Source organism: Protopterus annectens, chromosome 6.part1 (assembly GCF_019279795.1).
Source record: "Protopterus annectens isolate FY-2018-M chromosome 6.part1, PAN1.0, whole genome shotgun sequence".
NCBI lineage: Eukaryota > Metazoa > Chordata > Ceratodontiformes > Protopteridae > Protopterus > Protopterus annectens.
The window spans coordinates 18,055,495-18,199,673 of NC_056738.1; positions in this window are offsets into that span (position 1 = coordinate 18,055,495).

Genomic DNA, 144,179 nt, shown 5'->3' on the forward strand with positions numbered 1-144,179 from the left:
CTTATCAGGGGGTAAGAACCTCTAATCATAGTAATCAAATCTCTGCCATTTTAAGCATATGTTTCTTAGGCAGAGACCCTGAAGAACTAGGGAGACCCCACTGAAGTTAACCCTGGCCTACCTCTAGAAGGAGCCTTGGAAACAGAAGGGAGGGCCTAACCACCTTAGGAAGGGAGGGAGAACAGCTACCTGAGAAGCCCCTTCAGCCTGGCCTACCTCCTGAGAGGACACATCTTGTAACAGTAAAGTCTCACCCTGAGAATCCAAAGGAACTTCTGGTAGAACCACCGGCTCCACGAGCCCTCTAAAGAACCGGCGTCCGGGACAGGCGGTTCTTCCACCCTTCGCTAGGCTTTGTCCTTGCATTTTTTAGGCAAGGCGGGGCGCGGAGCATCCGACGGCATGTTGTAATTACAACGCTTCCCAAAACTAACCTGGCACAATCTAATCTTCTCTTAATAGTGCGTTTGTTAAATCTAGCACAAGAGCGACAGCCAACAACGTCGTGCTCAGGCCCTAAGCAAGGTATACACAATGTATGGTAATCTCTATGAGGTATCTGTTTCCCACAAGAAATACAGTTATTCACTTTTTCTGACATCCGGTTAAATACTGAGGCAAGAAAACCAAAATATTCCCAACGGGTACTTAGCCAACTTTGATTCGGTCTGAAACTCCGACTTCAGAAAATTTCAGAACGCCAACCTGCACTCGCAATACTGCTTCTGCATCGGACCATGCGGCAAAAAAGACTGAGGATATGACGTCGGTCATGCGCATTTGTACCCTGACGTTCTGATGTCAGTCAAATGCGCCTTGACCGACGTCAGCCTTATACTTTGGTATTCGGGCCGACTGGGACAGCGGACTACCCAAGTGTTAGGACTGCAGCAATGTGAGATGAAGAACATCGTAGTTCCTTATACTAGTCTGGCATGTCCAAAAGTCAGTTTCAGGTTTACTCTCCAGTCCAGCTGGTGAATCTGGGAATCTTGAGGCAATGTTACAACTGCCTTATGTACACAGACCACCCTGTCCTCCTCCCAACAAGCTCAAATATATATGAGAGATGCAACTATACAGCCAAACTGGAGGCTGAGCTCTCTCAACCCAGTACTGGTGCAGTCAGTCAGGAGGAGAAGGTAACCACACACACCACAAATCCAGTCTCACATAGACCTATCGCAATAGCAAACCAAACACATAAACACACAAAAACATACTCTGAGGCTCTAAATAAAAATCTGCCCAAGCAGCAGAGACCTCCAAAGCAGACATCCAAGCAACCGCTACCCCACAACAATACCCATGTATCACATAGTTCACAAAGTCAGTGTGCCACACAGTCACAGCCCTTAAGGCTAAACAACACACCTAATACACTTGTAATAGGTGACTCTATTGTCAGACACACTGATGTCCCACTCACCAGGCTGAACAAGGAGAAGGTCACTGTAAGCTGCCTGTCAGGTGCCAGAATCCGCCACATAACACAAGCACTCAGGTCACTCCAAAGCAAGTACAAATATGACTCCGTCATTGCCCATGCTGGTGTGAATGACCTGAGATGTACCTCCCCGGACTACATGAAAAGAGACATAGAGGAGGTCTCTGATCATGTAGCCCAGGCTGGTATGACCCTGACCTTGAGTAGCATCTTACCCTCACCAAGAATGATGCCACAGTGTAAAGACAAAATGATCAATTTTAACAACTGGCTAAAGTATTGGCATCATTCAAAGAGGATCCAGTGTCTGCCAGACTGGGATGACATGCTCGACAAGCCAAGTTGCTTCACTAGGGATGGCTTGCACCTGTCACCCCTGGGCTTTCGAATACTGGCTAAGGCTCTTGCCATCCCCATAGTGCCTTTTTTAGGCAAGGCTCAAAAGACAAACCCACCTCCAGAGACAACACAAGGAAAAAGAAACTAAGGGTAATGCTGCTCAACGCCAGAAGTCTAAACCACAAGATGCACGCACTCAAGGCTCTCCTCAATAATGGAGACTATCGATATCTGTGCAGTAACAGAAACCTGGTTCAAGGCTCTCGTGAGCACCCCAGCACTACCAGGTTATACCTCATACCATGCTTTTCGGCCCCAAAATTCAGACCAAACCACAAAAGGAGGGGGAGTATCCATATTCAAAGATACCCACACCTCCAGGTTAGTGACACTGCACGAAGCATCAGAGACCATCCATGTGCAACTAACAGTGGGCAAAACTGCCTTTCAGTTTGTAGCCTGCTACAGACCACCCTCCCAAACTCAGGAACCCCACTTGGCTTTCCTGAGAACACTGGAGGATATGAAGGTCTCTCCAAACATTATATTGCGTGACTTCAACTACCCAAACATAGACTGGGAGCACTACTCAAGCCCCAACACCCTCGCCCAAAAGTTCCTAGAATTTATAAACTCAAATGCTATGGAACAACTGGTCACCACTCCCACAAGAGGGAAAACATATTGGACCTGATCATCACCAACATGGGGACTCTATGTTCCATAACAGAGGTATACCCCTCATTGGTAAGATCTGACCATGAATTAATCTCACTGGACATCCATATCCCGTCCCCACCCCCAGCCAAGGAAACCACAGTGAAGAACTTCTCAAAAGCAAACTTCACACTTCTCAAAACCGAGGTGGAACCCTTCAAAGTCCCCGGGCCAGTGGAAAATACGGCCCAAACCGCAGAATCCTTTACAAACGCATTCTATGGACACCTACAGGAATGCATGGATCGTGCTATCCCAAATAAAACCAATACTCACTCCTCCAAAGGCAGGAGACCTGTCTGGTGGACCCCAGCCATAAATTAGCTATACAACAGAAGGAGGAAGCTACTACATGATAGAGCAAAATCCCAAGAAGGGAAGGCATCTCTGATCAGTACTAGCAAGAAACTACGATCCCTCATAAAATCATCTAAGGCTAGCTTTGAAAGGAAAATTGCACAAGGCGCTAAAGATAATCACAAGGCCTTCTTTAGTTATGTCAGGAACCTGGGTGGCAACTCCCAGATATGCTCTGAGTTAGTGCAAAATGACAAAAAATACACTGAACCCACAGACATTGCCAACATCCTGGCAGACAGGTTCAGTGCAAACTCCCCCCCCCCCCAAAAAGAGCAAATGTCTATCCCAGAGTGTAGCCTCCCTGACATCACAAATGCACATGTGAGAGCTGCCCTCTCCAAAGCAAAAAAACACAGCATCAATGGGACCGGACGGTGTCCTGGGCTGCGTCTTACATGAGCTCCAAGAAAAACTGAACCCTCACATAAAGTCACTGTTCAATCTCAGCCTTACTACAGGATATGTACCCAAGGAATGGCGTACAGCAACAGTGGTCCCACTCTACAAAGGTGGTGCCACAATGGACCCCAGAAACTATCACCCTATAAGCCTGAGTAGCCTGGTCTGCAAAGCTGTGGAGCATATCATGGAACTCAAACAAAGACATTGGGAACCTCCAAACACTGGATCCTACCCAATTCAGCTTTGTTAAGGGCAGATCTTGCCTCTTGAACCTGGTTGACTTCTTTGAAACGGTCACCAAGGCCATAGATGAAGGGAAGGTAGTCCACACAGCCTACCTGGACCTCACAAAAGCCTTTGACACAATACCCCACTCGGGCTTCATAAATAAGCTCACCAGCTTAAATATCAACCCCTATGTCACAAGATGGGTTGCAAACTGGCTCAGGGATAGAACCCACGTGGTCAGAACTGCAGGTGCCATGTCAGACTCTAAACCAGTTACAAGTGGCGTCCCACAAGGCTCAGTCTTGGGACCTCTCTTGTTCGGTATATATTTCTCTGAGGTACAGGCTAACACAGGAGGACTATGGCTGACCAAGTTCGCATGTGACTGCAAACTGGGTGCCATAATCGACTCACCGACTGACACAAGCATCCTCCAAAAGGGTCTCACAGAGACGGATAACTGGTGCCAGAGCCATGGCCTAAAGCTAAATGCCAAAAAGTGCATAGTCATCCCCTTTGGGAAAAACAAAGTGCCCACAAATTACCACATAGGTGGTAATCCATTAAGTACGGAAGAAGTAATTAGGGATTTGGGGACCCAAGTAGATAGCAATCTCTCCTTTGACAATCACGTTGCCAAAGTGGTTAGAAAGACCTTCTATATAGCCCACCTTATCATGAAAGGGTTCACATCTAGATCAAGCGAGGTCATTGTGCCCCTCTACCCATCACTCATCAGGCCTATAATTGAATACAATGCCCCATTTGTGATGTACCTTACCAGACACCTGCAGCAACTGGAAAGACCCCAAAAGTACTTCACCAAGAGTTTCAAGGGACTCAGACAGATGCCCTACTCAGTTAGGCTAAAGAAACTCCAGCTCTACTCAGTTGCTTACCGCCTACTCAGAGGTGATCTGTGCCTGACGTATAAAGCCATGTCTAAACCAGAATTAATGGACATGCTCCACCTCAGGAAATCCAAATCCCTTAGAGCTACACTCTCCAGGGACTTAAACCTCAGCACAGAAATAAATAGGACATGCTGGAGGGACAGATTCATATCCCAGAGGCTCCCCTCACTTGAACAAAATCCCAATCCATGTTAGGCAGAGCCCCTCAATGACCCTTTTCAAGAGAAATCTTGACGAGTGGATGGGAGATTGTAGGTTTACCCCTGGGATCTCTTCTGTGTCCCTACTAGACAGAGGCACAGTAAACTAACCTTAAAAGGGCTATCTTCTGTGACCTACTATACAGAGGCACAGTCAACTAATCTAAAAGGGTGGCGAAAGCCAAACACACTCTGGCTAGGCTTATAAATGCCCTAGGGCAGATAGCCTAGTATCAACCTATGAACCTATAATCCTCATAGGGAGGTATAGATAATTCCTGATCAGAAGAGGAATCAGAAGAAATAGAAACCTGATCTGAAGATTCATAATCAGTGTCTTGCCTAGGCCTCTTATCAGGAGGGGGATGGGTACCCCTGATCAAGATAATAAGGTCTTCAGTCATTTTGATCATCTGTTTTTTAGGCATAGAGGCCTGTACACATGGCTCATGCGTCAGTTTTTTAGTTTTGGAAGTTTCTTTTGTCTTTGGTTTTGCAGCTGTCATCGGTTTGATATACAAATGTTGAGGTCTGAATACACCCTCAGAAGCCGGTGCCTGCTCAGTGGCTCTGGACCCATCCGAGGGAGATACATCCATCGGTCCAATACCTTGAGTATCTTGTGGCATGCCGGACTCCACATGGCTGTTGGTAGTGGCCTGCGACTCGAAGGTAGCAGTATCAGGGGCTGCAAAAGCGCCTCACTGAGTACCGGCAAGCCAGCGACTGGCTTAGGAGAAGCTTTGTCTTCAGTTTTGGATCTCGGCTGCCTTTCTCTGTACTTTTCTTTGCGTTTTTTATGTGCTCCGGTAGTCGGATTGCTATCCGACAACATTTCTGGGTAGTTAAATCTGTTTCCAAAATACTTTGATGCAAAAATATACAGACGCTTAATAGTGCATTGGTTAAATCTAGCACAAAATCGACAGCCAGGCACGTTGTGATCAGGGCCAAAGCAAGGAATACAGTATAAATGGAAATCCTTATGCGGTATTTGCTTCCCACAAGTAATACAATTAACTTTTTCTGACATCTGTAAAAAGCAAGAAAAAAGTTTCCCCAACGGGGTATTTAGCTTTAGTGAAGACTTCGGTTCTGAAACTCAAACTCGAATATTTCAGTAGTTGGCTGACCGGCACTTGTGAAATGCTTCTGCTTTGGGCACCGTGCGGCAAGAAAGACTAAAGAAAATGGCATCAGCTGCATGTTTTATACCCCTGACGTCATGGAAGAGGAGACCGCAACCGACGCAGGACCCAAGACTTTGGAATTCAGGCCGACTGAGTGCAACCTGCCAGCAGATTACCTAAATGTAATGACTGCAACAGTGAAACACAAAGAACATCTACCTGAAATACATTCACAGAGAAACAATCTCTGTATACAGTCCAGGGAAGTATGTCTCGGGTAGTTAACTCCCACAAGACAGAATTTACAGGTACCTGTGTTGTAGTAACTTGACTGTGTGAATAACTTGGTGAATCCAGATTCCAAATAAGCAACTGTTTATCTTCTTTTTGTTTAGTCTGTTGAGTGGGACATCTGCAAGTTGTACAATGAGTACCCTAGAGCAAAAGAACCGAGTAACATGTTTGCTTGCCTTATACGCTTTGCTCTTGGGGCTACACTGAGTGAAGGAGTATATTGTTTGGTGTTGCTCTTGGCTAGTGCTTTAGAGATGGCAGAAGATAGAAGGTAGTTTATAGGATTTGCCTCAGCATATGTTTGTGTGTGGCGGAAGTTGTGCGTGTTCTTCACAATCTGGTTTGTAGATTTTTGCCTCCAGTGAACTGCTTGTGCATCTCTCGCCTATCGTGTGTTTTAATGATTAAGCGGTTGGTCTGTGAACATGAAACAACAGATACACCTTTCTCAGGATGCCCATATCTACTGGCTATGGAGACACTTGGAATTTGCATATTCATGTTGTCTGGACCTGTATTTGGGTGGGCTACTGCAGGTGGTAGGCTGGGTTACACAGATGTCTCCTTGGGTGGTCTCTGGGCTTTGGCACTACATTTGGTTTGTGCCCCATTTAGTGTACAAACTAGCTGCTCTAAGCTTTTTTTTTTAGCAACACTAAGTTACAGGTTTTAGTTCTAAGTTTAAGTACTGAAGCACAAACCGTAGAGCAGAATTCACAATATTGCCACTATTGCAAACCTACCACAAACTATATCATCAGAACATCCTAAAAAGTTACCAATAATGTTGTAATAAATGACATGAGGCTCACATCTGGCAGATCACAGTCCTGCCACATGAGTAAAGCTATAAAACTACCCAGAATTAGTTCAAAATACAAAGTTTTATATACTTCTACTTATGATATAGAAATGCAACATTTTACATCAATGCTGAAATCTTGCAGTAATGCTCAATCTTCACATAACTGCAAATTAAGACAAGACTAAGATCCCAAAAAAAATGCGCAAGTAGTTAAATGGATACAAAGCAAACAAGTACAAAAAAGGATCACTACACAGGCCACAAGTACAATGTAAAAAGATTTAAGCAGAATTTAAATGTTTTTTTTTTCCTTTCTTTTTAATGGAAAAAAGTTACGTACTCACCATAATGTTTCATCTGAGTAGTTCTACTTCATTTGTCTTCAACCTGTGGGATACTGGATTTTATTTATTTTTATTTATTTATTTGCAGTTGGTTTACCAGGATAGTCCATTGGGCCAAAAAGAACCCGTTTTCAATGGAGTCCTGGGGAGAAAAGCTCCAAAAAACAGACAGATTAGGTACATACAAAGATTGCTACTAAAAATTATACAAAAGTAAAAGATAAAACATTTATGCTCAAAATTCACAAGCATTCAAAACAATACAATATAATGAGGGTTAACGTGAAGTAGATATGCTGAGACAGTGATGATGTTTTACAATAAAGAGTAGTTTTTCAGTAGGCACATAAGTTTTGTTAGGTAAAGTGAAGTAATTGTGAGTGTAAGAGAAGGGAAAGATATCATATATTTATGAGGGGTGGGAGCAAGAACATTCCCATTGGGACTTTAGATGTGTATGAAGACATTTTTTGAACATGTGCTGGTTGGAGGTGGTGCGTATGGATGGTGGGAGTGAGTTCCATAGATGGGCTACGTTAAAGGATAGTAAGTGTTTGCCTGGGGGATGGGATGGTTTATGAACTTCTAGTAGGTTTTGATTGTTAGATCTTAAGACTCTATTTGGTAGGTGCATTTTAAAGGCAGAAGACAGGGAGGGACAAAGAGAGGGGCTGAGAATGAGCTTATGAGCTAAAGTCAGCTGTATATATATGAGATGATTAGGTAGTTCAAGCCAATTTAGTTTTAGGAGAGAGGAACAGTGATGGGTGGATGATCTATGGCTGTTAGCGAATTCAGCGATTTTATTATAGCAAGAAGAAAGCTGTTTTTTTAGAGAGGTCTAAAGATTAGTCAGCAATGGAGCCCCATAGAGAAGGGAGGGGATAAGAAAGGAGGAAGCGAGAGTGATTTTGGAGGAGCTTGTAAGGTACTGATTCTGCCGGTAGAGCATACCTAGTTTTTGATGGGTTTTTTTAATATTTAGTTGTAGATGGGAATTGAAATTGAGCCGATTGTCAATTTGTACACCTAGTAACTTGGTTTCAGACACCAGTTCCAGGGGTGAGTTATCTTGGCTGGTGATCGAGAAGGTGTTTATGTCGAAGTAAGTAGTTTTAGAGGGGGTAAATACCATTAGCTTTGTTTTGGAGGCATTGAGTGCTAAGTGATTTATTTTCATCCAATGTTCTGTAATTGAAAAAGCTTCTTGAGTAAGTTTTTGAAGCAAGGAGGAAGAGGTGGCAGAGCAGATAATGGTAGAATCATCTGCATATTGGATGATGTTAGCGAATGGAATGGATTTGTGGAAATCATTTATAAATATATTAAAAAGAAGGGGACCAAGAATAGATCCTTGGGGAACTCCAGTGGGGGTACTAAGGAAAGAGGAAGTGGCCTTTTTCCATATTACGGCTTGGTGTCTATTTGATAAATAGCTGGAGAACCAATTTATGGTGGAGGGAGAGAGGTTAAGTTTTGATAGTTTGGTTAAGAGCAGGCTATGTGAGATAGTGTCGAAGGCCTTAGAGAGGTCAAGTAGTAAGGTAGAGACAATGTGGCCTGAGTCGTGTGCTCTATTAACAGTCTCAAGGAAGGACAGGAGGGCTGTCATAGTGCTATGGTTTGGCCTGAAGCCATGTTGTGTAGGGGTTAGAAGGTTATTATCTAAGAGATGAGGTAAGAGTTGAATTTGGATACATTTTTCTAGAAGTTTAGAAATGGGGGACAGGATAGCAATAGGACGGAAGTTGTTGACGTTACAATTGCTGCCTCCTTTATGCAGGGGGATGATGAAAGCTTTCTTCCAGAGTTGGGGCACTGTGCATTCATCGATGGAGCGGTTGATTAGAATGCTAATAGGATAGGCAATTGCTTCCGCAGCTATACTTAGGAAGTAAGAGGGAATGTTATCAGGTGCGTTAGTACATGGCTTTAGTTTCTGAAGGAGTTTCTTTATAGTGGAAGTGGGTATAGGTTTTAATGAGAAAAGAGTAGAGTGGGGAGAGAGAGAATTTGAGGATGATATGGGTGATGAGGGGGTTAGAGTAGTGGATGAGGTGGAAGATGGAAAGTAAGCAGATGAGAATGAGGGGGAAGTGGTAATGAGGGGAGGGATGTTTGCGGTAGAGGGTGGGGGTGAATTAGATGTTGAGGTGGAGCACGGGAAGGAGGAGGTGAGTTTGCTAATAGAGTCAATGAAAAAGGAGTTGAACTGCATGGCTAAATCTAAGTCTGAGCTATTAGGGTCAGGGGTTGGGGTGTGTGGTCTGCTAGGGTTAAGGAGGGTAGAGATCCCCTTCCAGAATCTTTGAGGATTAGTTTTATTATTGTTTTGGAGTGTAAAGAAGTGTTTTTGTCTGTCAGAGATTATAAGCTTTTTTACTTTATTACGAAGGGTTTTGTACGCAATATGGTGTTCTGGGGTCTTGTTTCTCAGATAGAGTCCCCATGCTTTGTCTCTAAGGCGCATGGTTGATAGTGTGGTTTTGGTTAGCCAGGGGGCAAAAGTAGTTTTTATTCTTTTTGTTCTCAGAGGGGCTTGGGAGTCAAGTATTTCTAAGAATGTAAAGTTGAAGTGGGCAACTGCATCATCTAAGGGTAGTGTCCTTAGATTGTTCCAATTAATTGCTTTTAGAGAATGTAAGAAGGTTGATGGGTTAAAGTTTTTATCATTGCGGGTGGTGATGTAGTTATGGGTGTGGTAGGAGATACATGGGAGTCGGTGAGTGAAAATAGGCATATGATCACTAAGAGGGTCAGAAAGAATACCACTATCTGAAAAATAGTGGGGATGTGACACTAGAATCCAGTCAAGAATGGTGCCACAGAAGGGTTTTTTTGATGGATGTGTTATAGTGTTGATTAGCTGGGAAAAGTTATATAGGTTGATATTAAGAGGGTTGGTTGGAGACTGGATGGAGGCCCAGTTGATATTTACATCTCCTAGGATTATGGTTTCATTGCTGATGTTATTTGAGAGCCATGAGAGGATATTTTCAAGTGTGGAAATATTATCCCCTGGGGGGGATATAGAGGGATGCTAGACATATGTGTTTGTGCTTATTAACTTGTAAGAGAGTGAGGAGTAATTCAGCGTTGTTAAATTTTGGAATAGGTTTGTTATAAGGAGTAATTAGCAAGGAAGAAGAATATAGGAGAGCTACTCCACCACCTTTTTTCTGGGTCCTGTCTTTTCTAATGATAGAATAGCTGGGTGGAGTTATTTCAGAGTCTTTTATAGATGGTTTTGACCATGTTTCTGAAATAGATAGGATGTTGGGTTTGTTATGCCTGAGCCATGCATGGAGGGTAGGGACTTTATTGACTGTACTTTGTGAGTTTAAGGAAGTAAATAATATAGGCTTGTGAGCAGAGGAGGAGGAGGAGGGACCAGGGTTGGGATGGATATCGCCAGATAAAAGACTGGTAATGAGATGGAAGATTGGGTTAGAGAGGTAATTGAGTAGAATAAGAAAGGGACTTGGATCTGTTGTGATGGTGAATGGGTTTTTAGTTGCTATGGGGATAGAGTTTTTCTGTGAGAAGAACACTTTGAATGAGAAGGTTAGGAGCTGAGTTATAGGGTATAGATGGGGAGAGATAGGAGAGTGTGAGTGTGAGAGAGGGGAGTTCAGATGGTTAGTTGTGTGATAGAGTTGTGAATGGTAGGAAGTGCAGGGTTGGGTTAGGTAATAAAGATATGTTAGTTTAAGAGATAGTAATAGTAAAATAGAGAAGGATGAAGGTTTTAAAGACATTTTGAAGAGGATTGCTTGGTGTTAAGGTGTTGTAGTTGTCTTATATATGTTATACGTTTGTTGCACACGGGGATGGTGAAATAGCCTGGTAAGGTAGTGTGGGGTAATGAGTTAGAAGTGTTGGAGCTGGAGGGATGGGTTAATTATGTTGGTGGGAGTGTAGAATTAAAGTGTTATATTATGGAGTAGCTGTAGGTGTGGTAACAGCTAGGTAATAGGCTAGTAGGGGGAGTGTCTAAGGTATTGGAGGCTGATTGGTGTAGGGAGGAAGTGGGTGTGGTTACAAGAGGGATATAGCTAGAGGTACTGGGGCGGGTGAGATTTGGGGGCAGGGTAGGGGAGCAGAGTGAGCCCGAAGGGCGAACAGAGCGGGAAGACACCAGGAGAGGATCGAGAGCCAATCAGTGGAGCATAGGTTACAGGAGAGTAAGTAGTAGCAGGGTAAGTAAAGTTCTATATTTAATAGGTAGAGTGGGCTAAAAATATGGATGAGAAAGTAGGAATGAAAGTAATAGCAGAGAAAAATGCAAGAAATGAGTGAAGGAAAAGTAGTGACAATGGGGAGGGGACGCCGGATCCAAGCCGGAAAACTTACTAGCATCTGCTCTGAACTTCAAGCTCCTCCCCTTACCCATAATACACCGGCACTACCTTCCAACCCCACAGATCGAGTTTGCTGATTCTTACACTGATAACCTGACCTGAAAAAATATTTGTGACTTATAACTGCAGCCCGCAGGCTGTTCATATGCCATGGTCCGGGGGAAGGAGGGAGGGATGGATGAAGACAAATGAAGTAGTACTACTCAGATGGAACGTTATGGTGAGTACATATCTTCTTTACCTGAAGTAGTTTACTTCATTTAGTCTTCAACCTGTGGGACAGAGTCCCCAGCTACTAAATTCCTGGGTGGCCCTCATGGAAGGATATTCCAGAGCACTGTGGAACCAAAGGATGCTCTCCTTCTGGAAGTCAAACACAATTTGGAATGAGAAATAAATGCATGAGATGAGGACCAAGTAGCTGCAGAACAAATATCATCCAAAGAGACTCTAGACCAAAAGGCCACAGACGTAGCCATGGACCTAGTGGAATGAGCTTTTACCTGACAGAGGAGACATGCCTGTCCTTACAGACCTGAAGGATGCATGAAGAAATCCACCTAGCAATAGTGACCTTGGAGATAGGTTTACCCAGAAAGGATTTGTAGATGAATACAAACAGCTGATCGAATTTACGGAAATTTTTTGTCCTGTGTAAACAGAATTGTAAGTCAATGAACAATCAGCAAGTGGAGTTTGTATTCCATCTTGTTAGCAAAATTAGGAAAGAAAACTGGTAAATCGATGGTTTGGTTGATGTTAACTGGTGATACCACCTTGGGAAGAAAGGATGGGTTGGTCCAAAAGGAAGCCCTGTCTTTGTGGAAAATCATAAGGAACTTTGACGGACAAGGCTTGCAGTTCTGAAACCCTTTTTGCAGAGGCAATAGCCACCAGAAATGTTTTCCAAGGTAAGAATTTTAGCTCTGTGGTTGCAGCGGGTTCAAAAGGCAGAGGGACCAGAGCTTGAAGATGGGGGAACAGGATCCTTGACAGGGGAGCATAACAGAAAAGTCCCTTTTATAAAGGCTTTACACAGCCTGGAGAATGCTAGAGGCACAGAATTCTCACCCACATGAAAATGAGAAATGGCAGCCAGTTGAACCTTGACAGTGGAAGAACTAGCTCTGTGTTGAAAAATATCAGCTAGAAAATCAAGAATAGCAAAAATAGGAGTTGTGAAGGGGTCTAAACTCCTTTGATAAGCCCACAAAGAAAAATGTTTCCATTTACTGTGATAAACCTTCCTGGTAGAAGACTTATGAACAGCCACCAAAATACACCTGAGGATAATCCAGGAGTCCTAGCAAATATGGGAACTGGAGCAGCCAAGCTGTGAGCTTCAAACTGTCCAGGTTCAGATGAGGAACTGCTCAATGGATGTGAAATCAGTTCCTGAATGGGATCCATGGCGGAGCCAGAAGGTGAGATCAAAGGAAGGGAAACCATACCTGGCGAGGACAAAACAGGGCAATGAGGATCACTTTGCTCCGCAGTCGACGAGCTTTCTGTAGAAACTTTGGGATAAGAAGTACTGGAGGGTAAGCATACAGAAGACCGGGAGGCCAAGCATGGACTAGAGAGTCTCTGAAGGACTCCCCCGGCAGAGGGATGAGAGCAAAAAACTCATTGCAATTCACGTTGGAAGGAGATGTGAAGAGATTGCAGCAGGGCTGACCCCACCCGAGAAAGATCTGCTCTACTACTGAAAGATTCAGAGACCACTTGTAAGGCATCAGAATAGTCCAAACTAACCTGTCTGCTAGAATGTTGGACCATCCTGGAATGTGTGGTGTGATAAGAAAGCGACCGGTGGAGATCGCCCATTCCCACGCACTCATGGCCTCACAACAAAGGGGGTAAAGACCTAATCCCTCCCAGTTTGTTGATATACCAGACCACTGACATGTCTGACTGAATTGCAATGTTTCCCAGAGGAAGAAAGGCATGAAGGGCCTGCAACACTAAAAGGACCACCCTCATCTCTAGAACATTTATGTGCAAGCTGATCTCTACAGGGGACCAAAGGCCTTGGACTGTCCTGCTCGAACAATGCCCCCCACCTGAGTTGGGAGGTGTCTGTGGTCACTGTGGCTTGGACAGGGGCTGGAATAAAGTGTCGTCCCTCCAAAATGTCTGAAAAACATCCACCATATGAGAGACGACCAAAAGACTCTACTGAGTTGCATTGGATACAATGGAAGCCTCAGCAGGGACCATTGTACAGCTAGTGTCCACTGTAGAATTCTCATATGTAACCGGGCACATGGGAGAACCGTTATGGTTGCCGCCACTGAACCTAAAGCCCTCAACACTGATTCAGCTGTTGGAAGAGGGAAATGGTAGAATAGAAACATGCATCCTCAAGTTTTGTACTCTCTCCAAGGTCAGGAAGATTTTGCACTGTAATGCATCTATTCTTGCACCAATGTAGTTTATCACCTATACAGGATCTTGGAGTGATTTGGATGCACTGATTGCGATCCCCAAATACAGGGCAAGGATTAAGAAATAATTCCTGGTTTGAGAGTATATGCCTGGTGGGAGCAATGAGGAGCCAATTGTCTACGTATAGATAGACCGGAATCCCCTGAAGCCTCAGGTGAGCTGCTACCACCATCACTTTTGGTGAACTCCCTGGGGGCTGTGGTGAGCCCAAAGGGTAGGGCTCAAAATTGGTAACTGACTCCTAGCAGGAAGCGGAGGAATGTCCTGGAGCTTCTGTGCATTTCTGTGTGATAGTAAGCATTCTGGAGGTCTAACGAGCACATCCAGTCCTCTTGCAGGTACGGCATGATGGACTGTAGTGTGACCATTCAAAACTTCTCTTTGGCAACTGACAGGTTCAGGATAGATAGGTCCAGAATGGGCCTCAAGTCCCCCATTTTCTTTGGCACCAAAAAGAACCTGGAGTAGAAGCCCGATCTGAACTGATCTGGGGGGAGTGTTTCGATGGCTAGTTTTTCTAGCAGGTTTTAAAGTTCCTGTGCTGACACCTCCCTTTGCATGGGTGGTACATCTGAGAGGTGTTTGGGAGATTTGGGAAGACCCACAAAGGGGACAGTATCCTCTGGATATGATCTGAAGTACCCAGCGGTCTGATGTTATGGACTCCCATGCCACCTGGTGCAAGGACAATCATCCCCTGACTGCCTCCAGTGTAGAGCTATCAGGCCACCCTTCAGGGTTGCTGTCCAGGTCTGTCCGAGAAAGGTTGAAACCCAAAATTCCTCGGACCCCCTCTGCCCCTGGGACTGCGTCCATTCTGTCCCCCTCTGCCTCTGGGGGAAGAGGAGATTCTACTGTGACTTCCGGAACCACAATCATTTGTCCTCTGATTCTGGGAAAAGGACCTTTGAGGGTTCAATAAGCGGATCCCGACAGTGTCTTCCCATCCTTCTCACTCTGGACTAAAATCTCTGTCTTACCAAAAAGAGTAAACCCATCATAAGGGGCACTGGCAAAGGACGCCTTTGAAAGGTTCTGAGAATGGACAGTCTGAGCCAGGCGCTGCGCCTCATGGACATGACGGACCCAGCCACCCTAGTCAGTCCTTCAGTAGCATGTGAGAGGAATCACATGGACATGTTGGAGACTGCTTTCAAAGTGGCCATCCTCACGGAGAACAAGTCCCTGTCCTCCTGCGACATGGACTTGAGGGCAGACTCTGCCAGCTCCTTGACCAGGTCATATTGGAGCCTCATGATGTGGGCCAGGTAGTTCACTGCCCTTATAGAAAAGGTAGCTGAAGCGTAAACCCACTTCCCTAAGCGGTCCATCTCTCGTCAGGAGGATGAAAGTACAGTTGTGTACACTTACCAAAAATGTAGATGTTCAAGTGTATTCACTGTTGCAGTCATTACATTTTCTGCTTGCAGTAGCCCTCAGTCAGCCTGATTAAAGTCTTGGGTCCCCTGCATCGGATACTGTCCCTTCTTCCATGACGTCAGGTCGGCAGGGGTATAAAACTCATTTCATCAGTTTTTTCTTGCCCCAGATGTCAGGTGCCCCCCTAATGGGAAGCAATTAAATCTATGAATACAAGGATATACCTCCAACAAAAAAGCAAATACACCAAAAAGCTTTTTGAGCATAGTGAGGGAGAGTAGTGGTATAGCCAAAAGAAGAAAGGGGGCTGGAGGTAGGGTAACCAGGACTGCAAAAGTGAATACACTCGAACATCTACATTTATGGTAAGTGTACACAACTGTACTATGTTCTTTGTGTTTCACTGGTCATTACATTTGGGTAGATTCCCAAAGCTAAGGTTGGGAGGAGGAATTTAAATAGAATTAGGACCAGCTATAAAGACCTGCAAGACTGCAGTGGCAAAGCCAGCTCTAGATTTAGAGAAAATTGGCAAATGATAATGCTTGGTGAAAGTATGTACAGAACTCCAGGTAGCAGCTTCTATGATGTCCCTGGTAGGGACGCCCCTGAGAAAGGCTGTAGAGGTAGATACAGCCCTGGTTGAATGGTGTCCGATGCCCTGCGGTATAGGTTTTCCATGGTGCTTATAGCAGAAATGAATGCAGTGGCCTATCCATTTTGAAATGGTTTGCTTTGAAATAGCTTTCCGCTCGGTCCCTGCAGCAAATGCAACCAGCAGTTGTTCAGATTTCCTTTGAGGTTTTGTCCTGTCCAAGTAGAATCTAAGTTGTCTGTGCACATCTAAGAGTGCAATATCCGTTCCCCTTTGTTCTGTGGGTTAATAAAGAAGGTAGGCAAATTAATGGACTGATTAACAGCCACACTGGATACCACCTTGGGCATTGAGGGATTGGTTCTGAGGGACACCCTGTCTGCATGAAAGATTATGAAAGGCTCCACTCTCATAAGGGCCTGTAATTCAGATACCCTTCTTGCAGAAGTGATTGCTAAAAGGAAAGCTGTTTTCCAGGAAAGGAATTTTAAATCTGCAGTAGCAGCTGGCTCGAAAGGAGGAAGAGTGAGTTTCTCTAAAACAAAGTTAAGGTCCCAGGCTGGAGTTGGAGCTCTCCTGGGTGGCCTTACATTTTTGGCCCCACTGAGGAACTGCTTGAGCAATGGGTGAGAGAGAAGAGGGGAAGCTCTGTGCTATAATGAGTTGAAATGGCTGAGGCATGAATTTTGATGGAGGAAAAGGACAAGCCCTTATAAAGCATCTCAGTCAAGAATTGTAGAATCTGAGGTAAACTGGGTACTGCTGCGCTCATCCCTTGAGACAGATTCCAGGCACAAAATCTTTCCCATTTTGCAGCATAAGATTTTCTAGTACTAGGCCTCCTTGCCTCTAACAAGATATCCATCACTGATTTACTGAGGGATGGTAAAGGATAGATTAGGTAGCCAGGCTGCTAGGTTCAGGGTTTGCAGCTGAGGGTGCAGAATCTGGTTCGCCAGCTGAGACAACAGGGAAGGAGTCTGAGGCAGGTGCTATGGGGCCAAGCATGACACTGCGCAAGAGGGGGTATCAGTGTTGGTGTGGCCAGTTTGGTGCAATTAAAATCAACTTTGGCTTGTCTTGATTGATCTGTAGTAGTACCTTGGAGAGCAGTGGCAGAGGAGGAAAGGCATAAACTAATAGGGTTTTCCAGCTGAAGGATAGAACATCCACTTTCCAAGCTAGCTTGTGGGGAATCCTTGTGCAAAATGTGTCCAATTGATGGTTATGGGGGAGGCAAACAGGTCTATATCTGGGCTCCCCCATTTGCTTGTCAACATGTTGAAAATCTTTGGTTCCAGTTTCAACACGTGTGGGTCCATGAGGTTTCTGCTTAGTCCATCTGCCAGTGTATTTAGTTTTCCTGGCAGGAATTGAGCTTGTAGATTCACTTGGTAGCTCGGGGAGGCCACGGTGGTGCAGTGGTTAGCATTGCCACCTCACAGCAAGAGGTTCTCCGGTTCGATCCTCGGCTGGGGTGCCTTCTGTGCGGAGTCTGCATGTCCTCCCTGTGGTCACGTGGGTTTCCTCCGGGTGCTCCGGTTTCCTCCCACATCCCAAAGACATGCTGCAGGTGGATTGGACACTCTAAATTGGCCCTAGGTGTGCGTGTGAGTGTGCCTTCTGTGGAAGGTTGGGCGCCGGGCTGGCAACTCGACACTGTAAAACTCCACTGCCATTCAATGTGCAGACAAGGTGATCCGCTGTGGCGACCCCTAACCGGGAAAAAGCCGAAAGAAGAAGAAGAAGATTCACTTGGTAGCTCAAGGTTGTTCCACAATGCCATGGCTAATCTGCAGAGGAGGTAAGAATGTGTACCCCCCAGCTTGTTTATGTACCACATGACAGTGGTGTTGTCCATCTTTACCATTAGTTGTCCTGGAAGAATGTGGTCCTTGAAGGCTGTCAGAGCATTCTGTACAGCTAACATTTCCTTTTGATTTATGTGCAGGTGCATTTGACTTGGGTTCCATTTGCCCTGAATGTACTTCCCTGCCAGGTGAGCCCCTCCATGCATAGTCTGATGCGTCTGTTAAGGTTTGGGCAGCAGGGGGTAGTGTGAATGGTAGTCCCCTGTTTTGGTGGCAGGCTTCCGCCCACCAAAGGAACTCTAGGCACAGGCAAGGTATGATAGGAATCATTGCTTCTAGATCCTGTGAATGTTGACACCATAGGCTTTTGAGATACCATTGTAGTTTCCTCATATGCAGCCTTGCATAAGGAATTAGAAGAATGCAGGAGGTCATGAACTCCAAGGATTGCAGTATTTGCCTTGCAGATAGGTGTTTTTTTTGTGGCCACTTGTTTGAAATAGGTTGTCAAATGAATCCATTTCTCTGGTGTGAAGAAAGCCATCTGGGAAGTTGTATTCAAGCTTGCTCCCAGGAATATAATTTGTTGACAGGGTACCAGGTGTGATTTATTTTCATTTATGGTGTACCCCAGACAAGTCAGCACACTTTGAATAAAGGCCAGATGATTCAAAAGTATGTCCTGGCTTTCTGCCTGAATTAGACAATCGTCCAGGTATGGGTATATTTGAATATTTTTTTGCCTGCAAAATGCAATGACTGGAGCTATGCACTTTGTGAATATCCTGGGTGCAGTAGATAAGCCAAAGAGTAGCGCAGAGAACTAATAGTGCATGCAGCCTGATTTGAAGTGTAGGTATCTTCTGCAAAACTTCCTGATAGAGATGTGCAGGTATGCTTTTAAGTTTTGTGTTGCCAACCATGCATCTTTGCCTAGCATAGGAAGCAGCTCGTGAAGAGTCTGCATTTTGAATTTTGGAATCACCGGAAAGGTGTTTAGAGTAGAAAGGTCCAGGATAGGACACCATGTATTGCCTTTTCTGGGTACCAGAAAAAGTCTCAAATAGAAACCTTGTCCCTTTTCCTCTTCTGGTACCAACTGAATAGTCCCCATGCTTAAGAGAGAGAGAGTACTTGATTTTGGGCCTTTGCCCACTGATTTGGGGGTAGATCTGGCCACCCGCTTGGTGTTGGTAAAGTGTGGAAGTGAAATCTGTATCCTTGGGACACTATTTAAAACCCATTTGTCCTGGGTAATGAGTTACCAGTTTTCGGCCTGCAGACCAATCTTTCCACCTAAAGGAGCATTCAGTTGGGTAGTGCTTGGAAGTTCTAAAAGCAAGTCATTGAGACAGTTTTCCATAGGGGGGAGTCTCACTACTCCCAGATTTGGGTGCAGAAATCCCCCACTGCTTAGTCTTGTGTCCCCCCCCCGGGGACTGAAATCTGGGGGTCTTGCTGTGTCTGGGTTTGGCTTGAGAAGACCTGGAAGGGGCTGAAGGGACCAATTCCTAGAGGGCCAATGCCTACTAAATCTAGGAGGCTGAACTTGCAGGAAATCTTTAACAGTTTGCATAGATTTAGCTTTATCTTCCATCTTTTTAAGAACTTCCTCAGCTTTGTTGCCAAACAGGCGGTCCCGATTTAAGGGAGCATCCCACAGTTTAGCTTTAACATGATCAGGCAAAGATTGCGCCTTAAGTCAAGCATGCCTTCTGAGCACACACCCAGTAACAGCAGCCCTGTAGGAGGCCTCTAATAAATCAAATCCACATTGCAAAGTTATGTTTACCAACCTGTTCAGCAGAATGCATTAAATCCTGTAATTCTTTATTTTCAGCACAGTCAGGAATCAACATCATTTTCTGTTTAAGCAACCCAATAACATGTTGCTGATACTTTACAAAACTGGCAATTTAAAGCCCTAATAACCAAGGTTGCAGAAGTGCAAACCTTCTTACCCCCATCTATCCAGTGCCCTGGAGTCTCTATCAGAAGTGTTAGGATTTTTAGCAGTAGAAGCCTTAATGCCCTTGGATCCCTGTGAAATAGTCTCAGGATCTGCAATAGGATTTTTAAAAAGAAATGTGTGAATCAGGAACCCTGTAATATCTGTCAGGATTTCTGGGAGCAGGTGGCAAAGAGGCAAGGGCAAAACTAGATTCCAAAAAGGCATCATCAACAATGTCTAGTACAGGAGGTATAGCTAAAGGCCTATGCTGAGGCAGGAGTAAGAAATCCCCAAGCCTCTTTTTTGAATCAGAAAAATCCTGGCTTTCCCAATGGAAATGCTCCCTTAGAGTATGTAAGGTTTCACCAAAAGAAAAATCCTCTGGAGGGGAAGCAGAGGGAATAGAGTCCTCTGCATCAGAATCCTCATAAGTAGATAAGGGCAAATCCAGATCATCAGAAAAATCAGAATCCTGGTCAGAAGATTCATAAACAACTTCAGTCCTAGGTCTCTTAGAAGGGGGAGGTTGGCTTCACCTGATTAAAGTCATGAGATCTTCAGCCATTCTTGATTTTTTAGGCATAGAGGCATGAGATCGCAGCCTGGGTGTCTGTTTCTTAGGCATGGTTCGAGATTTAGGCCTAAATGAAGGCGGCGTCTGTTTAATACACAAGTCCGTAGGCCTGAATACACCCTCAGAAGCCGGTGCCTGCACAGCAGCTCTGGATCCATCCAAGGTAGAGACATCCACAGGTTCTACAGTTGAAGCATCTTGCGGCATACTGGACTCCGAATGGGTCTCAGTAGAGGCCTGTGAATCAGAAGTAATGGGTATCAGGGGCTGCAAAAGCACCTCACTGAGTACTGGCGAACTGGCGACTGGCTTAGGAGAAGCATCGTCAGCAGCTTTGGACCTAGGTGGCTTCTGTCTTTAACTTTGCATTTTTTCGGAATCCCGGTAGTCGGATGGCTAAGCGACATTTGTGGATAAACAGAGAACCAAAATATTTAGAGGCGAAAATATACTGACGACGGATAGTGCGCTGATTAAAGCACAAAACCGACAGCACGGTATATCGTGGTCAGGGCCCAGGCAAGGAATACAGTACGAATGAAAATCTTTGAGAGTTATTTGCCTTCCACAAGTAATGCAATTATTAACTTTTACTGACATCGGTAAGGAGCAAGAAAAAGTTTCCCCCATGGGGTACTTAGCTTTAGTTGAAGACTTTGGTTCTGAAACTTGAAAGTGAAAATTTCAGGAGTCGTCCAACCGGCACTTGCAAACTGCTTCTGCTTCGGGCACTGCACGGCAAGAAAGACTGATGTAATGACTTCAGCTGCATGTTTTATACCCCTGACGTCATGGAAGAAGGGACTGCATCCGACGCAGGACCCAAGACTTTGTTAATCAGGCCGACTGAGGGCTACTGCAAGCAGATAACCCAAATGTAATGACTGCAACAGTGAAACACGAAGATAATCAGAGGAACTCTCCTGGGTTAGTTCCATCTTTGTGGCTGCCCTACCACCACAGCATCTACGGGGGAGCCCTTGTTCCATGCTGGCCTATCCGAAGGTGGACTCAATCTTGTCAGGCCTTTTGGGAATTGGTTCAACAGTGTCCGGCTCCTTCCATGCCCACGAGGTGACCAGGTCCACCAAGGGATCTGCGAGAGGGGGCACCCAGGAAGTAGATGGGCCTGTGCCGAAAGCTTCCAGGAACACGGACTCGTCAGAAGGTTGGGGGCAGACCAACCTCCCCACTGGTGTAGGATTTCCATGATGTCTCCAAAGGATACATCCTCGGAAGGTGACCTGGGGGAACCTTCCCCATCATCCAAGTCTGTATCCTTTGTGAGGGACTCAGGGAGGGGGGGATTTCCAAGTGCCTCCTCTTAACGTATGCTTGCAAGGCACATCCCTGGTGGGGCTCTCCAGTGGGGGGGGGGACTCACAAGCCACTTGTTCCTCAAGAGGAACCATCTGGGGCTCCTTGAGCATGGGCTGTCCTTCTGGTAAAATTATGGGAATCACAGAAAGAGCAGAGGGGATAGTCAGGGGTCTCGATCCAGTGGAGAGAAAGTACAGTTGTGTACACTTACCATAAATGTAGATGTTTGAGTGTATTCACTGTTGCAGCCATTACATTTGGGTAATCCGCTAGCAGGTTGCCCTCAGTCGGCCTGATTAACAAAGTCTTGGGTCCTGCGTCTGTTGCTGTCCCTTCTTTCATGACGTCAGGTCATCAGGGGTATAAAACATGCAGCCAATGCCATTACATCAGTTTTTCTTGCCCCAGATGTCAGCTGCCCCCCAAATGGGGAGAAAATAAAAATAAAAACAAAAAATATACCTCCAGTCCCAAAAGCAAATACACCAAAAGGACTTTTAAGCATAGTGAAAGAAAGTAGAGGTATAGCCAGAGAAAAATAGGGGGCTGGAGGGAGGTAATTAGGACTGCAACAGTGAATACACTCGAACATCTACATTTATGGTAAGTGTACACAACTGTACTATGTTCTTCGTGTTTCACTGTTGCAGTCATTACATTTGGGTAGATTCCCAAAGCTATGGTTGGGTGGAGGGAATTATACAGCATTAGGACCAGCTATAAGGCCCTGCAGGACAGCAGTGGCAAAGCCTGGATTTCTGTTTTCCTGCTTTGTGAATTATTGCCTTGTGTATGTCTACACTGTGCTGTTGTTAACTACTGTTGTTCTGCATTACTTTATGCATATGTGTAAACTCTGCTGTGTTCTTAGCTAGCTATTTGTGTAAGACACTCATACAATGGAAATTAATGCTAGGTATACTGTCTCTGCCTACCTGTATTAATTTTTTTCTCTCTACCCATGGTATTTTTGTCTCTCGCTCTTTTCCTGAATTACTTGCTCATAACTAATCTCCCTCCTTTCTGTTTTTATAGCCCTAGTGGATTTTTCCCTGTGGTTTTCTCCTGGCCACAGTACAGGCAGCACAGGTCTGAGGACCTTAACAGATACCCTGCAACTCTATCTGTCCGGAAGCCACCATTATAAGCTTAAAATACCACTGAACCCTAGTGGATTTTTCCCTGCAGTTTTCTCCTGGCCACAGTACAGGCAGCACAGGTTTAAGGACCTTAACAGATACCCTGTAACTCTAACTATCTGTCCGGAAGCCACCATTTTAAGCTTAAAATAATACCACTGAAGTATGTGTCCCAGTAAATAACTACTACATAAGCTAATCGTTTAATTAATGCTAGACTTTATAAGCACAACAAGAATTTACAGTGTTTTTTTTTTATAGTCACCACGAAAAGCAGCCGCCAGCAGCTCCTATCCTTTCTCTTTGGTTACCCACTATCCTCATACTGTTTCTGTGTATATTCTCCTGTTTTGCACTTTACCCTTCCCTGAATTCATTTCTAGCCTCACTCATAATTGCCTTTCCTAGTGCACCTGCCCTATTTTACTGTCTTCAGACTCTTACATATTAAAGGGGCACTAGCTCCTTCCCGAAATCGCATTTCTGCCTCGGTCCGAAGCTCAAATGCTGTCAATCACTGAACTAAACCCCTCCCTACTTTTGACATAAGCGCTGACATCCTAGCGATTCCACCCACGGCATTAAGTTACTTTAAAAGGTCTCTATTCCAGTCGTGTTTTGTTCCGTCTAGAAAAAGACTCATAGTTGGCATTCCCTACTACAAACAGTGCTTCCTATTTTGTACTGGTTTGTTTCAGCGTTCCTTTTTGTAAATATTAATGTAGGCACTTATTTATTTTTTGTGCAATTTTTATGTTTTATCTGCTACTACCCGATTGACCGATTACAGTAAGATCTACTCCCAAAGCTATAAGTATGCCAGGATTTGTTAACTTTTCTGTAGGGTGTAGACAGCCTTTTATAATTAGTTAAACTATATTACTTTAGTTCACTTGATATAATTCTCCTACTGTAACCCTTTCTAGGAACAGTTACCAGTGCAGCCATGACAAATCACTGTGCGCTCACTTGTTAGGGTATAAACGCATCATTTCTTCTTGAAACTGCACCGGGAAACAGGAAAGCATGCACATTGAGGGCACCACCATTTATCGTACGGCAGGGTGCCTTTAATACAAAATTGTTTTTGTTTGTCAGTCTTACTATTTATACATGTAGATTTACTGTGTACTTGTTATTAGTTCCTACAGGGCCTACCATAGCACTCATTCCATTACTGAGTAGCTCTCATTATTTTACAGTATTCATTGCCTGCAATAGAAACTTGTGGTATGCAGAACCGTGCATGAAGTACAGACAGCCTTCCTAAACTCTTGCGCTGCTGCTTGTTTCTTCTTAGAAGCACTTTACAACTGACCAGGGCTATAGCGAAGAAACTTTAATACTAGTTATTAACCAATGTGCTTCTTGCTCATGGAGTGCATGCTAACGTGGCTAAAGTTTGATTCTGCATTTCTGTGCATGTGCACTGACTACAGGCATTCCTTCACCAGGCATGTAATCAGAGAAACAGAGAACTTTCATGTACAGCGCTTCGGTTTTACAACTATTTTTTCATGTTGGTCACAGAGTAATGTAACCCAACAGCACTTACTAATTCTGAAACATTAAAAAATGCGACTGCAGCAGTATGTAGGTACATTTTGGATTGGCAGCCTTCTGCTCGTTCATTGTCCTTCTGTTTACGCTGATGTAAAACAATGCAGAGCAGTCGGGGCAAAACTTTCTGATCGGAGCTTATTGTTGTAGTCATAGCTATCAGTTCAGATTTCTGCTTAATTTCATGATTTTTGACTTCTACTTTAGTTCCATTTCAGTTAAATATGTAGTTTTCTGTCTGATTGCTGGCAAATAACTGTGGACGCAAGTGAGAAAAATAACGAGTCATTTGTTTACTCGGAGCTAATATCCTTTTGAAAATTCATGCTGATGCAAAAACTGTAATTCTGTCAAGTTTCACTATTTGTTCTTTTGTCTGGACTTCATCCTCTAAGAGGAAGAGAGGTAAGGCTGGAGGCTCAGGATTTGTTGCGGTGTTCCTGAATATGGAACCGTGGCAGCTACGGCTTGACTTACTGTATTACAGTATAGGCACCTGATTTTTGTTTTGCTGCATTGTATTTTTGCATCGATTGCTGACAAGAGGCAGAACATAGATCCACTACCCTTATTTTCCTGCTCCGTTTTTTAGGTCTGGCCGGGGGGGGGGGGGGGGTTATAAGTAGTAAATCATGGAGTTCTGCATCCCCCCCACACACAGAAAAAAATAAAGGTAATGCGATAAAAGACCTCCAAGGATATAAAACACAACTGCCTTGTATTTCCCCTTTTTGCCTTGGTGGTGTTTTATTTTTTATTTGGGGTGGGGGGTGAGGGGCAAAACTCTTTGGTTTATTTCTGGCTCTTTGTCCAGCTGCATAATTGAAAATACAAAGACTGAAGTTAGAGAGTAATTACAGATATCTGCATTTCAGACTTGCAAGTCTTCAGAAAATGTATTCAAATGCTAATCCTGTTATTCCATCAGTGTTCTATTTTTGTAAAATCAATATTTATACATGTTCACTGTTTATGGCCTCCCCCACCACCATTATTTATAGCTTTGTGCTCGTGTCTGCATGCATGTCTGTCAGCCTCTTCAGAAAATTTGTGCAAGTGCTAAACTTGTTATTCCACCAATGTCCTATTTTTGTATAGTCAGTATTTATAAATTTTCACTGTTTATGGACTGCCCGTGCATGTGTGTGCGTGCTTGTTGTGCTGGAAATATTTTCCTGCATTAATTTCCCATACATTTTCCACATATATTTGTATTGCTAGTTTATTGTGTAAATTTTTATTATGGACATACCTCTCAACTTATAAGATCATAGAAGCATAAGAAGTTACTAGCCCAATGGCTCTAGGCCACATACAAGCCTAGCCAAGTTCTATCCTTATCTCCACAATCAGCACCAATTGCCCTTGTCAAAGAGGGGCACAGGGAGAACACCCCTGGGTGAGTTTATGGTTACCCATGGAATTGACCAGATTGCATTTTAAGAGGGCCATTGAGGGCATCTGTTTGACAGGAAGTGGGAGTCTACTCCAAAGGTGTGGTAACCTCTGGGAGACAAATCAGTCTCTGTTACAGGTTTTATCTTTATCATATACCAGGTTAAGGTCTTTAGAGCGAGTTGCTCATGTACCATTTGATTTATGTATTTGCAGCATTTCCAATTAAGCAGGGTCAAACACTTGCCTTATATGCAAAGCATAGATTGCCTCTGAGTAGTCTGTATAGCTAGCTTTGTGGTTTCTTCAGCTGCTGCAGGTGCTTGGAAAAGTATATACCAAAAGGGGCATTGTACTCATGTATTGACCTGATGAGGGAAGAAAGCAGGAATGTTATAACATCAATCTATCTGAATGCAATGCCCTTACGTATGAGATAAGCAATATAGAATGCCCTTCTTACCACTGTGGAGACATGATGATCAAAGGTATGATTGCTGTCACCCTGTGTGCCTGGATCTCTTACCACTGAGTGTGAACTTAGGGTGTTGTTACTGATGTTGTACTTAGAAGGAACATCGCACTTACTGAAAGGGATGATAGTACTACTTTTGGCATTATGTTTAAGGCCATGACTTTGGTACCATTCCTTTGTTTCTCTAAGACCCACTTGCATGACATTGACATTGTGTGGAGATTCTTTGACCCCTCCCAGTTTGCATTCATCATCAAACTGTGTCAGCTACAGACCTTCATTCTTAACTTGTACTTTGAGAAATAGATTCCAAACAGCAGAGATCTCAGCACTGATCCCTGCGGAACACCCCTGGTTACAGGTCTGCTGTTGGAGGTGGATTACCATACTTTGGCTATACGAGTTCCATCACTGAACTAGTTAGTGACCCATATGCCAATATAAGGGTTGATAACTATCTGGGTGAGCTTGTCGATGATGCCTGAGTAAGGGATAGTGTCAGAACCCTTGGCTAAGTCTAGGTAGGTGTATCCACAGATTTCCCCTCTTCCAGGGCCTTGGTGTCTCAAAGAAGTCAAGCAGGTTTAACTGCTGGCATGATCTCCTTTTGACAAATCCAAACAGGGTGTAGGGTCAAGTGTTTGAACATTACTTATATCTTTGTTGATAAGGTCCATCATGATTCACTCCATAGCCTTGCAGATAAGGCTAGTCAGTCTAATAAGTCTACAGTTCCAAGGGTCATTGGAAGTAGCCCCTTTCTACAAGGGGATAACAGTGGCTGTTTTCCATTCAGCTGGGATGAAGCCAGAGTTTAGACTACAAAAAGAGTACCCTCTGGTGTTGCTAATTCTTGTCTGAGCCCAGGTAGGATGCAATTCTGGGTTGTCAACAGGTCCCATAGATGCTGAGTTTTTGGCCTGAAAGAGACAGTTTATAACCTGCTCTTTAGAGATATAAGGTAGAGGACATGTGGCAGGGATGGCATGGGGTACGTGTGGTGGGGACAGGGAAATGAGGTTTTCACAGAGCCTGTCGTCAGTTTAGCTTTGTCCACAGGACTATTATGTATGCCATTTCAGCACAAATCTGAGTCTTTCCTTTTAGGTTATGGATGTAACTAAAGAATGCCTTATGGTTGTCCTTCATTGCGGAAGCTAATTTGGATTTGTAGTTTGCATCGGAGTAGTTCACAAGAAGTTTGCTTGTTTCAGCTGAGGAGGGAGTGTTTCCAGTTTAGGGCTCATTGCCTCTTACTCTTTGACAGCAATTTCTTCCTCTTATTGTAAAGCCTGTTAATGGCAGTTGTCCACCAGGCAGGTTTGCTGTTCCTTGAGGAGCTTATTCTTGTCCTATGAGGTACGGCTGAGCCAATGCAGTTATACAGGTGTTGGTAAAAAGTACAGGTGTAGAACTCTGCATAGATGCCAGTCCTGTCTGGGGGAGGGTGCAGTACAGCTATTTATAACATCCTATACAAGGTTGTAAGCTGTTTTGTGGAGAAGTTTTACAGTTTATTTCAGCTGGTGGGGGGTGGAGTCTGGTGGGATAGCTACTTTGAACGACACTCTTCTGTGTTCAAATCTCACTAAGAAAGACCTCACAGTGGGGGGTGCTAAAGTGGTCCCCCATATTAGCATGCAACAGATCCAGGATATTGGCACCCCTTATGGGGGTGTCATCCAGCTGGTCCAGTGCACTGGAATCACGGAATATGAGGAACCTTTGGGCAAGTGAGTTAGATCACAAGTAATTTACCCAGTCAATGGATGGGTAGCTATAGTTGGACAAAACTAGGGTGTTTGGATGTATTTGACAGACTCAAGTAGACCCAGCTATGCAGAGTGGATGTCCATTTTCATGGAGGGGGTCCTGTAGATGGCAATGACTTGAGTAGGTCTCCTATCAACAGTTAATTGTACCTGAAGCCTCTCCAGGGTATCATGCTGTTTGACCAGTGTGTAGGGGTATTTATCTGTAATGAAAATTGATACAACACTTGCATTATTTTTCATACCTTCAGTTTCTGGTGTGAAAGTGTGGAAGTAGGTGTAGTCTGGTATGGTTGGGGTGCTCTTCAATGCCTTGAACTAGATCGCTGTGACTGCACAAATGGTTAAGTCTTCCAAGGTGAGGGCTCGCTGTGACTGCACAAATGGTTAAGTCTTCCAAGGTGAGGGCTGCTTCCAGTGAGTGCAATTTCATGTAAATACTCCAAGGGTTCAGCAGCATGGCCTTGAGCTAGGTTTTACATGCAGTTTTTAAAGTTTTTACCTCAACAATTTTGTCTAATGGGCATGACCACCCTTTGACAACTCCAAACTAAGTATGGTCAAGTACTTTGACATTACCTATATCTTTGTTGATAAGGTCCATGATCATTCACTCCATGGCCTTGCAGACAAGCCTAATCATTCTACCATTTCCGGGGTCACTGTAAGCACCACTTTTGTGCAAGGAGTTAACAGTGGCCATTTCCAATTCAGCTGGGATGAAGCTGAAGCGTACACTATCAACAGAGGACCCAGTGGTGTTGATAACTCTTGAGTCCATGTAGGATGCAACCTGGGTTGTTGTCAGGTCCCACAGATGCTGTGTATTTGGTCTTAAAGAGGCAGTTTATAACTTGCTGTTTACAGATACAAGGTAGAGGACAGGTGGCAGGGATGTCATGAGTTATATGTGGTGGAGACAGGGGAATGAAGTTTTTACACCACCTGTCAGCTAACAGGTTAGCTGTGTTCATGGGCTCAGTAAATGTGGTATCATTAACTAGCACTTTGGCCAAAATCCGGGTCTTTCCATTTACGTTACTGATCTAACTAAACAATGCCTTATGGGTGTCCTTAATTGAGCAAGTTAATTTGGACTGGTAGTTTGCATTGGAGTAGTTCACAACAAGTCTTATTTGTTTGTTTCAGCTGAGGGTGTTGTTACTGATGTTGTACTTAGAGGGAACATCACACTTCCTGAAAGGGATGATAATGCCTCTCTTTGCATTATGTAAGGCCATGTGTTTGGCACCAATCACTTGTTTCTGTAAGACCCTCTTGCATGACGTTGACATCATTTGGAGATTCTATGACTCCTCCTAGATTGCAGTCATCATCAAACATTGTCAGCCATGGACCTTCAGTTTTAGCTTTTACTTTGGAGAAATAGATTCATTCCAAACAGTAGAGGTCCCAGGATTGATCCCTTTGGAACACCACTCGTTATAGGTCTGCTGCTGGAAGTGGATTACTCTACTTTGGCTATATGGGTTCTGTCAGTGAGCCAGTTAGTGACCCATATACCGATATAAAGGGTTGATAACTATCTGGGTGAATTTGTCAATGATGCCTGACTGGGGGATAGTGTCAGAACCCTTGGCTAAGTCTAGGTAGGGTGTATGCATGGATTTCCCCTCATTCATGGCCTTGGTGACTGTCTCGATGAACTGCCCCAGGTTTAACAGGCATGATCTCCCTTTGACAAATCCAAACAGATTAGGGTCAAATTAGGTGTTTAAAGATTACCTATATCTTTGTTTATAAGGTCCATGATAATTAATTCCATGGGCTTGTGGGTAAGGCTAGTCACATACCTCTCAACTGTACAGATTTCTGCAGAATGTCCAGATTTTTGCCTCATATTTTTGGTGTTCCTCCTAAAATCTGTACTTTTCTGGTAAATTCCTGAGGATTGAAGTCAGTAAATAATGACAAACATTTGTGTGTAAGACTCCACATCCTTCAGAAAATTCATGCTAATGAAAACCTATTATTCTATCAACTTTCTAAGTTTGTAAGAGCAATATTTAAAATCTCAGGCTAATAGATCTATAGATCCCGGGGTTAGTGGAAGCACAGTGGCTGATTTTCCATTCAACTGGTACAAAGGCGGTGCTTAGACTATGAATGAAAAGAGTACACAATGTTGTTTAATGATGTTGGAGACCATGTAGAATGCAGCCTGACATGTTAGGTCCCTTAAGTTCTGTGTTTTTGGCCTAAGAGAAGGCATTTATGACCGGCTCTTTAGAGATACTAGGCTGGGGACAGGTGGTAGGCATGTCGCCGGGGCATGGGAGTGAAGTTTTCACAGAACCTGTCAGCCAACAGGTCCACAGGCTCAGTATACGTGATACCATTAACTACCAGTTTTATTTAATATTCAAATAATGGGGCTGTCATGATAGCAATGGTAGTAATGGATGACTATGTGAACATTACAATTTTTTTTGTAAGTTTAATGAGATTGTTATACATGCAGTGTGATAAACAGCACATAGGTTAAACATAGGTGTTAACTAAGGTAACAACCACAAGGGCTTTTGGTAAGCCTGGCCATGCATCCCTAATCTCTGACAAGTTCTGATATCCTTGCTGAGTATAAGCAAGAGTTTGGAAGATAAAACATGTAAACCCAGGGTGCTCAGGAGAAGAACCAATTCCAGGTTGCCGTTGTCCATTAGAGGCATAGTTGCCAAACCAGCGATGCGTTTCCTTTTCCCCATCCGGTTGTCCAAGTTGCACTTTATGGGTCAGGGAGGAAATATGCTTCACAGGGAGGGGGACCCTATTCCATAGACAGTGTAGTCTTGGGTACATACTTGTCTCTCTCCAGAAGGTCCTGTTTATATCACAGGCGTATAATTCTGGTACTTCTTGTTTTGAGGATATGCAGGTGTTCAGTCAAGAGTGTGTTCTGACAATACCCTTTATGAGAGGCATAGATCTTACTCAAAAGCCTGTAGGAGACTGAACACAGGGATAGTGCCTTGCAGGTGGTATGCATAGGACATTTTACTTAGGCCCTGTATTCTTTTGGTGAGGAAGTTCTGTGGACATCCCAGTAGTTGTATATGCCTGTTTATGTGCATACCAAAATGGGCATTGTATTCAGTGATGGGTCTTAAGACTGCTGAATACCAGGAACAATGACTTACTTGGACTTAGATGGCATACCGTTGTTAAGTTACACAACATAGACTGATTTCCTCAGTACTGCAGACATGTGATGGTCAAAGGCTAGATTACAATCTCTGTGTCCCTAAGTCCCTGACTATTGGCTGAACTCTAAGGGGTGTGTTGTCAATATGAAGTTACCAGGGGTGCATGACTTCCCAATGGATACTTTTATGCATGTCGTGGCATTTAGTTTTAGGCCATGTCTCTGACACCAGTTGTTTGTGTCAGCCCTTCCTGAAGAACATTTGTGTCAGTGTAGGATTCAATGACAGCTCCTCCATTGCAATCATCTGTGAACTTACACAGCTAGAGACCATTGAGAACTAAATGCCAGAAAGGAGCTCTCCATGGACTGATCCCTGAAGGACTGCAGATGTAACTGGTGTCTTTGTGGAGATGGACTTCCCAAGTTCAAACTACCTGGGTCATGCCTGGGAGCCATTTGGCTAACCAGTGGTTGACATATGATTTTGTATCTAAAATGCTGAGTTTGTCAATGGTGCCCGAGTGAGGTATTTTGTCATATGCCTTGGCCAGTTCAAGGTAGGCAGTGTGAGCCTTTTTCCCCTCATCCATTGCTTTGGTTACCTTCTCAAATAAGTCCACCAGGTGGAGTAGATATGATCTCCCTTTGATGAAACGAAACTGTGTTGGGTTCAGTCTCTGGAGTTTTACTATATCTCTATGGATCATTTCCATGGCTTTAAATATAAGACTAGTGAGACTTGTGGATCTACAGTTTCTGCTGTCTGTCGAGAGCACACTACTGTGCAGCGGGATAACTTTTGCTGTTTTCCATTCATGAGGCATGAAGCCTGTTTGGAGGCTACTGTTAAATATTAATTCCAGAAGCCCTGAGTGGTCATTTTTCATTCTATGTTGAAGGCATCCTGGTACACTGTCTGAGCCCAATAAGGCAGTGTTCTTGGTCTTAGAGCATTAAGGACCTGTCTCCTAGTCGTATTAGTGGGAGTTATATTTGATGCTATTTTATGAGGGAAAGTTGAGGGGAGAGGGGTAAATCTGGAGCTGAATTTATCCACCAGGAGGTTTGCTATATATTCTAGCTCAGTACAGGTTGCTCTATATAAAATGAGCTCTGCCCATAGATTTGTATTGCCTTTGAGTTCATTACATTGCTAAAGAATGCTTTCCTGTTTTCCTCGGCATGGTAGGTCAAACTTACCTGAGATTTGGCTGTGTTGGACTGTATTTTTTTCTCTGGGTTTTGTTTGGTTTGTTTATTTGGCTGAGGCTGCTTTTATCCTGCTGTGTGCTGCATCTCCTAATTTTTGCCATGATTTTCCTACTACTGTTATACAGCCTATTGATTTGTGATTCCAGCATGGTATCTGGCTTTTTTGGTGTTGATTCTATACTTCTCCCTGACTGATATAGCTGCCTCTATGCAGATATTAACGTTCTTGTACAGGGTTTCTGTGAACAGTTATGCATAGGCATCAGTGTTGTCATGGTTTATGTGGGTTTGAGATTTTGCCAGGTTATCACTTAAGAGCAGGATGTAAGCCCTACAGTAGTTCATGAATATTCCATATGTAGCCAATGGTTGCGGTGTTATTTTTACTTCAAAGGAGAACATTATCTGGTGTGACCCTACCAGGGAAGACATTACAATAAGAGGTGTGCATCACTCTCCCATTTTAGGGTAGACCAGATCCAGTATGTTTGCATCCCTGGTTCATGTATTGACTGTTGGGACCACAGAGTTTGTGTTTACAAACTACAGGAATGTCTGTGCCTGTATGTTTGGTGTCATTCGGGATTCTGAGTTAATAGTGGGGTAATTAAAGTCACACAAGAACATGGCATTGGGTTGGATGGTTTCTGTTTCTGATAAGTGTAAATACATGGTATGGGTTACCTGGGTCCTAGAGGGGGAGCTATGGCTTCCAGAAAAGTGGTACTGGAATTTGCCTACGCTGATTTTAACATGGAGCAGCTTAAGTACATTGACCTGTTTTGACCACCCATTAAGTATATTTATTTTTGATGTAAATAGAGACACCTTCACCTTTAGTCCCTGCGTGTGAAGTAGCTGGTCTAAACATGTGGAAGGCATTATAACCATGGACTGTTGGTGTGCTCTCAGTGGCTGTAAACAATTTCTCAGAGACTGCACAGACATCAGTGTTGTCTGGGGTAAAGAGCCCTTTCAGGGAGTGGATTTGTTTGTTTAGACACCTAGAACTCATCAGTATTACCTTTAGATGGTATTGAATTCTATTTGCTAGTTTGGAAGTACATTCAATTTAGCACTGCATAAAAAAGGCTCTATGGGGGACAACAATGTTTTAGGTTACATTTGAAAGCCTAGAAGGGACAGGTGCAGATCATCCCTCTCAAAGCAGGATGGTTTATTGACCATCAGCTTCCATGCTGACAAGTATTGCATCCCCTTAGAGTAACACCAGAAACTAAGACAATCAGTAAAGTAAATCATCTTTTCTTATTATTGTGTCATCACCCTTGGAGGAAGGTAAAATGTTTATCAAAGCTAGCCTCATAGTAGCCTGAGACACCGATTCTGAGAGCTACCTGATGTTTCTGTTCATATAGTCAAGGGCATTAAGTCTCCGGTCATTTACTCCCACATGGACTGTGACTGAGTCAGATTGGTACTTGTGGTCCAATGACTTGAGTGCATGTGTAATGTGGTGGATCCTAATCCTGACAAGCGAATGACCATGACTTTCTCCATATTCAGCCTGGTGGGAGGGACATCAGTGTGTCTCACGATGGAGTCACCAATGACTAGAGTGTTGGATTGTGGGCTGGCTTGCCTTATAGGTTTAGAGGTGGAGGCTTCCTGGGATGTAGTTGTATGTATTGATGTGGGTGGTGTTTTCAAAGAGTGCATCTGCGCCTGCTGAGGGTATTTGTTATGTGTACTTCCTCTAGGAGGTCTTTGTGGTTTAGTAAGGTTGCGTTTAAGTGCCTCAGCATATGTGGGTCGATATGTCTGCCTTGAATTGCGTATGATGGCTGCAGCATGTTTACAGCTGACAACCTTACTGACAGTAGGAGTACTTGTATGTGACAGCATTGCCTGAAGTGAGATTGTGTAACTACATGTATCACATCATATGAGTTTGTTGGAGAATTAACTGGTTATCAGTAAACTTGAGGAAATGTATTCATTGACTCAGGATGCTCATATCCACCAAGCTCGTACCATGAGAGAGTAGGAAAATTCATACCCATGGCAACGGAACCTTTTTTATTGATTAGACACTTGGATTGAGAATATCAATCAGTGTCACAAGTATTCAGTTTCCAACTGTGGGGACAGTACTTGTCGCTGTAAAGAAGCTCTTCTGTGTGTAACTAGGTATTGGAGAAATGTCAGTCATGCTTCTACAGGAAAAATGTCACTCAAGATGTCTGAGTCTGTACTGACCTGACCACTGTCAAACACATGAGGAGAAAGTAGTATGTAGACCAAGGCAATTTAAGCAAGAAGTATTTAGGCAGATCTTTTGAGGTTAGAAACAAATCGAGCTGTACCTACTGAAAAGGAAAAATTAGCTTGTCCAGAACTATGAAAAGAGGGAGTTGCATGAATAGGCATTCACTGTCTACTAGTGGTGATTGTCTCACCAGAGCTCCACTCTGCTGGGATATAATTGTTGCTGAAACTGAAATTAGTGGAGGGGTGGTAAAAATTTAAAATGTCAGAAACGGAGTATGCTGATAATGCCATCTTTATATATCTATCTATCTATATATATATATATATATATCTATTGTGGTATCAGAATGTCATAAAAGGGAGACAATCCCCAGGATTCAATAAACTCTGTGTAAGAATAGTGTTATTCCTACATGAAGTGAATGGTGTCCATGTCCACATCTCCATCTCAGCAGCGTGGCTTACATATCAATGAAGGCGTGCTACTGAGACAGAGCCGTGTGCATGGATACTGAATCAGTGCAGGGTGCATGATGCAGTAGTACTCTCAGATCTGTAACATACCCCCTGCACTGAGAAAACGCCGTACAGCACTTTAAAAAAGAAAACAGTGTCAGTGGACATGGACATTGTGAATGGAAAGTGAAATAATCCAGGGGGTGTGTGACTGGCGGTGTCGCACACCTCCTGCATTGTAAAAGTGGCACTTTACATTAGAAAACAGTGTCCGCGGACACTGTTTTCTAATGAATGGCAACTGAACGCAATGCAGGGGGTGTGTGACAGGTACTGTGACACACCCCCTGCATTGTGAAAGCGCCATATGGCACTTTACAATAAAAGTGTCCTCTGACACTTCATAACTCCCATCCTCTTATAGCAAGAAATGAACAGAAGGCCAATAGTGGGACAAAAGTCCCAAAATACGGACATTTTTTAAAATATTGCCCTTACAAACTTAGAAAGTTGATAGAATGACAGGTCTTGCATTAGAGAAGAATATGATGTGTGAAACTCAAATGTCCATCAATATTTTCTAACTGCAGCCTTTAATGATTTGTCACTGATTTGCATGGGAAACACAATCTCATGACAAACGGACCAAGAATATGAGGCACAAATCTGGACAGCATGCGCAAACTGTAGAGCTGAGAGGATTAGGAATGTGAAGTCATGTCATGTAGGGGGTGTGCCACAGTATCTGTAACATACCCCCTGCATTGTAAAAGTGCTTTACAGCACTAAAACAAGGAAGAAAGTGTTCACGGACACGTACCTAATAATGTGAAGGTTAACAGTTAAAATTTAAATTACTGTTTAATTTTTTTTTCTCTTATTTTTTCTGAAAGTTTAAGCATAGCTGAGCGGTTTGCAGGGGGTGACGCCTTGCTCAACAGTGCTTAAACTTATCAAGAAGCTATATACAAATGTATAGCTGAAATTTCCACAGTTGAGTTACCTTAGTGGTTAGAGTTATGGCTCCGCATGTAGTAGGTGCATGGTTTGAATACCAAGACAGGCCATTCAGCTTTTACATGGGAAAGCAGTTTTATATTATTTTTTTATTTTATTTACTGATGTAGTAATTAATATTTGTTAACCAGGGTAGTGTAGCTGGTCCAAATTCCCAGTGTCAGTGGAGATATAAGGTGAAAACCTCCATTTAAACACAAGTGTCCCATACAGTACAGTTACACCCCAAGGTAATGTAATCAAAGCACATAGGGGGAGGTCATGTAAATTATACAATGACTGGTCATTGATATTCCAAAACAAGCATGCTGATTGTTCAGCCCAATCAGCGTGCCTGTTGTAAATCCTAGCATATACCAATGGAAAAAGGTCTGGTTGCCCCAACTTTATGCCATTGCTATATACTGTAATTTTTTTTTTTTAACAAAAATTAAAAATAAAAATCTAGAATCCAGACATAGCATAGAGACAGGAAGGACACTACGTAGTGTAAAGCCATAACCGCGAATTCGAGATATTCAAATTCATGATTATGCACTTTTGCTATTTGAAAAGTTCGACTTTATAATCTTGAGATACTGAAATTCGACATTTCAGTACTTGGAGATTATAAACTATATATATATATATATATATATATATATATATATATATATATATATATCAAAACAAAATGGAGCAATGGAGACCTTCGTTTCTGCTTTGCTTCCTTTGCAAAGCACACTGATGGTATTGGGTATAGGTGGTAACTCAAGTCCCATATGCATGTGCAGTACATCTGAAAAAGCCCCAAGATACTGGAAAAACATAGAAAGACAGCACTGAGCTGGTATACAAAGACATTTATTTAAGAAATGTAAATATTTTCTGTTCAATAATGTCATTGTATAATAGCAGTAACCGACCCTGTGGTTGTGGTATGTTAAGATTTACCCATGTTTGCCTTTATTTACTCAATCGGGCTTTACCCTCATGATTAAACCACACCAACCATAGATAAATCTTAATATATCATACCAATGATGCCGGTTATTTCTTAAGTAAAACATATACACTTAATAATGTATCAGTAATGAGTAACTAATATTCAATTCTGTTTTAAATGAAAACATTTTCCCTTAGCTCAGTTTTGCTAAGCACTGCTAAGCCAAGCTAAGCAATGCTTAAGCAGGACCTGTCTGAGCAATCCATAGCAGCACTCAGCTCTGCTTAGCTGGTTTGAGCATTGCTAAGTTCCATTCTAAGCAGTATTCACCTCAGCTAAGCGGATTTGCACACTGCTAAGCACTGCTCAGTATTTGCCACCTTAAGCACTGCTCAACTCAGCTTAGTGGGTTTGCATACTACTCAGCTTTGCTCAGCATTTTTGAAAATGGGCCAATGATGGGAAAGGGTGGGAATATGTCCTTAGTTAAACTGCACAGGTGGGAATACTGGCAGAAAAGTGATGAGTTTAAAACTGCCAACATAACAATTGCAACAAACCCCAAACTAAATGCCATGCTGCTAAATGCTAGGAGAATAGCATGAAACTGCACTCATTGCAAGCAGTCTTAACCATGGAAAATGCTGATATCTACGCTGTCACAGAAACCTGGTTCAAAGCAGCAGAGATCACCCCAGCCCTACTTGGTTACTCATCCTATCATACATTCTGACCCTAAACTGTGGGTAGTAAAGCCAAAGGAGGTGAAGTTTTGGTATATATTAAAGACATACACACCTCCCAGGCTGGGCAAACTGTATGACGCACAGGAGACACTCCAGGTGCAGTTAACCATTGACAAGACCCCTACACAAATCATAGCTAGCTACCGGATCCCAAATCAGACCCAAGATGCCCAAACTGCCTATCTAGAACTCTTTGAATCTATCAAGATTCAACCCTTTACCCTGACTGTGGGTGACTTTAACTACCCATAGACTGGAAGAACTACTCATGCCAGAACACAAAAGCTCAGAGATTCCTTGATTTTATAAATGCATATGCTTTGGAACAGCTAGTCAGTACCCCCCACAAGAGGTGATAATATCTTGGACTTAACCAACATGAGTAACCACTGCAGCATCCCTGCAATATCATTCCCCTCTTGTAAGACCACACCATAAAGCGGTCATGTTTGAAGTCACCATCTCCCATGACCCCCCCCCCCCCTCTAGCTAGGTTCAAATAAAAAAAAATTTCCAAAGCTGATTACATCTGGCCATGGCCTTGGTGAAGTTTTTTAGTTTGATTTCACCATTTTTAAGGTCTGTTGTTACTGTAATTATGAAGGTGACTGATTTGTGGTCAGTTTACGCTAATGAGGGGCCAACAGTTGCAGCAGTTTATAAGTTGCATGACATAGAATAACTTTCTCAGTACTGTAAACATGTTATGGTCAAAGACTAGATTACTCTTTATGTATGTTCTCAAGTACCTGAGTACTGGGTCAACCCTTCGGGGTGTGTTGTCAATCTGATAGTTATTAGGTGTGAATGACTTCCCAATGAATACTATTATCCATTACTTGGCATTTAGCTTTAGTCCATGGCTCTTTTTGGGGTATGGACAATTTGCTCAAGAGCATTTGAATTCACAAAGTCAAAGAAATTTTGTGCTAGCAAGCTTAGGCTAATGCAGGTTTCCCAGTTGGTGGTGGGATAACTGAAATCCCCCATAAGCAGTGTGTTTGGTAAAAATTTAGATTGTCTTCAGTCCGGTTAAGTAAGCTTTGTGGGTGCCATGACCCATGGAGGGGTGTCTATAACTGGCTAGGACTTGAATGGGAGTCTTGCCCATTGTAACCTGGACCTGGAGTAACTCTACAGAGTTGTCCAATCTAACTAAACATGAGGTGAATTTATCTCTAATTTAGAGTGAAACACCGCCTCCTTTGGTTTTCACACATTACTTTTGTGGTGTGAAGGTGTGGAAGTTATTTAGCCTTGCAGGGCCAGGCTACTGTCTGAGGCTTTAAACAAGGTTTCTGAGACTGCACAGTCATCTACATCTTATAGTGATAGAAGTGCTTCTGGGGAGTGCAGTTTTTGGTTTCAGCTCCTAACATCCAGCAGCATGACCATTACTTTGTACTGATTGGTTAAATTCACGTTGGAAAGGTTGTCTTTTGAGACCTTGCCTAAAAAAGGCACTAAGCTGGAGGCAGGAGTGTTTGCCATCCAAAAGCCTAGGCATGCCGGGTGCAAACTATCTCTGGCAAAGCAGCGAGGTTTGTCGACCTTGGTTTCCCAGGCAGATGGGAACAGGATCCCCTTGGAATGACGACAAAAACTAAGCCAATTATTAAAAAAAGTCATTTTTCTTTTATACTGTAGTATCATTGAAGGTGAGGGTAGTACGCTGCTCAAGGCTAGGGACATACCTGCCTGGGACACATACTCAGAACTCAACCATGTCTCTCTTCATATAGTCCAGTGAGGTACATCTGAGATTGTTCACACAAACATGAACTATGACACAGTCATAACGGAACTTGTTGCTGAGAGACCCGAGTGCATGCTTGATTAGGTGAATCCTGGCACCTGACAGCCATCTGACCGTGACTTTCTCCTTGTCCAGCCTGGGGAGAGGGACTTCCACGTTTCTCACTATTGAGTCTCCAATGACAAGAAAACTTGTTTTTTGAGTGTTAAGCCTTGCAGGCATTGGTAGGTGAGACAATGGTGTTACTATGTGTCATTGGTGTTGTGGAGACTGTGTTAGCTGTAGCAGACTTGTGTTTTGTAGGTCTCTGGTGTTTCAGTAAGTTTTTTGTGTATGTGGATTTGCATGTGTAATGTATACTGTGTGAGAAGTCTTCTATGTGAATATGTAGTGGTGGGTGAGTTGACAACCTTCTCTGTGTTACTGTTTTGAGTGACAGAGAGGGCATGGATTCTAGATTCTTGGTGTAAATACTTTTCTTGCACTCTGAACTAGACTGTGTTATTACTAGAGGGTTGTCTGTGTACTTCAGGCAATTGCTAGACTACCTTAAGAGACCCAAGTCAACAAGGTAGGCAAGAGAAACAAGGGTAGGGCAACTGTCTGTAATGGAAAAAAGCCTTCATCTTACCCTTACATAAAGGTGGCAACAACACAGAAATCTCAAATTTCCGCTCTATTGCCATACTATCCCCCATCTCTAAAATAATGGAAAAATACATTCAAACTCAACTTATGAACTTTCTACTCCAAAACCAACTTCTAGCTACCACTCAGCATGGCTTTCGACATTATCACAGCACTGTTACTGCTCTCCTATCCTTTTTGAATGCTGTCAGCTTCAATCGTAATGATGGTAAACTCATCTCTGTGCTATTCCTCGATCTCTCAAAGGCCTTTGACACCATCTCCCATTTTCTCCTACTTTCGAAGCTCTCACACCTAAGCATGTCCATTTCTGCTCTTGATTGGTTTACAAACTATTTCACAAACAGACAACAATCTACCAAATGGCTAAACTCCCTCTCACCTTTTCTCACTACTGGCACTGGAGTTCCCCAAGTATCTATCTTGGAACCCCTTCTTTTCAGTCTTTTCATTAGCAACTTTCATTCTGCTATCATTCATGGATCTGTAGTACAAAATGCAGATGGTTCCACTATTATCTGCTCCGGAACCTCAGAAACTGAACTTCTGACCTTGACCCAAAATGCTTTCTCCCTTATGGAAAATTGGACGACCAATAACCACCTTGCCCTTAACCCCAACAAAACCAAACTCATAATCTTTACACCCAAAACAACACCACTCTTATTAAATCAAACTTTACCATCTACTCATCTAACAAAACCACCACAGAGGTTGTCCCCCCATACCAAGTTACTTGGTGTTACTGTGGATGATAACTTATTTTTCAACCAACACATCCACAATAATATTAATAAACACATCAAAAACTTACTTGGTACCCTTTACAGACGTAAACACTTATTAAACTACTCACTTAGAAAAACACTTCCCCATACCTTTCTCCTACCCCCTCTCCTCTACGGTACCCCCATTCTCGCAAATATCCAGTCCACTATTAAAAAATAAGATAGACATATGTTACAACAAAATTGCTAAGTTTGTCACCTGTACTAAATATTTTTCCCATCAATGCCACTCTTTACAATCCTTGAACTGGCATGAACTACCACAACACCTCACATATATACAACTATCTACAACACACAAACTTATATACAAACCTCTGGAATGCCCAGCTCTCACCTCCCTTCTAACTCTCTATCAACTAAACCGGCATCTCAGATCTGAAAATCAGTTTCTAATCCAAGTAAGTAGACCAAAACTCCCTGCGGGTCAATATCTGTACTCTTTCACTGTAGCCGAACTGTGGACGGCTTTTCCATCTCATCTCTGTAACATAAACAATGTCCCTTTATTCAAACAGTCTTTGCATCAATATCTCTCTTTTCAATGGCTCTGTCCATATACCATCTCCATCTCCTCAATAACCTGACTGACCCCCTCAAACCCATCACTCATCTCTTTCTCCTGTCTTATTAGATCTCCCTTGGAAATCTATCTATACCACATTTTGCCTCACATGGCATATAAAAATTGGTATTTTGCGGTGGTGCAGCGGTAGTGTTGTTGCCTCACAGCAAGAGGTTCTCCCATTCGATTCCCGGCTGGAGTGCGGGGAGTGCCTTCTGTGTGGAGTCTGCATGTCCTCCCCGCGGTTGGGTGGGCATTCAAAAGACATGCGTAAATGGGCATGACTTAGTTGAAGATTGAACATCGAGCTGGCACCTTGGCGTTCGTGAAAATCTACTGCCAATCATTAGCGGACCGGAGTTCCGTTGTGGTGACCCCTAACCGGGAAAAGCCGAAAAGACAACAACAACCTATTCTTGGTTATGCTTTCTATACAAGATACTCTGAACAGTCCATCTGTTTAAAATGCACTATATTACTGTATATGTGTATGGCTATCTGTATTATCTGTAAACTCTTTATATACTGATACCTGCCACGAATCAAAGTTTACACCTTAACTAATAGGCATAGACTTGTACAATATTCTAAGTTAACTTGGGAATAATTTAGGTACTCTTGTTTAATATATTATGCTAAGCTGCTACTGAAAATGGGCTGGTCAGCAAATAAATAAATGTGTCCCTAACTTCCTGACTACTGGGTCAACTCTAAGGGGTATGTTGTCAATATGATAGTTACCAGAGGTGGATGACTTCCCAAAGTATACTATTATGCGTTTATTGGCATTTAGTTGTAGTCCATGGCTCTGACACCAGTTGTTTGTCTTTGTCAGCCCCTCCTGAGGAAACATTTGTGTCAGTGTGAGATTCAATGACAGCTCCTAATTTGCAATCATCTGCAAATTTAGTCAGCCAGAGACCATTGACATTGGTCTTGACTTCTGACAAGTAAATGCCAAAAAGGAGCGGTCCAAGGACTGATCCCTGAGGGACTCCACTTGTGACTGGCCTCTTTGTAGAGGTAGGCTCCCCAGTTCTAACTTCCTCAGTCCTGTCTGCGAGCCAGTTAGCTATCCACCTGGTGACATATGGGTTAGTATCTAACCTCTTGAGTTTTTCAACAATGCCCAAGTGGGGTATTGTGTCAAATGCCTTGCCCAGGTCAAAGTAGGCAGTCTGAATGGTTTTGCCCTCATCTATTGCTTTGGTGACCTTCTCAAAGAACTCCACCAGGTTGAGTAGGCATAATCTTGACCTCGATGAAACTACACTGGGTTGGATCCAGTGTCTGGATGTTTACTATATCTCCATTGATCATCTCCATGATCATTCTTTCCATGGCTTTACATACAAGGCTAGTGAGACTTATGGGTCTGCAGTTTCCAGGGTCTGTAAACAGCCCACCTTTGTGCAGAGGGATGACTGTTGCCTTTCTCCATTCATGAAGCCTGTTTGGAGGCTACAGTTAAATAGTAATTCCAGAGCCCATGATAGGTCATGTTTCATGCTATTTAGAAGGCATCCTGGGATATTGTCTGGGCCCATTGATGTAGTGTTCTTAGTCTTAGAGAGAGAATTAAGGACCTGTTCCCTAGTGGTAGTAGGGGGAGTTGTATTTGATATTTCCTGAGGGAAGGTTGAGGGGGAGAGAGGAGTAAAGTTGGAGCTGAATTTATCAGCCTGGAGGTTTGCTATATCTAATGGCTCAGTATAGGTGGCTCCATTTACAATGAGCTCTGCACACAATTGTGTATTGCCTTTGAGGTTGTGGACAAAGCTAAGAATGCTTTCTGGTTGCCCTTGGCCTGGAAGGCCAAATTTACCACAAAATTGGCTTTGGTAGACTTTGTGTTCTCCGAGTTGTTTGTTTAGTTTGATAAGAGTGCTTTATCCTGCTGGGTGCTGCACCTCCTAATTTTTACCATGATTTTCTTCCTCCTATTATACAGCCAATTGATTGGGTGATTCCACCAGGTGGCTTGTTTTTTGAATTAGTTCTGTACTTCTTCCTGGTGAGTACAGCTGCCTCTATGCCGCTATTAACATGCTTGCACAGGGCTTCTGTGAACAGTTCTGCATAGGCAGAAGTGTTCTCAGCTTTATGGGGGCTTGAAATTTTGTCAGATTTTAGAGGTTAGCCTTAGAATAGTTCCTGAATATTCCAGGTTTAGCTGCTGGTCCAGGTTTTATTTTTACTTCAAAGGAGACCATTTTATGGTCTGACCATACCAGTGAAGACATTACAGTAGGAGTGTGCAGCAGTCTCCCATATTAGTGAGGACCATATCTAGTATGGTTACCACCCTGGTTGGTGTATTGACTATCTGGTCCAGGGAGTTTGTCTGCAAAATCCAGGAATTTCTATGCATGTACATTTGGTGTTGAATAGGATTCCCAGTTAATAGTGGGATAATTAAAGTCACCCGTGAATATGGTATTGGGTTGGATGGTTACTGTTTGTCTTCTACTTCTTCTTTGTCTTTTCAGCTTTTCCCAGTTAGGGTTAATAAGTTTAAATTCATGGTATGGGTTTTCTGGGTCATAGAGCGGGACCTATAACTTGCAAGTAAGTGGTATTGGATTTTACCTACAGTGATTTGAACATGGAGCAGCTCAAGTGCATTGTCCTCTTTGACCAGCCTTGAAGTGCATTTATTTTGATGTAAGCAGAGACACCTCCACCTTTTAGTCCCTGCCTGTGAAGTAGCTGGCCTAAATGTATAGAAGGCATTATAATGTTGCACTGATGGTGTGCTCTCTGCGACTTTAAACCATGCCTCAGCATTCTCTATGGTAAATAGTACTTCTAGGGAGTTGAGTTTTTTACTCCTAGCATTGAGCGCTTTAGATTTTCTTGGTTTTGATTTGCTATGCCAGAATTTCTTTCAGTATGGCATTGCCTAAAAAAGGCACTATGTGAGGACAACAATGTTTTAGCTAATAATTGAAAGTTGCTACCTTTTAACCCTTCTTTTATGCCAAAGGTGGCTAATGATGTGTCACTTAATCAGTCTATTAATCTGCCTACCTTTTAACCTCTCGGCAAACTGACAGTGAGAGGGTGCTGTATATAGGTTCATAGTTTGATAGGTGTTTACTAGGCTAATGACCATGCCCTTTTAAGCTGCGCCATGCACCCCAAATCTCTGACAAGTTCTGATACCCTTTATAAGTGTAAACATGGGCCTGGGAGATTGTCCATTAGAGACATAGGTACCAAACCAGGAATTCATTTCTGTTTTCCCATCCAGTTGTCCAAGTTGCACTTGAATTGGGTTAGGGATGAACTCTGCTTCACATGGATGGGGAGCCTGTTCCATAGATGGGGTAGTCTCTGGGATACATACCTATCTCTCCAGCAGGTCTTATTTGTATCACAGGCAAGGTTTAAGTCTTTAGAACAGGTAATTCTGGTGCTATTTGTTTTGGGGCTATGGGGGAGGTTTGTCAGAGTGGGATCTGGCATAGATCTCCCCTCAAAAGACTGTAGGAGACAGAATACAGGGATAGGGCCTTGAGGAGGTCTGCATAGGATATATTACTTATGCCCTGCATTCTTTTAGTGAGGAACCTGTGTGGATGTTCCAATTGTTGGATATGCCTGGTTAGGTACATACCAAAGGGGGCATTGTACTCAATGATAGGTCTGATGCAGTGGAACAATGACTTCCTTGGACTTAGATGTCATACCTTTGTATTCTTCTCATCACTGCCACTCTTTACAATCCTTGAACTGGCTTGAACTACCACAACACCTCACATATATACAACTATCAGCAACACACAAACTTATATACAAACCTGTGGAATACCCAGCCTTCACCTCCCTTCTAACTCTCTGTCAACCAAACCAGCATCTCAGTTCTGAAAATCAATCTCTAATACAAGTAAATAGACCAAAACTCCCTGCAGGTCAGTATCTCTATTCTTTCACTGTAGCCGAACTGTGGAACGCTTTTCCATCTCATCTCTGTACCATAAATAGTGCCCCTTTATTCAAACAGTCTTTGCATCAATATCTCTCTTTTCAATGGCTCTGCCCATGTACCATCTCCAACTCCTCAATAACCTGATTTCCTGATTGACCCCCTCAAACCCATCACTCATCTCTTCTGTCTTAATATGTCTCCCTTGGAAATCTATCTATACCAAGTTTTGCCTCACATGGCATATGAAAATTATTGTAGTTACCTATTCTTACTTATGAGTACTATACAAGGTACTCTGAATAGTCCATCTGTTTAAAATGCATTATATTACTGTATATGGGTATGGCTATCTGTATTACCTGTAAACTCTTTATATATTGATACCTGCCATGAATCAAAGTTTACACCTTAACTCATAGACACAGAATTGTACAATGTTCTGAGTTATTCTCTTGTTTATACACTTTTTTGTAACTTAGCTATAGTTTAGATACTCTTGTTTAATATGTTTCTATTATCTTGTATTATGCTATGCTGTTATGCAGCTTTTCTCCCCGGGCCTCCACTGAAAATGGGCTCATTTCAGCCCAGTGGACTTTTCGGGTCAGCAAATAAATAAATGTATCCCTAAGTTCAGACTACTGGGTCAATTCTAAGTGGTATGTTGTCAATATGATAGTTACTAGGTGTGGATGACTTCCCAAAGGATACTATTATGTATTTCTTGGCATTTATTTGTAGTCCATAGCTCTGACACCAGTTGTTTGTCTTTGTCAGATCCTCCTGAGGAAACATTTGTGTCAGTGTGAGATTCAATGACAGCTCCTAATTTGCAATCATCTGCAAATTTAGTCAGCCAGAGACCACTGACATTGGTCTTGACTTCTGAGAAGTAAATGCCAAAAAGGAGTGGTCCAAGGACGGATCCCTGAGGGACTCCACTTGTGACTGGCCTCTTTGTAGAGGTAGACTCCCCAATTCTAACTTCCTGGGTCCTGTCTGTGAGCCAGTTAGCTATCCACCCGGTGACATATGGGTTAGTATCTAACCTCCTGAGTTTGTCAACAATGCCCCAAATGAGGTATTGTGTTAAATGCCTTGGCCAGGTCAAGGTAGGCAGTCTGAATGATTTTGCCCTCATCCACTGCTTTGGTGACCTTCTCAAAGAACTCCACCAGGTTGAGTAGGCATGATCTGCCCTTGATGAAACTAAACTGGGTTGGATCCAGTGTCTGGATGTTCACTATACCTCTACTGATCATCTCCATGATAATTCTTTCCATGGCTTTACATATAAGACTAGTGAGACTTATGGGTCTGTAGTTTCCAGGGTCTGTAAACAGCCCACCTTTGTGCAGAGGGATGACTGTTGCCTCTCTCCATTCATGAAGCATGAAGTCTGTTTGGAGGCTACAGTTAAATAGTAATTCCAGAGGCCCTGATAGGTCATGTTTCATGCTATTTACAAGGCATCCTGGGATATTGTCTGGGCCCAATGATGTAGTGTTCTTAGTCTTAGAGAGAGAGAATTAAGGACCTGTTCCCTAGTGATAGTAGGGGAGTTATATTTGATATTTCCTGAGGGAAGGTTGAGGGGAGAGAGGAGTAAAGCTGGAGCTGAATTTATCAGCCATGAGGTTTGCTATATCTAATGGCTCAGTACAGGTGGCTCCATTTACAATGAGCTCTTCACACAATTGTGTATTGCCTTTGAGGTTGTGGACAAAGCTAAAGAATGTTTTGTGGTTGCCCTTGGCCTGGGAGGCCAAATTTACCTCAAAATTAGCTTTGGTAGACTTTGCGTCCTCCGAGTTGTTTGTTTAGTTTGATGAGAGTGCTTTATCCTGCTGGGTGCTGCACCTCCTAACTTTTACCATGATTTTCTTCCTCCTGTTATGCAGCCAATTGATTTGGTGATTCCACCAGGGTGGCTTGTTTATTGAGTTACTTCTGTACTTCTTCCTGGTGGGTATAGATGCCTCTATGCAGTTATTAACATGCTTGTGCAGGGTTTCTGTGAACAGTTCTGCATAGGCAGAAGTGTTCTCAGCTTTATGGGGGCTTGACATTTTGCCAGATTCTCACTTAATAGCTGGAGGTTAGCCTTAGAATAGTTCCTGAATATTCCAGGTTTAGCTGGGGGTCCAGATTTTATTTTTACTTCAAAGGAGACCATTTTGTGGTCTGACCTTACCAGGGAAGGCATTACAGTAGGGGATTGCAGCACTCTCCCATATTAGTGAGGACCACATTCAGTATGGTTGCCACCCTGGTTGGTGTATTGACTATCTGGTCCAGGGAGTTTGTGTCTGTAAAATCCAGGAATCTCTGTGCATGTACTTTTGGTGTTGAATAGGATTCCCAGTTAATAATGGGGTAATTAAAATCACCCGTGAATATGGTACTGGGTTGGGTGGTTAGCGTTTTTAATAAGTTTGAATACATTATATGGGTTTTCTGGGTCATAGAGCGGGACCTATAGCTTGCAAGGAAGTGGTATTGGATTTTACCTGTGGTGATTTGAACATGGAGCAGCTCAAGTTGCAGCCCTGAAGTGCATTTATTTTTGATGTAAATAGAGACACCTCCACCTTTTAGTCCCTGCCTGTGAAGTAGCTGGCCTAAATGTATAGAAGGCATTATAATGTTGCACTGTTGGTGTGCACTCTGTGGCTTTAAACTATGCCTCAGTGACCGCACAGACATCAGCATTCTCTAGGGTAAAGAGTACTTCTAGGGAGCTGAGTTTTTGTTTAGACTCCTAGCACTGAGTAGTAATACCTTTAGATTTTCCTGGTTTTGCTTTGCTATGTTGGAAGTAATTTCAGTATGGCATTGCCTAAAAAAGGCACTATGGGGGAAAACAATGTTTTAGCTAATAATTGAACGCCTAGAGGGGGAGATGTGCAGACCATCCCTGACAAAGTAGCATGGTCTGTTGACCATCTCCTCCCATGCTGACAACTATTACACCCCCTTAGAATGACACCAGAAACTAAGCCAATTATTAAAGTAAATCATTTTTTGTTCATTTTGTGGCATTACTCTTGGAGAAGGTGAAATGCTGGTCAGCGCTAGGCTCATACCAGCCTGAGACACATATTCCAAGAACTTCATGATGTCTCTCTTCATATCATATCATGAGGTATGTCTCAGGTCATTTACTCCCACATGGACTATGACTGAGTCATATTGGTAATTGTGGTCCAATGTAATTTAGAAAAAAATACACTGCCACGGCTTGGAACCGCTCGCCGATACTTTATTAAACCAAGTTACACAAGATTGAACGCTTTCTTCCCTAGGGTATGTTTTTGATCCACGCCCATCTACTGTGGGTCTAAAAACTAAGTTTTCTAGTCCTTTATGTGTCTTTGGTATTCCAAAGATAGTGGCTACTTTTGGATTCATAACTTTTAAATAATTATATAATTCTCCTGTAATTGTCTGTTCTAAAAGGTAGTCTTCCAAATAATAATCTATCCTTTTATAATGAACATTTATTTCATTAAGTGAAGATGGTTGATATGTTTCTAAATCATTAAGCATCTCAAAGATTTTTTTGGGAGTATTCTAAGGTATCATAGAAGACCATCCCTCCCCCTTTGTCAGGTCGCATTACCCTAATGGTCTTTTCTTTCTTACTAAGACTTAGGTATGGTGTTCTTTACTTTCAGTTTATAGATGTCTTCCATAATAACTTTTTCCAAAATATTTAAAGGTGGATCTAAGGGTGGATTATATACACTTTTGTTCCTAGGTTCTATACTATTAATTCTCCTTTCAGTTCTTATTTGGTCTTGAAACAAATAGGCCAAATTCAGTTTTCTCAAAAACATTTTTAACTCTATTATTGTTTCAGTATAATCAAAACATTTTGCAGGTACAAATTTTAAACCTTTCATACACAAATCAAAATGTTCCTTTGTTAAATCTATCCCTGCATAATTGTATATGTGATATCCTTTCATGTGTGTGTTACTCCATTTTAAACAATAGTTTCTACCATCTCTACTTCTTGTTCCTGTTCTTTTTGTTCCATCCTATTCCCCACTGACCTCTCTCTTCTTCCAGTCCTACATCCCATTCTTGTTGATATTGAAAAGGTTGAAATTCAAAATTGTCTCTATTATAGTGTTCATTAATGTAGGGTTTTCCTTTTGTTTCATACCTTTGTGTCTCTTTATATTAATTTCTATTCCTACCTGAATTGTTTATATTATCTTTCCCTTTTTTTCCGGTTTTATCAAATATGCCCTATTCTCCCTGTATTCTTTCAAATCTCTTTGCATTTTTTTACATTTTATTTCAAATAATCTGTTTCACTTAAAATCAATGTTGTCTATTTTCCTATAATACAGGCCTTCATAATCTGAGAATAAAAGATTATTCTTTATTTTCCTGTCTAGCATTTCTGCTTGTCCTATCAGTGTACTTAACTTCTTATCATTATTTTTTATAATTTTTCCCATCAATTCCATTCCATACCTATCAAACATTTCTACAAATTCAGCTATTAGATTGTCATCATAATCTAAACCAAAGGGGAATTTGTAAATCCTTAGTCCCTTAGGTATGATGTTTTTAAAACACACTCTGATAAATATCCATTTTCTACCTGGAGTTTCTTTATTAAAAACATTTTTGACTCAAAATTAAAAATCATGTCCTTCACAGTCTCTCCAAGGTTGTCATTTTTTCCATGCATGTCCTTATTTGTTCTATCTGCCAGAACTTTGCCTGAAAACACATATTGTTTAGTTAGCAGATAATCAAATCCTTTACATTGTCCAATATTTTGATTTTGTGGCACAGTACTTTCAAAATTACTCACATGTCTCTGGGGTGTGTTTCTGTGCTGCTACACACATTCCGCTCCTCTCTATAATTATATCTGTTTCCATTCCCCACATTTCAATTATGTCTGCACTTCAAGGAAGTATCCTTCGGTCTCGGACCCATTTTTATAACTTCGAGTGCCTTATCCTCACTTGTCAATAAGCCTCCTTGGTGTAGAAGGCTCCTAAAAGGATTTCCGTTTTCACTATCTTTGGCATTTGCCTCATCATCACCATTATTTCCTTTCAGTCTTTCACTTCTGGTCTCGTTTATCATGACATCACTCAGGGGCAATGAATAGTGCTTCCTTTTGGAGTGCACGCTTTTACTATGATCCCCAGGTTGTGTGAAGAGCTCAATTCGTCTCGTGAGCTCTCCCTTAACGATCACCAGTTCAGATTGAACTTGATGTAATTCCTCTCTTCTGATGGGGGAAAATATTGGCGGTATATCGTCTAGTGAATCCATACCAAAGAACAGGCTCTCAAAATCGACCAAAAAAACACAGTTGAGCCCTGCAGTGTAAAGTCCACTATAATTTAGAAAAAAAAACACTGCCACGGCTTGGAACCACTCCCCGATACTTTATTAAACCAAGTTACACAAGATTGAGCGCTTTCTTCCCTATGCCCAGGGATTTCATCAGAATCTACATATGTTGAACATTTCCCCCTTTATATACTTTGTTAAAATGATGATGTCACATTCAAAACTGATAGGACATATTTAAAGTGCAACAAACGTACAAACTTTCTTTTACACATTCCTTAAAACATTCATAAAATACATATAAATACTCGAAAAGCCTCTTATATAAAATACTGTTTTCATTTCCAATTTCTATCTATAAAAACATTTTATTTATAATTAATTACATAAATTCCACTTTTTTATTTAGTAATGGCTTTATTGATATTACTTCATTTAAGCCTGGGGTTTGACTTGCTTGTAATTTAATTTGCCATTTAGTTTCCCTTTCCTCTACATGGCTTTTGTAGTCTCCACCCCTCGGATTTTTTAATACTTTTTCCAAAATACCAAATCTAAATTCTTTGCAGTCCTGAAGAAGCGTATATTTTATACGCGAAAGCGCTTATCATTTTTTCTAACAATTAAAGCTTTTTATCGAAAAACCTTGATTTGCCTTTGTTGTTGCATATCCGTGGTGGGACTGGTTGTGTTGTTAATTCATTAGTCCTGGGAGTTACTAATGTGCCTATATATGGCATTGTTGACATTTGTGGTACTTATTTGGTATGTGTGCTCGTATATCACTCTACTCCAACCCTATCGCACCACCAGACCACTAAGATCCAGCAACAAAAATCTCTTGCAGATCACTAAAGCCAATAACTCTGCTGGTGAAGCACTATTCTCTTGCACCATAGCCAAATTATGGAACTCCCTCCCACCCACAATTACCTCCATACCATCATGCACCCACTTCAAAACTTTACTAAAATCGCACCTAAAAACATGCTGGCTATGCCCTTGCAACTCCCACTCTAATATCACCCTCCCCATCCAACCACTACCTTTCTTTCCATTCCACTAACTACATTGATTATAGGAAGCTCAGATGCTCATAAGCCAGTACTTATTATAAAGCAGGAACTTCTTCTTGTAACATTTGCTAATGTCTGTTATGTACTTCACAGATAAAGATTCTAGTTGTCTACTGATGTACTATGTTCTTCATCTGTAAATATGTTGTAAGTAATTGCTACGTAAATTGTTAATTGCTATGTAATCCAATGTAACTACTGTCTGTTTATTTTAACTGTGGAGCTTTTCTCCCTGGGCCTCCACTGAAAATAGACCTACGTCCAGTCAGACACTCCCGGTCAACAAATATAAATAAATAAATAAATAAATAAATAAATATCCTGTCCCTTAATCTTCTCTCAGTTTTACCTACATAAAAACTGGGATTGTGGTCCAATGACCTGAGTGCATGCGTAATGTGGTGGATCCTGGCCCCAGATAAGCAACTGACCATAACTTTATCCTTACTCAGCCTGGTGAGAGGGACATCAGTGTGTCTCACGATGGAGTCTCCAATGACTAGAATGTTGGACTGTGTGGTGAATTGCCTTATGGGAGAAGGAGTATGTGCTGTCTTGTCTGCACTGAAGGCTGAGATCTTTGACAGTGTGTCAAGAAGACTTGGATAAAAGGCATACGCATGGTATTTTTATAGAGAGTATGTGCATTGGGAGTGCATTTCAAGACCATAACATGTTTACATGACTACAACATAAAAAAGTGTATCAGTCAAAATACCTGAATGTACTTTTTGCTTTTGTGTTTCAGGCCATCTTGAGATGCCAGTTTTTGTAAGCTTAATCCAACTCATATATTTAGACTTATTTGTTCTTGCAGAGAAAGTACATCAGTAAAATGAATGCATTTCTTCTCATGCCAACCTCTCTTTCTCAACTCTCCTCTTGGGCAGCTGATATTTGTGGTTCCCCAGATTTTCACTGAAATTATTTTTTCATATCTGTTCCAAATGTGTTACAAGCCTATAAATAGGGCACTTACAGCTGTATACATAGCTTTATTATCACTGTCTGCAGATATCAGTCTCCACTGAAAATTAAGTTTCTTAAAGTTTGTACATTAAATACAATGTTGACTAAATATATAAAAAATAGTTATATAATTCTCAGGTTGTAGTAATAGAAGCCTGAGTCAATTGGTTTGCATGCTAATTATTCTAAAATTGCTGCAGTCATCCTTGGCTTTCTGTTAAGTATTTTTGATTTTGAACATAGTGGATTAAACAATGGGTGCCAGCAGAGGTGAAAATTGTCATATCCAATTTGATGAGGTGCTAAGTGCATTGGTTTTGACTTTTCATTTCATTGAATGAGAGGTTTAAATGCTGAGCTGTTTAAATTGTCTTATGCATTTCAATGTATGTATTTATCTGAACATGTTAACCAGTGTAATCTATTCTTGCATTCATTACAAAGTAATAAACTCAGATATTGTCTAGGTGCATCATGTGAAGAGAGAGAGAAGGCTTGGCTTAATTGTTTGGGGGTGGGTATGCTCTTTTATTAAATAATGTGTCTGTCACTTTCTATTGAATTACGCTCAGTTGTGGTACTTACAGGCATAAGGGAAGGTTGGACAAAAGGTTAATGCAGGGTTTTTTTGTAATTACATTACTACTTGTTAACAATTTTTCTTTTTGTGATTGGTGACAGTGGGATTATAAATTACTGTTACAATTTGCTGTAGCTGACTTGAATTTTGGAGTACATTTTACAGGTAATAGCTATATTCTGCTGTTTAACCTGTCCTGTAGAGCTTGTGGAAGTCATCTGGAGAAACAGTCAGCTTGTAAGAGATGGCTGCTCAAAGAGTTAATGGGACTTTAGACTACACACTTGGATGTTACAGGTAAATGAACATTTTCATGTTTGGGAGATTCTGGTTTAAACTGTGTTATTGATGGCATCTCTTGTGTTTGGTTTATATAGTGTAAAGCTTTGTATTATAGGTTTAATTTTGTACAGGTTGCTAGTTTTCCTACACTCTGAGTGTGCAGAAATTTCAGTGAGAGTGAGAGAGAGAGAGAGTGTGTGTGTGTGTGTGTGTGTGTGTGTGTGTGTGTGTTAATGGAGAAATGTTATTTACATTACTAACTGGCTGTTTTTTTGACTGATTGCTCAGGAGTCTGGTTTTCTAGGAGGTTTACCATGTACTTTTTGCTTTACTCTGCAAGTTTTAGCTCAGCTGAAAAGATGTGGTCATTGTTGAAGGTTTTAGTGTGGCTTATTAGTCAGGTATTTTTATACAATATTTAATATGAGGCAGTTTCTGAATTGAAAAACAACGAAAAAAGACCAGGATCCCAATATATCAAATTTATTTCACTCTCTCTGACGTCTCGGCATACACTGCCTTCTTGGAGCACATAATTAGTTAAACTAAAACACATACTATATATATATCAAAAATTGGCAATTAAATAATGAAATAAACAATTAATGACATAAAATAATTAAAAGACACTTTTCTTAAAGCAACACGTGCCAATTAAAATCAACATTCATGCCCTTAGGGAACAAAGTGTCAAATTTTAATATATAAACTGCTTCTTTATGAAGAAGCTTATTCTTGCTATTACCCTCACCCAAAAAGACCCAGCTATACCATTTGATTTGAAAAATGACAATGATAAGCTGTTTTATAAACGGTGAGTCGCAGCAGCACATAAATGTACTACAGAATGGCTGTCTATCCTTGTGGAAAAGGATAGGGTGAAACAAAAAGAATTAAGAATTGAAATCAGCAGTATGTGTAGTAAATTAATCTCTACATCTGGCTCTGAATCTGTTGATAAATTGATCATTTTTATAAATATAAAGCTTAAAACACTTGAGGAAAAAATTCTACAAAGGAAAAAGAAAAACTTTTGCGAGATACCTGAGACTACGATGATGGTACGGCTTTTGAGGGGAGAACCAATCAGAGATCGTATAGAGGTCATGTGAGGTTTCAAGGAAGTGATAGAAGTGAGGAACGGCATTCAGTCTCTTCCCTACATACTACTTATGATACATCTACAGGTGAAGACGAATTTCATGAAGGGGAAGAGTATCCTGAATTGCCGAGGGCACAAAGACCAGCAGAGTTTCGTCATAGACCTTTCGGAATGGGCTGAATGGCTGAATTGAAGAACCTCCAAACAGAAAACGACAAAGACAGAATCAGTTCTCATATCAATGAAACTATAAAACCCCTCACAACAATTACTACAAATGAACCACATGGTGATAATAATGGATATGCCATCAATTTGTCCGGGTACATGTTTTCTAGCATTGAACTTTCTGTACTGAATTGTGGTTTGAAATATGTTCTCACTGTAATTCCCTATCTATATGAAATTAAAATATATATTTTTGGACTGGTTAGAAAACTACAATTGAAATATATGTTTGACTCTAAATGTTACAGTGAATAAAGTGAATTTTGTAATGTCACTGATTCTAGTACTAAGAAGAACCATTTTTCTTGTGCTTCAGATGATTAATACAATGCTTATAATCTATTAGACACTAGCTGTGTTAAGACCCACAGTAGATATATTCCTGGTTTTTATGATGCTGATATTAATTGCTTTCATAAAATGGTGGATTTTTTTGCTGAAGCTGAATTAAAAATGTTTTTAAGTGTGAAAGAAAATATAATTTACAATTTAACAAAAGAGGAATGGGCAGCACTATTAAATATGTCCAAGAATGAACAGCTTGTTTTTAAATCCTCTGATAAGGAGAATAAATTGGTTATTATGCATGTATGACAGTATTTGAAAATGTGCTACGAACATTTGGATGATAATGTGACTTATTCTAAGGTAGATATAACTAATTATTTGCAATCTTTGGATGAATTTAAATCTTTACTCAGTAAAGGTGTTAGACTTGGTTATTTAACTAGTGATGATGTTCAGAAAAAAAATGATCATGAGTAGTCATAGCATTGCCACATTCTACTGTTTATCGAAAATACACAAGAATACACAGGCCCCTCCGGGGCATCCCATGGTTTCAGGTAGCCATTATTTCACCTGTAACTTAGGTCAACTGTTTCACTTTCTGTTGTTACCTAAGGATGTTTCATTACCAGCATATGTTAAGGATGTCTTTGATTTTTTTTATATAAGTTAAAGTCAATTCAGTGGACGAACAATATGTACTGGGTAACCCTAGATTTGAAAAGTTTATATACTAATATTAAACATTGTCATGGACTTGAAGCCATTAGATTTTTCCTCGGGGAATCACCCACCACAGAATATATTGTGGATTTAGTACATTTTTGTTTGAATAATAATTATTTTGAGTTTAATAATGATATTTATCATCAGAAATGTGGAATAGCTATGGGGGCGGCTTTTGCCCCCTCATATGCAAATTTAACTAAGGTATTGTTTGAATTAGAATATATTTATAGAAAAAATTATTTTGTCAATATGTTAAATGTTATTTTAGATTTATTGATAATTTAATTTTTTTATGTGAAGGTGGTGAACAGGAAGTGCAGACATTTTTGGGTGGGTTACAGGTGAATAGGTTTAATTTTACATTTGACGGCATCCAGTTAGGGAAGACTGTTTCCCTTCTGGATGTTGATTTGATGCTGAATCAGGATGGTATGTTAACTATGAAAGTACACAGGAAGTTTCAAGGGGAAATTCACTATCTGAAAGCAACAAGTTGTCATCCTGGACATACGATAGAGGCTTAACTGTATGGTGAATGCATACATCTTTTTAGATTATGCAGTGATGAACAAGATTTTTTAAGAGAAGTGGGGCATACCTTTGGGATGTTTGAAAAGAGAGGTTATGGTGAAGATTTAATTACTAAAGTATGGTTTAAATTTAATAATGAATATAGACGAAATAAGAGCAGAAAGTGGAGGGGTGACCTCAGGAGATGTAATGATAATGAATCTGAACATAAGATGTATTTTGTTACCACATATAGTGGCTTTAGTAACATGCTTTTTGATGTTGTACAAGCACAATGGTAATTTTTATCAAAATTAAAGGCTGGTTGTCCTTAGATGCCTAAGAAACTTGTTGCTTCCTATAGAGTGGGCCGTAATATCAAGAGTTTTCTGGTTAAATCTAGATTTCAAAGTCCTAAGGAGACTTTATATAGATCATTAAGTAGTAGGGGTGCATTAGGATGTGGTAAGTGTAAGACATGTAGGTTCATTCTTCCTTATTTTGGACTTCTCAATGGTCGAAAATTTGAAGTACGTGGGAATTACAGATGTGACACCGAGGGCACTATTTATGCCCTCAGATGTCCTTGTAATAAGTTTTATGTGGGGGAGTCTAAAAGGGCCTTTAAAACAAGACTATTAGAACATGTCAGTGATATAATAAATAAAAAAAAAACAAAGTTCAGTGGCGCAACATTTTTTCAAAGCACATGGTAGTTCAACTCTTGGTTTACAAGCTACTATTTTGGAAAAAGTACACTGTGTTTTTTTGTATGAGGGTAATAGCAAAAATAAGTTTCTTTATAAAGAAGCAGTTTATATATTAAAATTTGACACTTTGTTCCCTAAGGGCATGAATGTTGATTTTAATTGGCATGTGTTGCTTTAAGAAAAGTGTCTTTTAATTATTTTATGTCATTAATTGTTTATTTCATTATTTAATTGCCAATTTTTGATATATATAGTATGTGTTTTAGTTTAACTAATTATGTGCTCCAAGAAGGCAGTGTATGCCGAGATGTCAGAGAGAGTGAAATAAATTTGATATCTTGGGATCCTGGTCTTTTTTCATTGTTTTTGCTGCTATTTCCTTGTTTTATTTTTTTGTTGTTGCTGAGTTTCTGCATTGACTCAGGATGCCCATATCCACTAAGCTGGTAAAAGAAGTAGTGGATAAGTTCATATCCATGGCAACAGACCTTTTTATTGATTAGACAGTTAGAAAATTTTATTTGTTTTGTTGAGTGCACTCATTTTTAATTGTATACAGTTTTAGCAAAGGACTGCAATAAACATTTTTTTCCTGTAAAAATGTGGAGCCTGACAAAGGGGAAAAAGTGGTCCACTCCTCTAATGTGGGAAATAGCGGCATATGTCGTAGCACAGTCTGTGTGTGTGTGTGTGTATTTGTTTTGTCTTTCAAATTTTACCTCAGAATTCTGGACAAAGAGAAAGCATTTAGGGAAAAGGTACTCTTAGTGGATGCTATTCACTCAAAATAATGTCCAGATTTAGGAGGGATCGAACAAAAGTTTAAGAACAAATTAGATGTGTTCCCCCAAATTTGGGAGAGGTGTGTGTGTGTGTGTGTATGTGTGTGTGTGTGTGTGTGTGTGTGTGTGTGTGTGTGTGTGTGTGTGTGTGTGTGTGTGTGTGTGTGTGTGTACTTGAGTACTGGTCTTTTATGGTTTATGATTGAAAATACATGACTTTTTGGATTCAAATTAAGTACGTGCATACACACGCACACACACACACGCACACACACACACACACATTGCGAATAGCTTGTGTTTGTACTCCACAGGAACATGTTTGCACACATTTAAAGATCAATTGTGAATGTTCTTCTTTGTCATTTAATGAGATTGCTTACTAAAGTTGAGGTCTATGCTGAAACAAATTTGGGTTTGAATATGTTTTGTGAGTAAATGACTTAGACCTAAATTCGGTTGAAAAAATGTGTTATGAACTGCAAATGACCTAGGTAATATATTTTTATTATTTTTTTTTATGTTAATCAGGCATGACATAACACACCCAGACCCCCATTAACAGATTTTACTGCTGGTAGATATAAAAAGGCCAGAAAATGAAACTCTGACTTCAAACACATAAGACTGAGTGAAAATAATAATTATTTTTCTTTGGGGAGGGAAAAATAACACATTTTTGAAAAATGGATTTGCTGTTTTTATTGGTTTTGTCCTGAATTCTTATTTATCCAAACTGTTTATAAATGTTGCAAGAGAAGTACTCTGTTTAACATGTAAAGTCAGACTATTTCACAAATGTGGAATGCATTCGGTAACCTACTTGTCATGCCTTCTGGTATTGCTAACATGATAGTATAGGTTTGCAACTAGTTTTATTGTGGTGACACTGATCTTAGATTGCTGGATCCTTCATAGCATGGTAACGTTAGTGGATATGACCCCCTCAGGAATGTGTAGGACACTTTTTGTAGAGAGAAAGGGCTTTCAGTCTATTAGAGTAGCTAGAGTTACTGAGACCTGAGTTCTTATTGTTGAGGAAACATTGAAGTATTTTGAGCTGCTTTCAGTACTTTGTGAGGTATGTGCCAATGGGGCATTGTTTTCAATGATGGGCCTAATAAGGGATGTATATAGTAAGGGTATAACTTATTTGGAATTTGAGGAGAATCACAAAGGATAAGCTTTGTAAAGCAGAAGGATTTGTGGCAGAGTTAGACATCTGCATGGTAAGTGGTACAGATACAAGCTTTACCAAAATAAATGATGCCGCATTTCAGAGCACTGAAGGTAAGCTCGAAAGCTAGTTATGAAAACAAAATCGCCACTGACTCTAAAGACAACCACAAAGCATTCTATAGCTATGTCAAGAATCTCAATGGCAACACTCAGATCTGCTCTGAGTTACAGCACAATGGCATTAAATATACAGAACCAACTGATATTGCCAACATCCTGGCAGATAGGTTCAGTGCTAACTTTACCCCTCTCTCATCCCCTAAAGGGCCCATCTCTATACCAGAAGAATGCAAAGTTCCTGTAATCACGGCTGCACAGATAAAAAACACACTATCCAAAGCCAAGAACACAGCATCCATGGGACCTGACGACATCCCAGGCTGTGTTCTACATGAACTACAGAACGAACTGGCACCCCACTTAAGTACCATGTTCAATCATAGCCTCACCTCAGGCTATGTGCCCACTGAATGGCGCACAGCAACAGTTATCCCACTCCACAAAGGGGGAGTGACCACAGACCCCAGAAACTACCGCCCCATTAGCCTAACGAGCCTGGTCTGCAAGGCTATGGAGCGTATCATCATGGAACTTATAAACAATGACATTGGTAATCTCCAAACTCAGGACCCCACCCAGTTCGGGTTTGTAAAAGGCAGATCATGTCTCCTAAACCTGATAGACTTCTTTGAAGCAGTCACCAAAGCCGTAGTTGAGGGTAAGGTGGTTCACACAGCCTATCTAGATCTCGCCAAGGCTTTCAACACCATCCCCCACTCTGGAATTATAGATAAACTCACTAAACTAGATATAAATCCCTATGTCACAAGATGGGTTGTCAACTGGCCCACTGACAGAACCCACACTGTGAAAGTAGCAGACTCCAAATCCAACTTCAGACCAGTGACAAGTGGAGTACCACAGGGTTCAGTCCTGGGTCCTGTCCTGTTTGGTATCTACTTATCTGAAGTACAGGCCAACACAGAAGGTCTTTGGCTAATGAAGTTCGCAGATGACTGCAAACTAGGAGGCGTAATCTAAACTCCAAAAGATGTGGACATCCTACAAAAGGGCCTCACTGAGACAGATGCCTGGTGTCATAGCCATGGCCTCAAACTCAATGCCAAAAAGTGCATTGTCATCCCTTTTGGTAAAAACTCAGTACCCATGAACTACCACATAGGTGGTAGTCTACTTAACACCGAAAGTGTGATAAGAGACCTTGGGACACAGGTGGACAGTAGTCTCTCCTTTGATAATCACATCGCCACAGTAGTCAGGAAATCCTTCTGTGTGGCACACCTCATCACAAAAGGTTTCTCATCCAGGAAAAAAGAGGTCATTGTTCCCCTCTACTCGTCACACATTAGACCCATTATAGGGTACAATGCCCCTTTTGGTATGTACCTCACAAAACATCTACAACTGGAAAGGCCACAGAAATACCTCACAAACAGGATTACTGGCCTCAAAGAGATGCCCTATGTAGACCGTCTAAAAAAATGCAGTTTTACTCCGTTGCATATCGCCTACTCAGAGGCGATCTCTGCCTAACACACAAAGCTATGCCAAACCCAGAGCTTTTAGACATACTCCACTTAAAGAAATCCCAATCCCTATGAGCTACACGCTCGAGGGACTTAAACCTCGTCACCACAATAAACAGAACATGCTGGAGGGATAGATTCCTGTCCCAGAGACTTCCCATACTCTGGAACAAACTACCTATCTATATCAAACAAAGCTCCTCATTAGCACTCTTCAAGAAAAATCTTGATGATTGGATGGGAGATAGGAAATTCACCCCGGGGATCACTTCTGTGGCTCTGCTCAACAGTGGCACAGGAAAATAATTTTCTTGGGTGGCGAACGCCAGGGTACATTTGGCCAGGCTTATATAGGCCCTAGGGCCAATAGCCTAGTACCTACATATGAACCTAAGAATAATACAACAAGCATTTACTTGGTGCTGTCCTTGCTGAAGATTTTGAATATCAGAATGGGATTTCATAACAACACCCATTTCACAGCCATCATCATCACACTATGTCACACATTATGTCAGGGAACTGTGTGTGTGTGTGTGTGTGTGTGTGTGTGTGTGTGTGTGTGTGTGTGTGTGTGTGTGTGTGTGTGTGTGTTTGTATATAAAATAAATACATAGGTTCATAGGTGTGTACTAGACTAATGGCCCTAGGGCCTTTACAAGTCTAGCCTGGCATCATGCCACCCAACCTTAGTTTCCAGTGCCTCTGTCGATTAAAGCCACTGGAGTGATCCCTGGGGTGAAATTTATATTTCCCATCCACTCATCAAGATTTCTCTTGAAGAGGGCCAATGAGGTGCTTTGCTTGACATGTATGGGAAGTCTATTCCATAACATGGGCAGTCTCTGGGCTATGAACCTGTCCCTCCAGCATGTTCTGTTGATTGTAGTAATGAGGTTAAGGTCTCTGGAGTGGGTGGTGCGGAGGGACTGGGATTTCTTTAAATGTAGCATTTCTAACAGAGCTGGGTAAGACATGGCTTTGTAAGTCAAGCAGTGATCGCCTCTAAGTAGGCAATATGAGAAAGAGAATAGCTGGTGTTTTTTTAGTCTGCCCATATAGGACAAATGTTTAAGGCCTAGGATCCTCTTTGTGAGGTACTTTTGTGGCCTCTACAGTTGTTGCACGTGTTTAGTGAAGTACATGCCGAATGGGGCATTGTACTCAATGACTGGCCTAATGAGGGAAGAGTAGAGGGAGACAATGGCCTCTTTCTTCATGGATGCAAAATCCTTAGTAATGAGATGTGCCTCATAGAAGGACTTTCTGACCACAGTGGCAATGCGGTGGTCAAAAGAGAGGTTACTGTCAATCTGTGTTCCCAGATCTCTTATAACGCTTTCTGTGTTCAGTGGACTACCATTGATGATGTAATTCATGGGAACCGGGTTTTTCCCAAGGGGGATGATGGCTCATTTTTTGGCATTGAGCTTAAGGCCATGGTTCTGACACCAGTCATTGGTCTCAGTGAGGCCTTTCTGTAGGATGTCAACATCACCTGGGGAGTTAATAATAGCTCCCAACTTGTAATTGTCTGCGAACCTTGTCAGCTAGAGTCCCTTCGTGTTTGCCTGGACTTCAGAAAAGTAGATACCAAACAGGAGAGGACCGAGAACCGAACCCTGTGGGACTCCACTCGTGACTGGTCGGCAGTCTGACTTTCCCTATATCCTTGTTTATTAGGTCCATGGTGATGCTTTCCATAGCTTTGCATATCAGACTTGTCAGGCTAATGGGGTAACAGTTCCCAGGGTCTGTAGTTACTCCTCCTTTATGGAGGGGGGTGACTGTAGCAGTGTGCCATTCAGTAGGGACAAAGCCTGAGGTGAGGCTGTAACTGAACAGGGCACACAGGTGAGGTGCCAGTTCACTCTGTAGTTCATATAGAACACAGCCAAGGATATTGTCAGATCCCATAGAAACTGTATTCTTGGCCTTGGACAGTGCTGTTTTAACCTGTGCATCAGTAATACTGGGTGCCTGGAAATCTACTGGTATTGTGACTGGTCTCTTGGGGGGAGAGGGGTAACGTTTTCACTGAATCTGTCAGCCAGAATGTTGGCAATATCTGTTGGCTCAGTATAGGAGGTACCATTGTGCAGTAGCTCAGAGCAAATCTGGGTATTGTCGTGGAGATTCTTTACATAACTATAGAAGGCCTTGTGGTTGTGTGTGTATATGGGTATGTGTATCTCTCTCTCTCTACATACATATATATATATATATATATATATATATATATATATATATATATATATATATATACACATATACATAAAATGTATGTATGTGTGTTTGCATGTGTATATAATTCTCAGTTAAGTGGCACCCATAAGGACTGGTTGATGCCGGATAACAGTACTTTCTGGTTGCTTGAGAGTTGCTATTAAAAATAGGCCTGAATAATACTGTACCCTATACTATTTGTTTGGTTTGACTTGTTCTTAGTTTGGAGAGAGAGGGAATTAATTCCTATCTTCCTTGTTAAAACTCTACAACTTCAAAAATGTAAGGTATTTTTCTGCATGGGGGAAACAAAGTGCAACACAAATAATGTACTGCCTTTCTTCGATTTTTTTTGTTTCTGGAGCTTGAGAGTTCTGGTTGCTTGAGTTCCAGTTAAATCAGAGTTTACTGTGTGTGTGTGTCTATATATATATATATATATATATATATATATATATATATATATATATATATATATATATATATATATATATATATATATATATATATATATATATATATACATATATATATATATATATATATATATGCATACACACACACACACACACACACACACACACACACACATATATATATATATAGATATATATATACATACATACATATATTATATGTATTATATATTTTATATATATATATATATATATATATATATATATATATATATATATATATATATATATATATATATATATATATATATATATATATTATACATACATACATACATATATATATATGCTATATATATACATATATATATATATATATATATATATATATATATATATATATATATATATATATATATATATATATATATATGCTATTATATACCCTGCTGTTTTTTTCCTCCTGGCTTCCTTAAACCAACACTGAATTACGGACCTCAGTAACACTCCAATTTGCTGACCGTCGTTCCGGCTGCCTCCATCTTTGCTAAAAGACAGAAAAGATTATAAAAGTGCCTAACCCCTAGTGGATCTCTCCCTGCTGTTTGTTCCTCCTGGCTTCCTTAAACCAACACTGAATTGCGAACTTCAGTAACACTCCAATTTGGTGACCATCATTCTGACTGCCTCCATCTATGCTAAAAGACAGAAAAGATTATAAAAGTGCCTAAGTATGTGCCCTATTGACTGACCTGTATAACATACATCAAGTATTTTTAGTCGCAGTCATATTGTTCTAAAATAGTGGTCAGCTCTTAAACTTTCTTAGTCTACTGAAAACAGTTGATTTGTTATTTGCACCACATAGTAAGGACGGCAGCAGCCCCAATACCTTCCTGCTTATCTAGTCTTAATCTTCCAACTGTTTCTGTCCCATTTCCTATCCCACCTTACTCTTCCCTGGGTTTTCACTTTAAATCCTACTCCTTTCTTCTTCGTTCTTTTTCTCTCCCTGCCTTGCCCAGCATTTTCTGTCTGGCAAATATTTCACTCTGTTTCTGTTTTTACCATTGCTGTTTGTTCCTGTACTATGTTTTGCGCCTTGTAGGTCCTCCGGCTTCCTCCAAAGCCTCTATGGAAGCTGATTTGCTACACTGCATAGGAATATTCTTTTAAATACATTCCCCAGTGCAGTCAGAGGCTTGTGTTTCTATTGTCAGCGTTTGTTTGGTGTTAACTTTTTGTTCTCTCGCTGCACACCTTCAGTATATGGTTGGTGGCTTATTCTCTAGCTATATACTTACAGTGCACCCTCCCTTCTAACTCCTTGGCTTGTCCAGTGACTTCTCTGATTATTTTTTGTTGTTTTTGTCTGGCTTTCTTGGCCAGGGTGCTAGCCCCACTCCGTTTGCTATCCTACCCTACCCCATTCCCACCCACCACATTACACTTTCTTTTATGCTATCCACTCCCTCCCCTTCCTCTCCCATCATCCACTACAATAGTACTTCCTGTAAATACCAACAATTTTATCACATCCTTCTCCCTTCCTTTACTAAATAACTACTCATTACTAGCTTTTCACAACATCCACTCTTACTTTCACTACCTCCCCATAAAAAAATAAAAAACTCCTACACAAGTACATCTACCCCCTCCCTTTCTCTAAAGATTATGCAATATCTTATAGTTCTTAATTCGCTAATCTTTCTTCTTTTCTCTCTAACCTCTTATCACTATCACCTACCTTATCCAATTCTAAACTCTCCCACCTCTCCTACCTCTAATACAAACTCCATCCCTTCCTTCTATAACATCTCTCCAACCCTATTCAACCTCCCTAACTTATGTACCCATAAATTACCTAAAGTACCCATACTCCTTCCTACCTATAAATCCAGACCTAAACTGCTCAAAATATACCTATGCATTATGTCACCCTTTCCACCCACAAATAACTTACTTATATCTGGGGACATCCAACCCATCCCTGGCCCATCTCACTTTCCTCCAACCCATATACCCCCCTCTCCATCCAACCCATCATCTTCTCCAACAAACTCTCACCACCACCAGCCTCTAACTCCAACCCCACCCCTATCCAAGCAGCTAATCTTTCACTCTTTAAATATTCAAAGCCTAACAAATAAAATCGCTGAACTCCACACCTGGATTGCTCACAATACCCCCACATCCTTGCACTGGCTCAAGCCACATATCTCTAATAATTAAATTCTCCCACCAGGTTATAATATCTACCAATCTGATAGATTACAAAAAAAAAAAAAGTGGCGGGGTTGCCATCCTTCACTCCAACAACCTCAGCCTCTCACCTTTCATTACACCCATCCCTGACTTTCACCCAGCTGAACTCATCATCCTTAACTGCCACCTAAACCCTCACAAAAAAACAGCAGTTGCCTCCATCTATATCCCTCCTGGTAACAACCTGCCCACCTTTAAAAGGATCTTGTCCTGGTTCTCCCACACTATATCCTATGAAACCCTCATCTTAGGAGATGTAAACCTGGACTGGACTAAACTCAAAACGGGCTTTCCACAAACTAGTATCAACCTGTATGGTTTATATCAGTTAGTAACAACCCCTACTTGATTCCATAAAAACTTAGCTTCTAGTTCCATAATAGACTGAATACTTACCAACTCCCCTGACCTTTATCACAATGCCACTACACTACCAGACCTTCTTAGCGACCACCTCCCCACATCAGTCTTCAGATACACCTCCCAACCCCCAAAACCTCACCTCTATAGAGAATGTCGTAAACTTTCAAACTTCAATACAACCACATTTAAGTATTTAGTGTCTTCCATAAACTGGTCACTCCTTAAAAATATCCCCCTAAATGAGACAGTCAATGCTTTCAATAACATTTTCCTGAATACCCTAAACTCTCTCACCCCCTCCAGACAAATTTGTATAAAAAGCAATTTTGCCCCCTGGCTCTCCAAGGAAGCCAAGTCACTAATGCTCAAGAGAGACAAAGCATGGACTAAAACCAAGGAACTATCCTTACTTAACAACTATAGACATCTCATAAATCTCACTAAAAAGCAAACCAATGCAGATAAAAAGTCCTTCTTTACCCCTGGCCAACTCAATAGCAACTCTAACCCACGAAAGTTCTGGTCTACCATCAATAGGATTCTATCTCCAGGACTCCTCTCAAACCCCTCCCCCTACCCTAACTCATCCCCTCTAGAAACAGCTACCTTACTCAATAAACACTTTATTGACACTATCCAGACTCTGTTACCATCCACGAGTCTCCCTACCCCTCAACATACCCCACCTGACCCCTCTAACAATCAAACTTTCTCTTTTCAGCCTATTTCCACTTCTTACATTCAGTCTATTCTTCAAAAACTCAAACCTTGCTATCCCTCCACTGACAACCTACCTCCTGCATTCCTTAAACTAGCTACACACTCCATTGCTTATCCAGTGTCTATACTCATAAACATATCCATTCAAGAATCAGCCTTTCCAACCCTTTGGAAATCCTTTTATACAATCCCACTACATAAAGGGGAAACTCCACTGACCCATCTAACTACCGACCCATAGCTATCCTATCCCCGCTCTCTAAGATTATTGAAAAATGCATCCACATACAACTACTTAATCATCCCCTTAAACATAATCTTCTCACTCCTACCCAACATGGATTTCGTCCCCAACATAGCACAAATACTGCCCTGTTATCCATCACGCATACCATTCCTGAGTCCCTAGATGATAACAATCTCATATCCTGTATTATCCTAGACCTTTCCAAGGCATTTAATACCGTCTCCCATCCCTTACTGCTATCTAAACTTGCTAGTCTCAATCTATCTTCTTCCTCCCTTGCTTGGCTCTCTAGCTACTTATCCTGCAGGCAGCAATCTGTCAAATGGCTCTCTTCCTCCTCTCCACTCATACCTGTCCCAACTGGTGTTCCACAGGGCTCCATCTTGGGTCCCCTCCTGTTTAACATCTTCACAAATGACCTCCATACATCTTGTAAACAATCCTCCCTCATCCAGTATGCAGATGACCCTTCTATCATCTCCATCTCTGATAACATCCCAGAACTACATACTCTTACTCAACAAGCCTTTCTATCTACTGAACAGTGGCTCAGCAGTAACCTCCTCATCCTCAACCCAAAAAAGACCGAACTCTAACTATTCCTTCCCTGCTCCATCTCTCTTCACTAATCTAGTTTCACCGTAACTTCCTCTAACAACACTGTTATCAAGCCTGAAGCACACACTAAACTCCTTGGAGTCATCATTGATGATGAGCTTAAATTTAACATGCACCTTCTACAATCTACAAAGAAGACTCACCAAAAACTAGGTGCCCTATACCAACATAAAAGATTTTTAACTCCTAATGCTAAACTCTCTCTAGCTCAAGCTCTTCTCCTCCCCTCCCTTCTTTATGCTGCTCCAGTGTTCAGCAACATTCATACTACTACCTTACTCAAACTCCAACAAACCTACCACAAGATAGCTAGATTCATCACAAACCCTCCTTATAATACACATCACTGCCTAGCCCTAAACTGTCTCAACTGGCTTGAATTCCCCCACCTACTCTTGCTGTCACAGCTTCAAATGCTTCATTCCATATGGTACAAACCTTCTTTATGCCCTGCTCTCTTCCCTCATCTCTATCTACACACCTACACGTTCTCTTCGCACCTCTAATCAAAACCTACTACACATCTACCAACCCAAAAAAAGTGTAGGCAAACTCCTCTATAAATACTCCATCGCCCAAGCATGGAACAAACTTCCCAGAGATATCTGTTCCATCATTCATCCATCCCACTTTAAAGAAAAACTCAAACTCCATCTGTTTAACTCCAAAACCTGTCCCTGTAATGCTCCAACCCAATTTCTCCTCTACTCTGTACCTGCTGCTTACCTTGTAAATTGTCTTCCCCTCACAAATAGGGTGGACACCTACTTTGAATTACTTTGACTCTGTAATTCCTATCTTTGAACCACTCATTTACTTGTAAATATGTAAATAAGCAAATGTCCGTTTCTTGTAAAATAAGATCAGTGCATTTTTTTACATGTATTCCTACTTATTGTATATTGTCTTCAGTACTGGTAATGCCAATGGTTTGTAAGACTCTTTTAACTTTCTTTTTGTGTAATATTTTACTGTATTATTGATATTGTATTGTGTTCACACGGAGCTTTTCTCCTCGGGTCTCCACTGAAAATGAGCCACAAGCCCAACTGGACTAACCCGGTTAACAAAAGTCAATAAATAAAAAAAAAAAAAAATATATATATATATATATATATATATATATTTGTTTATTTTATTTATTTTACATTATTTGTTAACAGGGAGAGTCCAACTGGACATAAGTCCATTTTCAGTGGAGGCTCGGGGAGAAAAGCTCCATAGCAATTTTAACATATAAGACAATAAGTATAACAAAAAGGCACATTTGACAACATACATAAGACACATTTCTTAACATTAGAGAATATGGATATACAACAGTCTTCTTGTCAGTGATGAGACTTTCATCTAAACATATGGACAATAAAAGCCTGTAGTTACAATATTACTCTAGTTGATAATAGCAAAAAATAATGAATTTCTAGCCAGGGGTGATACAGGAGCATAGCCTATTATTCAGGAAGTGTATGATGAGTAGTTTCTTGAATTGGGTTGAGGAGTTGTTACTAATTATATGGGCAGGAAGAGAGTTCCAGATTTTAGAGATGTAGTGGCTCTAGACAGATTTACCTGCATCATTTCTAAATTTGGTTACCTTAAGGAGGTGTTGGTTGCTTGATCTTAAGGATCTGGTAGCAGTGTAGGGTTGAAGTAGTTGTTATAGGGCTGGGGTGTTGTCTGAGTGATGTAATACATTGTGTGCGAGTGATAGTTGATTGACTTGAACTATTAGCGGGAGTTCTAACCAGTTGAGTTTTCTCAGGCCTTCGCAGTGGTGGGTCCTAGAAGGTGAACCTGTGGCAAATCTAGCTATCTTATTGTAAGAGCTGTCAAGTTTGTTTAGGTCAGTTTTTTGGAGATTGGTAAGCACAGGGGAGGCATAGAGTAAGGCGGATAGCAGGTGTGTCCTGTCTGTAGTAATTTTGGAATGGTTGGAGAGAAATTGTTTGTTGCGATAGAGTAGACCCAGTTTTTTACAAACTTTTTTTATGGTCTAGGAAATGTGAATGTCAAATGTTCGGTGACTGTCAATTTCCAGGCCTAGCAGTTTGACGTGATTGGTAGGCTTGATGGTGGTGTTGTGTGAGGAGATTGTAAAGTTATATGAGGGGGGTAAAGATTTGTGAGGGCTGCAGAGGAGTAGTTTTGTTTTAGCTGGGTTTAGAAAGAGGTTCTGGTTGGTGATCCATGTTTCGGCTAGGGAAAAGCATTCTTGTGTTTGGGAGAGGAGGAGGTCTAGGGTATTGGCTGCGCAAATTATGTTGATATTGTCTGCATATTGGACTATTGAGGCTTTGGGAATGGTTGATGGAAGTTGATTAGCAAATAGGGTGAAGAGCAATGGACCCAGGATAGAGCCTTGGAGTACCCCTAGGAAGACAGGCAATAAGGGAGAGAGGTTACCATTTTACAGCTTTCTGCCTACCATCTAGATAGCTCTTAAACCAAGAAATAGCAGAGATGCTAAGGTTTAGGGTGGATAGTGAGTGAAGCAGTTTTTCATGGTTGACCATGTCAAAAGTTTTGGATAAATCTAAGAGTGTAGCAAATACGAGCAGTCCATTATTTCTGTGGTTATTGATGGTGTTAGTAAATGATGTAAGCATGGTGGTGGTGCTGTGGAAGAGTCTGAAACCATGTTGCTGTGTGGATAACAATTTGTTATCTAGGAGGTACTTCATCAATTGCATGTGGATAACTCTCTCTAGAAGTTTTGATAGGGGGATAGTATGGCCATAGGGCTATAGTTACTGAGCTTGACAGAACTACCCCCTTTGTGTAGTGGAGTTATATGAGATATTTTCCAAAGCAGGGGTATTTTGCACTCAGAGATAGATCTGTTTATTAGTATGGAGACAGGATAGGCTATGGATTCAGAGGCTAGTTGTAGATTTGTTGGTAGTTTATCGGCGGCTGTGGAGGTTGGTTTAAGTTTTAGGAGTAGTTTTTGTATGATCTTGTTTGGCACTGGGTTGAAGGTAAAGATGGGATGATTGATATCTGTGTGGGGTGGAAAGGGTGTTTTTGTTGGGGTGAGGTTGTTGGGGGTCAGTTGGTTGTTAGCTAGGGTTTGGATAGTTTCTGTAAAGAATTTGTTAAACTGTGTGGGGATATTGTCTTGGTTATTCACTATTTTGGGGGTGGGGGTGGTTATTTTACCTGGATGTAGTACAGAGTTGATTGCAGCCCAAAACCTTTTTGGGTTGTTTAAGGAGGAGATTTTGTCTGTTTCGATAAGTTGTTTGGCATTGTTGCATAGTTCAAAGTATGTTTGTTTATCTATTTGAGATCTGCTTTTACGATAGTTTGTCCAGTCTTTGTTTCTATTTTTGAAGAGTGTTTTAGTGTCTAAAGTTAGCCAGGGGGCATGTTTAGTTCTGATTCTTGTGGTTCTGGGGGGGGACGTGATGATTAAGTATGTTTGAAAAGGTAGTACTGAAGTATAGTACTGCTTCATCAAGGTCTAAATTTTTTAGGGGGGGATCCAGTTACACTTTCTTAGATCATCGTTAAAGTTGAGTAGATTGAAGTGTTTTTTGTTCCTAATTTCATGCACAGTTACTTGGGTCAGTTGGGGAGTTTTGCTTCCTAGTAGAAATGTAGCTTGGTGGTCGCTGAGGGTGTCTGGCAGGCACCCGGCGTGAGATATTTGGCAAGGATGAGATACAAGTATCCAGTCTAGTATAGACTGATGATTTGTTCTCTTGTCTGTTCTAGTGGGGGAAGTTATAAATTGGATTAGTCCATGCAAGTTAATGTGGGAGAGAGGATTTTAACTGGAGCAGTTGTGCCAGTCAATATTAAGATCGCCTAATAGGATGTTTTCTTGGGTGAGGGAGTTAGATATCCAATCTAAGAGTTTTTCAGTAATGGGAATATTGTTACCTGGAGGGATATAGCATCCTATGATATTGATGTACTAATTTGGGTTAAGTTTTAGTCTAGTAAGAGTGAGTTCAATGTTTTCAAGGTTTGGAATTTTGATGACTAGTTTTTCTAGGATAAGGTGAGTTTTGTATAGTATGGCTACTCCCCTACCCCTTTTTCCTACTCTGTCGTTTCAGATTATATTGTAGCCTGGTGCTGTGATTTCATTATCATGGATTTCTGGCTTTAGCCAGGTCTCAGTCAGTATCACAATATCTGGATGGTAAAAGGAGATTAAGGCATGGAGGTCATGGACTTTATTTGAGATACTTCTAACATTTAGATTTATGATGAGGAGTGAGTTTGTGGGTCTGCGGAGTAGGGTGTAATTTAGGTTGGGAGTTAGTGTGTGTACATACATATATAATATGCACACAAAGAAACACCAAACAGGATATCAGTGACACACACACACACACACACACACACACACACACACACACACACACAAAACACTCACAGCATGTACAAAGGACTAAACACAATGATCATGTGCTCACATGTAACTTACCCAAACCTCATAGTCCTCTCAAGCACAGTCCTCAAAAACACTGCATTCACAAAAATAAGTCAACTCCCACCACAACACGCAAAACCCCATCTCATTGTGCCTCAGCTATCATGCCTGTGATGCGCAACACCACATAATCCAATATTTTGTTCATAGGAGACTCCATTGTGAAACATACTGATGTCCCTTTCACCCAGATGGATAAGAAGAAGTTTGCAGTTCATTGCCTGTTGGGGACGGAGATTCATCACATCATGCAAGCGATGAGGTCACTAAACCTGAAGTACCAATATGAATCAGTCACAGTTCATGTGGATGTGAATGACCTGAGACATATTCCTCAGATCATATGAAGAGAGACATAACTGAGCTCTCAGAATATGTGACTCAGGGAGGTAAGAGATAACCATTGAGCATCATTCCGCTGTCTTTATGGATGATGCTACAATTCCAACAGAAAATGATATCCCCATTGAATATTTTTTTCCCTGTAATTTGTCCTTTATCATGGCTTAACTGCAAAGTGTTTTGCCAATGTTTCATGGCTGCTGTAATGTAATCAATCACAATAGGGTGTATCTTAGAAATGTTTAAGCACCCTTTCTTTCATCCATGAATGTGAGATACTGAACAGTGTATTTTCTGTAATCTGTCCATGCTGTTTTTAGTTTCTTCACCTTTTTACAGTTTCCTTTAATGACTGAATTTAGCAACAAATGATCCTTAGTTCCATATGACTTTCTTTTGTTACCCTTTTGTTCTATTGCTAGGATTGAGTTTTCTTCTAAATGTCTATAAACTGTCAGCATCAATTCCAATGTATAGTTTATACATTATCAGAAAGCAAGTTATTGGTCTTTAGTTTTTAGGATAGCTTGCAGGTTTGCTCTTAAGTAGAATTATTGTTTTTCCTTTTATTAGCTAGGTTGGTGTCTGTTCGAGGTGTGCATATAAATAGTTATTACTAATGGATAAATATTCATATAAAGATGTTGATACTTTTAGTCAGAAGTTAGGTACTGCATCTGGGCCTTGGGTTTTCCAATTATAATCTTTTCTTATCTTTGTTTCAATTTCTCTGGTCATTACTTCATCCCATTTCATATCCTGTACATTTGAATTTCATATTCTTTCTTTTACTTTTTCTATCCATTCAGCATCTTTATGTTCCACAGGATCTTAGATATTTCTCCAAAATGTACACTAGTACTGGTGCTGTTTCCACTGACAGTGTGAGTGAATTTGTACCCACACTGGTACCAGTGCTGTTTCCAGTATGTCTACTGATACTGTGAGTGAATTTGTACCCACACTTGTACTGGTGCTGTTTCTAGTACGTCCACTGATACTGTGAATTAATTTGTACCCACACTGGTACCAGTGCAGTTTCCAGTGCCACTCCCTTGAACTGCGGCCACTGTGAAAGGAATATAGTGTAAAATGTCCAATTATTCTTCACTGCACCATTTTTACTGATTGTTCCCTGCCTGAACTAGACATATGTTGTCTGATTTTGAGTTAGGCGTATCTGTTTGCCTTCTGTTTGTATATCCAGGAAGAACTCCAACTCTGTAATGGCAAACTAATGTGCACATGTAATTATTCTTGGTACCTGCTGCTGAGCTTGCTTCCTCCTAATTACCTCTTCCCACCAAATTCTTAGGGATATGGCAATGGTTATCCTGAAAAATAAATGCAGTGCAGTCTGACAGTGTGCCAACACACAAGTAAGATTATCAACTCTAAAAATGTAGATGACTGAAGGCAAGAACATTCTTGTTACTTGATAGGTTCATAGGTGGTTACTAGACAACTGACCCAAGGGTCTTTATAAGCCTAGCTGTATGTATCCAATATAACAGTAGAGAAACCCAATATAAAGGATCTAGGCTAAACTCAATATCTTAGTTAGCAAAGACTGTCCAGATCTAGGAGGATCATAGGTGACTAAGTGCTTACCTCTTAGCTATTGATAAGACTTCTTCAGATAACAAAATGACAACAACAATGTAATAAATAGGTAAAACATATAAACACCTGATCAAATTAATTAACCACTGAAAGAAGTAAGCAACTTAACCTAAAAATTCCTTTTTTACTAATGAAACAAAGAGCATTTTAACATTTAAAAATTCAACATTATCTACGCTATGCCCTTAACTTCAAAATGCATCCAATGGACGGCAACTCATTTAATCCTGGCCACCCCACTACTTTTAGATGCAAAATCCAGTACAATTCCCTCCTCTCCAACCACAACTGCCAAGGACCACCTCTAGGATGTTTGTTCACTTGCTCAATTACAATAAATTTGAACTGATGCTCAGAGTACTCAGAAATGTGCCTAAATAGGGCATTAGTCATTTTTTTTTTGCATTTAATTTCATAGGTATGTTCATATATACATTTTTTTAACAAACATTCCGTTTTACCTATGTAAAAAGCACAACAATATTGACATAATGCTCCATAGACAACCCCTGTACTGTTGCAGTTAAATTTCCCCCTAATTTTAAAGTAATACCCATTGATGTCAAAAGATTCCTCCATGTTTTTCAGGGGACAGTAATGGCAACATCCACATTTAGATGTTTACATTTACTCCTATCACCAAGAATTGCATTCTCAATAATATTTTTCAAATTGCACCCTCTTTAAAAATATGTGAGAAACCACAAATTGTATTTAAATCTAAACATACAGTCATCTAACAATACGGGCCAATTTTTAAAATATGCGTTGTCGCCTCACAGCAAGACATTGTCCTGTTCGATTCTCAGATAGAGCGTCTTCTGCATGGAGACATGCGTGAATGGGCGTACCTTTGTTGAAGGTTGTGCGTCAGGGCAGGCAACTCGGCACATAAAAAAATCAACTGCCAATCATTAGTGGACCGGAGTTCCGCTGTAGTGACCCCTAACCGGGAAAAGCCGAAAGACACACACACACACACACACACACACACACACACACACACACACACACACACACACACACACACACACTGAGTGATGAAAGATAACTTAAAATTTAACATCCTACAGTCCCTATACGTATCCAAAACAGGGACATCAATGGTAGATTCTACTGAAGTATGCAAGTCCAGTTTAAATAAAAAAGGGGCATAAAAACCTGATCTACATATGTTCACTACCTCCATTTTAATTTCTTGAACAAACTCTGCTGAATACTCCCTCTTGATAAACATGCATCACATTTCAGAAATAAAGTTCTCAAAAGTGAGACCATTCTGGCAGCTCTCACAAATTGCCCCTTAGCAACTGCTTTTTTCTGAACCCGGGGATGAGAGCTACTGTAATGCAGAAATGAATTTGAGTATGTAGGCTTCCTAAAAATGGTAGTCACATACCTATTGTTTATCACATCCTTAGCCAACATCACATCTAGGTAAGAGATAGAAACCTCATTTATCACATAAGTAAATTTCAAGAATTCAGTGGTATTGTTGATATAATCTAAAAATACCTGGACATTATTCATAATCCCCTTCCAGATAATAAATAAATCATCCAAATATCTAAGATACAATACACACTCCTGAAAGGTATGGTGACAAAAAAGAAAATTATGTTCCCACTCACATATAATGATGTTAGCATACAGGGGCCCACAGGCTGCACCCATTGTGACACCTCTTTGTTGAAGAAATATCTGATCATCAAAGTAAATATAACTGTTTGTAAGTACAAGCTCCATCATCTTGACATATATAGCTTCATAGGTAAGTACTAGGCTATCGGTCCAAGGGCCTAAGTAAGCCTAGCCAACAAGGTTCCCTGGCTTATGCCACCCAAGAAAGATATTTTCCTGTGCCCCTGTTGAGTAGAGCCACAGACGTGATCCCTCAGGTGTATTTCCTATTTCCCATCCAGTCATCATGATTTTTCTTGAAGAGTGCTAATGAGGAACTTTGCTTGACATAGATGGCTAGCTTGTTCCAGAGTATGTGAAGTCTCATGGACAAGAATCTATCACTCCAAAATGTTCTGTTTACTGTGGTGACAAGGTTTAGGTCCCTAAAGCATGTAGCTCTGAGGGATTGGGATTTCTTTAGGTGTAGCATATCCAACAACTCTGGGTTTGACATAGCTTTGTATGTTAGGGAGAGATCACCTTGGAGTAGGCAATATGCTACGGGGTAAAGCTGGAGTTTTTTGAGACAGTTAGTGTAGGGCATCTGTTTGAGGCCAGTAATCCTCTTTGTGAGGTACTTCTGTGGCCTTTCCAGCTGCTGCAGATGTCTTGTGAGGTACATTCCAAAAGGGGCGCTGTACTCTATAATGGGTCTAATGAGTGTCGAGTAGAGGGGAACAATGACCTCTTTTTTCCTGGATGAGAACCCTTTTGTGATGAGGTGTGCCATATAGAAGGACTTCCTGACTACTGTGGCAATGTGATTATCAAAGGAGAGACTACTGTCTACCTGGGTCCCAAGGTCTCTTATCACACATACGGCATTAAGTAGACTGCCGCCTATGTGGTAGTTCATGGGTACAGAGTTTTTACCAAAGAGGATGACAATGCACTTTTTGACATTGACCTTGAGGCCATGGCTCTGACACCAGGCATCTGTCTCAGTGAGGCTCTTCTGTAGGATGTCCACATCATTTGGGGACTCGACTATGGCTCCCAGTTTGCAGTCATCTGCAAACTTCATTAGCCAAAGGCCTTCTGTGTTACCCTGTACTTAAGAGAAGTAGATACCAAACAGGACAGGTCCCAGGACTGAACCCTATGGTAATCCACTTGTCACTGGTTTAAAGTCAGATTTGGAGTCTGCAACTTTTACAGTGTGGGTTCTGTCAGTGAGCCAGTTGGCAACCCATCCTGTATCATAGGGATTTATACCTAGTTTAGTAAGTTTAGCTATAATTCCAGAATGAGGGATGGTGTTGAAAGCCTTGGCGAGGTCAAGATAGGCTGTGTGAACCACCTTACCCTCGTCCATGGCTTTGGTGACTGTTGATCAGGTTCAGGAGGCATGATCTGCCTTTCACAAATCCGAACTGGGTGGGGTCCAGAGTTTGGAGGTTACAAATGTCTTTGTTTATGAATTCCATGATGATATGTTCCATGGTCTTACAGACCAGGCTCATTGGGATAATAGGGTGATAGTTCCCGGGATCAGTGGTGGTTCCCCCTTTGTGGAGTGGGATAACTGTTGCTATGCACCATTCAGTGGGCACAAAGCCTGATATGAGGTTATGATTGAATATGGTGCTTAGGTGGGGAGCCAGTTCATTCTGAAGTTCATGTAAAACGCAGCCTGGGATGCTGTGTTTTTGGCTTTAGAGAGTGCAGCTTTTACCTTTTTACCTTTTTAGTTCTTATTACAGTGACTCTGCATTCTTCCTGTATAGATATGGGCCCTTTAGGGGGTGAGAGGGGGGTAAAGTTAGTACTGAACCTATCTGCCGGGATATTGGCAATATCAGTTGGTTCTGTAATTTTTGTGCCATTGTGCTGTAACTCAGAGCAGATCTGGGTGTTGCCATTGAGATTCTTGGCATAGCTATAGAATGCTTCGTAGTTGTCCCTAGAATCAGTGGTGATTTTGTTTTCATAGCTAGCTTTGGAGGATCTTATAAGGGATCTCAGCTTCTTACTGAGGCTGACCAGGGAGCTCCTCCACTCATGGGATTTTACTCTCTTTTGCAATAGTTTCTTCCTTCTGTTGTAGAGTTTGTTTATGGCAGGGGACCACCAGATTGGCTTCCATTTTTTGGAGGATAGCATCTTGGTTCTGTTTGGGATAGCATGATCGATGCACTCGTGAAAGTGCTTATAGAGTACATTTGTGTATGATTCAGCAGTCTTAAAAGTATTGTCCATCTGCATGGGTGTCATGAAGTTCACCACTTCTGTATTAAGAAGCATGTAGCTGACTTTGGAGACATTTTTTACTGTGGTTTCCTTAATGGGGGGAGGGTGCGGGATGTGGATATCTAGGGTGATTAGCTTATGGTCAGATCTGAGCAACGAGGAGTTGACTTCAGGTGTGGAACACCGGTCACACATGTTGGTAATGACTAGGTGTAGGATATTGTTGCCCTTGGTTGGGGTGTCGATAAGTTGATCTAGGGCATTGGAATTTATGAATTCCAGAAAGTGTTGAGCGAAGGAATTGGTGCATGAGTAGTTTTCCCAGTTAATGGTGGGGTAGTTGAAATCGCCCATTATCAGGGTGTTTGGTTGAACTCTAACATTTTCCAGTACATCAAGAAAAGAGGAGTGGGAATCCTGGGGCATGGTGGGGGATCTGTAGCAAGCTACAATTTAGATTGCAGTTTTGCCCAGAGTTAGCTGCACTTGGATAACTTCAGATGCATTATGCTGAGCAACTAGCCTGGAGGTGTAGATATCCTTAATGAATATGGACACACCTCCGCCTTTGGTGTTTCAGTCCAGGTTAGGTGGCCGAAAAGTGTGGTATGAGTTATAGCCTGGTAATGCAGGGGTGCTCTCTGGAGCCTTGAACCAGGCCTCAGTTACTGCACAGATATCGACGTTCACCATTTTAAGGAGTGCCTCGAGGGAGTGCATTTTTGAGATTTAGACTTCTAGCATTGAGTAGCATTACCCTCAGTTTTTGTTTGCCTGTTCCTGTTATGGTGATAATTTTTTCATTTGAACCTTGCCTAAAAAAGGCACTATGGGGTGGCAAGAACCATAGCCAGTATCTGGAATCCCAAGGTTGAGAGGTGCAGGCCATCTCTGGCAAAGCATCGTGGTCTGTCGACCATGTCGTCCTAGGCATACAAATACTGGATCCCCTTAGAATGACACCAGAAGCTAATTGTTGAAGTCAATCATTTTGTTTTTGTACTGCGGTATCATTCTGGGCAATGGCAGGATGCTACTCAGGGCTAGGGTCATACATGACTGAGCTACAAGATCGGAGAGCTCTTCTATGTGTCTTTTCATGTAGTCCAGGGAGGTACATCTCAGGTCATTCACACCAACATGGACAATGACAGGCCCTGTAAGGCAGACAATTTTAGTCTAACTGTTTAACCATGCGTCTAAAAGCAGTGGGGTGGCCAGGATTAAATGAGTTGGCATCCATTGGATGCATTTTGAAGTTAAGGGCATTGTGTAGATAATGTTGAATTTTTAAATGCTTATATATACACTGTGTGTTCTTTGTTTCATTAGTAAAAAAGGAATTTTCAGTTTAAGTTGCTTACTACTTTAAGTGGTTAATTGATTTGATCAGGTGTTTATATGTTTTACCTATTTATTACATTGTTGTTATTTTGTTATCTGAAGAAGTCTTATCATTGACTCTCTGAGAGATGTATCTGTCCATTCTGCAGGTTGTATCTATGTCACAAGCAAGGTTAAGGTCCCTGGAGCAAGTGACCCATATCCCATTTGACTTGCGGATGTGCAGCATTTCCATTAGGTTTGGATCTAACATTGCTCTGTAGGCCAGGCACAAGTCCCCTGCAAGTAGTCTGCATGCTACTGAGTACACTGACAGTGTCTTCAGTCTGTTAGTGTATGACATGTGCTGGAGACTTTGAATTTTCTTGGTTAGAAATCTATGAGGTCTCTCAAGTTGCTGCAGGTGCCTGATAAAGTACATACCAAAGGGACCACTGTACTCAATTATTGGCCAGATGAGGGTTGAGTACAGGGGACCTCTTTCACTCCTGAGGCAATACCTTTGCTAATGAAGTGAGCAATGTAGAATGCTTTCCTTACCACAGTAGACACATGGTGGTCAAGGTTTAGGCTACAGTCAACTTCCGTTTCCAAATCTCTCACTACTGAGTTGTTACATAGGATAGTATTATTTATATGATAGTCTGCAGTGATGTCGGTTTTACTGAAGGGTATGATAATGCATTTTTAGCATTGAATTTGAGTCCGTGGCTTTGGCACTGATGACTGATTTGTGTAAGTCTGTCTCGAAATATATTGACATCATTTGAAGATTTAATGATCGCACCTAATTTGCAGTCATCAGTAAACTTAGTCAGCCACAGCCCCTCTGTTTTGGCCTGAACATCTGAGAAGTATAGTCCAAACAACAGAGAGCCCAGCACTGACTCCTATGGAACCCTGCTTCCGACAGGTCTGTTGAGTGTGATCTGTTGGTGAGCCAGTTAGCAACCTACCTGACAACATAAGGGTTGACACTAAACTGGGAGAGTATCAATGGTGCCCAAATGTGGGACTGTGTTGAAGGCCTTTGCTAAGTCAAGGTAGGCTGTATGCACAGATTTGTCTTCATTTATGACTCTGGTGACATTTTTAAAGAGGTCTACCAGGTTTAACAGGCATGACCTGTCTTTGACAAAACTAAACTGTGACAGATCAAGGGTTTGAAGATCACCTATGTCCTTATTTATAGGGTCCATGATGATTCTTTCTGTGGCCTTACAGATAAGCATGGATAAGCTTATGGGTCTGTAGTTTCTGTAGTTTGAGTCACACTTCTAATACTCTTGTCAATTAGCATATGACAAATGGAAAAAAAAATATTACTTGTAAAACTAGCAATAATGGGTCAGTGATATGAATGCTGTTAGGAGCAGCTATACTGTCACCTTAGTCAAAATACCTCCTGCATAACAGTGTATGAGTGTGTGCATGTATCTATCCACCAATACACCACACATATAGGTGTATGTATGTCTGTAAACATAAAAAGAGACGCACACAAACTCAGAGACAGATTTGTGTGTGTGTGTGTGTGTGTGTGTGTGTGTGTGTGTGTGTGTGTGTGTGTGTGTATACACACATACAAATATAGATGTATCTATAAAGACATAAAGATATACAGCAAATATGTTTTAAACAACCAAAGCAATAGATATGATAAACACATAATGACACATGACACATGCATTTATTTATTTAAATTATTATCTATTTCTTATGTATTTCCATTTTGATAAGGGGGGAGTGGCTTTATCAACACAGCCATCTGAGTCACAAAAAGAGACACGTCTGAGAAAAGTTAAGAGAATTCCAATATTAACAGTGAAGTATATCACAGAACAATTATGTGCACTGCATACAAAGTTTTAATAAAATACACACATTATCGCATATCCATCATATACAAATTTAACAGACATTGAAGAATGCCTTGAATAGCAAGCTGGTTAGTAAGACATAGCAAGGCTGTGGTTTTACAACCACATGAATATAAAGTTCGATTACATATTGTATACATACTTATGCACACAGATAGGGAAATATATGGAAATATCGAGACTACATTTGCCTAAACTTTCAAATGGTAACCAGAGTAACTCTACTGCAGTCAAATACTTAGGAAAGGGGTGAAAGCTCCAAACATTTTACCACAGTGCAGGAAGAAAAAGAAAATAAATTCATTTGGATGGAATCAGTGTTATACAGTTACTGTGTAATTCCTGAAGGGCGTCAGCTAATGGGAAAATACTTTTAGTACAGTAACAAGATTCATTTTCAAAGTTGCTTGACATGTTTTTTATTGAAACGTTATAAGACTTTTACTCTTCTAGAATCTTAGCACATTTGCAACTCCGTGGGACTGTTTCCAAGATGCAATTGTTCAAAGCAATACTGTGCTATCAAAAGAGGGAAACTGTCTTAGAAGAAATGTATGTCTGCATAAGTACATAGGTTAATAGGTTTCCTAGGTAAGTACTAGGCTATCAGGCCTAGTCAAAAAGGGACCCTGACTTTCGCCACCCAAGAAAATTATTTTCCTGTGCCACTGTCGAGCAGAGCCACAGAGTTGATCCCCTAGGTGAATATGTGAATTTCCTATTTCCCATCCAATCATCAAAATTTTTCTTGAAGAATGCTAATGAGGAGCTTTGTTTGATATAGATAGGTAGTTTGTTCCAGAGTATGGGAAGTCTCTGGGACAGGAATCTACCCCTCCAGCATGTTCTGTTTATTGTGGTGGCAAGGTGTAGGTCCCTAGTTCCATAAACTGGTCACTCCTTAAAAATATCCTCCCTAAATGAGACAGTCAATACTTTCAATAACATTTTCCTGAATACACTAAACTCCCTCACCCCCTCCAGAAAAATTTGCATAAAAAGCAATTTTGCCCCCTGGCTCTCGAAGGAAACCAAGTGACTAATGCTCAAGAGAGACAAAGCCTGGAAAGCATGGACTAAAACCAAGGAACTATCCTTACTTAACAACTATAGACATCTCAGAAATCTCACTAAAAAGCAAACCAATGCAGATAAAAAGTCCTTCTTTACCCCTGGCCAAATCAATAGCAACTCTAATCCACGAAAGTTCTGGTCTGCCATCATTAGGATTCTATCTCCAGGACCCCCCTCCAACCCCTCCCCCTACCCTAACTCATCCCATCTAGAAACAGCTACCTTACTCAATAAACACTTTATCGACACTATTCAGACTCTGTTACCATCCACAAGTCTCCCTACCCCTCAACATATCCCACCTGACCCCTCTAACAATCAAACTTTCTCTTTTCAGCCTATTTCCACTTTTTATATCCAGTCTCTTCTTCAAAAACTCAAACCTTGCTCTCCCTCCACTGACAACCTACCTCCTGCATTCCTTAAACTAGCTGCAAACTCCATTGCTTATCCAATGTCTATACTCATAAACAGATCCATTCATGAATCAGCCTTTCCAACCCTTTGGAAATCCTTTTATACAATCCCACTACATAAAGGGGGAAACTCCAATGACCAATCTAACTATCGACCCATAGCTATCCTATCCTCCCTCTCAAAGATTCGTGAAAAATGCATCCACATACAACTACTTAATCATCTCCTTAAACATAATCTTCTCACTCCTACCCAACATGGATTTCATCCCCAACATAGCACAAATACTGCTCTGTTATCCATCACCCATACCATTCCTGAGTCCCTAGATAATAACAATCTGATATCCTATATCTTCCTAGACCTTTCCAAGGCATTTGATACCGTCTCCCATCCTTTACTGCTATCTAAACTTGCTAGTCTCAATCTATCTACTTCCTCTCTTGCCTGGCTCTCTAGCTACTTATCCTGCAGGCAGCAATCTGTCAAATGGCTCTCTTCCTCCTCTCCACTCATACCTGTCCCAACTGGTGCTCCACAGGGCTCCATCTTGGGTCCCCTCCTGTTTAACATCTTCACAAATGACCTCCATACATCTTGTAAACAATCCTCCCTCATCCAGTATGCAGACCACTCTTCTCTCATCTCCATCTCTGATAACATCCCAGAACTACATACTCTTACTCAACAAGCCTTTCTATCTACTGAACAGTGGCTAAGCAGTAACCTCCTCATCCTCAACTCAAAAAAGACCAAACTCTAACTATCCTTCCCTGCTCCATCTCTCTTCACTAATCTAGTTTCACCGTAACTTCCTCTAACAACACTGTTATCAAGCCTGAAGCACACACTAAACTCCTTGGAGTCATCATTGATGATGAGCTTAAATTTAACAAGCACCTTCTACAATCTGTAAAGACTCACCAAAAACTAGGTGCCCTATACCAACATAAAAGATTTTTAACTCCTAATGCTAAACTCTCTCTAGCTCAAGCTCTTCTCCTCCCCTCCCTTCTTTATACTGCTCCAGTGTTCAGCAACATTCAAACTACTACCTTACTCAAACTCCAACAAACCTACCACAAGATAGCTAGATTCATCACAAACCCTCCTTATAATACACATCACTGCCTAGCCCTAAACTGTCTCAACTGGCTTGAATTCCCCCACCTACTCTTGCTGTCACAGCTTCAAATGCTTCATTCCATATGGTACAAACCTTCTTTATGCCCTGCTCTCTTCCCTCATCTCTATCTACACACCTACACGTTCTCTTCGCACCTCTAATCAAAACCTACTACACATCTACCAACCCAAAAAAAGTGTAGGCAAACTCCTCTATAAATACTCCATCGCCCAAGCATGGAACAAACTTCCCAGAGATATCTGTTCCATCATTCATCCATCCCACTTTAAAGAAAAACTCAAACTCCATCTGTTTAACTCCAAAACCTGTCCCTGTAATGCTCCAGCCCAATTTCTCCTCTACTCTGTACCTGCTGCTTACCTTGTAAATTGTCTTCCCCTCACAAATAGGGTGGACACCTACTTTGAATTACTTTGACTCTGTAATTCCTATCTTTGAACCACTCATTTACTTGTAAATATGTAAATAAGCAAATGTCCGTTTCTTGTAAAATAAGATCAGTGCATTTTTTTACATGTATTCCTACTTATTGTATATTGTCTTCAGTACTGGTAATGCCAATGGTTTGTAAGACTCTTTTAACTTTCTTTTTGTGTAATATTTTACCGTATTATTGATATTGTATTGTGTTCACACGGAGCTTTTCTCCTCAGGTCTCCAGTGAAAATGGGCTACAAGCCCAGCTGGACTAACCCGGTTAACAAAAGTCAATAACTAAAAAAAAAAAAATATATATATATATATATATATATATATATATATATATATATATATATATATATATATATATATATTTATTTATTTATTTGTTTGTTTATTTTATTTAGTTTACATTATTTGTTAACCGGGAGAGTCCAACTAGATATAGGTCCATTTTCAGTGGAGGCCCGGGGAGAAAAGCTCCATAGCAAGTTTAACATATAAAACGGTAAGTATAACACAAAGGCACATTTGACAACATACATAAGACACATTTCTTAACATTAGAGAATATGGATGTACAACAGTCTTCTTGTCAGTGATGAGATTTTCTTCTAAACATATGGACAATAAAAGCCTGTAGTTACAATATTACTCTAGTTGATAATAGCAAAAAATAATGAATTTCTAGCCAGGGGTAATACAGGAGCATAACGTATTATTCAGGAAGTGTATTTTGAGTAGTTTCTTGAATTGGGTTGAGGAGTTGTTACTAATTATATGGGCAGGAAGAGAGTTCCAGATTTTAGAGATGTAGTGCAGATTTACCTGCATCGTTGCTAAATTTGGTTACCTTAAGGAGGTGTTGGTTGCTTGATCTTAAGGATCTGTTAGCAGTGTAGGGTTGAAGTAGTGGTTATAGGGCTGGGGTGTTGTCTGAGTGATGTAATACTTCGTGTGCGAGTGATAGTTGATTGACTTGAACTATTAGCGGGAGTTCTAACCAGCTGAGTTTTCTGAGGCTTTCGCAGTGGTGGGTCCTAGAAGGTGAACCTGTGGCAAATCTAGCTATCTTATTGCAAGAGCTGTCAAGTTTGTTTAGGTCAGTTTTTTGGAGATTGGTAAGCAGAGGGGAGGTATAGAGTAAGGTGGATAGAAGGTGTCTCCTGGCTGTAGTAATTTTGGAATGGTTGGAGAAAAATTGTTTGTTGAGATAGAGTAGACCCAGTTTTTTTATGAACTTTTTTTATGGTCTGGGAACTGTGAATGTCAAACTTAAGGTGACTGTCAATTTCCAGGCCTAGCAGTTTGACGTGATTGGTAGGCTTGATGGTGGTGTTGTGTGAGGAGATTGTAAAGTTATATGAGGGGGGTAAAGATTTGTGAGGGCTGCAGACAAGTAGTTTTGTTTTAGCTGGGTTTAGAAAGAGGTTCTGGTTGATGATCCATGTTTCGGCTAGGGAAAAGCATTATTGTGTTTGGGAGAGGAGGAGGTCTAGGGTATTGGCTGCGCAGATTATATTGATATAATCTGCATATTGGACTATTGAGGCTTTGGGAATGGTAGATGGAAGTTGATTAGTAAATAGGGTGAAGAGCAATGAACCCAGGATAGAGCCTTGGGGTACCCCTAGGAAGACAGGCAATAAGGGAGAAAGTTGGTTTTGCCATTTTACAGCTTGCTGCCTATCATCTAGATAGCTCTTAAACCAAGAAATAGCAGAGATGCTAAGGTTTAGGGTGGATAGTGAGTGAAGCAGTTTTTCATGGTTGACCATGTCAAAAGTTTTGGATAAATCTGAGTGTAGCAGATACGAGCAGTCCATTATTTCTGTGGTTATTGATAGTGTTAGTAAATGATGTAAGCACGGTGGTGGTGCTGTGGAAGAGTCTGAAACCATGTTGCTGTGTGGATAGCAATTTGTTATCTAGGAGGTACTTATCAATTGCATGTGGACAACTCTCTCTAGAAGTTTTGATAGGGGGGATAGTATGGCCATAGGGCAATAGTTACTCACAGCACATACAAAGGACTAAACACAATGATTGTGCTCACATGTAACTTACCCAAACCTCATAGTCCTCTCAAACACAGTCCTCAAAAATACTGCATGCACAAAAATAAGTCAACTCCCACCACAACACGTAAAACCACATCTCATTGTGCCTCAGCTATCAAGCCCGTGATGCGCAACACCACATACTCCAATATTTTGTTCATAGGAGACTCCATTGTGAAACATACTGATGTCCCTTTCACCCAGATGGATAAGAAGAAGTTTGCAGTTCATTGCCTGTTGCGGACGGAGATTCATCACATCATGCAAGCGATGAGGTCACTAAACCTGAAGTACCAATATGAATCAGTCACAGTTCATGTGGATGTGAATGCACTGAGACGTACTCCCCAGATCATATGAAGAGAGACATAACTGAGCTCTCAGAATATGTGACTCAGGGAGGTAAGAGATAACCATTGAGCATCATTCCGCTGTCTTTATGGATGATGCTACAATTCCAACAGAAAATGATATCCCCATTGAATATTTTTTTCCCTGTAATTTGTCCTTTATCATGGCTTAACTGCAAAGTGTTTTGCCAATGTTTCATGGCTGCTGTAATGTAATCAATCACAATAGGGTGTATCTTAGAAATGTTTAAGCACCCTTTCTTTCATCCATGAATGTGAGATACTGAACAGTGCATTTTCCGTAATCTGTCCATGCTGTTTTTAGTTTCTTCACCTTTTTACAGTTTCCTTTAATGACTGAATTTAGCAACAAATGATCCTTAGTTCCATATGACTTTCTTTTGTTACCCTTTTGTTCTATTGCTAGGATTGAGTTTTCTTCTAAATGTCTATAAACTGTCAGCATCAATTCCAATGTATAGTTTATACATTATCAGAAAGCAAGTTATTGGTCTTTAGTTTTTAGGATAGCTTGCAGGTTTGTTCTTAAGTAGAATTATTGTTTTTCCTTTTATTAGCTAGGTTGGTGTCTGTTCGGGGTGCGCATATAAATAGTTCTTACTAATGGATAAATATTCATATAAAGATGTTAATACTTTTAGCCAGAAGTTAGGTACTGCATCTGGGTTTTCCAGTTATAATCTTTCCTTATTTTTGTTTCAATTTCTCTGGTCATTACTTCATCCCATTTCATATCCTGTACATTTGAATTTCATATTCTTTCTTTTACTTTTTCTATCCATTCAGCATCTTTATGTTCCACAGGATCTTAGATATTTCTCCAAAATGTACACTAGTACTGGTGCTGTTTCCACTGACAGTGTGAGTGAATTTGTACCCACACTGGTACCAGTGCTGTTTCCAGTACGTCCACTGATACTGTGAGTGAATTTGTACCCACACTTGTACTGGTGCTGTTTCCAGTATGCCCACTGATACTGTGAATTTTTCCCCACACTTGTACTGGTGCTGTTCCAGTACGTCCACTGATACTGTGAATTAATTTGTACCCACACTGCTACCAGTGCTGTTTCCAGTGCCACCCCTTTGAACTGAGGCCACTGTGAAAGGAATATAGTGTAAAATGTCGAATTATTCTTCACCGCAGCCTTTTTGCTGATTGCTCCCTGCCTGACCTAGACATATGTTGCCCGATTTTGAGTTAGGCGTATCTGTTTGCCTTCTGTTTGTATATCCAGTAAGAACTCCAACTCTGTAATGACTAATGTGCACATGTAATTATTCTTGGTACCTGCTGCTGAGCTTGCTTCCTCCTAATTACCTCTTCCCACCAAATTCTTAGGGATATGGCAATGGTTATCCTGAAAAATAAATGCAGTGCAGTCTGACAGTGTGCCAACACACAAGTAAGATTATCAACTCTAAAAATGTAGATGACTGAAGGCAAGAACCTTCTTGTTACTTGATAGGTTCATAGGTGGTTACTAGACAACTGACCCAAGGGTCTTTATAAGCCTAGCTGTATGTATCCAATATAACAGTAGAGAAACCCAATATAAAGGATCTAAACTAAACTCGATATCTTATTTAGTAATGACTGCCCATATCTAGGAGGATCAGAGGTTACTAAGTGCTTACCTCTTAGCCAATTATAAGACTTCTTCAGATAACAAAATGACAAAAATGTAATAAATAGGTAAAACATATAAACACCTGATCAAATTAATTAACCACTTAAAGAAGTAGGCAACTTAACCTAAAAATTCCTTTTTTACTATATATATATAAGCATTTAAAAATTCAACATTATCTACACAATGCCCTTAACTTTTAATCCTGGCTACCCCACTGCTTTTAGATGCAAAATCCAGTACAATTCCCTCCTCTCCAACCACAACTGCCAAGGACCACCTCTAGGATGTTTGTCCACTTGCTCAATTACAATAAAATTTGAACTGATGCTCAGAGTACTCAGAAATGTGCCTAAATAGGGCATTAGTCATTTTTTTTGCATTTAATTTCATAGGTATGTTCATATATAATTTTTTTTAACAAACGTTCTATTTTACCTATGTAAAAAGCACAACAACATTGACATAATGCTCCATAGACAACCCCTGTACTGTCGCAGTTAAATTTCCCCCTAATTTTAAAGTAATACCCATTGATGTCAAACAATTCCTCCATGTTTATCAGGGGACAGTAATGGCAACATCCACATTTAGACATCTGTTTACATTTACTCCTATCACCAAGAATTGCATTCTCAATAATATTTTTCAAATAGCACCCTCTTTAAAAATATGTGAGAAACCACAAATTGTATTTAAATCTAAACATACAGTCATCTAATAATACAGGCCAATTTTTAAAATATACTGAGTGATGAAAGATAACTTAAAATTTAATATCCTACAGTCCCTATAAGTATCCAAAACAGGTACATCAATGGTAGATTCTATTGAAAATGTAAGTCCAGTTTAAATAACATAGGGGCATAAAAACCTGACCTATGTATGTTCACAAACTCTGCTGAATATTCCCTCTTGATAAACATGCATCACATTTCAGAAATAAAGTCCTCAAAAGTGAGACCATTCTAGCAGCTATCACAAATTGCCCCTTAACAACTGCTTTTTTCTGAACCCAGGGATGAGAGCTACTGTAATGTAGAAATGAATTTGAGTATGCAGGCTTCCTAAAAATGGTAGTCACAAACCTATTGTTTATCACATCCTTAGTCAACATCACATCCAGGTAAGAGATAGAAACCTCATTTATAACATGAGTAAATTTCAAGAATTCAGTGGTATTGTTGATATAATCTAAAAATACCTGGACATTATTCATAACCCCCTTCCAGTTAATAAATAAATTGTCCAAATATATAAGACACAATACACACTCCTGAAAGGTAGGATTACAAAAAAGAAATCGATGTTCTCACTCACATATAATGATGTTAGCATACAGGGGCCCACAGGCTGCACCCATTGCGACACCTCTTTGTTGAAGAAGTATCTGATCATCAAAGTAAATATAACTGTTCGTAAGTACAAGCTCCATCATCTTGACATATATAGGTTCATAAGTAGGTACTAGGCTATCAGTCCAAGGGCCTAAGTAAGCCTAGCCAACAAGGTTCCCTGGCTTACACCACCCAAGACAGTTATTTTCCTGTGCCCCTGTTGAGCAGAGCCACAGAAGTGATCCCCGAGGTGTATTTCCTATTTCCCATCCAGTCATCAAGATTTTCTTGAAAAGTGCTAAAGAGGAACTTTGCTTGACATAGATGGCTAGCTTGTTCCAGAGTAAGTGAAGTCTCATGGACAAGAATCTATCCCTCCAGCATGTTCTGTTTACTGTGGTGACAAGGTTTAGGTCTCTAGAGCATGTAGCTCAGAGGGATTGGGATTTCTTTAGGTGTAGCATATCCAATAGCTCTGGGTTTGACATAGCTTTGTATGTTAGGCAGAGATCACCTTGGAGTAGGCGATATGCTACGAGGTAAAGATGGAGTTTTTTGAGACGGTCAGTGTAGGGCATCTGTTTGAGGCCAGTAATCCTCTTTGTGAGGTACTTCTGTGGCCTTTCCAGCTGCTGCAGATGTCTTGTGAGGTACATTCCAAAAGGGGCACTGTACTCTATAATGGGTCTAATGAGTGTCGAGTAGAGGGGAACAATGACCTCTTTTTTTCCTGGATGAGAACCCTTTTGTGATGAGGTGTGCCATGTAGAAGGACTTTCTAACTATTGTGGCAATGTGATTATCAAAGGAGAGACTACTGTCTACCTGGGTCCAAGGTCTCTTATCACACATACAGCATTAAGTAGAATGCCACCTATGTGGTAGTTCATGGGTACAGAGTTTTTACCAAAGAGGATGACAATGCACTTTTTGACACTGAGCTTGAGGCCATGGCTCTGACACCAGGCATCTGTCTCAGTGAGGCCCTTTTGTAGGATGTCCACATCATTTGGGGACTCGACTATGGCTCCTAGTTTGCAGTCATCTGCGAACTTCATTAGCCGAAGGCCTTCTATGTTAGCCTGTACTTCAGAGAAGTAGATACCAAACAGGACAGGTCCCAGGACTGAACCCCATGGTACTCCACTTGTCACTGGTTTGAAGTCAGATTTGGAGTCTGCAACTTTTACAGTGTGGGTTCTGTCAGTGAGCCATTTGGCAACTCATCTTGTGACATAGGGATTTATACCTAGTTTAGTGAGTTTAGCTATAATTCCAGAATGAGGGATCATGCTGAAAGCCTTGGCGAGGTCAAGATAGGCTGTGTGAACCACCTTACCCTCGTCTACGGCTTTGATGACTGTTGATCAGGTTCAGGAGGCATGATCTGCCTTTCACAAACCCGAACTGGGTGGGGTCCAGAGTTTGGAGGTTACAAATGTCTTTGTTTATGAGTTCCATGATGATATGTTCCATGGCCTTACAGACCAAGCTCATCTGGCTAATAGGGTGATAGTTCCTGGGATCAGTGGTGGCTCCCCCTTTGTGGAGTGGGATAACTGTTGCTGTGTGCCATTCAGTGGGCACAAAGCCTGATATGAAGTTATCATTGAATACGGTGCTTAGGTGGGGAGCCAGTTCATTCTGAAGTTCATGTAAAACGCAGCCTGGGATGCTGTGTTTTTGTCTTTAGAGAGTGCAGCTTTTACCTTTTTACCTTTTTAGTTCTGATTACAGTGACTCTGCATTCTTCCTGTATAGATATGGGCCCATTAGGGGGTGAGAGGGGGTAAAGTTAGTACTGAACCTATCTGCCAGGATATTGGCAATATCAGTTGGTTCTGTAATTTTCGTGCCGTTGTGCTGTAACTCAGAGCAGATCTGGGTGTTGCCATTGAGATTCTTGGCATAGCTACAGAATGCTTTGTGGCTGTCCCTAGAATCAGTGGTGATTTTGTTTTCGTAGCTAGCTTTGGAGGATCTTATAAGGGATCTCAGCTTCTTACTGAGGCTGACCAGGGAGCTCCTCCACTCATGGGATTTTACTCTCTTTTGCAATAGTTTCTTCCTTCTGTTGTAGAGTTTGTTTATGGCAGGGGACCACCAGATTGGCTTCCTTTTTTTGGAGGATAGCATCTTGGTTCTGTTTGGGATAGCACGATCCATGCACTCGTGAAAGTGCTTATAGAGTGCATTTGTGTATGATTCAGCAGTCTTAACTGTATTGTCCATCTGCATGGGTGTCATGAAGTTCACCACTTCTGTCTTAAGAAGCATGAAGTTGACTTTGGAGACATTTTTTACTGTGGTTTCCTTAATGGGGGGTGGGGGCAGGATGTGGATATCTAGGGTGATTAGCTTATGGTCGGATCTGACCAACGAGGAGTTGACTTCAGGTGTGGAACACAGGTCACTCATGTTGGTAATGACTAGGTGCAGGATATTGTTGCCCCTGGTAGGGGTGTGGATAAGTTGATCTAGGGCATTGAAATTTATGAATTCCAGAAAGTGTTGTAAGGCAGACAATTTTAGTTTAACCGTTTAACCATGCGTCTAAAAGTAGTTGGGTGGCCAGGATTAAATGAGTTGGCATCCATTAGATGCATTTTGAAGTTAAGGGCATTGTGTAGATAATGTTGAATTTTTAAATGCTTATATATATATATATATATATATATATATATATATATATATATATATATATATATATATATATACCGTGTGCTATTTGTTTCATTTGTAAAAAAGGAATTTTTAGGTTAAGTTGCTTACTTCTTTAAGTGGTTAATTGATTTGATCAGGTGTTTATATGTTTTACCTATTTATTACATTGTTGTTATCATTTTGTTATCTGAAGAAGTCTTATCATTGACTAAGACAAAAGCGCTTAGTGGAATAAATTGGAACTGTGTCCTGATGCCTGAGTTATTTTTTGTGTTTTAAGTGTTTGTGTTGTTTCTTTGAGGATCATAGGTGAAACCCTGACCAAAGAATTTATGGTTTCCCATCCAGTCATCCAGGCTACACTTAAACAAGTTCATAGAGGGGCTTTGTTTGATGTGAATTGGTAGCCTATACCAAAGGAGTGGCAACCTCTGAGAGATGTATCTGTCCCTTCTGCAGGTCCTATCTATGTCACAAGCAAGGTTAAGGTCCCTGGAGCAAGTGACCCATATCCCATTTGACTTGCGAATGTGCAGCATTTCCATTAGGTTTGGATCTAACATTGCTCTGTAGGCCAGGCACAAGTCCCCTGCAAGTAGTCTGCATGCTACTGAGTACACTGACAGTGTCTTCAGTCTGTTAGTGTATGACATGTGCTGGAGACTTTGAATTTTCTTGGTTAGAAATCTATGAGGTCTCTCAAGTTGCTGCAGGTGCCTGGTAAAGTACATACCAAAGGGAGCACTGTACTCAATTATTGGCCAGATGAGGGTTGAGTACAGGGGACCTCTTTCACTCCTGAGGCAATACCTTTGCTAATGAAGTGAGCAATGTAGAATGCTTTCCTTACCACAGTAGACACATGGTGGTCAAGGTTTAGGCTACAGTCAACTTCCGTTTCCAAATCTCTCACTACTGAGTTGTTACATAGGATACTATTATTTATATGATAGTCTGCAGTGATGTCGGTTTTACTGAAGGGTATGATAATGCATTTTTAGCATTGAATTTGAGTCCGTGGCTTTGGCACTGATGACTGATTTGTGTAAGTCTGTCTCGAAATATATTGACATCATTTGAAGATTTAATGATCGCACCTAATTTGTAGTCATCAGTAAACTTAGTCAGCCACAGCCCCTCTGTTTTGGCCTGAACGTCTGAGGAGTATATTCCAAACAATAGAGAGCCCAGCACTGACTCCTATAGAACCCTGCTTCCGACAGGTCTGCTGAGTGTGATCTGTTGGTGAGCCAGTTAGCAACCTACCTGACAACATAAGGGTTGACACTAAACTGGGAGAGTATCAATGGTGCCCAAATGTGGGACTGTGTTGAAGGCCTTTGCTAAGTCAAGGTAGGCTGTATGCACAGATTTGTCTTCATTTATGACTCTGGTGACATTTTTAAAGAGGTCTACCAGGTTTAACAGGCATGACCTGTCTTTGACAAAACTAAACTGTGTCGGATCAAGGGTTTGAAGATCACCTACGTCCTTATTTATAGGGTCCATGATGATTCTTTATGTGGCCTTACAGATAAGGATGGTTAAGCTTATGGGTCTGTAGTTTCTGTAGTTTGAGTCACACTTCTAATACTCTTGTCAAGTAGCAAACGACAAATGGAAAAAAAATATTACTTGTAAAACTAGCAATAATGGGTAAGTGATATGAATGCTGTTAGGAGCAGCTATACTGTCACCTTAGTCAAACTACCTCCTGTATAACAGTGAATGAGTGTGTGCATGTAGCTATCCACCAATACACCACACATATAGGTGTATATATGTCTGTATACATAAAAAGAGACGCACACAAACTCAGAGACAGATTTATGTGTGTGTGTGTGTGTGTGTGTGTGTGTGTGTGTGTGTGTGTGTGTGTGTGTGTATGTATATATATATATATATATATATATATATATATATATATATATACACACACACATACAAATATAGATGTATCTATAAAGACATAAAGATATACAGCAAATACATTTTAAACAACCAAAGCAATAGATATGATAAACACATAATGACACATGACACATGCATTTATTTATTTAAATTATTATCTATTTCTTATGTATTTCCACCTTGATAAGGGGGGAGTGGCATTATCAACACAGCCATCTGAGTCACAAAAAGAGACAAGTTTGAGAAAAGTTAAGAGAATTCCAATATTAACAGTGAAGTACACCACAGAACAATTATGTGCACTGCATACAAAGTTTTAATAAAATACACATATTATCACATATCCATCATATACAAATTTAACAGACATTGAAGAATGCCTTGAATAGCAAGCTGGTCAGTAAGACATAGCAAGGCTGTGGTTTTACAACCACATGAATATAAAGTTAGATTACATATTGTATACATACTTATGCACACAGATAGGGAAATATATGGAAATATCGAGACTACATTTGCCTAAACTTTCAAATGGTAACCAGAGTAACTCTACTGCAGTCAAATATTCAGGAAAGGGGTGAAAGCTCCAAACATTTTACCACAGTGCAGGGATGAAAAAGAAAATAAATTAATTTGGATGGAATCAGTGTTATAGTTACTGTGTAATTCCTGAAGGGCGTCAGCTAATGGGAAAATACTTTTAGTACAGTAACAAGATTCATTTTCAAAGTTGCTTGACATGTTTTTATTGAAACGTTATAAGACTTTTACTCCTATAATCTTAGCACATTTGCAACTCTGTGGGTTTGTTTTCAAGATGCAATTGTTCAAAGCAATACTGTACTATCAAAAGAGGGAAACTGTCTTAGAAATGTATGTCTGCATGAGTACATAGGTTAATAGGTTTCCTAGTTTCATAGGTAAGTACTAGGCTATAGGCCCTAGGGCCTATACAGGCCTAGCCAAAAAGGGACCCTGGCTTTCACCACCCAAGAAAATTATTTTCCTGTGCCCCTGTCGAGCAGAGCCACAGAGTTGATCCCCCAGGTGAATTTCCTATTTCCCATCCAATCATCAAAATTTTTCTTGAAGAGTGCTAACGAGGAGCTTTGTTTGATATAGATAGGTAGTTTGTTCCAGAGTATGGGAAGTCTCTGGGACAGGAATCTACCCCTCCAGCATGTTCTCTTTATTGTAGTGACAAGGTTTAGGTCTCTAGAGCATGTAGCTCGGAGGGATTGGGATTTCTTTAAGTGGAGCATGTCCAACAGCTCTGGGTTTGACATAGCTTTGTATGTTAGGAAGAGAACGCCTCTGAGTAAGCGATATGCGACAGAGTAAAGCTGGAGTTTTTTGAGACGTTCTGCATAGGGCATCTGTTTGAGGCCAGTAATCCTCTTTGTGAGGTATTTCTGCTGCCTTTACAGAAGTAGATGTCTTGTGAGATACATACCAAAAGGGGCATTGTACTCTATAATGGGTCTAATGAGTGACGAGTAGAGGGGAACAATTACCTCTTTTTTTCCTGGATGAGAAACCTTTTGTGATGAGGTGTGGCATGTAGAAGGATTTCCTGACTACTGTGGCGATGTGATTATCAAAGAAGAGACTACTGTCCACCTGTGTCCCAAGGTCTCTTACCACACTTTCAGTGTTAAGTAGACTACCACCTATGTGGTAGCTCATGGGTACAGAGTTTTTACCAAAGGGGATGACAATGCACTTTTTGGCATTGAGCTTGAGGCCATGGCTTTGACACCAGGTATCTGTCTCAGTGAGGCCCTTTTGTAGGATATCCACATCGTTAGGAGTTTCAATTATGGCTCCTAGTCATCTGCAAACTTCATTAGCCAAAGACCTTCTGTGTTAGCCTGTACCTCAGAAAAGTAGATACCAAACAGGAGAGGATCCAGGACTGAACCCTGTGATACTCTGCTTGTCACTGGTCTGAAGTCAGATTTGGAGTCTACTACTTTCACAGTGTGAGTTCTGTTAATGAGGCAGTTGGCAACCCATCTTGTGACATAGGGATTTATACCTTGTTTAGTGAGTTTATCTATAATTCCAGAGTGGGGAATGGTGTCAAAAGCCTTGGCGAGATCTAGATAGGCTGTGTGAACCACCTTACCCTCGTCTACGACTTTGGTGACTGCTTCAATGAAGTCAATCAGGTTTAGGAGACATGATCTACCTTTTACAAACCCGAACTGGGTGGTGTCCAGATTTTGGAGATTATCAATATCTTTGTTTATAAGTTCTATGATTATATGTTCCATGACCTTGCAGACCAGGCTTGTTAGGCTAATGGGGTGGTAGTTCTCGGGGTCTGTGATGGCTCTCTTTTGTAGAGTGGGATAACTGTCACTGTGCACAAAGCCTGAGGTGAGGCTATGATTGAACACGGTGCTTAGGTGAGCTTCCAGTTCATTCTGTAGTTCATGTAGAACACAGCCTGGGATGTTGTTAGGTCCCATGGATGCTGTGTTCCTGGCTTTGGAGAGTGTGTTTTTACCTGTGCAGCCATAATTACAGGAACTTTGCATTCTTCCGGTATAGAGATGGGCCCTTTAGGGGGGTGAGGGGGGGGGGGTAAAGTTAACACTGAATCTATCTGCCAGGATGTTGGCAATATCAGTTGGTTCTGTATATTTAGTGCCATTGTGCTGTAACTCAGATCAGGTCTGGGTGTTGCCATTGAGATTCTTGACATAGCTATAGAATGCTTTGTGTTTGTCTTTAGAATCAGTGGTGATTTTGTTTTCATAACTAGCTTTGGAGGATTTTATGAGGGATCTCAGCTTCTTACTGAGGCTGACCAGGGAGTTCTTTCAGTCATGGAATTTTACTCTTTTTATGCAACAGTTTCTTTCTTCTGTTGTAGAGTTTGTTTATGACAGGGGACCACCAGATTGGCTTTCTTTTTTTTTTGAGGATGGCATCTTGGTTCTGTTAGGGATAGCACAATCCATGCACTCGTGTAAGTGCTTATAAAGTCCATTTGTGTAGGATTCAGCAGTCGTACCTCTATTGTCCGTCTGCATGGGTGTTGTGAAGTTTGCCACTTCTGTCTTAAGAAGCGTGAAGTTGGCTTTGGAGAAATTTTTTACGGTGGTTTCCCTAATGGGGGATGAGGGTGAGATGTGGATGTCTAGGCTGTGTAGCTTGTGGTCAGATCTGACCAATGAGGAATTGACCTCTGGTGTGGAACACCGGTTGCCCATGTTGGTAATGACCAGGTGTAAGATACTGTTTCCCCTGATGGTGGTGTGGATGAGTTTATGCAAGGTGTTGGAATTTATGAATTTCAGAAAACGTTGAGCAATAGCGATGGTACATGAGTAGTTTTCCCAGTTAATGGTGGGGTAGTTGAAATCACCCATTATTAGGGTGTTGGGTTGTACCCTAATATTTTCCAGTGTATCAAGAAATGAGGAGTGGGAATCCTGGGGCATGGTGGGGTTCTGTAGCAAGTTACAATTTGGATTGCGGACTTGCCCAGTTAGTTGCACTTGGATAATCTCGGATGCATTATGCTGAGAAACTAGGCTGGAGGTATGGATATACTTACTGAATATGGACACGCCTCCACTTTTAATGTTTCGGTCCAGGTTAGGCGGCCGAAAGGTGTGGTATGAATTATAGCCTGGTAATGCAGGGGTGCTCTCTGGAGCTTTGAACCAGGTCTCTGTCACTGCACAGATGTCGATGTTCTTCCTCGAGTGAATGCATTTTGAGGTTTAGACTTCTATCATTGAGTAGCATTACCCTCAGATTTTGCTTGCTTGTACCTGTTACGGTGGTGAATCTGTCATTTGAGCCTTGCCTAAAAAAAGGCACTATAGGGGTGGCAAGAGCCTTAGCTAGTATCTGGAATCCCAAGGGTGACAGGTGCAGGCCATCTCTGGCAAAGCATCGTGGTCTGTCGATCATGTCATCCCAGGCAGACAGATACTGAATCCCCTTAGAGTGACACCAGAAGCTTAGCCAGTTGTTGAAGTCAATCATTTTGTCTTTGTACTGTGGTATCATTCTGGGTGATGGCAGGATGCTACTCAGGGGTAGGGTCATACCTACCTGGGCTACAAGATTGGAGAGCTCCTCCATGTCTCTTTTCATGTAGTCCAGGGAGATATATCTCAGGTCATTCAGACCAACATGGACAATGACAGAGTCATATTTGCACTTGTTGAGTGATCTGAGTGCATGCATTATGTGGCAGATCCTGGCACCCAACAGGCAGCTGACAATAGCTTTCTCCTTGTTTAGCCTAGTGAGTGGAACATCAGTGTGCCTGACTATAGAGTCACCTATGACTAGAATGTTGGGTACGTTGTTATGCCTTATGGGCTGTGGTTGAGTGGCACACTGAGTTTGTGGGCTATGTGTCATTTGGGTTGTGTTGGGGGTAGAGGTTGCATGTGTTTCTGCTTTGGAGGTCTCTGTTGCTTGAGCAGATTTTTATTGAGAGCCTCTGCAAATGTAGGTGTGTGTTTTGTGTTGCTATGTGTGTGTTTTGGTGGTGTAGGTTTTGAGGGACTATATGATGAGTGTGGTGTGGTGCAAGTGTTTACCTTCTCCTCTTGACTGTCTAGTCCATTCTTGGGTGAAGACAGCTTTGCTTCCAATTTGGCTATATAAGTGCATCTCTCACAGGTTGTAGTGTTGGGTGGTAGGAGGAGAGGGTTATCTGTGTACATGAGGCAATTGCTGCATTGCCCCAAGATGCCCAGATTCATCAGGTAGACAGGAGAAAACACCGGGAGCTGACCCTTAGACATGCCTGGACAGGTGCTTATTTATTAAGTACTAAAAACTGCTTTCCTCTAGACAAGTGAGGAAAGTTGAGTGCTGTAGTAATTTGTAGCTTATTTAGTGCTTACAACAGGTTCTGAACAAGTGCTGAGCTCAAAGAAACAGATTTGAGTGCTAAAACTAAAAAACTGGCTAGTTCTAAGGGAAAATTTGAAGAGCAGATTTTATGGCGCCGGGAATAGTTTAACCCTAGCTAAGCAGCAATGCATACAGTGTATTTTTTTTATATATAATAGTAGCAAATGACCAAACTGATTTAAACAAATTAACCAATAAAAAGCTAAAAACTGAGGCCCATTCCAGCAGTCCTCGATCAGACAAGTTCTAACTGCACACTCCTGCCACTAGGATGCTGGGGAACCTTCTCCAAAAAAGAAATGGTTTGGATTAGCACTGAAGTTATGCAAACAAAGCTAGATTCAGCAGGTCTGAATTTAGTCTATGCTACAGCAAACAAGGCATACCAATTTCAGAAAGAAACATTTCAAATAAGCAGGCACAATAAGCCTTTAACCATAAACTCCCAGCTCAGAAGGGAAGAATCTACCCTCTCCTCTCACAACAGTGCAGACCACACCTTCTTAATGTAAAATAACTTGCCCAAAGCCCAAGTGCTTAAACCAGAACTAATGCACTCTTAGAATAACAAACATTAAGCCTTCACTTAGCAACTCCCAACTTAGAAGGATGTAAGCTACCTGTCCTGCTACAACAGTGCAGACCACAAACCTTCTTAATGTAAAACAAGTCTGAAGCCCAAGTGCTTTAACCAAAGGCTTAGCATAACAGTTACAATTTAATCAGGCTACTAACAAGCAGTAATAAATGCAGCAGAATAAATGCAGTAAAGTAGGAAGAAACATAAATACAGTAAAAGCAGATGAATAAAGTGCAATTTTTTTTATATAACAATAGAAAATGAGCAAACTGATTTAAACAAATTACCCAATTAACCAGTACAAAAGTTCAAAACTGAGCCCTGTTCCAGTAGTCTTCAATCAGACAAGTTCTAACTGCACACTCCTAATAAGCAAGACTATGGCTGGCCATATGAAAAGTAATTACCAGTGAGAGGAAAAAAGCATTTAGCAACAAGCATGAAACAAAAACAAACAAAATAAAATATAATTGCCTAAGCTGGCTTAATCATTCCACTAAGTGTTACAAAAAACAAGCACATACTAAAGATGTAATTTCACTGCTACAAAGGTTGCAGATCTGAGTGTGTCTAGATAGCATCTCTGGCTGAGGCTAAATCATTCAGCTAATCTAATAGCCTATGGGTGGAGGAAGAAAAATACAAAAGGACACTGTAAACTTTTAGCAGTGACCATCCCCCACTGAAGGTTGTGAAATCTGACCTGCTGTATGCTAATAAGCTTCTCTGAAAATCCTGCCTCTGTGTGAACATGTGATGTACATAGCACTAAAATGTAAACAAAGTATTTAGGCAAGCAGCTGATTTCAGAAATGAGATAGTGCCCCTTTAAGTAACTTCAACATATAAACAAACTAGCTATCATGCACATGGATGTTAACATTCTAGCTGCACCTTCAAAATGGCACTGAAGCTAACACATGCTTTTTATTTATATGCACACACAGATCTTGGAAATGCTTCTTAAAGGTACAACACACCTGTTATTCTACAAACCAGAGGAGAAGTTGTGGTCAGTAATTAATAGAGTTGAAGGATATTATCTGGGAGGGGAAGAATGCAAGACTCAAATAGGATAAGATGATCCTTTCAATAGAACAAGGTGATTTAGGATTACCTGATTTGAAGGGATATTTTAGAGCTATACAGTTAAGGCCCATATACATAACATAAGTAGAAAACCATAATTCAAAATGAAAAGAGATGATAATGAACTGGGGAGAAATTCACGAAATAAGGATAGAGTGGGATTTTGGAAAGAAGATGCACAGAAGAATCCCACTGTATCCAGAAAATCAGCACTGGGAATTTGGTTAAAATAATCCACTTTAATGTGCTTTTACAATAGTAATACAAGTTATTGAAAACATACATCCCTTCTGCTACAGGGACTTCATCAGAATTAAACAAAAAACATATAAAACCTCAATAAATACCATTCCCTCATAGTAAACTATTTCATTGGTCAAATGGATTAGTTAATTAATTATCCTAGCAAAGGAAACAACTCACCACAAATCTTCAGATGATGCATACATTAAACAGACACAAAATAGGATAAAAAATAAATCCTAACTGTGCATAATCACTTAATACTGATTAAAAATGTGTAACTATAAGTAAGACTTAAACATTCCCCTACAGAGTACTCTGTGAAAAATATTGGGTAAGCAAATGGATGCAACTAAGGAAATGATTTTTTAGCTAGGATACATAATCTGAATTGCCTAGATCTTGTAAGGCCTTGTTAAGTCTGGTGGCTGCCAAAAAGCAATTACTAGAAAATGGAAATCAAAGTCTAAACCAACTGTATATGAAGTAGTGTCTATTGTAAGAGAAAGATAAAAGAACTGGAAGTGGCATGTTTTGAAAAGGCTAGGACCAAATTACATAGAAAAAAAAGAAGACTGTGGGAACAATACATGCAGAATATTTTTTAAGAGGAATGAGGTTTAAGGAACAGCAAGACTCGATCAATTTATGTAATGCTGGATTAATGATAATTCTATAAAATAATATATGTGATGTATAATGTTTGTAACTGTGAAGATGTTAACATGGTTTGTTTATTTTATATAAATGTATGTTTGTCTATGTCTTAACTAATAATTCAATAAATGTGTTAAAAAAGAACATGCAAATTCTACATAGTGTGTTTTGCACATAAACATCTTTGTAAAATATATTTTTTTATTTCTAAAAGATTCTGCAGAATTTATTAAAAGTAGAGTAATTCTCTCTCCATAATTATAGCCACTCCTTAAATTTTAATCTTATGGCTATCTCCTATACTGCCACACATGCCTCTTTTTAAATGCCTATTATTTTTGCAATACATCGCCACTTCTCATTACTGTTTACTAAACTCACATTTTTCATTACATACATCTTTTCTTCATTGTGATCTCGTAATTTCAATTTGTCTTCACTTATCAACAGCTTTTGAGAATGTCAGGTCTGTTTCTCTTAAAGGCTTACAATTCATTAATTTGTTATACCACAGACTAATCTTTGTCTCTTATTGTCTTTAAGGAATAATATGACAACAATCTCATCGTCTGTTTTGCTTTTCTTCATCTGTTGTCTCTGTAGGTCCTAGTTCTCTTTTCAACAAATACTGAATAAGTGGGAAAATCTTTCAGGGCTTCCCGACTTTCAATCCAGGTACAACTATTTCAGCTTTCTATTATTCAAGAAAACAAAATGTTAAGTACCTTTAAGGCTTCTTCCCAGTTACACGCATGAATTTATCAATACTAGAACTTTCATACTTTTAGGTTATTCCACTGACAGTGGGGGAATAAATCATATTTCTGTATCCAAGGATTCTAAACTGCTGTTGAATTTCCATTATATTTCACTTCTAAATTCCTTCACAGTGAGAATGCTCTTGTTGTTTGCAATTGGGCCATTTTTTCATTGTTTTATTTAGGTACTTTCAAACATAGGACATGCTGAAAGCAAATGCATTTCAGTACTACAGATATCTTTTTTGCATTCTGCATGTATTTCTTCACTTCATAAGTTAAAAATGTGGTCTATACTCCATTAGGAGTATATTCAGAGTGAACACCATATAAGTAGTAAAGCAAACAACACGACATGTCAACGTTGTATATTGATCTCATTAGTATTTAAAATATATATAGCCTACATCATATAACGTTTTTAACTTTCTAGGTATATACATGGCTAAGAATGATTCTTGCTGTGTGTTCTGTTTTCCAGATCTGACAAGAGCTTCTGGTGATATCTTGAATCTAAGTTGATTTAACTGTGGTTTTGTACAAGTTACAGATTCTCCAATGGTGCTCATTCTTTGTGTAGTTTTGTGATTGTTCTAATTTACCTGTCACATTTAGCTGGTCTGATGGAAAACCTACTTATAACTAGAATGTACTTATTAATAAGGAATAAAGTTCATTCTGCAAAGTTTCTTGACAATTTCCTGCATATTTCTCTATCATAGCTAAATATCTGTTTCATAATCTGAGTTTGCAGCTAATCATTTTATAACTAGCCTTGTAGAATTTCCTGTGTATTCAACATAGTTGTCTTTCTTTTTAAAGTAATTATTTTCTGCAAATTACAAATATGTCCTTGTGTTTTTAACAGATATAAAAGTTCCCAGAGATTGTGTCTGTATGTATGTAATTGTCACGTGTGGGAAACTCAATTACCTTTCTGTATCCTGATGCAATTTCATTAACAAGACTGCTATTAGTTGTCCAAAAATATTTATTATGATTCCAGTTCATATTTGGGTAATTACTGTCTCAACCATGCAGTTCTTAAAAGAATCTGTAACCTTATTATCCTTGTGTGTAAAGTCAGGATTATGATAAAACCATGCTGTAGTAGTAACATGATATTAATGTTAAGCTTACTGCCATCACCTTCGAGTCTGCATTGGTGATTGTCAAAAGCAAAGCACAAGGACTCCTTAACAGTTCTCCTCCACCTATTCTCTTTGTTCTGGAATTATGGTTACTCTTAAAGAAGGATATCTTTACTCTTGGCTTTTCTGAAGTAAACTAGGTCTCAGTGATCTGGCAACACTAATATTCTCACAGTTTAGAAAAAAGACTAACTCATCTATCTAGTTGTTTAAACTATTGGCATTATCCAAGACTGCTATTAAATCATCAAGTGCTGTTACATTAAAAACCCCTCCTTATTAGTTTATTTTTCCAAAGACAAATTACTCAGTTTAGTTAGCTGATATGATATAAAACAATTCCACTGTGGGGAAGTTGATATCTACTCCAAGCAACAAAAAAAAAAAATCAGTTTCCAAGACATTTATTTTTCAACAAAAAGTAATAATTTGCTTACATTCTTCAAAACAAATCTACTTAAACCAACTGTTAAACAGATAGCTCTGCTTGAGGTTACTCTAACACTGTGAAGGAGAATGGGGACATCAACAAATACAACACTGATTTCCTTTGTTTTATCCAGTTGTGCTATATCAGAAGGTATTGTTTTCATTTTCCTTATTGATAGTTTTAAGTCATAAACACTTGCAACTATAGAAACTAGGGTGTACCAAGTACTGAAGTTACTTCCCTGACATTTTCATAACTATATCCAAACAGGCATGTGTATGTAACCTGACTCTTTTTACCCCTAGATAATAGATGTTTCAACCTCCCTAAGCTTTAATTCTGTTATGAGGGTTTCTGTTTCAAAGTCTCTAGCTATAATTCATAGACAAGTTATGTAATACTTAATATGCACTTATGGCAGAATTAGCCATGCACAGAATGGCAAAGGCCAGTACACAGTCATGATCCACACTCTACAATAGGCATGGAGACTAAGCACACACTAGAAGATATATGCAAATAAAATAGGGTTGTCAAATGAGGTCCTATAATATTAAAATGTATGTGAGGTTAACATGGTCATGATTCCTAGTCATTTAAAGAGGAAACCCTGTATCTCCATACACCTAACCACAAGAAGGCAAAGCACACCGAACATGTTACTGTTACTGCAGATAAGGCTGTAAGATGTTACAACACAATGTTATTCTTATTGTCACTGGCTCCTTCAGGTATGTGCAGAGTGCTGCCTGTTGCCAACAGCATGCAACATCACAATTTCACTGAGCAAGAGATTATTCATCACTTCAGAGTTGATCAGGACATTGTATGGATCTTTGTTCACTCACACACAAAATCAAAAGGAATGCATGGTCTTGCCATAGCTCTGGAGACCAAGGTATATATAGCACTTTCCATATCATTTTCAGAAAACTTTCAGGGACCAACTGTACCACATATATTTTACAGGCATCTTCCATCGAAATACTCAACGTTCCTCAACATCAGACTTCTTTGAGGTCCATGATTATATATGATTTTCTAGCAGACCACAGGAGAGAGACAGAGCACCATGTTAGCCTTCTGCAGCATCACCTGTCTCTCTGAGGTACAGTATGCCATATATTACACATGTGTATAAATACATGCTCAACCTAGTCCAAATTCACTTGGTTTGTGAGAAAGAATGAACTGCCAACCAAATGGCTTATAAAAATCAGTGTATACCAAGATTATATATTCCCCATTCTGAAGGAGGTACGGGCCTCCTAGAAATTGATTACATGTATAGATCTGCAATTGTAGGACTCCATACACATCTGCTGACCCCACAAGACCCAAATGTAGTGAAAGTTTTACAACATGAAAAGAATAAGTCTAAGATGACTTCCCTGCATAGCTTAGCAGAAGCTTATCGGTGTCAAGTGGGAATGGAAATCAAACCAGAAATAAACAAAAATCAGGCAGCAACTGAATGTGCCAAAAAACAAAAGAAAGAAAGAATATGAGGTGAAGGAACAGATGACAAGAAAAACTGAAATAACCTAAAAAAAACTTCTCAAAAGCTGACTACAGCCTCCTAAGGGAGGGTATCTGTAGCTTCACACCATCAGAGGATGCAGACAGCTATGCTGAACAGTATGCCAATGCAGTCTACAAGTACATGTACAACTGCATGGACTCAGCTATATCCAACAGAACTAAAACCTGCTACTCAAGGAGACGCAAACCTGTTTGCTGGACATCCTCTATCAACAGGCTTTACAACAAAAGGAAGAAATTGTTGTCCAAGGGTAAAAAGAAACATATTCCAAAGGGGAAAAACTCCCTCCTTAGCCTTAGCAAGCAAATTAGATCACTAGTGAAAGTCTCCAAAGCCAATTATGAATTGAAACTAGCCTCCAAAACAAAGGGAAATCACAAAGCCTTCTTCAATTATGTCAGGAACCTCCATGGCAAAGCCATGTTTGTTCCAAATTAGTACTTAACAGTATCACTTACACTGATCCTGTTGACTTAACCAACCTGCTAGCAGATAGGTTCAGTGCAAACTTCATCCCCCTGTCCCCCACAAAGGCCCTTTTGACATTCCTGATACTTGTCCCGCACTTCATATCTCCACAGACCAAGTGCTAAAGGTCCTATCCAAGACAAAGAACATAGTTTCCATGGGACCTGATATTATCCCAGACTGTATTCTGCACCATCTCCAGCAAGAACTGGCTTCACCACTGAGCACCCTATTCAACCACAGCCTAAGTACAGGCTTCATTCCAGCAGAGTGGAGACCTGCCACTGTCATCCCCTTGCACAAAGGTGGTACCACTACTGACCCGGGAAACTATCGCCCCATTAGCTTGACAAGTCTGATCTGCAAAGCCATGGAGTGTATTATTATAGATCTCATAAACAAGGCCATAGATAATCTCCAAGCACTTGACCCCACCCAGTTCGGCTTCGTCAAGGGCAGATCTTGCCTGTTGAACCTGGTTGACTTCTTTGAGAATGACACCAAGGTTCTAAGTCAGTACATACCTGGCCAAGGTCTTTGACACAATCCCCCACTCAGGAATCATCAAAAACCTAACACAACGTGGCGTAAATCCCTCTCTCATCAGATGGGTGGCCAGCTGCCTCACCGACAGGTTTATATCACATGGGATAACATGGGGGAGATCTCCACAGTAGGTGACCCAATGTCGGCCAGTATACAAAAGTCTTTCACGGGTCTACTTCATATGACCTAAATTTCATTTGACTGAAATTCATTTGACTGAGACCAAAACACTAAAAGTTCAAAAGACTGAAAACTCATTTGACTGAAACTCATAACACTGACACTTTAAAGTAAAAGGTATATGCCCTTTTCCCCACTGTAGTGTGATCCTGGAGTTAGTATATATAGTTAGGGGGGTGTGGGGGACAAAGCCCCCCGCATACTTTATACATTTTAAACCATACACATGGATATTAATAACTGCAATGAATAATGCTTTGCAGAAAACAATATTTACCTAAACTATATAAACCCCACACCCCCCTAACTATAAATACATACAGAAGGTGGGTACCTTTAGAAAGGTCTTGAGATGAGACGGATCTAAGATGAGCCTCCAAAGGCCATCCTTTCTGGGCACCAGGAACTTTCTGGAGTGGAAACCTCTTCCTTTTTGGCTTTTAGGAACTTCCTGAATGGTTCCTTGTTTCCATATGTCTTGAAGTACCTCTGGAAAGAAGAGTAGTAGTTCCTTTGGTGGTTGGGGGATGCCTCTGATGAAGGCAGGGAGTCCCACACCAGAAAGTATCCTTTTTGGATGACGGAAAGAACCCAGGAGTCCTGAGTTATGCTTTCCCAGACTGACAGAGGCAGAAAGGCGCTAGGAAAGTGGAATTTAAGTGGGGTGAACTAGACAGTCAGAGGGAACCAGGCTTGTCTGTAAAGGGCCACTTCTGGACTAGGGTTGCAAGGGTACCCCTGGACTGCTGAGGCCTCCTACCACCCTTTTTTGTTTTAGGTGGAGGAGAGTGAGAGTGCCTATGTACAAAAGCAGTCTTTGCTGGGTAATTTCTCTGGAATTTAGGCACTGATGAGACAAAAATGTGCTTTAGTCCTTGCATCTCTTTTCCCTTTTCCTGTAGAGATTCAAATAAACTAGCAGCTGCAGGACCTAATAAGGTAGAATTGTCCAAAGGGCCATCCATAAACTTGAATTTTATATCCTCTGGTAATGGCTGGAGTCTTAACCATGATAATCTCCTTAAGACAGAGACAGAAGCAGCCACCCTGGCAGAGGCCTCTGCAGCATCATAGCTGCATTTGATAGAGTGGTGGGCTAGCTGTGAGGAAGCTCCCAGTAAGGATGCAGCCAAAGTCTGTCTTATTATCTGAGTCAGGTAAATCTGAAATGACCTGGGAGAGAAGATCTAAGGCAAATTTGGTCATGTGTGTCTGGTAATTAATGGCTCTTAATTCCAAGGTGGCCAAAGTGTACACTTACTTGCCTAATCTTTCCATGTTCCTGTTGTCCTTATCTGAAGGAAGGAGAGAGGTTGAAGGCAGAAACCTGGATTGCTTGTCTGAAACCACTAAAATCACCAATGGGTCTGCTGAAGGACATTTAAACAGAAAGTTATAGTTCACAAGGACTTTGTAAAACTGGTCAGGCTTCTTGGGAGCAGGAGGCTGGGAGTCTGTGGCCTTGGAAGCAGAGGTGAAGGCATCCAGGAAAGCAGGTAACACAGGAGGAATAGCTGAAGGACTAGGTGATTCCACCAGCAGAAAGTCATCGTACCTTTTTGTATTTCAGATACCTGAGTGCTATCCCATTTGAAATGTTCACTCATTTTAACTAAGGTCTCAGCAAAGGAGAGTTCTTCCATGAGTGAGTCCATTCCACTGGTGTCCTCTTCTGGGGAAGCATAATCTGGGGGGGGGGGGGATTTGTGAGGTGTAGATCAGAGATTCCTATTCTGAGGGAGACCCTTCATTTGAGGAAGCCTCTTCCCTGATTTTCTTTGTGGAGAAGCTGTGCATGGTGGTGTAGGGATTGAAACCCCAAGAGCCATAAGGGCCTTGAAAAGACCTTGGGTGAATTGTTCCCAGTCACAATGAGGTTCCTTTGGAGGAACAAATGTTTTAACTGTTGCTTCTCCTTTTGATGAAGGTCTGCACCATGTAATGTTGGAGGGCCAGATGTAGACTGACATTCAGTGATATCTGAGTGAATTTCCTCCCACACCAGGATCTGAGGTATCCCTTTAGAGTGTTTGGTTATTACGAGCCTTGGTTCCCCCTGTACATCCTGGACGGATGCCTGCTCAGCCTCTGAGGATGCGCCAGTGGTCGGATCCAAGGTGGCCTCAATATCGGGCTCACCCCATGTTCTGGGTTCTCATCTGCTTCTGGAGAGACGTCCATCTGAAGAGGCACAGCAGCAGCTTCAGGTCTCAGCTTTTTGGCCTTCTGCTTAGCAACCGACTCGACCTCAGGCCCAGAAATTCCTGCATAGTGCTCTTCACTAATAACTATAACGACTGATTTTCCAAGGAAATGGCTAAGGAGGAGAGCCAACTTCTAAGGGTCTTGAGCACAAAGGCCTGGCAAATGGGGCAGGATTTGTGATTGTCTGTATGCCCTAGGCATAACAGCTACTGAAGATGGCTATCTTTATGTGGAATTTGTCTTCCACATTGGCATTTTCCTTTTTTGGATGACAAGAACCCTACCATTAAACAGCAGTAAAAGAAACAAGATTTCCGCAATGGGGCACTTATCTGAGAATTTGCAGAAACAGCAAACGGCTTGACAAGCAGACCAACATTCAAGGCAGCGTATGGACTGGTGGCAGAGAAGTTCTAAGTTAGATGTGTGTGTACGTCACTTTTATGGCTGATGTACGACAACAGTCTATGTGCGATGTACCATGCATCCTACAGTAGTGAAAGAATTTTGTATACTGGCTGATGTCGGGTCACCTGCTGTGGAGATCTCCCCCATGTTAAGAATACTATGACAGATGAATAGAAGGACATCACCCTTTAAGAACAGTTCATAAAACAGATGCAAGAGAACCAGATATAGTAGTCCATGAAAAGAAGACAAAAGTAGAATTGATCACTGAAATTGCTATACCCAGTGATTATAGTGTATTATGTACAGAGAGACACTAAGTCATAAGATATCAGGATATGCAGGCAGAAACAAGGGCAATGTGGAAGAAGGACACCCAAACAGTTACAATAATAGTAGGAGCAATGGGTCTCATAAAAAAAAGAATTTACAGTTATATTTAGATATGTTACTGATACATGCAAGTCCATATGAATTGCAGGAGTCAGTTCTGGGCACATTGTCGGTGCTGTGAACAGCACTTCTGGCTAACATGAAAGATTGAAACAATACTAATTTCATGAACTTTAATCATATTTTGACTTAGGAATGGGGTCCATTTCAGCCATGGTATTAGAAACCCAAAATTAGTGGAGAAATCAAAAAGCACAGAGTGCAATAGACTGCACACATGTGTAAATAAATGCTCCATCTAGTCGAAATTCACAGGATTTGTGAAAAGGAATGAGCTCCCAAGCAGTGTATGATGCATGCTACTATAATGTGCCCACATAGTATACAGACACTTCATTTGACTCATGTCAGATGTAGAAATACTTCCTGCATACTGAAATCCCAGAGTGCCATGTGCCCACATAGTATACAGACACTTCATTTGACTCATGTCAGATGTAGCAATACTTCCTGCATACTGAAATCCCAGAGTGCCGTGTGTCCACATAGTATACTGACACTTCATTTGACTCATGTCAGATGTAGCAATACTTCCTGCATACTGAAATCCCAGAGTGCCACTCAGTCGGTAAGCAGAAGTACTGTGACTAATGTTAATGTATTTATAGTGTGCCCAAATGAAGCAACCCCTAACACATACATAGCCTGTTGCACAGGATGCTGAATACCTGCTGCAACCCTAGCTTATGAATCCCATATATAACCTACCGTAGTATAACATCAAATAGGTGTAAACCAGCAACACTGTCATGTGTGCGTGCTTTGTGCTTTCACACCCTGCATCCACTGCCTCAATATGACAGGGAAGACATTGCAATATTATCCTGGCAGAGCTGACATGATGTCTTGAGAATATCTCATGTCCCATAATATGGGACATCAGTACAGTCAGATCAATTACACACACAGGCAGCAAGGAAGTTCCTTGCCTATAAAACTGGCTTTATGGAAGCCTTATCATTGAGCCCCTTCCCCATTGTAGCTCTCATCCTGATTATCCATTCTAATTCGGTCACTTCTGTCCTATTGGCAACAACCCCTCTCCTTTCATTATTTCTGTTTCTATAGCCATAAATCTAAATGTATGTGTACTATCATACTTGGCCACGTGTTTAACCAGACCATTATTGTCTGCCCCCCTGTGTATATCATAAATATGTTCTCTCATCCTTTGCTTTAACATACGGTTGGTTTTGCCTATATAGTATGAAGAACATACTATACAGTGTGCCAAATAAACAAGATTGCTAGTGTTACAATCAGCAAATACTCTAAACTCTATTGTCTTTCCTGTATCAGGGTGAACAAATGTGCTACTGCTATCACTGTATCGATGTATTGGAAAAAATTACAGTTGGAACAGGGAAATTGGCACAATGGTTAATGCTTCAGCCCCACAGGTACAAGGCGCAAGGTTCAACACCCACACAAAACAACTATTTCTATTGGTTTAGCATCATTTAAAACTCTCGCTAAATAAAACTACTAAACACACATTTTTGAGCATTTCAGTAGAAAGTGGAGTACCACACCTCCAAAGCCCACACACTGCAGATCCACGTGGCATCTCCATGCAAGCTGGGGAACACCAAAGCAATGCAACTCCCATTCCATTCACATATAACTACCAAATATCTACTAGGAGCTCTTGATCAGGGTATTATTTCCAACAATGTATTCGGTCCATCAATGTCTCAACATATTCCATTTCATTCGTCTTAACAGAAATGTATGTTATTTAATCAAGCTTCATAAAAACTCCCAGTAAATAAACACATTGCTACCAGTTCACATCTAGCCGCAATATGCATCAGACATTCTCACATTTATCTCACAGGAAGGGGTGTGGAGGTGGTCACAGTCATCATGTGTAGAAATGGCTAGGGACACAATGGATAGAAAGTTTATCGCAGGAGTCTGAGATGGGGTCTCTAGCTGATGTTGACTTATTTATTTATTTATTTATTTAATTATTTATATTTGTTTGCCAAGGTAATGCACTACTCAATACTGACCTATTTCAGGCTCAACCGGCGTAAATGTTTACTGTGTCACAGATGATTTTGTCCTGCATTTGCTTGGGGTTTCCACTAGATGGCCAAGACCTGATATGGACATGAGAGTATCAAGGTAGTGTGTACTCTCTGCTACAGAGAAGTTCTTCCTGCAGTGTGTTTGGAGTGTCACTAAGTAAATGTCATCAAAAGCAACTATGCTGGCTTGTGACATTGGGACGTGTGGTCCCCTCTGGCAGGAATGGTGTGCCAGTGCTGGACTGTGATGTAGATGTTGTCTTCTCATGAGGTGTCTCCTGCCAATGAAGGCCAAGTGAGGATTGTGCAGCCTGTGATGGCCTCTTTATGTGGCCCCTCCAGGTATCCACACTCCTCCAACTTAGGACAACACTGCCATGGCAGTACTGGCAATCCTCTATATGGAATTAGACAGAGACATGATGTGCCACCATAGCCCTCAGAAAACCATGCATACTCATCATTGTCCTCAAAGATGCCATATAACATGGCCATCAGGCATATCTTGGCCCGAGTTGCAACAGTTCATAGGTTCATAGGTGTGTACTAGGCTAATGGCCCTGAAGCCTTTACAAGACTAGCCCATAGGATTACCCTGGCATTGTGCCACCCAACCTTAGTTCCTAGTACTTCTGTCGAGTAGAGCCACTGGAGTGATCCTCAGGGTGCATTTTCTATTTCCCATCCACTCATCAACATTTCTCTTGAAGAGGGCCAGTGTGGTGCTCTGTATGACATGTATGGGAAATCTATTCCATAGCAAGGGCAATCTCTGGGTTATGAACCTGTCCCTCCAGCATGTTCTGTTGATTGTGGTAATGAGGTTGAGGTCTCTGGAGCGTGTGGTGCAGTTTGTGCCTGTATGATACTGTGGCACATCTGCTGACTGATTTTAAATATTTCCCACACATGTCATCAGCCAGTTGTGACATATACCAGTACGTGGTACACCAGAGAGACTGAAAAATGGTGGATAAACACACTTGCAATACAGTATGGACATCTGTTTTTGCAGGTGTAGGGGGCATCAATGTTGTTTGGATTCATGGAGTGTTCCTTCCCCATGGGTGATGATGAGCAATCAGACTGTACAGATGTTGGGAAGGCTACACTTTCAGCGTATACTGTGAATAGATGCAAACCTATGACAGAGGCAAACAGTGCCACAGTGTTATCAGCCTGTTTCAAAGATATTTGCATCTCATTATTATCAGCCCCCTGCACTGGTGCCAAAATCAGCCTGTAGTCATCCCCCAGCCTCACCATAGCATTTGTCTAAACACACAGAGTAGTGTTCTAACTTATGAAGACACAACAAAAGACTTTCAAGTGAGTATGTGTACCTGTGCCCAAACCATGCTCCTGTGGAAGGTACACCAAGAGTGTCAATGTAAGATGGAACTCCACAATCCAAGCCTACCCCTGCTGCCATCAAGTTGTAGCCAAATACCTGATGCATCTATACCAAAGCATAGCCATTTACCTTGGTCAGTCTGTAGTTTCTTTGTGCACTGCTATTGTACAAAAATCTATTGAAAGGTTACTGATCTAGTGTAACATCCAACAAGAGAAGCAGGGATGAGTCCATCATCATGTCAGTGGCCATTCTTATAGGGATGATCTCAGAACAGTTGTCCCCAACAGCTGGACTAAAATCTCCTCTTGCTGTTCCCAGGTGGCTCCACCAGCTGTAGACCTTTCAGTAACTATGAAAAGTGCCTTTGGTTTGACACAGTACAGCATATAACACTAGTTTGACACATTCCCAGTGGCATTTATGTCATGGGCTACTGTCTGCCACATCTAGTTGCATACAGGTTAGTCAGCTTTGTAGCAGAGCATCATTTTCTTTAGGCCTGAAACTGTGTGGCAACTGCCATCTAATTCATTCTCTGAATATGCAGATACCCATGAACACATGACACAAAGCTACAGACTATATATTTTAAAGACTGCTAGAATTACAGCTATATAAACTGAGTAACCTTCATATACCATACAATAATTAAAAGGACAGCTGCAGGGTCTGCCATACAATGGATGTAGGGACAGATGAAAATACACATAATGGGTGTACATGCCAATAGGTATGCATTGGGTAAGGCAGTTATCCTTGCTGTCAATACTTGTGGGCACCCTGGTACCTGCCATTCATATGGCTCTAAGCTAGTATGTTGGAGGTACATATGTTTAGGGATATGACTATTGCACTCATCTGTACAGGCCACATTACAGATTAGAATAGCCATAAGATCACCATAATAGTGACAAGAACACAGGTATAGATTTTCCTGATATTGAGCTATATTGTTGTTAGTACAATATACAAACACATCCTTATGAAGGTAGGCATAAATAGCTTATGGTGCACTTCCAGAGGACTTTAGGCCTCCTCAGACTATCTGTATAGTCAAATGTTGATGTTACTCTTCTTCCTACTACTACTGCTGCCCAGATATGCAGCATTGCTTTGCAAATCTGCATGAATTAGCTTACAAAATATCAGAGTTCTTGCAAAGCTACACAGCTTTATACCTATTTGCATGACATGTTGGCAACTTATGTCAGGTTGCACAAAGATCTGTGAAATGCTTTGTTTTGCTGCTGTGCATTTGAGATATTAAGCACATCCAGATAGCTATGCTCACCCCAAAAGCCTGCGGTCATAAATTTCTGTTCAGTACCTTTGTGAATGCATATGTCACACTACTTTTCTCCTGCAGAAATTATACTGTAAACATGATTCACATGCTACCACATTTTCCTCATGAAAGTGTTTTACAGCTTTTAAAGCTGTTTCAGCTTCTCACCACATTATGTGAAGGCCATTCTTTGTGCTCTAGGACAATACAAGAGTTTTAACACGGTTGAAAAGTGCATAACAAAACTCTGTTAAATGCTGTTTTTTCATCTTTTATAGACTTTGGAGAATTGTTGTGGCACACCATATACTAAATTCGTAGGTGATTACTAGGCTAATGACCCTAGGGGGCATTATTTCCCAAATGTGTCTGACATGATATGATATCTCAGGGTACTTGTAAATGTTGTATATAGGGTGGTCAAGTATAGGCATAGGTTCCAGGCCAGGGGAAAATTCCCAATTCCCCATCCACTGGGTCAAGTTTCACTTGGATTTGGTTAGGGAAGAACTCTGCTTCGCCTCTATTGGAAGCCTGTCCCAGATGAGGGGTAATCTCTTTGATACATACCTTGTCCCTTCAACATGTCCCATTTATGTTACAGATGAGGTCTAAGTCTCTAGACTGGGTACTTCTGATGCTGTTTATTTGTGGAAGTGCAACAGGTCCATCAGAATGGGTTTCATAACGCTTTGTAGAGGAAGAATTTATCACCTCACAGAAGTTTGTAGGAGATAGAGTTCATGGATAAGGCTCTGAGGCAGTCCATGTAGGACATGTTGTTTATGCTCTGTAATCTTTTTGTGAGGAGCCTAGTCAGATACATACAGAAGGATGAATTGGACTCAATGACTGGTCTGATGAGGATCACGTACAGAGGAGCAATGACTTCCGTGGACCTAGATGCAATACCCTTGCTTCTAATAAAAATGCAAATAATGGATATTACCTATATTAGTATAAATAACAGCAGCAGTATTATTTACCATTAAATTAATCAAAAATAAAGCACCTTCCACTTTTCAGTCAGTTTACTTAAGTTGATTTGCTATGACACTGAAGTCTTCTGTATATTTACCCACTTTATAGGTACAGCAAGAATCTTCTGCCATGCAGTTCTCATGCAAAGATAACACAAATCATGACAACGAGAGTAATTAAAAATACTACCCAGCACTTTACAAGATGTAGACAAGATAATGTTATATTTGTTTTGCAATGATGATCAAACTTTCCATATGTTAAGCAGCTTTATCTTAGAGATTAAATATAGCCTGCTGATGTTGTTATGTTATGTTCATACTGGTGGTGGACTACATTAACAAACAGGTTGGAGATAACAGATCAACAAAGTTGCTGTATGCAGATGATGTGGCATTACAGGGAGACTCTGAGCAAGAACTTCAGCAAAGGATAAGGGAATGTAATGCAAAACTGAAGGTACAAGGGATGAAACTAAGCACAGATAAGACAGTTGTAATGGCAGCAAACTAGGGAAATCAGAAGAAGCTGAGAATTGAGATAGAAGGGAAGATAGTGAAACAGGTAAACTTCAAGTATCTGGAAGGGGTGGCTGAGGAGAAGGGAAGTCTGAATGAAGAGGTCAAAGCTAGACTCAGAGGGGCTGCAGCCAACAGCCATAGGGTTTCAAGTGTAGTCTATGACAGAAGAATGCCAAAGAAGCTGAAAAGTAAGGTGTACAAGACAGTGGTGCGACCAGTACTACTGTATGGTACAGAAACCTGGGCAGTAAAGCAGGGCAGATGAAGAAGCTAGAGGTGATGGAAATGAAGTGCCAGAGAAGGGTGTTAGGATGCACACTCTTGGACAGGCGAAGAAATGAGGACATAAAAGCAAAAGCCAAAGTAGCTCCAATTGCTGATAAGATCAAAGAGAACAGATTACAGTGGTTTGGACATTTTATTTATTTATTTATTTGCAGTTGGTTTACCAGGATAGTGCATTGGGCCAAAGTGAACCCGTTTTCAATGGAGTCCTGGGGAGAAAAGCTCCATAAAAATCAAGGTTACAATATGATGTAGATTATAAGCTTACATGAGTTATAAAATAGAGCAGACCAAAGACTATTAACATTACTATATGTCATAGATTGAAAATATACAACAGGAATTAGACCTAGGGAGAAAAGCTCCATAAACAAATCAAGGTTACTATATGATGTAGATTATAAGCTTACATGTGTTATAAAATAGAGGGACCATAAACTATTAACATAACTATATGTCATAGATTGAAAGTATACTACAGACATTTAGACAAGGACAAATATTACAAACAGTCTAGGTTAGTGATGAATGAACAGATAATACAGAATATTATGGGAATAATTAGTAGACATATACAGGATCGATAATACATGTGGTAAACTTGCAGAGAGAGGTGTGGGTAAGAATTACATACATTTAGAAATTAATTTACAAGAATATATGAAAAGGAAGAATGCTATTGAAGGGAAGAGAAGATGAAAGTTTGCAGAGTAAGTTATGTAGGGTGGCAGCAGGAGCATTCCCATTGGGTTACTAGATGTGAGTGGAGAGTTTTTTTGAAGATAGAGTAGCTAGGGGTAGTACGAATGGATGGTGGTAGGGAGTTCCAGAGTTGTGCTAGACTAAAGGATAGGAGGTGTTTGCCTGGGGGACGAGCTGGGTTGTATACTTCTAGAAGATTTTGGTTGTTAGACCTTAGCACTCTGTCAGGTAGGTGCATTTTAAATGCAGAGGAAAGGGAGGAACAGAGTGTGGGGTTGAGAATGAGCTTCTGTGCTAGAGTGAGCTGGGTATAGATAAGCTGAATGGGTAGCTCTAGCCATTTTAGTTTGTGGAGAGAGACATGTGGACATGTGCAGAAAAGCAGAAGAAAATCTGGTGAAGAAGATTTGGGACAGAAAGAAAGAAGATAAGAGGAAATGAGGATGTCCAGCAAAGAGGTGGATAGACTGTGTGAAAGAAGGTCAGGCATGAGTGTCGATGAAGGCAGGAGTGTGGCATTGAATCGAGAGAGATGGTGACAGTTAACACAATTCCCCAACCCCATGTAGAAAAATGGGAAAAAGGGGGCTGATGATGATGTTGTTATGATCATACACATTGCAGAAACACTTGAAGATTTTACAAGAACTGAGTATAAGGTATATGGGCTCATTTTCTGTTCTACTGCTAGTCTACAGCTGGTATTCATATAAAGACTATATAGGAAAGTTCAACAGAAGCACCTTGGCTCTTTAATGACATCGCAGAGAACTACCTAAAGATGACATCATATGACAGAGAGCATGCACTGGCCTGATGGGTATTCTAAATGTGCATGATTACAGACGTATACATACATAAAACACCTCTCTTCTTTTAAGAATTTATTTTATAATATTTTGTATAAATTAATACTACCTTTACTATGTCAATGTATGTCATGTGCGCTGCAATAAAGTCCCACAATTCAAAAAACATTTTACTAATCATTAGCAGAAGCTGTATTAATCAATCTTTACTGTCATATGGAAGATCATAGCATGTTTTAAGAAACATGCCATCTTCTTATCATCTTAGAAATTATTCCAACTTTGGTTCTTGTAATATCTTTTGGTAAGCAGAACGACTTCTATATGAATCATCTTAGTAAGTAATGAACTATCAGAAAATCTCTCTCTTTGCAAAGTACTCTTGAAGTGTAAGCACATATTCTTTATTGGGTTAACTTTTTATACCAAAAAAATGAAGCAGAGAAAAGAGTGCCCAGATAAAACAAGTAAGCAATAACCAACACTGTCCTGGCACTCTGGGAGGTTGAATTTCTCCAAATGATTTGAGTTTCTAATACCGTGATAGGAATGGCCCCCTTCCTGAATCAGGGTATAATTAGAGATCATGAAACTAGTCTTGCTTCAGGCTTTGATGTTAACCTATAGTGCTCTACCTAGCACCCACAATGTACCCAGAATTGCTTCCTTCTGCAGCTCATATTGGGTTACATGTACTGATAGCATATTTAAATACACTTGAAAATTATATTTTATTACTTCTGTTGTTCCTAATATTATTGGAACTGTCTGGGTATCTTTAATCAATGTTGCTCTCATTTCTGCTTGCAAATGCTTGTATTTCATCAGTATGTAATGCACAATTGCTGGGTGCAGCAATTTCAGAGATTAATGCAACAGTTGTCTTTTTTCTTGAACTACTACATCAGGTTTTCTTAGGTCTATTGTCTTAACTGTTGGTATTAGGTAATCCCATGTGATCTGAATTTCACCACTGTTATTATATTATAATATAATATAATAATTATAATAATTATTATTATGCTTTGTGGTTCATGTTTTCAGTGCTACGCAGTTACTTCTGTGTTGCAATGTTTTTACAATATCCAGTGTAACAGTCTTGCTACATTATTATGTCTTTCAGTATACAAACCCTCAGACATAAGTGTATTGCAACTAGCAACAAAACATGCAGGTTTAAGTTCTTTTTTTTTTTTTTTTTTTTTGCAGAACCTCCGTTTGTTTGTTTTTTCTCCCACTTTTTCTATAGACTTTCTAAACCAATATTTATGTAGCCCACAATCTAGGGCTGCAATTATCAGTCTTTCACTTTGAGGCTGAAATTCACCTTTGTCTTTTGGGGTCAATGGTGAATTGATTGTTTTGTTCTTTTCCCTTACATTTATCTGCATACCTTCTGCACTTTTTTGCTTGTGCTAATATTTTTAATTTATTATTGGAACTAGTGTAAAAGAAATTATGTTTTAATATTGTGTGTTACTTTTACCACATCTACCTTTCTAAGGATTTCTGATGCTCTCTTCCCTTATTCTGAATTCTTCTAACAGTCCTACTTCTTGTATTATTTGCTTTATAGTTTTTAACATTTGGTGTTTCTATGGTGGCATTCTAACTGTTCCATTCCTTTCCTTTGCTCTTCTACATTTTTGTAGTAACATTTTAACAGTATTAGTTTAGCTGCACAGTAGTATATATTTTATATTTCACTTTTATCACATTAGTTTCTATTAATATTCCCAATTGCTATGTTAATCTGTTTTCTAACATTTTGGGTTTTATTTGCTTTCTATAATCTATTTCTTTCACTCAGCCTTAATTTGTATGCCCATCTCTGTTAAATCAAGCAGGACCATTTTCTTCTGGAATGACAGCATCCTCTTTAATCTTTCTTTCCTGCTCTTTCCATTGTTGTGCAATTTGAAATGGACTTTCATGTGAGTCTCCAACAGAAGGTTCAAGAACATCTCCCTGTGGCACTCCTTTTTCAGCATCCTGCTCTATCTGCTGCTCCTCTAACCATGGTCACACGGATCTAGGACTATTTACCAAAATCACTATTTAACGAAACACAAATGCTCGCTCTCAGTTTCAAAAAAGTGCTTTTTCACTGAAAATGCACTTTCGCGAAACAGAAATAAAAAAAATAAAAAACATAAACTTAAAAAAAAAACAACAGTAATCATGTTTATGCAGGGGGCAAGCCCTCTTGCACCCCCACACCCCCCTACTTTTATATTCTCACTCTGAGATTGCACTACAGTAGAGAAAAGGGAATATTCCCTTACCCCACTGTGCCACGATCTTACCAACAGCCCTTTTGCAATGTTTTTTTTACTTTCTTTATTTTGGTTTCGCGAAAGTGCATTTTTGGTGAAAAAGCACTTTCACAAAACTGTGCGCGAGCGTTTGTGTTTCTTTAAATTTTGCATTCAGTAAACAGTCTTGGATCTGGACTCACCGGCCCATCATGTTGCAATATTGCCTCTGTAAGAGTTACCACAGTTTCCTGCTCTTTCTCTTGCTGTTCAGTTCTAACTGCAAGGAATTTACCTAGTAAACTGCAGCACCATTTCAATAATCCAGTAAAGGTGTTTCCACTTGCCCACAGGAATCCGGATATCCTAAACAGGTTGTAATGTATTTAAACTCATATTCTTGTGAAAGGATAAGGAACTCATGAACTGAAGAACATTATTTGAGACATAGACCTCAAGGATTCTATGTCTGGAAAATACTGCTTTGAATATTATTACCACAAAATTACATATAACGTCTCTTTTAATTATTTCTGGATTCTTTGAATAGTAGTTCATACAAGTTATACAAAGTAAGTCTTGGAAATGAAACACTTCTTTCACATTAGTTGTCAATCTAATGAGACAGTCCTAGTCAAAATTTTATATCTTAAGCCCTATCTTTACACTTCACAGTTTCAAAATGTTTCATGAATTATCTACAACATTTTATCTCAAAGTAGACTTCTAACATGGCTGCATGATGACCAACAGCTTCATTTCAGTTCTCCCAGTGTGAAGAAAAGAAATTGACAGTTAAGGGTCAGCAAGTCTGCAAGTTTTAGTTAATTCAGTTACTAGCAAGTAAGTACACTGCCTGGATGCTAGCAAAGAAGAAGCTTAGTGAATTTGAAAGACAATGAACTAGAAAAGGTGAAGAGAAAAACACTTACTGGGGAGAATCCTGCAATTGTTCAGCAAAAAAACAGTTTACGTTCCAATTTTGATGCAAGACATAGCTTCCAGTAATTTAGAAAAAAAATTAATTAAATGTGCTTAGAGATGATGCTTAAAATAAATGAAACAAAGAAGGAGTATATCAACTCAAATAACAAAAGGCTAGAAAAAACGGAAGATGCTTTAAACAGCTATTTAGATGAACTGATAAAACTGAAAAACTTAGAAATTGAAATGAAGAAAAAATGATTGAATCTAAGACTGCTCAAGAAGAGCTGTTTCAAAAGAATGGTAGAGTTAGAGGACAGAACATGAAGGTAAACAATATCTGTTCTTAACAATATTTGTATAAACATTTTATGATATAAATTGTGTGTTATATAGTAAAGCATTTTCAGTTATTGCTGTATATGGTAAAGCTAGGGCAGCCGCAGTGGTGCAGCGGTTAGCATTGCTCACACACAGCAAGGGGTTCTCCAGTTCAATTCCCGGCTGAGGTGCCTTCTGTGCAGAGTCTGCATGTCCTCCCTGTGGTTGTGTGGGTTTGCCCCAGGTGCTCTGGTTTCCTCCCACATCCCAAAGATATGCTGTAGGTGGACTGGACTCTCTAAATTGGCCCTAGGTGTGAGTGTGTGCAAGTATGTGCCTTCTGTGGAAAGTTGGGCACCGGGCTGGCAACTTGACACCTTAAAACTCCGTTGCCCATCGTTTTGCAGACCGTTGTTCTGCTGTGGTGACCCCTAACTAGGAAAAGCAAATGCCTTTTTCTTATGTTTTAGTTTTAAGAAATGTTGAGAATGTAAAAAAAGAATAAAGAATGTACAAAATATGCTACAATCTTGAGCTGTTGAGGAGGGGATGGGGTGTAAAAGTGCACATATTTTAATATATGTAGAGTTGATATTTTTTTCTTTAACGTTTGTAGAGGTAAATGTCTGGATTAAACCCCTTGGCTTAATGTAATAACATTTTTTTGTGCAGGCAAGTAAATAAGAGGAGAGTGAATATAATACAAAGTTTTCCTTTGGTAAATACATGTTCAGTGTAAGTTGAGAGGCTTGCAGATGAGGGCAGCTGTATATTTTAAACTTTTGTTTCCATGGAACACTTTTTAAAGGCTAAAGATGGATTTTTTCTGACAGCATATAAGCTGTTTTACATATCTGGGAGAGGAATGAAGATAAGACAAGAACAGATAGTAATTAATGTAGGTAAGGGCATAGGTTGTAACATGCATCTTAACATAGATAACCTTAATGTAAGGTTAAATAATGCCTATTGATCCTTTCTGGTCTGGGGAACCTCTTGGTTGACTTTTTTTTCTAACAGCTTTTGTATTTCCAGAGCTGCTGTTTTCCTCCGACTGGGTGGAACATTGGGAATTTTGTTTAATGATGGCGGGAGTAAAAGAGAATTATATAACCTCTGGAAATAATGCTCTGAACCCAAGTATCTTTTGTAATGTCTAGTCAGGCTCTCTGTTGCAGGGATAAGTGAACCCTGACTAACTCCAGAGGTGGGCAGTCAGGCTTCCTTTCAAGAGCACTGATAGGGTCTCTCAGAGAAAGTGTCTCTGGACCCTGGTTCTGCAGGCCTCCTATGCCGTGAGGGCAGTTTCTCCTATTTGAGTTCTCCCTCTGCCCCTGGGGGAGCTCTCTCCACATGGATCATGGAATGGACCCTGGGATTTCCCGAACCATGTTTTTAGACCACCTCATTTATTCCTCGAAAAGGATCTTTGAGGAGTCAAAATATGTACACCCACTGCAGACAGGGTCTTACCATCTTGCTCCACCCAGAGAGTGTGTCTTTAGCCTTGGGACCAAATAACAAACTTCCATTGAAGGGAGCACTGACAAAGGATGACTTGAAGGGCTCTACAAAATCACACAGGTGCATCCAGGCATGCCTCCTGATGGAAATGTCTGAAACTGCCACCCTTGAGACTCCTTCAGCTGCATGTGATATGAGTCTTATGGATGAATTAGAAATAGATTGAAGGGTCACCAACTGAAGCAATAGAAGTCTCTGCCACAGAAGCACTGGCTCATGAGTGAGATTTTGAAAGTTCTTTGATCAAATTCCTCTGTAATCTGGTGAAGTGTGCCAAGTAATTCAGAGATCTGAGTGCAAAGGTTGTTGATGCATACACATGCTCCGCAAATCTGTCCAGCACCCTAGATTCTCTGTTAGGGGGATGAACAGAGGAACTCTGTTCCATGAGTACTTTTTTTGTGGCTGCCTCTATGCCCATAGCATGCACTGGTACTCCTTTGTTACAGAATTTCCTTCCCTTTGGTGGTGCCAGGATCCTATCTAGTCTGTTGGGAACTGACTCGACAGAATCAGGTTCCTTCCACACCCGCTGAGAGATCAAATCAATGAGCCCATGAGTGAGTAAGAGTCACCCAGGAAGTAGATAGGCCAGTACCTAATGCCTCCAGGAATACTGATGCCTATTGAGAAGGGTTATTGGTAGACCAACCACCCCTTTGTGTAAAGATCCCTAAAGTGTCTCCAAATGAGATGTCATCAGGTGGTGATCTTGGGGACCCTTCCCCTTCATCAAAATCACTATCTTCTGTGACCAACTCCTGAGAGGAGACCAAGTGCTTCCTCTTGCACTTCTTCTTCCTAGGAACTTCTTCAGTGGGATGTTCCGGAGAAGTATCAGAAGAAATAATTAAACCCTGTTGGGTAGCCTGGAGACGTTGGTTTGGCTGTCCCTGTGGAGTAGCATGTTGAGGCTCACAACACAAAGATTTCTGACATCCAGAGGGAAGATCCGAGGGGGGGGGGAGCCATCTGACCTCTAGAAGAGAACACTCTCTCTCTACTACCAGAAAGACAGAATTCCCCGAGGAGAAGGAAGCAATCAGACCTGAGATGATATGCTTCTGGACCAGCGGTTACCTCTGACCCAAAGCTCACCACCAGAGGCTAGAAACTGAAACCAAGCTATCAAATGCCAAAGCTCCTAGGGGTAGACACTGCTCTGACAGTTTTGGAGTTGACTCTAACACCTCAGATCTGACACCAAAGCTTCAGGTCTGAGAGTTATCCAGCTCTAACATGCTTGGAGCCCGAGTGCTAAGAGAAGATATCGGATCAGAAAAGGAGCCAAACCTGGTGCGGTTGTACCTGTAAAGGCTTTCAGACCCGACTGGGTAGGAATTGAGAGAACTCCATCTGAATTTGTGTTGAGAGAAACTTTCTCATCATTCTGTCCACATCAGCTTCTGTGAGACTTCTGGATGAACGGGAAGGAGCTATGGAAAGTAATCTTGAATGACGGCATCTTTCCAAGAATGGTGATGGGAGCTGCGAGGGTACAGGATCCAAAGAAGATATATACCTAGTTTTAGGCAACTGTTTTGGTTCAGGATGAGACGGAATCGAAGATACAGATCTGGTATCTGAAGAAGTCGGATCAGAAGACTTGCCTTTAGGATATGAAGTTTTTTCTGGCTTTCTTAAGGAGTTCCAAAGTTGGATCCAAAGAGGACTGAGAGGAAACGGGTTGTTCAGAAAGCCTTTTCCCGACTTCTTTTTTATCTGACTTGGAGAACTGAGCTCCTGTAAGCGATTCTCCAAAGGCAGAAGGAAGAAGGCCCTTGAGAATATGTTTATTTTTCTTGTCTACCAATGCTCTAAGATTAAAAGCTTTACAAATGGAACATGAAGACTGCAAATGGTCAGGACCAAGCAGTAATCACATAAATCATGGGCATCTGATAATGGAAATGTATGCCCACATTTGACACACTTTTTGAAACCTGATGGTTTATCCACCATGTTATAACAACTAAATACAGTGGAGAAAAATACCACTTTAAGGAAAAAAGGAGGGAGGTTAAAGCAGGAAATATAGATATATATTTTTTTATTTTTATTTAGTTTTTTTACAATAAAGAGGGGAGGATAGAGATACCAACAATGGTATTATTAAAATGTACCAAACAAATGGTAAGAAATAGAATACCAACAATGATAATCAGGGACTACCAAATGGTAAGAAAAAAAGACAGAGTAATCACATGATTAAAATTAAAATGTATGTAAAGGGAGGTTAAAGAGAAACTTAGCAAAAAAGGAAGTATTTATCCCAAGAAACCTGTTTTTAAACAAATGCCCAAGAGCTGCAGCGACCACATCTGTACACAATGGCAGCAAATGAGATCTGGGGAATGATGGGAACTGCTGCATTGTGGTAAGGGATGATTTCAAGAGCTTGCAGTATGCATGAGCTGTAAAACAGTAGCCGAGTTGGATCTGAGGCTGGATCTATGTTGAGGAATAAATGAAAACTGACAACATCAGATTAAAGGTTATATCTGTAAACTATGTGCCCACACATGAATTGGTTCAGCAATACCCATATTTATAGGAGCACAATAAAATGAAATATTTAGGAGTATGGATTAAAAAGGCATCTGTTGTGGCAGCTGAGGATATGTAGAAAGAGACTAAACAAAACATAATACAAAACTGAGAAACTGGAAGCACATATATGGGTACGGATAGTTCTATACAAGCAATGAAAATGTTTTTAGTCCATTTAGTTTTATATACAGGTCAGGCATATTTTTATCAACCAGATGAGAAGTCATGGACAATAATTAATAAAGAGTTGATGGAATTTATCTGGGAGGGGAACAGGGCAAACATCAAGTGGGATAAGTTGATCTTTCCAACAGGCCAAGGAGGCTTAGGATTACCTGATTTTAACAAATATTTTAAAGCTACACATTTAAGGCTCATATATATATAACACAAGCAAAAAGTTGTAATTCAAAGTGGAAAGGGATGGTGATGAAACAAGAAAAAAATTAAGAAATAAGGACAAAGTAGAATCTTGGATGCAGATCCTTAAGGATAATAACAGCCATACAGACTATTATATTAATAAAGCAACAGAAAGAATTCTAAGAACAAAGCCAACAAGAGAATAGAGAAAGGAGATTTTGCCAAAGGGGATGACTGCAATTAGGGTACAGAGAATAGGCAAGAGGGGGCTGGAATTTATTGGAGAGAACTGGCAAAGGAACCAATAATATATTTGGAGCAAATGACAGGAGAGTGAAAGGTAAAAGAATGGGAAGAGGCCAAGAAGACATTTGGACTGCAGGCTACAGACTGCTTTCCCTATCAGGGATTGATATCAGAGTAAAAGCAAAGAGAAAGGGATAAGGGAATCATATGTGAAAGACCTTCTCTGCTAAAGTCTTTAGTTGAATCTAGAACAAAAGCTGCTGTTAAAAAAGGGATAATTAGTAGGACATATGAAATACTGGATGAAAACAATAGGAATCAATCAGAGAAGGTTAGAAAGACAAATTGGATACGCAATTCACAAGGAAACAGTGGGAGGCTATATATGGTTCCCAAGTATGCAATGAGAGAACATATATATGGTTCCCAAGTATACAATGAGAGAACATATATATGGTTCCCAAGTGTGCAATGACAGGACATATAGATGGTTCCCAAGTATGCAATTAGAGGACATATATATGGTTCCCAAGTGTGCAATGACAGCACATATATATGGTTTCCAAGTATGCAATGAGAGGACATATATATGGTTCCCAAGTATGCAATGACAGGACATATATATGGTTCCCAAGTATGCAATGAGAGGATATATATATGGTTCCCAAGTATGCAATGAGAGGACATATATATGGTTCCCAAGTATGCAATGAGAGGACATATATATGGTTCCCAAGTATGCAATGGGAGGCTATATATGGTTCCCAAGTATGCAATGAGAGAACATATATATAGTTCCTAAGTATGCAATGAGAGGACATATATATGGTTCCCAAGTATGCAATGAGAGAACATATATATGATTCCCAAGTATGCAATGAGAGGACATATATATGGTTCTCAAGTATGCAATGAGAGAACATATATATGGTTCCGAAGTATGTAATGAGAGGACATATATATGGTTCCCAAGTATGCAATGAGAGGACATATATATGGTTCCCAAGTATGCAATAAGAGGACATATATATGGTTCCCAAGTATGCAATGAGAGGACATATATATGGTTCCCAAGTATGTAACAAAGTCTAGAAGATTTAGGATTTTTGCTTGGAAGTGTTTACATAAGTATTTTCATACTCCAAGCAGACTCCAACAAACTTTTCCTTGGGTAGATGTCAAATGTTGGAGGTGTAATAGGGAAGAAAGAGGTAACTGGGAACATACATTATGGGAGTGTAATAAGATGGCAGAATTCAAAAATGCTCTACAGAGTACTCCATTAGAAATATTAGGTGAGCAAATGGGTGTAACTACAGAAATTATTGTTTTTAGCTCAGATACAAGATTTGAATTGCCTAGATATAGTAAAGTCTTGATAAATTTAATTCTAGTGGCTGCCAAAAAACAATTACTAGAAAATGGGAATCAAAATCTAAACCAACTGAATCTGAAATATTGTAATAATAATAATAATAATAATAATAATAATAATAATGGTGCAACTGAGATAAAAGAACTGAAGGTGGAGTCTTTAGAAAAGGGTAAGAGCAAATTACATAAAACATGGAAATTATGGGAACAGTACATGCAGAATAATGTTTTGTAGGGGAGTGAGATTTAAGGTAAAGCAGGAATTGAACAACTTGTATAATATTGGATTGATGATAGTTATACAAAAAAACAAAATATGTGATGTAAAATGTTTGTATATCTAGGAATTTGTTTTATTTTATATAAATGTACATTTGCCTATGTCAAGTGATAATTCAGTAAAGATGTTAAAAGGAGACATTTTGTCTCAATGCCGGTTTTGGCACAGTTATTCTGTTTGATAAAAACAACACATCCTGCACAGAGTTAATCTTATCATGGATATGTATAGCACATGTGTATCTGCATTGGACCATCATTCTTTTCATCTGCCCATTCTGACATTACCATGTTTCGTAGTAACTGCATTTCTACATCAGTCTATGTACAGTTTTTAATAGCTTGCATCCTTTCTTCTGATATTAGGGGGTAGGGAATTTTAAACATCACTTCTTCCTTGCTCAGTGCTTTTGCAATTTGCATCAGCCTTCCAAGTCTATACACAAGTTTCAAGTCATATGTTTGTCCAATCAACATACTTTTTGGAAGACATAATGAGGCCTTACAAAGTGGCTTCAAAAATTCTATGTAATGCCTTATGATCAATCTTTACATAGACTTGCTTCCATATGTAGAATCATATATCTTTTCACAGCCATATATAACCGATCAAACTGAAAGTTATGTACTTACCATAATACTAGATCTGTGTTGTCTTCATCTGTTCATCTCAACTAATGAGTATATCAGATCTAATCGGATCCAGAATAAGCAACTTTTTAGACTCTTGGATTCCGGGCTCAGGGTCCTCCCCTCTGCCTGTAATCCCTTCCAGCCTACAGTTCCTTGGATCATGTTTGCCTGCCTACATTCCAGACATATCTCTACTTTCAAAAGCGGGGGGAGACTAGATGAAGTGGCACCTGGAAAGAGTACAAACTGTTGTTAAGACAAGGCTCTGGATAAGTCCAATACTGACAGTCAGAAGCCATACAACTGACAATTTGATAAGGGGGATGGAGGGAGGGAAGGTTGAGATGGACATAGAAAGACAACACAGATCTAGCATTATGGTAAGTACATAATAACTTTCATATCTGATGCTGTATTTTCCATCCACCTCAATTCATGGGACAGAGTCTCCAGTTACTATGACCCCCAGGGATATCTCATGGAAGGATATTCTGGAGGATGGTGGTGCTAAAGGAGCATAAGACTTAGAATGTAGGTCCAGTTTATAATGTGAAACAAATGCATGAACAGTAGATCAAGTAGAAACAGCACGAATATCACCAATGGTTACTCTGGAAAAGAAAGCTGCAGATGCTTTCATTGCTGTAGTAGAATAAGCTTTGGTAGTCCCTTTGCTTTGTATGCAAAAGTAATACATTCAGATAGCCATCTAGACAGTGTGACTTTCAAAATACCATCTCTCAATCTGGCCTTGGAAAAAGAACCAGAGAGCTGATTAGTTTTCCTAAATCTTTTGGTGGAATGCAAGTAAAATCTCATCTGGTGATGAACATCCAGCAAATGTAATGTATATTCTCATTTGTTTTAAAAATTAAGGAAGAACACTGGCAAGTTAATGGTCCATCTTAATTCTGCATATTCAGATAAGGGAGGGAGATTTGACTAATGATACTGAATATGCAGAATTAAGCTGGATTATAGATTTTAGAGCTAATATCCCTCCAGGGCTTAATAGTGCTGCTTCTTTAAAACCAGCATTAAAGAAGAAGAGCTTATTACAGTGAGTAAATTGTATAATTAGTTTTTAACTGTGATTGGTTTGATTGTTGTATATAAGTCTTATACTATTTATTTGCATTATGGTCTGAAGAAGCGGATGACTGTGAAAGCGCTTAGCATTCTTTGTTTTAATAAAAGTTTATTCCACAGCCTTTTGGACATCTTTTTTACTATATTATTTGTTTTTGATTTAGTCCAGGTTCCACTACACACTTTCTACCTGGAGACTTGAGATACTAGCTGGTAAGACAGGACCTCTTGGATGATTCACTTTTCTAGCAGTTTTTAATCCTCTGTAGCTGCAGTCTTCCTCTGACTGGGTAGGACATTGGAAGTTTTTTTTTCTTTGTTCAGCAGAGGATGAGAAACAATGGGGATAATATAGCCACTGATTATAATTCTCTGCACCCGAGAATCTTGTCTGTTAGCTAACCAGGCTTGAGGGGGCAAAGATAAGTGATCCCTGACTGCCTCCAGAGTGCGGCAATCAGGCAACAGTTCAGGAGTGCTGGAATGTTTGTTGGTAAAGGGACCTCAAAAACCTTGACTGTGTAGACTACCCCTGCCATGGTGCCAATGTCCATTAAAATTGCTCCCCTATCTGCCCCAGGGGAGCTGTCACCTGAAGTATCCTAAGCAAAACCCTGTCCCTGGCAGTTGTGGAACCCCACCCTTTTGCCTCTGGGGAAAGTTCTTTGATGAGTAGAAAATTGGATGCACATAGCAGTCAATGTTTTGCCCTCTTGTTCACTTCTGGTGAATGTTTCTTTGAAGTTAGGTCCAAAGAGGGTGGACCCATTCAAAGGTGCATTTAAAAAAATGTCATGACAGTTCTCAGCAAAATCACAAAGGCACATCTAGACATGTCAGTGTACACTAATACCTGTGCCTGCTGCTCTGAAGTGCCATCAGCCACCAATGTGACTTGCATGGCTTAATCTTTCAGACAAGCACATGCTACTGGATGTCTGCAGGTAAGGTACCCAAGAGGGAGCTGGAGAGTTCCTTTGCCAAGTCTGTGTGTAATCTTGTCTGAAATAATTGAGCACATGTAAAGCTAAAGTCTCTGAAGCCTAAGTAAACTTTCTGAACCTGTCCAGAGCCCTAGACTCCCTGTTAGGGGGATGGACAGTAGAGTTCTCCTCTGATAGCTCCTTCAGCATGGTTGCCACAATCACAATGGCATCTATGGTGGGCCCCTTTCTCCAATGTGGCCTATCTCTTGGAGTAACCAGAAGCTTATCGGGCTTACATGGTATCAGCTGTACCACATTTCGTCCTTTCCATGCCCATTGAAAGACCAAAGTCAGTATCATCAGTGAGTGACTTCAAGGATGAAGCCAAATGCCTCCCTTTACAAGGCCACTTCCTATGCTCCTCTGTTCCTCTGCAGTCAGGGTTTCCAGGGATGGCTCAGAAGCAGAAGGGAAACTCACCTGGTGAGTTTCCTTGAGACTTAGAGAAGCTGACTGCCCCTGTTTTACAGGATAATGTAAAGAGGGGACCAAAGAAGCCAGAAGTGATCAAGGTGAAGCTGTGTGTGACTGGGAGAAATTCTCCCCAGATCTAGAGAGAACCATTTTGTAGACCTTGAAAGCCAAAATTGAAACCAACTCTGAGGAGGGTCCTCTGGGATCTGAAGAACCTGAAAGAGTGAGTGACTTCTCTGGATCCAATCCAACTCTGCTCTGAAACATGCGGCTAAGTTATACAGTACCAGAACACACAGGGAAAGAAATGGTTTCAGCAGCTGTGGAGTTGTCTTAGACCCCTGGGCATCAACTCCAGCTTCTCAGCTCAGAGGCCCCTCAAGATCTGACTCTGTTAGAGTCAAGGGGTAAGAGATATGGTCAGAGTTAAAGCTGACCAGGCTATTGGCTCAGGTGAGAGCATCTTATGAGAAACCCTGGGCTCCCTGACCACTAGAACCAAAGGTCAGACCAGAGAAGGAGAAACAAGAAGGGGAAATCAATGGAGCTGGGCTCAGCACCCCCCACACCAGGCAGTGAAAGGAAGACCCCCCAACTGCATCTGAGTCCTCAGAAACTTCCACATTATCCTGTCGACAATGGCTACAGAGATGAATAGTGAAGACCGAAAGGACCTGAAAGATGATGCCACCGAATGGATGACTGATTGAACAATCATTCCTGCAATATCAAAGAATGTAAACAGGAGCTGGCTGCTCCAGAGAAAACCCTCAGAGGAGGTATAGGAACTGGATCCATATTATTTCCAAAACAGAAAGCGGATCCACTAACCTAATAGCTTTAGCAGTCGGACCCAGAGGTTTAGGAGATCTCTCTCCATTCCTTTGCCTTATCTTTAACTTTATCATTATCATTATCCTTTTGACGACTTAGGCTTGTCCCCAGATTTCTTACTAGTAGGGGAAGTAAAAGCCAAAGAAGAAGGGGCTGATTCTTGCACTGCAGCAGGGAAAAGATTCTTCAAGACCAATTTATTGTGTCTGTCTGTCTAAAAAAACTCCTACTGCAAAAGAGGAGTGAATAGAACAGTATACATCCAAATGAACTACCCCAAACAATACACACACCCAAGCAATGCACTTGTTAAGCCTTGAAGCCTTGTAACTCATGATGGGGGACCAGATGAGTTACCACCCTCAAAAGGCAAACTTACATAACAAATAGCCCACTGTAATAGGAGAAAGACAAGAAACCACCAATAAAGCAAAAAATATACAAAAATTAACATGCTCACTAACAGCTAGTGAACTCTACAAGAAGAAACTATATATAGAAAGTGTATGTATTTTTTAAGGATAGAGGGAAGGAAAAAGTGAGAAATGTATAGCTGTGACACACAGGAAAATACCCTAACAAGGGAACACACTAGCAAAGGGTATTATTTTATATAATACAACGACCCCCATTAAATATTCAAAAACTTGCACGCTGATTGGTCAGCGTGCATGTTGCAAATCAGAGTTATAGTAATGGAAAAAGGTCCGGTCGCCCGGACTTTTTCCATTACTATAACTCTTTTTTTTTACAGAAATGGAGAACGCAAGATCTCCATTGCTTCACACTGTCTCGCTATGTTAAACTCATTTAACATAGCGAAACAGTTTTTAAAAAGCAACGGAGATCTTGCTTTCTCTGTTGCTTTTTTCTAAACTGTCTCGCTATGTTAAATGGGTTTAACATAGCCAGACAGCTTTAAAAAAGCAAGGGATATTCTCTGTTGCTTTTTTAAAAGCTGTCTCGCTATGTTAAACTCATTTAACATAGCGAAACAGTTTTTAAAAAGCAACGGAGATCTTGCTTTCTCCGTTGCTTTTGCCCACAGCTCCGATGTACTGTGTAGGCATGCGCAGTACATCAGAATTGCCGCAGAATACCAGACAGCTGCGGAAGGGCAGCAAGGAGGCATTATACAATGCCATTATTTAAGAAAAGTAATTCTTTTTTTTCTTAAATAATGTCATTGTATAATGGCAATAACCCACTTCTGGGTGTGGGTAATGCTGGATTTACCCACAGTTGGCTTTGTTTGGCCACTCGGGCATCGCCCTCATGACCAAACCAAACCAACCGTGAGTAAATCCAGCATTATCCACACCTAGGCATGGGTTATTGCTATATTATTTCATTTACATTTGTTTACTGGGCTAAGCCAATTTTGGGCCATTTTCAGTGGAGGCCCAGGGAGAAAAGTTCAACAAATACAACAAATTACAATGCCTCAAATAACACAAACATAGTACAAATTATAAACTATGTCAGAATTTGGATTACATGCATTTTTGTCTCAAAGATTCCCGCAGTATATAAGTTAACTAGAAAGGAAATAGCGAGGTAGGTGTAGAATTGGTGGTTAACTTTGGTAAACTTTAGGATTTGCTGAAATAAAGGGGGAATGAGCTAGGGTAGAGGAAAAGAAAAAAGATGGGTAGAAATATGCAAGTGAAGGTGTGAATAGGAAGATGGAGGGTAGGTAAAGAAAGAGTAATGGGAATGGGACTTTGTGGCGATTTAGTCAGGTTTTGTGCAGGAGCAGAGCCAATTGTAAGGTGTTCTCTTAGTAGCTGTTTGAATTTATTGGTATTATTAGTGTTGAGAATGTCTTGAGGTATGTTATTCCAGATTTTGGAAACTGTGTGTGAGTAAAGGGAATCACCATAACTGTTGTTAGACTTGCTGATCTTCAGAAGTAATTTGCTGAAAGACCTTAAAGTTCTACTGCTTGTATAAAGTTGTACTAGTTTACTGATAGATGGACAGTCCTCTGGGTGGAATATGGTTGAGTGTATTAGTACTAATAGTTGTAGTTTAGTAAGCTGAACAGTTCCAACCAATTGAGTTGGTGAAGTACAGTGTAGTGGTGGGTTTTGGTAGATTGGTTGCTGGCAAATTTGGCCACTTTATGGTAACAGAATGCTAGTTTGATTAAGTCACATTTTCTTAAGTTTGTAAAAATGTTAAAAATGAGTGAGGCGTAAAAGAGAGTGGAAAGCAGATGAGTTCTACTGATGGAAAGCCTAGTATGGGTGGTTAGGTAGGGCTTAATTCTATACAGTGAGTCTAGTTTGTACTTTCTCACTGACAAGGGCTAAATGTTTGTCAAATTTAAGGTCTTTATCAATGGCGACTCCTAAAAGCTTTGAAGATTCAAAAGGCTTGATGTGGATGTCATTAGAAGAAAAAAGAGTAAAGGATGTTGAATCTAAGGATTTTTTACCATTGGAGAAAAACATTAGTTTAGTTTTAGAAAGGCTGAGGATGAGTTGCGAATTGTTGAGATATTTTTCAATGTCTAGAAAGGATTGTTAGGTTTTGGTGAGAAGACTTGATGAGGAAGGGGCAGAGCAGATGAGAGAGGAGTCATCTGCATACTGGACTAAGGCAGCATGATGTGTGGCACTGTTTAGTTTATTTGTAAATATGGTGAAAATAAGAGGACCAAGAATAGAGCCCTGAGGTACTCCGACAGAGATGGGAAGGAAGGAAGATAGTTCATTTTGCCACCTCACAGCTTGTTGGCAGTTGGACAAGTAGCTGATGAACCACAAAAAGGTTGAGTGAGAGAGGTTGAGGGAGGCTAGCTCATAAATAAGTTTATTGTGGTAGACCATATCAAAGGCCTTAGATAGGTCCAGAAATATGGCTCACTGTGTTAATTTATTTATTATTTATTTATTTGCAGTTGGTTTACCAGGATAGTCCATTGGGCCAAAATGAACCCGTTTTCAATGGAGTCCTGGGGAGAAAAGCTCCATAACAATCTCAATACAGTATGTTATTAATGATAGTTATACAATGCAAAATGTTCAAGCAAATAATTACAAAAAAGTTCAGCATACATTAGAAATTCTGTATACTTATGATGGATCATATAGATGATACAGACTAACAAAGTAACATTACAAAGTAATACTGGAAGTAAATTCATATTATGATGCATAAACTTAAGAAGTGCAGTCTAGTACATTATGTCAGACTAGTACATTTTTGCAAATTACATAGGAAACAGAGTGTGAGTGTTAGGGAAAAAAGGAAGAATTACTGGAGAAGCAGGGGAAGGATGGAAGATGAGGTAGCCAGATTTAATTATGTGGGGTGGGAGCATGAGCATTCCCACTAGTGCGAATGAAGAGATCTTTTGAAAATCAAATGGTTAGGGATTGTGTGAATGGAAGGTGGAAGGGAATTCCAGAGGCGTGCTGGGCCGTAGGATAGTAGGTTTTTTTCCAGGGGGATGAATATGTTTATGTACTTTTTTAATTATGAGATCTTAATACTCTATTTGGCAGATGCATTTTAAAGGCAGAAGAAAGTTAGGGACAAAGGGAGGGGTTGAGAATGAGTTTTTGGGCGAGAGTTAATTGTGTGTAGGTTAGATGATTAGGTAGCTCAGGCCATTTTAGTTTTTGGAGAGAGAGACAGTGGTGGGTTGATGACCTATGGCTAGTAGCGAACTTGGCAATTTTGTTGTAGCAGGAGGAGAGTTGTTTATTTACAGAGGACTGTAGGTTAGTTAGGAGTGGAGCTCCATAGAGAAGGGAGGGGATGAGAAAGAAAGTAGAAAGAGTGATTTTAGTTGCAGGTGTAAGGTAATGATTTTGTCGGTAGAGCATACCTAGTTTTTGGTGTTTTTTTTTATATTTAGTTGTATGTGGGAGTTGAATTTTAGTTGGTTATCAATTTGGACCCCAAGTAACTTGGTATCTGTCACCAGTTCCAGATGTGTGTTATTTTGACTCATAATTGAGAATGTATTCATATTGAAAGGAGTGGCTTTAGTGGGGGTAAATACCATTAAATTGGTTTTAGAAGCATTGAGAGCTAGGTGATTATCTTTCATCCATTGCTCAGTGGTTGAAAAGGCATCTTGTGTAAGCTTTAGAAGTGTGGGAATGGATGAGGCAGAGCAGATAATAGTTGAATCATCTGCATACTGGATGATATTTGAGAATGGGATAGATTTGTGGAAATCATTTATAAATATATTGAAGAGAAGGGGACCCAGTATGGAGCCTTGTGGAACTCCGGTAGGGGTATTAATAAATGAGGAGGTGGCTTTCTTCCATTTTACTGCTTGATATCTATTGGGTAAGTAGCTTGAAAACCAAGTCAAAGAGGAAGGACCTAGGTTAAGTTCGGAAAGTTTAGTTAAAAGCAGGCTATGTGAGATGGTGTCAAATGCCTTGGAGAGGTAAAGAGGTAGGGTGGATACAATTTGACCAGAGTCACGGGCTTTGTTTACAGTTTCAAGGAAGGAGAGGAGGGCTGTCATGGTGCTATGATTTGGTCTGAAACCATGTTGTGAGTGAGTTAGGAGGTTATTATCTAAGAGATGTGGTAGGAGTTGAAGTTGGACACACTTTTCTAAGAGTTTAGAAATGGGAGACAGGATAGCGATTGGGCGGAAATTGGTTACATTATTATTGTTGCCACCTTTATGTAAGGGTATGATAAAGGCATGTTTCCAGATTTGAGGTACTATACATTCTTGTATAGAGTGATTAATTAAAATGCTAATGGGGTAGGCAATTGCATCAGCAGCTATACTGAGAAAGTAAGAAGGGATGTTATCAGGAGCGTTTGTACATGGCTTTAGTTTCCTAAGGAGTTTCTTTATAGTAGAAGTGGGAATTGGTTTTAGTGAGAATAGAGGAGAGTGGGAAAATGGGTGTTAGTGGGTAGTGAAGATGATGAGAAAGTTTGAGATGGAGAAGAGGTAGATAGTATAGAGTTAGTTGATGGGAATGAGGGACATGTAGTAGTGCAGGGTAGAGTGTTGCTAGTGGAGAGTGGGGGTATGCTGGAGAATGTGGTGGTGGTAGAGAATGAAGAGGTTAATTTAAAAATAGATTCAATGAAAAAAGAGTTAAATTGGGTAGCTAAATCTGAATCTGGAATATTTGGGTCTGGGGAAGGGGTATCTGATTTGCTGGGGTTAAGAAGGGTAGAAATACCTTTCCAGAATTTCTGAGGATTTGTTTTATTATTGTTTTGGAGTGTCGAAAAGTAGTTTTGACGATCAGAGATGATGAGTTTTTTAACTTTATTTCGAAGTGTTTTATATTCGTTATGAAGTAATGGGGTTCTGTTTTTCTGGTAGTGTGCCCAGACTTTATCTCTGTGCCGCATAGATGCTAGTGTATTTTTGGTCAGCCATGGCGCAGAATTAATCTTTATTCGCTTTGTCCTTAAGGGAGCATGGGAGTCAAGTATTTTTAAGAATGTTGAGTTAAAGTGGTGAACTGCGTTATCTAGAGATGATGTTTTTAGACAATTCCAGTTTATTGATTTAAGGGAGTTTGAAAAGGTTGTTGGGTTAAAGTTTTTTTGGTTACGGGTAGTAATGTAATTATGGGTGCAATGTAGATTTGAGGGGAGACGGTGAGTAAAGATGGGTATGTGGTCACTGAGGGAATCTGGAAGAGTGCCACTATCAGAGAAACAGTGGGGATGGGAGACTAGAATCCAATCTAGAATACTACCAGGTGAAAGATTTTTTGAGGGGCGTGTTATGGAGTTTATTAGTTGAGAAAAATTGTAGAGGTTGATGTTGAGAGAGTTTGTTGGAGAATGAATGGTGGCCCAGTTAATATTCATGTCTCCTAAGATAATAGTTTTGTTGCTAATGTTGTTGGAGAGCCAGGAGAGAATGTCTTCAAGTGTAGAAATATTGTCTCCTGGGGGGATGTAGAGGGAAGCTAGACAAATGCGTTTGTGTTTGTTAACTTGAAGTAAAGTTAGGAGAAGTTCAGCGTTATTAAAGTGTGGAATAGGTTTGGTGTAGGGAGTGACTAACAGGGAGGATGAGTAAATGAGAGCTACTCCTCCACCTTTTTTATGGGCTCAGTCTTTTCTGATAATAGAATGAAACTAATGAGGGCAGTTGTAGTGCTGTGTTTTGGATGGAAGCCATGCTGGCTGGAAGCTATGAGATTATTTTTCAAGAGGTGATTAAGGAGTTTAGAATTAATACATTTTTCCAGGATCTTGGCTAGAGGGGGAAGGATGGCAATGGGCCTGTAGTTGACTAAATCTAGAGAGGGATCACCTTTATGAAGAGAGATGATGTAGGACACTTTCCAAATAGATGGGACATATTGCTCAATGATGGGTGGATTTATGAGAATGGATATGGGGTAGGATATAGCTCCTGCAGCAAGTTTAAGGTAATCAATAGGAAGCTGGTGTGGACCAGAGGAAGTACATTTGAGTTTGGTTAGAAGTTTTTTATGTGGTGAGTTTGTATTGGTTGAAATCTGAAGGAGTAAGATTTTGCTTTGAAATTTGGGGGAAGTAATAGTTGAGAAGTATTACTGTGCTTCACAAGTGATAGTATAGAATTAATGTAGTGGTTATTAAACTGAGTGACAATGTTGTCTGGAGAGGTTATAACCTTAGGGCTTGAGGTGGATATGTGACCAGAATTTAAAAGCTGGTTGATGGATTCCCAGAACTTTTGGGGGTTATTGAGGCATTTATTTTGGACAGCTGTGTAGTATTGTCTCTAGTCACGTTTGATTTGCTTTTTTTCTAGGTTGCGGAGCTGCTTGCAATGTTGGAGGGTAGTAGGGTTTTCAGAGAGATGATGATTATGCCAAGCTCTGTCTCTTTCTTTGCGGAGCTTTTTGGTGTTGAAGGAGAGCCAGGGGATGAATCTGCTTTTTCTAAGGAGGGACTAGTGTGTTAAGAGTGGAGAGGAATTTGGCATTAAATTATTGGACTGCTAGGTCAAGTTGGAGATACTTTAGGGGGTCCCAAATGATGTGCTGGAGCAAGGGGGAGAAAAGTTTGTTATTAAAATTTTTGTTGTGAGTGAATTTGTATGTGGTTTTCCCAGGGGGAGAGCAGTTTTGTTTCAGCAGGAAGGTTGGGTAGTGATCACTTAGGCTGTTAGACAATCTGAAAGGTAGGTATTGGGTTTGCAATTGATGAGGGCCCGTTCCAGGATGGAGTGTTTGTTGGAGTGTTTATCTATCCTAGTGGGGTTTAGAATTAACTGTCTGAAGCCCAAAAGATTGATGTGATGTGAGGGATTGTTGGAAACAATTGCATTCCAGTCTAGGTTGAAATCACCTATAATTATGTGAGTAAAGAAGAGCACCATTCAAGAAATTCTTCAATGGCAGATGGGGTGTTACCCGGGGAAGATAAATTGCTATGACATTAATATTTTTGTGAGGGTTAATTTGTAGGCGAGTAATAAGTACTTCCATGTTGGAGGTAAAGGGGTGAAGGTCGAGATGCTCGAGTTTAAGATAATCTTTGTATAAGATTACCACCCACCTCCACATTTTGGGAATTGATCTTGTCTAATTATATCAAAGCCAAGGGCTAGGATTTCTTGGTTCTGAAAATGATGCTTGAGTCAGGTTTCAGTTATGATGGATGAATGTGGAGAGTGATGGGTAATGGTTGCATGGAATTCACTGATTTTATTAAGTAAGCTTCTGAGGTTGAAGTTTAATATTAGAAAATTTGTGCTTTTATGGTGATTTAGGTTAGATGGGGGGAGAGCTGTTTTGTCAGCGGTGGTAGACTGTGGAAAGGATGGAGGGCCTGGATTCTGGTGAATGTCACCATCTAAAAGTATGTGATTACTTAGGAGATGGTATAGGTATTTAGATTTAAGCAAAAGTCTTTGAATTTGTGTGTATTTGTGGTGTTGTAGTTGGTGTGGAGAATCTTATAAGAGACAAATAGTGAGGCAGAGTTGTGAAACAGGTGAGGTGATACTGTTATAAAGTGTTGGGGTTGGATGGTATGTACTATTAGGATATGTGCGGGAGGAATTAAATATTAAGTTAGATATGTGATAGTGTGTAGCAGTAGACATCGGCAACAGGAGAGATGTGAGTGTTGTGAGTTGCAATAGTGTTTTGGTTAGGGGACTAAGCAACATTGTTGTGTTTGAGTAGATGGTAGCTTGTGGGAGGATCGAGAGGGAGGTGATGTTAGTATGAGTAGATTAGAGGTGATTGGATGAAGGATGGGGGAGTTTAGTGATTTGAAGTGATTGGTTAGTTGAGGAAGTAGGAGTGGCTAGGGGATAGCATAAATCTAAGGAGTGTGGAGGTGGTTGGGAATGTGAGTAGAGTAGGGGAGAGGGGTGAGCCCAAGAAAAGCAAGGGTGAACAGAGCAGGCTGAGCCTGAAATCCCTTGCATTGTATATCGCAAAAAAAAAAAATCAGGTTCACAGGTGGAATAGACTAGAGAGACTCCAGTAAGGAAGACTTTGAGGTCTAATAGATTATGAAGCCTGTTTTGACAGACTGGGACTGGGGGTAGGAAGCTAGCCGTGAAGCTATGCAGTAAAAAGGAGGTGTGTTTAGTACAAGATAAAAAGAGAAAAAAGGCTAATAGGAATTTTACACAATGTGTGGAAAAAAAATGGGGGGATAGGAAACCTGAGTTGTTTCGGTGATGTGCAGCTAGCAGGACAGGCAACAGTTATATACAGATTAATAAGAAAGGTAGCAGCTAGCAGTAAAATATATACATTAACTTATAGTGTACTTCAGCTAGCTATGAGCGCCAAGTTACAGCAGGGTGCTTCAACTGCAGGTATGTGTTCATGTTCCACAGGCAGGAGCTGTAGCAGGGTACCAGGAGTTACAGCTTATGACCTATATAGAGGGGGAGAGAGAGAGGACTTATTAATAAATGTATAATGCCCCATTTGGCATGTACCTCACTAAACACCTGCAACAGCTGGAAAGGCCACAAAAGTACCTCATGAAGAGGATCCTAGGCCTTAAACACATGCCCTACATGGACAGACTCAAAAAACTCCAACTTTTCTCTCTCATATCGTCTATTAAGAGGTGATCTCTGCTTGACTTACAAAGCCATGTCTGACCCAGTCCTGTTAGAAATCTTACACCTAAAGAAATCCTAATCCATTTGCACCACACGCTCCAGGGACCTCAACCTCATTACCACACTCAACAGAACATGCTGGAGAGACAGAGTCATAACCCAGAGACTGCCCATGCTCTGGAATAGACTTCCCATACATGTCACGCAGAGCACCTCACTGACCCTCTTCAAGAGAAATCTTGATGTGTGGATGGGAAATAGAAAATTGACATCAGGGATCACTCCAGTGGCTCTACTCGACAGAGGCACTGGGAACTAATGGCGACATGAAGCCAGGGCACTTCTATGGGCTAGGCTTGTAAAGGTTCCAGGGCCATTGGCCTAGTACACACCTATGAACCTATGTTATGAGCACAAGTATGTAGAGAGGACTGGTGAGAGTACAGAGAAGAGAATCAGAGAGAAGGAAGGGGGACCAAAAGGAAGGCAGCAGTTAGCAGAAGAAACTTATAGTGGGCAGGGGAGTTTTAGAAGTGAGAAGAGAGAAGATAGGGAGGAAGTCATCAAGTTATAGGTATGGGAGTAAATGAGGAAAGTGGTGGGAAAGAACCTGTGAATTGAGAGTAGAAGAAAAAAAGCAGGAGAGTGTGTAACAGAAGAACATGGTAAATTAAGTGCAGGAGAAAAAGTAGGAAAGAATGTAAGAGATGAGCAGGAGAGAGGATGAAAGAGACAAAAAAAAAACTAAGTGTACCAAAAATAGAGCTACACCCTAAAACAGCATAACTAAGCAATGGTGAGACAGTAAAAGAAAATAAAAAGCAGACTGTGTGTTTTATACACTGTATTAACATTATAGTATTGAAAAGTACTTTATCTGCAAGGGAGAACTTATCTGACAAACTATCAAAAGATCACTCGTAAATGGGTCGGAAGAGGTACTTTAGAATGGAAAACATTATGGGTAAATGGGAGGAGCCTGAGCCCTGGATAGAAAAGTCTAAAAAGTTTCAGATATCAGATTTTATTGGATATGATATATCCATAAGTTGAAGAAGACAGAAAAAAAAAAAACATCAGGTGATCTTTTTTCAGTTTGAGCATATTTTATCTGTGCCTCAGTTCATACTCTGGAAACTTAAAAAACGTGAAGTCCCTCTTAAAGCAGAACTATTCCATTACTAGATTAGCTGGGATCAACTTGCAAAATAACGGGCTTTTTCAACTAATAATAAGAAATGTTGTAGATTCTGTCATTAACTCTAAAACACTATGAAACTTTTCTCTAGTTTCTGCTTGCAGTGCCACTTATCTCTAAGTTTTCATCATCAGTTCCCTTTTTTCACCATTTTTGCATGGATTGGGATATCACATCAACACTAGTCAATGTGACCAATGTTTACATCTGTTGAGTGGCTATGCCCTAATGTATTTTCTCAAAAAACAGAAACCACTAAGAAGTTTGGAATAAACCTGAATAAATATTGAACCATGACCAGATATAGCAGAGCTTATATAATAAACTCATATGCAGTAAAAGAAAAAAAATAAAGTAGCATATATTACTGAGTCTGGCTTTAATACTTTTAAAACTTTTGAAAAAAAATGAATACAATACCAGCTCCATGTCAGACAATCCCCTAACTAAAGTAAGGGTAACCCAGATTTGAATTGCATCTTGGATGTTTGTAGGAGCTGTCTGGTGAGGCCTGAGAGTAATTGTCCAATGCTGGCTTACATATCTAGGAGGAAGACGGTGTCTCTGTCTCAGTCACTTGGATGCTGCCTAGTGGAAGCACTGGGTGTTGCATCATGTACCCATGGAGCATATAATCCCATTATACAGGGGCATGTATCACAGGGATTCCAGATGCAGATGCATGCTCTTTGCAGTAGCTGCAGTATAGTATAAAGTGGAGCTCAGAGAGCCTATTTGGGGAGGGGGTGCTCCACTATGGGATCCTACCACCTGACTTTCATCACCAGACAATGAATGGGCTCATTGGGTTGCCCAGGTATCTCCTTACTGAAAATGACAAAAAAGACTTAAAAATGGAAGAATGAATACTGAGCATCTCTCTTCTTTAAGCTTGTTTTTTGCAAGTGTCAAGCACCCCTGTATCCCCAGTGTTTGAGCATATCTCTCAACTGTCCACATTTTTTGCAGAATGCCCATATTTTTGCCTCAAATTTTTGGTTTGTTCCTTATAAAATTTGCAGTTTTCTGGCTAATCACTGAGGAGTGAAGTCATTAAATAATGATAAATATTTAAGTTTCAGACTTCATAATCTTTGGACTGCGGTGGTGGTGCAGCGGTAGCACTGTTGCCTCACAGTAAGACATTGTCTCGTTCGATTCTCAGCTAGAGCGTCTTCTGTCTGGAGACATGCGTGAATGGGCGTACCTTCATTGAAGGTTGTGCATCAGGCCTGGCAACTCTGCACGTAAAAATCTATTGCCAATCATTAGCGGACCAGAGTTCTGCTGTGGTGACTCCTAACCGGGAAAAGCCGAAAGACACAACAACTTCATAATCTTTGGAAAATACATAATAATGCAAAATCTGTTAGACTAGCAATTTTTTAAGTTTACAGGAGCAATATTTCAAATCTGTCCCTATTTTTGGGCCTTTGCCCCACCACCCATTATTTTGTCTTTGTCCATATTTCTTGCACTGACGGGTTGAGAGGTATATGCCGGAGGCAAGCCCCCTCCCCCACTAGGGTTGCCAACCATCCAGAATTCTTCCAGACTGTCCAGAATTAAATGGACCAGACAGAATATTGTCCGGAAAAAATAGCGGGAGATTAATTTTCTTTTAGTTAAAAAAAATATATATATATTTTTTAAGGGTGTTCTTTAAGAACACCATTTGTGCCCAGTCACACAGATGTAGAAGACAAAAACAGTCTTCTGCATCTATGCAGCCAACTGTTTATGTCTTTGTCTGCCGCGTGCAGGGAATTTGAATTGTCAAAGACATCTAAACTGCACAACGGATGAACCATGAATGGACGTATAGGTGATAAAAAACAAAACGTGCTTTGAAAGCTGCATATCTGACACTCTCACTTTAACAATGACAAAATCATATTGTGTAGATGGTACAGGTAACAAAGACAGGTAAAATACTAGTTCAGTAATAAAAATATATCTTACAAGGTTGAGAGTAGAGACAGCAATCAGTGTAGAGATAAGCAGTCAGACTATGTACATATTTAGTAGATTGTGGTTATAGAGGTGAATGACAACAGTGAGATAGTGTGCAGTGAGAGTGACAGACTGTGTACATATTTACACAAGGCTTGTTCTGTTAAGGTTAATATTGAATAGATGAGACAAGTCATATTTATAAGGAAGTTTTGGTAGCTAAGTGATTTGTCCTGCATTACTGTATTTGCATTTATAGTTATTTGTTAGTTCCTGCTTTAATATTGTAATTCCAGTCACTAATTATGTTTGGGATTGTTATAGTTTGGGAGAAAAAAACAGAGTGAACAGTAACTGTCAGATTACTGGAGGTTGTGTTTTGGCAGCTGTATTTTATTCATGAAAACAGAACACTTATCATATATACTATTCAGAACACTAGTAACCACAAGC